At 41.8% G+C, this 144,179-nt stretch overlaps 1 protein-coding gene and 2 pseudogenes across 4 annotated transcripts; 2 read left to right on the top strand and 1 right to left on the bottom strand.

Annotated features, from left to right (window-relative positions):
• Positions 1 to 12,518: 12,518 nt before the first annotated feature.
• Positions 12,519 to 15,358, top strand: LOC144681524 (glutathione peroxidase 1-like; annotated as a pseudogene). Its single transcript, XR_013576791.1, has 3 exons — positions 12,519 to 12,777; positions 14,088 to 14,429; positions 15,128 to 15,358. The product of XR_013576791.1 is annotated as a glutathione peroxidase 1-like (transcript).
• Positions 15,359 to 43,712: 28,354 nt separating this feature from the next.
• On the top strand, positions 43,713 to 51,071 carry LOC144681300 (glutathione peroxidase 2-like; annotated as a pseudogene). Its single transcript, XR_013576755.1, has 4 exons — positions 43,713 to 43,760; positions 43,900 to 44,170; positions 48,948 to 49,343; positions 50,259 to 51,071. The product of XR_013576755.1 is annotated as a glutathione peroxidase 2-like (transcript).
• A 7,371-nt stretch (positions 51,072 to 58,442) lies between these two features.
• usp4 (ubiquitin specific peptidase 4 (proto-oncogene)) lies at positions 58,443 to 142,167 on the bottom strand. 2 transcript variants are annotated; one of them, XM_078543174.1, is made up of 22 exons: positions 141,941 to 142,167; positions 134,354 to 134,481; positions 126,052 to 126,182; positions 123,067 to 123,193; positions 118,351 to 118,496; positions 112,687 to 112,748; positions 106,036 to 106,188; positions 104,748 to 104,874; positions 104,428 to 104,601; positions 102,468 to 102,626; positions 99,909 to 100,130; positions 98,759 to 98,842; positions 93,994 to 94,088; positions 92,925 to 93,125; positions 81,449 to 81,552; positions 79,482 to 79,733; positions 78,510 to 78,580; positions 75,169 to 75,284; positions 71,216 to 71,365; positions 69,313 to 69,416; positions 69,119 to 69,207; positions 58,443 to 59,474 (listed from the first exon to the last, which is right to left on the bottom strand). In XM_078543174.1, the coding sequence occupies exons 1-22, from the start codon at positions 142,027 to 142,029 to the stop codon at positions 59,334 to 59,336; spliced, it is 2,925 nt and encodes a 974-aa protein (XP_078399300.1). In that variant the 5' UTR covers positions 142,030 to 142,167; the 3' UTR covers positions 58,443 to 59,333. The 2 variants fall into 2 exon arrangements, with proteins under 2 accessions (XP_078399300.1, XP_078399301.1); XM_078543175.1 differs by lacking the exon at positions 106,036 to 106,188 and having other exon boundaries at positions 141,941 to 142,103.
• Between the last annotated feature and the right edge of the window lie 2,012 nt (positions 142,168 to 144,179).

Below are 144,179 nucleotides of genomic sequence, written 5' to 3'. Positions count from 1 at the left end.
GTGTACTTCAGGATAGGATAGTAGAGGCAAAAGCCCAGAAACCATTTCAGAAATGGCTGGGTGCTGTGACGGGGGGGACGTTAGTTCCTTTTTGGGTACAGGAGCTGATAGAGACTTTCTTCAACTGTGTGCTCCCAGTCATGAAACAATTGTAAACACAGCACATAACAAATTATGCTCCAATTCTACGACAGGATTAATTAACAGTCTGTTTTCAAGTTACTGTATTGGTTCTGGTGATTAATAGATAAATGTCAATTTTGCTTTCACAGCTATATCTCGTCTAATAATTTACTATTTTGTCTTGATTCCATATGGGGCAGTATTTAATAGAGGCAGTGGGGGCCTTGCCTGTCTACTGGAGAGTAAGCAAGAGCTTCATGTCGCCTTTTAGGGAAGGCCTGCCGAAATGAGTTCCAGTTGGGTGCTTAGCCAGGCAACAGTGGGCCTTTCCCAGGATCAAGGACCTCAGGGTGAATCCCGCCCCCTGAAAGCTGCCAGCCAATCAGAGGCCAGAAGCTGTGCATTGCTCGGCACGGCATTGGGGGGTTTGGGAGTGATGGCAGAAGGGGGGTTGTGGGGTGGGGGCCATAGGAGAAGGGGTGATGAGGGACGGCAGCAAGGGCAGGTGTGTGGCTCTCAGGGGGCCTGATTTCCCTGATGTTGGATCCTTGATCAAGCACTGAATGCCTTTGTAGTAAGGTCCCTCACCACCATCACCAATCTCCCCCTGCCCCCCCCCAAAGGCCTCAAGCAACGCCAACAGGGTTTGCTTTTTGGGCTTCCCACATGGCGAGCCTCCATCTGCTGCTGGATGAATACCAGCATTGGTTGGGGTGAGGCACTTGTGGGTATTAATTGACTATTTAAAGGCCTCAATTGACATCTGGGCAGGAAGGCCGTGAGGTGACCAACCGTCACCGACCCGCCCAATTAAATGCCCCTTTGCCACCAAATTCACCTTGGGAGGGCATTAAATTCTGCCCGTGCTTTCTTTGGTTGGCAGAAGAGAATACATCAGGTTAACTGATACAAATGAGGCTTGGCCCTTGAAATAGGCCAGGCCTTCTGTCGCAACTATTAGGTGACCAGCCACTCAAAGCCCATTCATTGGAGGAGAGACAAATATCCTCCTGGTTGACTAGCCTGTGCATGATTCTTTAACCAGCTCACTGAACCAATTAATCAGCTTGGATCATTTTTGTTTTTGAGTTCCAAAGTTGTAGCTCAAATTCTTACAGCAGGACTTGAGCAAGTAATCAAAGTTAACACTTAGAAACATAAAATGATTACAGCACAGAAGGAGGCTATTTGGCCTGAAGTGTTCATGCTGGCTATCTGCAAGAACAACTCACCCAGTCCCCCACTCCCCTGCTTTACCCATATGCATAGCTTTGCAATTTCTTTTCCCTTCAGATCATTATCCAATTCTCTTTTGAAGGCCTTGATTGAATCTGCCTTCACCACTCTCAGGCAGAGCATTCCAAACCCTAACCACTTGCTGCACCCACTGAGGAAGTGCCATGTTGCTGGATGTGCTGCTTTTCAGTAAGATATTAGAGTGAGGTCCTGTATTTTGGTTCAAGTGGTCTATTTACAGATGAACAGGAAGTTGTCCTGACCAATATTCCTCCCTCAATCATTATCACCAAGAGCAACGAGCTTCAGCAGCCTTGGTGCCATTCCTGGTTTCATGTCGTTATTTTGGCAAATTTACTCAGAGAAGCCACAAGTTAATTTATGGAAGATGCTCAGTACTGTAAACTTCTTTGTTAACCTGATATTCTCTTCTGCTCAATCAAAGCTGTTTATTCAGGCTAAATGTGGTCACCTTCAGTATCTTCCCCATGTGACATCTCCTTCTGTTTTGGCTTAGACAAAGAAAGACTTAAAAAAAGGCTGGCATTTATATAGCATTTTTCACAACCTCTTGGCATCCCAACTAATGAAATATGTACTTTTGCAGTGTAGTCACTGCTGTAATGCCGGAGCATTGGCAGTCTATTGAATTGTGGAAGCCATTACAACTAACTACTTCTTCTGTTGTTCAACACACACAGTCACTCATTTTCAGCAGGGGTCACTAGAGATCTGTTAAAAAAAATCTAAAAGGAGGAAGCTCAATTAAGTTTCCTCAGTTTTAGCCCTGGATTTACACAATGAGGGACTGTCAGTCCTCGGGTCACCAATGTACAACTCTGTGACTGTATGAAGCAAGTGGGATTTTGTAATAAGAAGCACAGACTAGAACCATCTCAGTTTCAATTTCTGTCTTATGCTAATTTAGCTGATCTTTGCCAGCAGGGTGAAATGGTTTAGCAAATGATCTCTGTATCTGCTCAAAACCTAATCATTTTGAGGATGGCGAAGTGAGCAATGTGAGCTTTGGCACTCCAAGGTACCCATCCCACAATACTGCATCATGCCTGCAAAGTGTAGAAGTTAAAGGAAGAAGTGACCTGTCTGTGCTGCAGTGTGGATGTAAATTTTATTATAGCAGGCTGTACAACTTTGGTGCTCCCTCGCAGATAAATCAGGCTTCAATCTGAATCTTTTTTAAAAATTCATTCTCTGGACTATGGATATCACTAGCAAGACCAGCATTTATTGCTCATCCTTAGCTGCCCTTGAACAAGTGGTGGTGAGTCATCTTCTTGCTCTGCAAGATGAAAATACTCCTGCAGTCTGGTTGGTTAAGGAATTCAGGATTTTCATCCAATGATGATGAAGGATCATGTTGGGATGGTGTGTGGAACTTAAGAGGTGATGGTGTCACCATGCATCAGCTGCTGCTGTATAGGTAATGGCACATTTGATGGTTTTTGAAGGTGGGAGGGTAACAGAGGACAGAGTGTGGACACAGTGTTGATGCTAAAATGTCAGATCCCTGGCTTTGCTTCCTTGCTCTTCTTGAAAACATCAAAACCATGTGATTCCTAAAAGGAAACTCGTCATTTTCCCACAACTAATACAAAATATGCCAGTAGCAGAACATGTGGCCAAAATGCCATTTGGATCTGCAACCAAGTGGTTAAAAAAAACTGAACAAAAGTGTAAAGCAATATGTATAACCGTTTCCAATGCCTCCTTCAGCTGCTGCCAAGCACTTGGGAACTGTCATCATACATTGGCATTGTTAAAAATCCATTTGGAACCAGAGCAAAGAAGGAAATTTGGAAGGAGAAAGCACAGCTCTGGGAATTCTCCATAGCCTATACTGATGATTACTTTTTAACGTTGTTAGAAATAGTTCTCAGTGACAGTAGACTCCTAGAATATTAGTGTGATGTAGTCAACAGGCTTCCCAGTAGGTAGTATCCTTGACTTAACTCTAATATATGGCAATAAACGAAATGGTGTGCCTTACAGTTTTTATTACAGTTTTATTACAGTTTTTTTGTTAATATTTCACCAGGGTTGGTAACTTGTCTGTAACTTAATTCATGATCTCTGGGACCATTATTTTGTGGCTCTTGATTCTCTCAAGGAGAAAGATCAGATTTTAAAAAAATAGTTTCTTCATTCATGCAACCTCTACAAATACTATATCAGATTATCAAACCCTTTAAAAAAACCTTAGCCCAGCCAGTCTTTCCTCTCTACTTCAGATAAGATCTCATTCTCTCAACATATTTCTCAAATTATCTTCCAGCCCTAAAACATCACTTAGTGTTCAAACTGGTACCCATTGGATTTATATAAAAGCAAATTACTGCGGATGCTGGAAATCTGAAACAAAAACAGAAAATGCTGGAAAAACTTAGCTGTCTAACAGCATCTGTGGAGAGATAAAAAACAGAGTTAGCGTTTCGAGTCCTTATGACTTCTTCAGAGCGTACTGACGTAGGTGTACTGGATGTACTGACCTCTACCTCGCAGAGGCTGAGCGCCAACTCTCAGACACTTCCTCCTACCTCCCCCAGGACCATGACCCCACCACCGAACATCAAGCCATTGTTTCCAGGACTGTCACTGACCTCATCTCCTCTGGAGATCTTCCCTCCACAACTTCCAACCTCATAGTCTCCCAACCCCAGACAGCCCACTTCTACCTCCTCCTCAAAATCCACAAACAGGACTGTCCTGGTAGACCAATTGTGTCAGCCTGTTCCTCCCCCATGAAACTCATTTCTTCCTACCTTGACTCCGTTCTCTCTCCCCTTGTCCAGTCTCTTCCCACCTACATCCGCGATTCCTCTATGCCCTATGTCATATCAACAATTTCCAGTTCCCTGGCCCTAACCGCCTCCTCTTCTTGGATGTCCAATTTCTCTACATCTCCATCCCCCACCAGGATGGTCTGAGGGCTCTCCGCTTCTTCCTTGAACAGAGGCCTGAACAGAGGCCCCACCCACCACCACTCCTCCATCTGGTTGAACTTGTTCTCTCACTGAACAATTTCTCCTTTAACTTGTCTCACTTCCTCCAAATAAAAGGTGTGGCTATGGGTACCCGCATGGGCCCCTGTTATGCCTGTCTCTTTATGGGGTATGTGGAACATTCCTTGTTCCAGTCCTACTCCGGCCCCCTCCCACAATTCTTTTTTCGATACATCGACGACTGTTTCAGTGCTGCTTCATGCTCTTGCCTGGACCTGGAAAAAATATCAATTTTGCTTCCAATTTCCATCCCTCCATCATCTTCACATGGTCCATCACTGACACTTCCCTTCCCTTCCTTGATCTCTCTGTCTCACCACCACTGTCCACCAATGTTCACTACAAGCCCACCGACTCCCACAGCTACCTCGACTACAGCTCCTCACAACCTGCTTCCTGTAAGGACTCCATCCCATTTTCTCAGTACCTTTGCCTCCGTCGCATCTGTTCCGATGATGCCACTTTCCAAAATGGTGCTTCTGAGATGTTATCCTTCTTCCTTAACCAAGGTTTCCCACCCTCTGTGATTGACAGGGCCCTCAACCGTGTCCAACCCATCTCTCATGCCTCTGCCTTCACACATGCCTCTCCCTCCCAGGACCATGAAAGGGTCCCCCTTGTCCTCACTTTTCACCCCACGCATCCTCCGCCATTTCCATCAACTTCAGCATGACGCCACCACCAAACACATCTTCCCTTCACCCCTCTGTCGGCATTCCATAGGGACCGTTCCCTCTGGGACTCCCTGGTCCACTCCTCCATCACCCCCAACACCTCATCTCCCTCCAAAAGCACCTTCCCATGCAATCGCAGAAGGTGCAACACCTGTCCCTTTACCTCCTGCCTCCTCACCGTCCAAAGGTCCAAACGCTCCTATCAGGTGAAGCAGCACTTCACTTGCACCTCCTTCAATTTGGTCTACCCCATTGGATTTATGTCTGTTTCAGGTAAGGCATACATGATCCATCAGTATAGTATGCCTGATTCGCAGTATCTCAAGAGTTCTGCATTTTTAAAGTTTGTTGGCTTCTTGAACATTATTTCTGATATTTTGCACTAATATTAAAAAATATTTTCTATAATGAAAGCAATGTTTTCCTTTTGGGAATTGGCACTGTTTTCCAGAGATCATAGCAGGAAATCCCTGAGATCACATCAGTATTTGCAGGTGATCACCAGAAGTATGATATATTTTCAGGGCACAGAAGAGCACGTATATTTGCAGGGATTCCCTGATACAGCAAGATTTGAAGAGTCACCTATTCAATCATTGCTGATTTGCACAATGTAAAGCCTCCCTTCATACAAAAGTGGAATACTGTGGATGCTGGAAATCTAAAGTAAAAGGAGAAAATGCGAGAAATGCTCAGCAGATCAGACACATCTGTGGAGAGAAACAGAATTAATGTTTCACGTTGATGACTGTTCATCAGAACAGTTCGATTCTGATGAATGGTCAGAGATCTGAAAGGTTAACTCTGTTTCTCTCCACCAATGCTGCCTGACCTGCTGAGTATTTCCAGCATTTTCTGTTTCTAAGTCTTCTCCTTTTGGTTGCTGGCTTGTACAGAATAAATTTATTTAAAGCTGATCATGTTTCCTTAAATATTTTAAGCAAAGTCCTTGCAATGTTCATTGAAATAATTTTAAATTCAGCACTATCTATCTCAGTTGGACCAACTCTGGTCAGGTCCCACTGCAACCCATGAGATATCTCTTTGCGTCCTTCTCACAGCCCACATTCCCATCTAACTATGTATCATCAGCAAACTTAGATACATTACTTTTGGTTTCCCTCTCTAAGTCATTAATATAGATGTAAATAGCTGAAGCCCCAGCACTGATCCTTGTGGCACTCCACCAGTCACAACCTGTCAACTTGAAAAGGCCCCACCTTCAACACCTCTTTGTTCTTTTGTCTGTGACATCTTTTGGTTATTTGCTCCTATCACTGCTTGCTTCTTCCTACAACCACCACCACCCCCCCAACCCACTTCTCCCCCCACCCACCCCCACCCCCCACCTTAAATCAGCTTATATTTCACCCCTCTCCTATTTTTACTTAATTCTGTTGAAGGGTCATGAGGACTCGAAACATCAACTTTGTTCTTCTCCACCGATGCTGCCAGACCTGCTGAGTTTTTCCAGGTATTTCTGTTTTTGTTTTGGACCACAAACATCTTCCTTTGTGCAAGGTATGACACCAACCATTGGAGAGTTTTCCCCCTGATTCCCATTGACTCCACTTTAGCTAGGGCTCCTTGATGCCACACTCAGTCAAACGTTGCCTTGAAGTCAAGGGCAGTCACTCTCACCTCACCTCTGGAGTTCAGCTTTTTTGTCCACGTTTGAACCAAGGCTGTAATGAGGTCAGAAGCTGAGCGACCCTGGCAGAGCCCAAACTGAACATCAGTGAGTAAGTTATTGCTAAGTGAGTGCTGCTTGATATCACTGTTGATGACCTCTTCCATTACTTTACTGATAATCAAGAGTAGGCTGATGGGGTGGTAATTGGCCGGATTGAATTTGTCCTGCTTTTTGTGTACAGGGCATACCTGTGCAATTTTCCATATTGCCAGGTGGATGCCAGTATTGTAGCTATACCAGAACACCTTGGCTGGGGAGGGGGGGGCAGCAAGTTCTGGAGCGCAAGTCTTCAGCCCTATTGCCGAAATATTGTCAGGGCCCATAGCCTTTGCATTATCCAATGCCTTCAGCCATTTCTTGATATCACGTAGAGTGAACCAAATTGGCTGAAGACTAGTGTCTCTGGTGCTGGGAACCTCCAGAGGAGGCCAAGATGGAGTTTAATTTAAAATGGTGTAGCCTGATGACTGTGTTGGTGAAGGCACTCAATCCGTGTGAATCATATTGAACTGAAGCAGCCAGATTTTATTCCTGCTCTGTGTTGAATGAGGACATTTCAAGCACCTAAATCAGTTATGTATTTAGGCTAATGCTTTTAGCGCAACTGTTTAATGTTTTTGCTTTTTCTAAATATTTACTAGAACATGGGGGCACAGTCTCAGGATAAGGAGCTGATAATTAAGATTGAGATGAGGAGAAATTACTTCACACAAAGGGTTGTAAATCTTTGGAATTCTCTACTCCAGAGGGTTGTGGATGCTCCATCATTGAATACATTTAAAACTGAGATAGACATATTTTTGGTCTCGTAGCAAATTAAGCAGTATGGGGAATGGGCAGGAAAATGGAATTGAAGCCCAAGATCAGCCATGATTGTATTGAATGGCGGAGCAGGCTTGATGGTCCATATGGTCGACTCCTGCTCTTATTTCTTATGTCCTTATACAGTTCCGGCATAACCTCCCTGCTCTTCTATTCTATTCCTTGGCTAATAAATGAAAGGATTCCATATGCCTTCTCAACCACCTTATCCACCTGTCCTGCTACCTTCAGTGATCTGTGGACATTCACTCCAAGGTCCTTCACTTCCTCTACACCTCTCAGTATTCTCCCATTAATTATTCCTTTGCCTTGTTTGACCTCCCCAAATGCATCACTTCCCACTTCTGCGGGTTGAATTCCATTTGCCACTTTCTGCCCATCTGACCAGTCCATTGATATCTTCCTGAAGTCTACAGCTATCCTCCTTATCATCAACCACACAGTCACTTTCTGTGTCATCTGCAAACATCTTGATCATGCCCACGACATTTACATCCAAATTGTTAATATGTACCACCTTTTTGAATGCCTTTTGGAAACCCAAGTATACTACATCTATTGGTTCCCTTTTATCTACCCTACCAGTTACATCCTCAAAAAACTCTAATAAATATGTCAAACATGATTTCCCTTCCATAAAATCATGTTGACTCTGTCTGATCATACTGTGATTTTATAAGTGCATTGATAAAACTTTCTTAATAATAGATTTTCCTCATGAATGATGTCAGGCTAACTGGCCCATTGTTCCCTGTTTACTTTTTCTCTCCTTTGCTGAATAGCGATGGAAGTTAGCAAATGTAACAATCTGCCGGGACTGTTCTAGAATGTAGGGAATTTAGGAAAATCACAACCAGTGTATCCTCTATCTCTGCAGGTGCTTCTTTTAGAACTCTTGGATGTAGGCCATTGGGTCCTGGGGATTTGTCGGCTTTTAGTCCCTTATGCTTCTCCAATGATATGTGACAAGCAAAGTGGATAATGGGGATTCTGTAGATGTAGTATATCTGGACTTCCAGAAGGCCTTTGATAAGGTGCCTCACAAAAGATTAATACACAAGATAAGATCACATGGAGTTAGGCGTAATATATTAGCTTGGATAGAGGATTGGCTAACCAACAGAAAGCAGAGAGTCGGAATAAATAGGTCTTTTTCTAGATGGCAAGCTGTAACCAGTGGGATGCCACAAGGTTCGGTCCTTGGGCCCCTACTATTTACAATCTATATTAATGACTTGGATTCAGGGATAGAAGGTATTTTAGCTAAATTTGCAGAAGACACCAAAATAGGTGGGAAAGTAAGTTGCAAGAAGAAATAAGAAATTTACAAATGGATCTGGACAGGTTAGGTGAATGGGCCAAAATTTGGCAGAAGGAGTTTAACGTGGATAAATGTGAGGTTATCCATTTTGGTCAGAGGAATAAAAAGGCGACTTATTATTTAAATGGAGAGAAACTTCAGAACGCTTCAGTGCAGAGGGATCTGGGTGTCCTCGTGTATGAATCGCTGAAAGCTAGTATGCAGGTACAGCAGGTAATAAGGAAGGCAAATGGAATTTTGGCATTTATTGCTAAAGGAATAGAGTATAAAAATAGGGAAGTGTTGTTGCAACTGTACAAGGCATTGGTGAGACTGCACCTGGGGCACTGTGCACAGTTTTGGTCCCCTTACTTGAGGAAGGATGTAATTGCATTGGAGGTGGTTCAGAGGAGGTTCACTAGATTGATTCCAGAGATGTGGGTCTTGTCTTATGAGGAGAGATTGAACAGTTTAGACCTATACTCACTAGAGTTTAGAAGGATGAGAGGAGATCTAATTGAGGTATATAAGACGCTAAAGGGGATTGACAAAGTAGACGTGGAGCCGATGTTTCCCCTTGTGAGGCATTCTAGAATGAGAGGCCATAGTTTTAGGCTAAGGAGTGATAAATTTAAATCAGAGATGAGGAGTAATTACTTTTCTCAAAGGATCGTGAGTCTCTGGAATTCACTACCTCAGAGTGCAGTGGATGCCGGGATGCTGAATAAATTTAAGGAGGAGATAGATTTTTAATTAGTAACGGGTTGAAATGTTATGGGGAGAGGTCAGGAAATTGGAGTTGAGGCCAAAATGAGATCAACCATGATTGTATTGAATAATGGGGCAAGCTCAAGGGGCTGAATTGCTCCTGCTCCTAGTTCTTATGTTGTTATATTTCTCACACTTACTAGCCACTTGTTTCCCCTATGTTTCTGGAGTGTAATGTATGTCTTCTATTGTGAAGACAGATACAAAATATTTCCTCAATGTTTCTTCTCTTTCCACATTCCCAAGATAATTTCTCCTGTCTCTGCCTCTAAGGAACTAAAGTTTACTTTAGCTATTCTTCCTTTTATATACTTGTAAAAGCTCATATAATCTGTTTTTCTAATCCTGGCTAGTTTACTCTGATTGCACTTTTTCCCTTTTTAGCAGCTTTTTTGGTTGTCTTTTGCTGGTTCCTAAAATTCCCAACCTCAGGCTTTTCTTTGCAACATCATAAGCCTTTTCATCTAATATTACTTTAACTTCCCTAGTAAGCCATAGATGGATTTTTCTTGCTGAGGTTTTGTTTTCTAATGGAACATATTTTTGTTGAACATTTTGAATTATTTCTTTAAATGTTTCCCACTGTTTATTTACCATTTTATGGTTTAGAGTATTTATCTAATTAACCCTAGCCAACTTTCCTCGCATACCTATGTAATTGGCTTTGTCTAAGTTTAAAATTTTTGGTTGGAATTAGATTATGTCACTTTCAAACTTAATATGGAATTCAATTGTCTTGTGATCATTTTTTTCCCCAGAGGATCTTTTACTGTTAAATTATTAATTAAACCTGCCTCATTGCACAATTCTAGATCTAAGGTGGGTTTATCCCCAATGAAGAAGTCATATGGATTCAAAACGTTAACTCTCTCCACAGATGCTGCCAGACCTGCTGAGTTTTCTGTTTTTATTTCAGATTTCCAGCATTTGCAGTATTTTGCTTTTATCTTAAGTTTATCCCCAATTGGTTCCTCCACTTATTCTTCCAGGAAACTGTCGTGAAAGTATTCTATCACCTCTTCTTCCAGACAATCTTTGCCGATTTGATTTGTCCAGCCTATGTGAAGATTAAAGTCTCCTATGATTGTTAAATTGTCTTTGTTATAAACTCTAATTATTGCTTGCTTACAATATCATACTATTTGTGGGTTAAAGATCTAAACTCAGTCCAGGATTCAAAGCTGCCAACCTTTCTGCAAAGTGATTCTGGCTATAAGATTATTTTCAGCCCAGAAAGATTTTGTGATCCAGCCATGGATTTTCCTACTCCTGGGTCAGGTAGGCCCTCCCTCGGAACCTAAAACTCACAAATTGAGCTGTCTCTCAGAAATTTCCCCTGTGCACCAAAGGGTTTCCTGTATAGGCTGCTCCTGCACTCCACTCAAATGTTATCGTCTACATCCAGACCACCATCTTGTCTTCTGGCAGAGGGCCCCAATGGAGAGTGGCTGTCCATACTTGAGTCCTTCCCTGCACCATTGCAGATCTGGAGTGGAGTGTGTTGCATGAAGCAGCCATGTGCAACAGATTTTTAAGCACCTTTATGCACTTCCAGGCTCAGTGTGATTTTTGCAGCTCAAAGAAGACCGCAGCCAAAGTCTACGTGGAGTGAGAGGTAGCAGCCTAGTTACCTGAAGAGGCTGCTCCTCAACCTTTGGCTACATTTTATCTCCATTCTGTTCATCACCCAGTGCAGAGGGAAGGTGGCTATGGGTTTCTCATGGAAACGCTTCTGGGCCTGGCTAAAACCCGCAATTTGTAGTTTTAGGGCTGGCAGGGTCCATGGTGATGAAGTGGGGTGGTCGCCCTGTCTTCCTGTATCTCTTCCATCTTCTTGTCCATGCCTGGCTGGCCCTAGAGAGGAAGCATGCAGTGTCCATTGGTGTGCTTGATAACGCATTTACAACCAGTGGACACAGCAGTCTGTAGTGTTATGGACATCAATAATAGAATCCTGATTTGGCTGGCAAAGTGGTGGTTGATGCTAATTTTGTTATCTTTTTCATTTGATTTGAACATTGTAACAGTCCCTGAAAGGAGCACCTGTTTTTTTTTTAATTCATTCACAAGAAGTGGGCATCACTGGCAAGGTCAGAATTTGTTGCCCATTTCTCTTTGCCCTTGGGGTGGCTTGCTATTTCACAGGGTAGTAGAGAGTCAACCAACCACATTGCTGTGGGTTTGGACTCATATAGGCCAGACCAGGTAAGGACAGCAGATTCACTTCTGGAAAGGAAATCAGTGAACCAGTTGGGTTAACGACAAATCCAATAGTTACTTGTTATCATTATACTAATACTAGCGTTTTATTCCAGATTTATTTATTAAAGGAATTTTCAATTTCTCAGCTGAACTGTGGAATCTGAACTCGTCTCTGGATCGATTATTTCACACCTTTGCATTGCTACTCCAGCAACATAACCACTATGCTGCCGTTATCTATTATTTCTCCCATTTTATTTGGTGACCCTGGGACAACCCAGTGCAAACCCTAATTGATCTGTCAAAATGGTCCAGGTCATGTAGGGAATTATAAGTATGGAACGGAACATTCACAAGAAAATTCCCTTGAAACTACATCGGCAAACCCCTAGTTTGGAAGACGTTTCTGCGATTTCCCCTGCATTTATCTCTGATGGGAGGTTTAAGCCCACTTATAAAACTGCCTACGCAAACAATTGATGTGACATTTCCTGAATATTGCTTTGACGTACCTTGACACTAAACAATCACAAATGAACTATTTACCAACGTCTAGTTTACTCGGGGTGTGAATATTTCAAAGCATACGGTTTATTAGTCCACATCAGGACTTTCGGCGGAGGGTTTTGTTTGCTACGTTGGGACACGTGGTTCCACTTGCCCGATAGTTAATTACTCGACTGGGAGCAAGAGCTCAGAAGAGGACTTCAGAGCATGGCGGGCTGTGTAAAGAGATTTTATGGGTTTTCCGCTAAGCTTCTCAGTGGCGAAGTCCTAAACTTCTCCCAACTCAAAGGAAAGGTGGTACTGATCGTAAACGTCGCCTCTCTCTGAAACGCGACCAACAGGGATTATCACCAATTGAACGAGCTCCAGAAATGCTTTGGCAATCAGGGGTTTGTGGTGATCGGCTTTCCCTGCAACCAGTTCGGTTACCAAGTAAATTTGTCTTTAATGTTTTTCTTCAATGTCTTTTAGAGCTAGATACCTCTCCACCCCGCCTTATTTTAATCGATTTGTGTTGTCTTGATAAATCTAAAACTTTTTTTAAAAAAGCTAATTATTTATAGTTGTAGTCGCCCTTATTAATTTGGTTATCCAACGTTTGCAAGTTTTAAGGCTATGTTAAGTTTTAACACTGATTTATATAGACTATTAGATGCATTAGTTTTCAATTTATGTGGTTTAGAAATACGATTTAATTTGGTATTTTCTTTTGGCGGCTATTTCATTTCGAAGAGTTTATCTTCATTCTCAATTTGCTTTTATCCAATCTGTGACTGTTGATAACTCGAAAGAGTTTCCTTCTAATTGGCGCAGACATGGCTGACCGAGACTGATCTTATGCCAGCGTTGCAACGAGTCAAGATCCTCGCGAAGACGTGCTTATATAGATAGCTTTATTGCGTGTCTCAAAAGCCTGTTATGTGTAATTAATTACTCTAGTGACTTGCAAATTATCTAAATCGAGAGAGTGATTTACATGGTAGTGTCACTTTCTCTAAATGGTTATCGGTTTCTAGAACTCTAGTTTTGACAGTTTTAGGGGTTATTGGGTTTTCTACAAGCTTCCAACTCTTGGGAGGCGCGTTTGTCCGGCAACAATTATTGAAAAGGATTTTGGAATTATCCTGGAAAAAATGGTGTAATAAATCGTGCCTAAAATGGAAATGAACAATTTAGTTGCTTGTCAAAATGCTGCAGATCTAGGAACATAGGAGCAAGAGTGGACCATTGGACCCTTTGAGCCTGCTGGCCATTCAATTAGATCATGGCTGATCAGCTACCTCAATGCCATTTTCCTGTGCAATCCCCATATCCCTTGATGTCATTAGTATCCAAAAATCTATCCATTTCTGTCATGAATATGCTCAATGATTGAGCTACCACAGCCCTCTGGAGTAGAGAATGCCAAAGATCACCACCCTCTGAGTGAAGAAATTCCTCCTCAACTCAGTCCTAAATGGCCAGCCCCTTATTCTGAGACACTGCCCTCTGGTTCTAGACCAGCCAGGGGAAACATCCTATCTACATCTCCCCTGTCATGCCGTGTAAGAATTTTGTAATTTTCAAAGAGATCACCTCTCATTCTTCGAAACTCTAGAGTATACAGGCCCGGTTTCCTCAACCTTCACAAGACAATCCTGATCAGCCACGTGATTTTCCAACCATTTAAAGAATGGGTGAATGATGGGGCTAACATGCCAAGTATTTTTGTTATTGACATTGTTTTCCCAATGGTTTTGTAGGAGAACAACGAAAATCATGAGATTCTCAATGCCTTGAAGTATGTCCGTCCAGGTAATGGCTTTGAGCCGACTTTCATCATGACTGAAAAGATCCTGGTGAATGGAACAAATGCGAATCCAATCTTCACTTTTCTGAAAGAGAGGTTACCTGCACCTCACGACGAACCACGCATCTTAATAAGCGATCCCAAATACATTGTTTGGAGTCCAGTCCTTCGGAATGATATCTCCTGGAACTTTGAGAAATTTCTCGTTGGGGCGGATGGGGAGCCATACAAGCGCTACAGTAAACGTTTCATTGTCACTGACATTGCAGAAGACATCAAAACTCTTCTGCAAAAGGTCCAATAATAATGAAGTTTAAAACCGTATAAAAATGTATCTGAACTATGTTAAATTGTGGTGGTATGTTAACATTAAGCATTTTGCTATGATGATCATATAGGTTTAGTCAAGCCTGCGTAATTGTAAAGTGTAGAATCATAATGCCATACAACTATCACATAAAAGATAAATGGGCAGAATTTTGAAGAGTTGGCAGGGCGTGCAACCCTGCCAATCAGGGCCCCACAGCCATTTAATGTCTTATGGAATCTGATTGGCCAGTAGGTCTGTAGACCCAGCAGTGCTGGTAGCAGTGGTGGCCAGGATTGGGACTACAAGCAATTTCCAGATTCTAAATCCCTGAGGTAAGTGTAAGGGCTCTGAAGGCGGGGAGGAGAGGTGAGTTGTTGATGGAGAGGCCGGAGCATCAACTGGGGGTGCTCGATGTTGAATGAAGACTCTTGAGGGAGATGCCTCCCTGCGTCATGCCTGAGGCTTAACCCCCCACCCTTGAACTCCTCCCACCAGCCTCAAAATTGAAGCTGGTTGGGAAGAGGCCTTAAGTGACCACTTAAGGGCCTCAATTGTGGTGAAGGCAGGCAGGCTGCCCCAGGGCCCTCCTACCAGCAAATTCGCCAGCAGCGGACAGAAATTCTGCCCATTAGATCCCCTGCATTGTTTTTGTGCTAATCTAATAGGTTTGTTCCTTGTTTTAGAAATGCATCGTTGGCAAACGAAAAAGACGCAGATGTTCTCCATATGACTAAAAGAAGATCCCTTGCTGATCCTAAGGAACCAAACTACCATGCTGTTAGGCATTTTACTATATGAAGGTGCTTTTTGAAAGGCTAACTGAAGAGCACTTGATGCATCTTGTAAAAGACTAACATGTTGCAACAACACAATTTAACAGAAAGGGCGTTCTGCAAATAAACCTGCTTTGATTTAAAAAAGCTACCTCTGGCACATGTTTACTTGATAAGTAGGCAGTATGTAACTGGCAGAGGTTTTTTTCCTTGCGTTAGTGCAAAGTCTCGGTATCTCAACTGAATGTGCATGTTTTCAGGCTGGGAATTAATCCTGTGCTTGGGAAATAATGTCATAAGATCCTACATGTTTAACCAACGCTGTTTATTCCATAAAACTATTCATTCAGCTGTTTTACATATCTGCAATATGACATGACCTTTAATAATAGTGTATTGAATACATTTGTCTGTGTTTTTTGAATGTAGGGGAGTGTCCATTGTCATACTGAGCATGGACTACTTAAATTGAAAATTGGACCTTCTCACTTACCTCATGTAGTGGGCCATCATACTAAGTTTAATAGTAAGGGACTACTGAATAACTTGTGATAATCCCTAGTTTTTCTTCCAAAGTTGTGCAAATCATCAATGAGGGTTGACAGTGACCTTCTGTACATAAAACAGGAGATCAAGCCTCTCACTTCATAGAGGGATCAGAACCAAATGCATGTATTCTGTTTCATCCTGAATGCTAAACACAGAATGGAATTGCAACTGTACTTAGTTTTTTGTTTGGTTCCAACAGGCAGAGCATTAGTCAAGAGCAGAACAATAATCATCTATAATATCCTCACTCAAGCATTCTCCAGGCCAGTGGTCTAAAAAAAAATTTAAAAGTAATTGCTCCTGCAATTTATTTAGCTCTTTCAGTAGATGCTCGTGCTCTTGTAAAAGGTTGAGAAAGAATTCCAGCTGGAAGACAATTTTAAATAGTCTGTCCTCTCAACTTCCAGACCAGTCGGATGCAGTATCAGGGTATGTTCAGCATTTGGTGTTCCTTTTAACCAGTCACTTAACATCTCTCAATCTATAACTTTTTCAACAAGTTGTAATCCTCCTCCATGTCCAAGACAATATTAATCAGGTTGTCATCATCTGAGACTCTGTATTTCCCAATGTGTGGTTCTTTCTTTATTGGGCTATAGGGTGGATCCGCAAAGAATAGAGCCAGAGTGTCTTCTGCAGATACTGACCCAACAGATTGAGAGGGAGATAGACATGATTCACTTAAAGGTTCCAGCTTTCCTGCCAAGGCTTCAAGCGTGCGAATACTGGTGCTTTCTTAAAATATAAGGCATTAGTTAAATGTGGCAGAGCAATTGGAAAACAAGTCATTAAAGCAGCCTATCTAAACATCTGTAAACTAATATATGTTTTCAATCATAACTTGAAAATAGTCTTTTGATTAAAATGTATGATTCAAACTTAAGGTGAATATCCAATGTTTTCACTGTTTATTTGTTAATGCAGATTAGTATGGATAGAACAATTAAATGTAAACTAAGGTGATTATTAGAAACTTAGGGAAGGGTGGAAAAGTAGTTTTAATGGAATAGAGGTAAGACTGGATATACTGTTCCCAAGACAAAACACTAAGGGTAGAATTTTCCCGGAATTTCACTAAGTACAGTAGTGGATGGGTAAAATGAAATCCTACCTGCTGATGAAAATGGTGGGTTTTCATGCCGAGCCCGCCTCATTATATATTCACTCCCGTGAAACATGCCGTTGCCTTGGCGGGTGGGCTCTCATTCGCCCACTCACCACCACCCTGCTGTACCATCATGCCGACCGCCATCTTTAAAAGGCAGCCGCCAGCAAAGCGCTCATCACCACCAGCTCATCGCTGCTGCCTGGGAGACATGGCCAGCAAAGGCAAAAAGACTGGAGCCCTCCGCATCAACGACAGGTCCCTCGAGCGACTGCTGGATGCCGTGGAGGCCCGTCAGGATGTGCTCTACCCCCCACTCTGGCCGCAGGCTGGGTAGCAATGTCACCAACCCGGCTTGGGAAGCAGTGGCAGCGGTGGTCAGCGCCAACGCCCTTCAGAAGAGAACAACCACCCAGTGCCGCAAAAGGATGAATGATTTCCTCTGTTCTGTCAGGGTAAGTCACTCTTTTCATCACTCCCAACTCACACTCACAGACCCATCACACACCCACAGGGCTCTCACTCACTGCCAGTGCAAGGGACATCAGACTCTTTTACATACACGATCATTGTCCTCATCCTGTCTATGGCACCACTCACACAGGCCAGGCATACTTATCATCTGGCCTGCAGGCATCCTGATACACTCTCCCCATCTCTATCCATGCAGGACAAACTGGCTCACAACAGGAGAGAGAGGTCTCACACAGGTGGAGGGATGCTGGAATTCAAAGTTCTCACAGAATTTGAAAACAGCCATCCAGCTGGCCACTGATGACCAGGACCAGTCCTGTGCTGACGGTGAGGTCAGCGCTGCTCTACCAAGTGAGGATCCAGCAGTGCAACATCCATCAGACAACCATGTCGTGTGTGATGTGTCCCCTTTCACAGGCCACTGCCATGCACTCATTATCTCACCTTGTTTTCATAAGCACATCTGGGAAGCAGCAGATGGAGTCCATGACCTAGAGCCTCCAAGCAAGCTCCAAAGAAACCTCCAAAGAGGAATCTGAAGTTACCCTCCCTGAAGTCCCATCACAGCACTTACGCACACCCTTCATCAGTGCAGAGACACACATCTCGGTGGGGCCTAGCTTTATAGTAGCCTCGGGACCACATTCTGGTGAGCTCATTGCACTTTCTGATCCACAGCAGGCAGAGGCAGGGACTTCCCAGGTCCTTGGCACTCGGATGACTGCTGGAGGCCAGAATGTTGCTGAGTCTGAGTCAGATGACGAGCCTCTGGACTCGGTCATGGCACAATTGCTGGAGCTGCAAAGGCAAGCTTGGGAACATCAGGAAGATTTAGCCGCTGCAGTCCTCAGATTGCAAGGCACGATGGAGGAGTCCATCCATCTTCAGACTGAGCTGATAGCGCTGGCATTGCAATGCACCAAGGTCAACACTGGTAGGATGGTGGCTGCCATGGAGACCTTGCTCCAGGATGTCACACCTGCACTGCTGCATGGGCTTAACTCCATCACTGATGCCATAGTTGACCTCCAACAGTGTGTACGCTGGGCAGCTCGATCTCACTCCAGCTACCCCTTCTGTTCACAGAGTCAGCCAGGGGCCCTCAGGCACCCATAGGGGAGGAGGATCAGCGGGTGCACGCTCTGAGACCATCCACCCAGGTGACTCTGGCAGTGACCGGCCCCACCTGACTCCCTTCTTCCTGTGACCTCCATAGATCCAGCTTCACAGGCCGAGGAGGGTGCCACTGCCACACAGGACCCCGAAAGCAGGCTGGGGCCCTCCAAGTCTTGGCCCTCAAGAGGACGCCTGCCAAAGTCATCACAGACAGGGCATCACAGTCAGCAGGCTGTCTCCACCTCTGCTGTGGATGTCCAGGGAGCACCAAGACATAGCGGCAGGGTTAGGACAGTTAAGGAGAATTAGCTGCACAGCGTGGGCATGGGTGTTAATCACTTGTATATAATGTTCACTCTTGTCAATAAACTCCCAAGAATGTCTCCCTGCCTGTGGCTCCTTATTCTGATGAGCGGTGTTCTTGTCACTCAGATGTGAAACCATTCTGCACAAGATAAAAGGCAGGTGTCTCAGTCCAGGACCTCTTCCCTGTGCTTGGAGCAGCCTTCAGACCACAATGATGTTCCAGCCTTACATTCCTCGGAAACATTACTGATGCCTGCACCTCGGCAGTGCTGGTCATTGCTGCCAGAATGTAGTGGGCAGATGCCACAGATTTCTGTCATACTCTCTGTGTGCTCTCAGCACTTTTTAAGGTGGGGCTGGGCCCCATCACACCAGCATCTGCAACCAGTGATGCTGTGCACCAGCTCCTGAAGGGCTGAGGTGCTGAAGGCGGACACAGCATCAGATGCGTCTAAAGTTTCATGGCTGCGTCTCTGTGATGGCCCTGATCATGGAGCGCAAGCAAGCTGCCCTCAGCCAGACAGGAGTCAGACATTCTCAGAAGCTATGTGAAGATCTATGGAGTGTCCTCGCTGCATGTTGTCATCATCTTCCTGCGATCAAGTGACTTTTAGGGCCTCCACTACATCTCCATGACAGGAGCATTCTCTCAGAGGGTATTGGCGCTGAGATAAGCCAGACTGGAGTCAAACGTTCACAACTGCGAAATGAGGATCTACAGGGACACCTCACTGGATGTCGTCATCATCCTCCACAAATCTGGCAGCTATGAGGGCCTCCCTAGTGTGCCTGCCTCATCTAGCCAGTGCGAGAGACTCATCCGCGTCGTCATCACCACCGAGGACCCCCTCACCCTCATCCCTGTCAGCGTCCTCATTGGAGGAGACATGCAGCTCCTCCATCTCCTCCTCTGCCAGCTCCTCACCCTGTTGCAGCACCAGGTTGTAAAGGGCACAGCAGACGATGACGATGTGAGACACCCTCTGTGGACTGTATTGCAGGGCTCCATCAGACACCAGGCACCGGAACCACATCTTCAGCATCCTGATGGTCTGCTCCATCAAACTGCAAGCTGCTGCTTGAGCCTTATTATAGCGTTGCTCTGCTGCAGCCTGAGGCCACCATACGGGTGTCATCAGCCACGGCCTCTGCGGGTAGCCCTTGTTCCCAAGGAGCCAACCCTGCAGCCTCTGTGGACCCTGGAAGACTGTAAGGATCTGCAAGTGACTCAGGATGTAGGCGTTGTGCACATTCCCTGGAAACTGTGTGCATACTGCAGGATGTGTTTCTGGTGGTCGCATACCAGCTGCACGTTCAGTGAGTGGAAGCCCTTGCGGTTGATGAAATCCACCGAGTGTAGCAATGGAGACCTGAGCACCACATGAGTGCAGTCAATTGCACCCTGCACCTGTGGGAATCCTGAGAATGGGCGAATCCAATGGCCCTTGCATCCTGGCTGTCCCGTTCCCAGGCGAAATGCACAAAGTTGTGTGCGACGGAGAAGATGGCATCCGTGACCTCATGGATGCATTTGTGAGTGGTGGATTGTGAAATCCCACAGAAGTCACCTGTAGAGCCCTGAAAGGAGCCACTGGCTTAGAAATTGAGCGCTACAGTAACTTTCACAGCCACTGGCAATGGATGCCCTCCATGTCTCCTTGGCGCCAAGTCCTGCAGTAAGTGGCAGGTGTGAGCCACCAGGTCCCTAGATATGTGCAGTTGTTGGCAACACTGGTTCTCAGTCATCTGCAGGAATGGCAGGCAGCGTCGATAGACCCTGGCTGTCACTAGGCGCCAACCAGCCACGGCTCGTTGTCACTTCTGGGCAGGGTGCTCAGGAGCCCCTGCTGCCCCTTCTTCATGAGGTTGCTGCTCCTGCATTCATCCATCCATCTTTCTACAAAAGATATAGAATGTTAGATGAAGCAGAAAAAAGATTGGATTTGATGGATACGAAAGCAAAATATTGCAGATACATACGGTGGAATTTTGTCACCAGTGAGGAAGTTCCAATATTGGGATGCAAAGTGGGTAGCGTGGCTGCGTGGATGGAAGATGAAAGGGAATTTCATTGAGGCCATCCAGTTAATGGCCGGCAGATGTGGGGCCCTGCCAATAATGAGAAGTGGATGGGGGAAGTCCTAGCTCCTGAGAAGCAGACACGATATTTAAAGGGGAGGCAGCAGTCTACTGCAGCAAAAGCAGTGGAGATGAAAAGAAAGGCCAGACAAGAGTGCTGATAGCATAATGTCAATTATTAGAGACTGACATTAGTCAGTTATTAGAGACTGACTCACCTTCAGGAAGAGTAATCGGGGAGGCGGAGCTATCAGCAGCTCAGATCCGGCCCACGCTGTTCAAAAGGAGAGTGAAGAAAACAAATTGTGATGTCACAGGAAAGATGCAATTTGATTGGTTGGAGAAGAAGCTAGAAGTTTGGAGAGTATCTAATAAGTGTTTAAGGTTTATTCTATTCCTAAGGTTTAAAATAAAGTATGAGCTGTACATTTGGTAAGGTTTATTCAGTAGGACCAAGTAATATAAAGTTAATAGAAGTAAACCAAAGTAAAATAAAGTAAACATAAAAGAAGTAAATTGAAGCCATGACAGGATAGCTCGACCGTGTGGAATACGTGTGCTGTAATATGTGGGAAGTCGTGATTGCTCCCGATGTTCTAGACGACCACATGTGCCAGAAGTGTCACCAGCTGCAGAACCTTGAGCTCTGGGTTTCAGAGCTCGAGCGGCGGCTGGAGTCACTGTGGCGCATCCGCGAGGCTGAGAGCTACCATGGATAGCACGTTCAGAGAGGTGGCCACACTGCAGCTTAGCAGCCTGGAGATAGAAAGGGAATGGGTGACTAACAGGCAGGCCAAGAAAACTAGGCAGGTCATGCAGGAGTACCCTCAGTCAGAGCCAAGTTTGTGGCAACACGAATGGCTCAGCTGTACTGGAGGGGAAGAAGAAGAAAGGAAGAGCTATAGTTAGGGGAACAGACAGGCGTTTCTGTGGCCGTAGGCATAACTCCAGGATGGTATGTTGCCTCCCTGGTGCCAGGGTCAGGGATGTCACTGAGTGGCTGCAGGACATTCTTCTGGGGGAGGGTGATCAGCCAGAGGTCTTGGTCTGTATTGGTACCAATTACTTAAGTAGGAAAGGGGATAAGATCCTGAAAGCAGACTGTAGGGAGCTAGGAAGGAGATTGAAAAGGAGGACCTCTAAAGCAATAATCTCAGGATTACTCCCAGTCCCACATGTAAGTGAGTATAGAAATAGGAGAATTGAGCGATTAAACACATGGCTGGAAAGCTGGTGTAGGAGGGAAGGCACCAAATTTCTGAGGCATTGGGACTAGTTCTGGGAAGGTGGGACCTGTACAAGCTGGATGGTCTACACCTGATAAGGACTGGGATGAATATCCTCACAAGGAGATTTGCTAGTGCTGTTGCTAGTTTAAACTATATTGGCAGGGGGATGGGAACCTGAGGGAAAATTCAGAGCAGAGAACAGGAAATGGAGAATTAGTGAGTGACTCTGAAAGACAGAAGAAGCACAGGTTAAAAAGTACAGCACAGGAATTTGGCAGTGTTAAAAGGTATATATGTAAATACAAGGAGTATAGCAAATAAAGCCGATGAGCTGAGGGCACACATAGACACATGGCAACATGATATCATTACTGTAACGGAAACTTGGCTTAAGGAGGGGCAAAAATAGCAGCTCAACATCCCTGGATGTAGTTTTCAGACAGGAGAGCGAGGGGGATAAAAAAGGTGGGGGTGTAGAATTATTAGTTAAAGAATCAATTACAGCTGTGAGGAGGGATGATATCATAAATGAGGCATCAAATGAGGCCATATGGGTTGAGCTGAGAAATAAAAAAGGGCAGCCACACTGCTAGAAGTGTACTATAGACCCCCAAATAGTAGAAGAGAGTTAGAAGAGCAAATAATGTAGGCAGATTTCTGAGTGCAAAAAAAAAGGACAGTAATAGTTGAGGACGTCAACTACCCTAATATCAATTGGGATACGAACAGCATGAAGGGCACAGTGGGTGCAAAATTCTTGATCTGCTTTCAAGAGAACATTTTTTAGCCAGTACATAACAAGCCCAACAAGAGTGGGGTGCAATTCTAAATTTAGTCTTAGGAACTTAAGCTGGGCAAGTGGATGAAGTAGCAGTGGGGGACCATTTTGGAGATAGTGACCATAATACAGTTAGATTTAGCATCATTATGGAAAAGGACAAACATAGAACAGGAGTGAAAGTTCTAAATTGGGGGAAGACAAATTTTACGAAGCTCAGAGGTGAGCTGGTGAGAGTGGACTGGATACAGCCAATAGAAGGTAAAACAGTGTCAAATCAGTGGGAGGAATTCAAAAGTGAGATTCTATGGGTGCAGTGTAGACATGTCCCCACAAAAAAAGGATGGTCCTGCCAAATCTAGAACCCCCTGGTTATCCAGAAGCATACTGGCCAAGATAAAGCAGAAAAGGAAAGCTTATGACAGTCACAAAAGACTTAATACTGTAGAAAGCCAAGAGGAGTATAGAAAGTACAGGGGCGAAGTAAAATTGGAAATTAGGAAAGCAGAGAGGATACGAAAAGACATTAGCAGGTAAAATCAAAGAAAACCCAAAGATGTTTTACCAGTACACCAAGAGCAAGAGAATAACTAAGGAAAAGGTAGGGTCTATCAGATATGTACATGATAACTTGTGTGTTGATGCTCAAGATGTGGGCAGGGTTCTGAATTACTACTTTGCTCCTTCTTCACTAAGGAGAGGGATGATGCAGACATTCTAGTTAAAGAGAAGGATTGTGAAACATTAGATACAATAAGCATAGTGAGAGAGGAAGTACTGGAGTGACTGACATCCTTGAAGATGGATAAGTCACCAGGGCTGGATGGATTGTATCCCAGGCTTTCAAAGGAAGCCAAGGAGGAAATAGTGAACACTCTGAGGATCATTTTCCAATCCTCACTAGATATAGGCGAGGTACCAAAGGATCGGAGGTTTGCAAATGTTGTACCATTATTTAAAAAGGGTGCAAGGGATAGTCCAGAAAATTATAGACCAGTCAGTCTGACTTCAGTGGTGGGCAAATTACTGGAATCAATTCAGAGACAGGATAAACTGTCACTTAGAAAGGTACAGGTTGATCAGGGACAGTCAGCATGGTGTTGTTAGGGAAAGATTGTGTCTTACTAACTTGATAGAATTTTTTGAGGAAGTAACAGGGAGAATTGATGAGGGTAGTGCAGTGGACGTTGTCTACATGGATTTTAGTAAGGCATTTGACAAGGTCCCACATGGCAGACTGGTCAGAAAGTGAGATTCCATGGGATACAGGGGAAGGCGGAAAGTTGGATCTAAAATTAGCTCAGCTGTTTTTGTGAATGGAAAATGGTTTACAGTGGTGTTCCACAGGGCTCAGTGTTGGGGCCCTTGCTGTTGTGAATATATTAATGATTTGGACATAAATGTGGGAGGTATGATTGGGAAATTTACGGGTGACACAGAAATTGGCTGTGCAGTTGATAGTGAAGAGGATAGCTGTGGTCTCCAGAATGATACCAATGGTTTGGTTGAGTGGGCAGAAAAGTGGCGAATGGAATTCAATCCAGAACAGTGAGAGGTAATGCATTTGGGGAGGACAAACAAAGCAAGGGAATACTCAATAAATGGGAGGATATTGAGAGGGGTTGAGGAAGTGAGAGACCTTGGACTGCATGTCCACAGGTCCCTGAAGGTGGCAGGACAAGTGGATAAGATGGTAAAGAAAGCATATGGAATGCTTTCCTTTATTGGACAAGGTATTGGATACCAAAGCAGGGATGTAATGATGAAACTGTATAAAATGCTGGTAAGGCAACAGCTGGAATTTTGTTTACAGTTCTGGTCAGGAAGGGCATAATTGCTCTGTAGAGAGTACAGAGAAGATTTACAAGAATGCTGCCAGGGCTTGAAAATTGCAGCTATGAGGAAAGATTGGATAGGCTAGGGTTGTTTTCCTTAGAACAGAGGAGGCTGAGGGGTGACTTAATTGAGGTGTACAAAATTATGAGAGGCATAGATAGGGTACAGTAAAGACTTGTTTCCCCTAGCTGAAGGGTCAATTACCAGGGAGCATAGATTTAAGGTGATTGGTAGAAGGATTACAGGGGAATGAGGAAAATCTTTTTTGTGCAGAGGATGGAATCCACTGCCTAAATCGGTGGTTGAGGCTGAAACACTCAATTCATTTAAAAGGTACTTTGACCTGCATCTGAAGTGCTGTAACCTGCAAGGCTATGAACCAGGTGCTGGAAAGTGGGATTAAAATGAGCTAGTTTCTTTTTCATCTTTTTCTGGCTGGCACAGACATGATGGGCTGAATGGCCTCTTTCTACGCGGTAACTTTTCTATGGTTCTAGAGCATTGATGGTTCCCAGGTTCAGTGATGCTTCTCTGGAGATTCTCATTCAGATGCAAGGGCACGGGAGGAGGTCCTCTTTCTATGTGAAGGTAGGAGGAGGCCAGCAAGGCAGACCAAGAGGGTTAGGCTGGAAGTCACAGAGATGGTTAGCAGCTGAGGGACGATCCCATGAATGTGGTTCCTTTGATGGAAGTGAATCAATGACCTGATGTGATCTGGTAAAGTGAGTGGAAAACTTAACATTAAGCTGGCAGCCTTGAATGTCCAAAAAGTGCATCTGAAATGTGAGAAGATGGTGCCCTGATTGGCCATGACCAGGCACCAGTGTTCACTGTCAGATGCATAACAACCTCAGTGGAGGACCCTGGTCTGTCAGAGTATTCCACTGCATTGCCAATACTGAATGACTGAATGCAGCAGGCATCCCTTTGGCACAGTGATGGACATCGAGGGTAGTACCAACATGGTGACTGGCGTGGCTGTGAGAGACAAGTGACAATATGAATTTCTGTGTTTGCAGAAAAAGAGAGCTCACTGTTACAGAGAAAGGCAACGGATTGGAGGAGATATGCCATTTCTTGCTATACTGACTCTGCCAGAAGATGAGGCATTGGAGTGAGATGGCCAGGAAGCAGGGCAGCCTTGTTGCTGATGGTAAGGTAGCCGTGGAGCCCAAGACAGTGAATAACCTAATGGAAGAGGCCATTAAACCTTCTAGTGAGCAATAACTAGCGCACCTGTGCTCATCACTGAACACTGGGAGCTCCAGTTCAAGGGCAGTCAGAAGGAGATGTTGGAATGTGCAGTGCCCTCATACTGCTCTTTTTCACAGGTCAATTAGAAGATAAAGTAGCAGCTATGCCTGTGAAAACATTTGACATCTCAGAAGAGGAGGAAACATCTGAGGAGGCAGCATCACATCATCCCAGTGCACCCTCCATCAGCGGAGATACTCTAATGTCAACAGGCATTGAAGTGGGCGTAGGAATGACGGCAACATCTGGTGAGCACAGAACAGATGTGCCCGGACGGCTGATGGAGGCAGTGACAGTTGCGGCCAATCCCACTCAGAGAACTGTGGAACAGCACAGCGATGCTCAACTTTAGGCATGCTTTTGGATTTGTCAACAGGGTGGCTGATGCTGGAGCTGCAGCGTAATGTATCTGCATCTGTACAAATAAAAAAGTTCAAACATATCTTTGACGACTGCTGCTTTGATTGCCAAGCATTTAAAGAAACTGATTGCAGCATGCTTATGCAATTGAATATTGCAAAGGTCGTCTCAAAACAGACAACTTCTTATTTGAATATGCAAGAGACCTGGATGCCTACGGAGGAGCCTTTACAAAGAAGATGAGTGGCAAGCTTGTAATATAAGATATGCTGCTCACCATCTTGGACCTGTAAGTGTACATTTTATGTAAGGTGGGCACACAGAATTCAATTTCTAGGCCTAGTTTAGCTTTTTCCCCAGTAATTACATTTCCAAACAAATGTGTAATCTTACAAACATGGTATTAGTCAGAAAAATGTCCTCTACATTTCCTATATTTAACTATTTTATAAGTGAATTTGGTAAATTCAATATAATCTATTTCTCAAATTTTTTATGGATGTACTACAAAACATGGAAGAGAAGTATTTCACTTTGCACCACCTCAAATATGGTAATACAAGAATGCCAATACACCTTCCCAGTATCATCATAGAAGAGTAAAAATTGTGAGGGTGTTATTTATTGTGAGGTCTGTACAAGGCACCCAAGGTTCATAATCATGGATATTATATTAGAATCATAGAATCATAGAAAGTTTGTGGCACAGAAAGAGGCTATTTGGCCCATCATGTCTGTGCCAGCTGAGAAAAGTCACCCAACCTAATTCCACTTTCCAGCATTTGATCTGTAGCCCTGCACATCCAGACATCTTTTAATCAGTTGAGGATTTCTGACTCTAGTACTCTTTCAGGCAGTGAGTTCCAGACCACCACAACCCTCTAGGTGAGAACGTTTTTCCTTACCTCTCCCCTAATCTTTCTACTAATCACTGTAAATCTATGCCCCTAGTCGCTGACATCCCTGCTAACGTAAATAGACCCTTCCCATACACTCTATCCAGGCCCCTCACAACTTTGTATATCTCAATCAAATCTCTCCTTAGCATCCTCTATTCCCAGGGGAACAACTACAATCTATCTAATCTTTCCTCATAGCTGTAATTTTCCAGTCCTGGCAACATCCTTGTGAATCTCCTCTGTACCCTCTCTAATGCAATTACATCCTTTCTGTAATGAGGTCGCCAGAACTGCGCACAGTACTCAAGTTGTGGCCTAACTAATGATCTATAGAGTTCCACCATAACCTCCCTGCTCTTCTATTCTATGTCTCAGCTAATAAATGAAAGGATCCCATATGCATTCTTAACCACTTTATCAACCTGTCCTGCTACCTTCAGGGATCTGTGGATATTCACTCCAAGATCCCACACTTCCTCTACATCTCTCAGTATCCTCCCATTTATTGTGAAATCCTTTGCCTTGTCAAAATGCATTAAATGTTTGGCACTCATGTAACAAGCTCTCACCAATCTTTTGTTTTCTTATGCGTTGAAATGAGACTCTTCTTCATGTATTGTATGTCCTTTAGGGAAGGAAATCTGCAATTCTTACTTGGTCTGGCCTACATGTGACTCCAGACCCACAGCAATGTGGTTGACTCTTAAATGTCCTCTGAACAAGAGCAATTAGGGAGGGGCAATAAATGCTGGCCTAGCCAATGATGCCCACATCCCATGAACAAATACAAAAACAATTGCCTTGGTTTGATATTTTAACAGTTGCTAATCCATGTATTAATGCCTCAATTAAAATAGTGTACAAAGGACTTTCATAGGAATAGTTTTTGTATACCAATATTCAAATAACCTAATTTCAGTGCGTATTACTTAAAAAAGGGAGCAGTTCAGCAATAAACAACTATTACCTATAACTTCCAGAAGATTCTTTGTCAATTCTTCACATGAATTGCTTGGAGAACTATTTCCCTGTGCTTCCAGACAGGCATAATTGTTGGTTTCTTGTGAAGGACTTTTGTAAAAAGGGAAATGTATTTTTATAAATTTCAAATAAGTATGAGAAAAATAATTATTTGAGTTCCTCAGATTTGGTTTTTGCCCTGCTCACAGTACTGAGACTCCAACAATTAAAATCACAAATAGCAGACTGAATTTTCCCAGCTCTTTGGAGACAGGCTGTGAGGTGGAAGGGCTGGCAATATAGCAGTGGGAAGGCTTCAGGAGGAGAGCCTGGTGTTTTCCTCCCACCATGGCAAATTACCAATAGTGGGAACATTGGTGGCATAGCCACTACTGGGTGGTCACTTAAAGGCCCAATTAAGAGGCACTTCCCACCCCCAAGGGCATATTGCCTACATCAGAAGGACCTGCTGCCATGTGGGAAGACTTCCAGGTAAACCCGGTGAACTCTCAGCTGGTCCCCGGGAGCAGAGGAGTGACCTCCTGGATGAATGCTACTTGGCCTATGGAGGGGCCCCCCTGGTGGCAGTGACTGTCCCCGTGCCTGAGTTTCTGCCACTGCAATAACCACCACCCCCGTGCCACCACCCAACCCCACCCACCCCCTTCCCCTGCCCCGGCACCACCCCAACCCTGATCGCCAGGGGCTGCTTGACTGGCCCCAGCTTGGATGGGTAATTGGTTTATTGAAAATAATCATCATGGCAGCAGGGAATGAATTGTGATAATATTACAAATAAAACAAGTAATCATAACATAGTTACAGACAATCATTAAAATTAAAATAAAGTATAAAATAATAAAAAGATTTCACAATTCTGAACATTTAGATAAACAAATAATTACAATACATTGCAAAATGCAGGTCTCCTTAATTTACAGAATAAAAATTAAAGGTCTATTGCACTCTGCTTTTTGTATTAAAGTCCATTACTCATATGTTCTCATTCTCAGGAAATCTTACATGTCTCTGAAGTGCCCTGTCTCTTGTTCTGCAGACTCAGCAGTGGCCATTGCTAGCTGCATTGCTACTAAGATTGCTGTGTTGCCAATCCTCTGGTTGGGCCAGGAGCTCTGGACGAAATGGTGGGGGCAGACGGGGGTGGGGGTGTGGGGGTGGTGGGGGGTTTGGGGGTGGTGGTGTTGCTCACATCCTCAATTGGATGGCAGCACCAGCAAAATGCTGCCTACGGGGTCCTTTTGCTTGCCGGAGTGGATCACTCTTATCAAACGTAGGTTCTACATTGTCGTCAATGCCTTTCGGCCTGGTGATGGGACCTTTTCCCAAATCGTTGTGTGACAAAGATCGTTGTGTGACTCTTCTTTATCCCCTTGATGCTCCGCTGCTTTTGACACCATTGCCAGTCAATCCTCTTTGACTGTCTCTCCTCAGTCCACCACCAAGGCATTGCTCTTTTCTGGTTTCACTCTTATCTAACATAGGCTTGCCAATGGCTTTGCCTCCTTTGCTTACAGTGAACACTGGTGTGTTCTAGTGCTCTTTCCTCTTTTTTTACTATCTACATGCCACTCTTCAGAGATATTATCTAGAAATATGGATTAAGCTTTCACATGTAAGCTGATGATTACCAGCTCTACTTCACTGTTTCCTCCATTGACCTAAGAGTCATTGCCATACTTCCAAACTGCCAGTCTGATATCAGGACTTCCATGAGCCAAAATCTCCTCTTTCTGAGTGTCAGCATAATCAAGTACATTCTATTAGTTTCTTGGCACCACTTCCGTGCTTCTTGGCCTTGACTCAATCAACCTTTCTAAGTACCATTTCAACCTTCAACTTTCAGAAGGTGTGGAACCTTGCCACAATGCTTGACTCTGCACTAAGCTCCCTTCAGTCATCTGTTCTCTATCTCAGTGACATTGCCCACATCTTCCCCTTCCATTGCAAAAACCCCGGTTCACACCTTTATCACTTCAAGGTTTGAAACCCCTAATGTTTTACTAGCTCGCTTCCCACCTCAATTTTTTGAGAAGCTGAACTGCTGCATAGCATTATACCCTGCGTTCTTATGAACAGAAAAGTCCCACATTCATAGAATCTTTGTACTTTCCAAGCTCTGTAAGACTCCTCATGCCTCAGCATGTTAATTTCAAAATTACCATTGTTTCCAATCGCTTCATGGCGCTGCCCCACCTAACTCTTACAATCTCCTCTTGCTGCATACACCGGCTGGTTATTTAATACAGGACTTCAAATCCCTTGTCTCTTCAGTCTATCCTTATTTACTACAGCCATGTGTGCTGGAACTCTCTACCCTAGTATATTCAGTTCCTTCCACATTGCTGTCCTCCTCCTTGTTTTCAAAGACCTTCTTTTAGTGGTACTTGCCATTTCCTATCCTAGCCTCTCCATTGCTGCCCTTTCCCCATTGTATCCCATTCCTCTGTATTGTAAAGTTATTTGAGACATCTTCCTGCATGTGAGGACTATTTGAAGGGAAGATGTATAATCAAAGTTGGAAACTTACACAATTCCTAGCATAGTTATTCAGTACCTGATGTATTCTCGTGTAAAGTTATCTGTGTTCTCACAACCATTCTCAAAGGGACCATCAGGCACTGGAACATTAGCATTCACAACAAAGCTTTCCGCATTTCCAAAAACAAGCCGCTTTACTTTAAATGAAATATTATTGCAATCCATCAAGGCAAGTTCTGCAGGCACACAGTAATATGGTCCTCTCTCAGACAACACTTGCAGAACTGGCTGTGTGAGATGTGGCGAATTGAAAGATGGATACATTCTAGCGATGGGATGGTTAATGAATGCACCAGCGTTTGGTTGCAGTAACCTTCCTGAGTCAAGCCACTCGGGGTCTGAAGGGAACACGGGAGATACAATGTTGTCCTCCAGAGCTCGGTCCAGAGCTGCTGCTAGGTCCTCCCTGCACTGTTTCAGTTTCTCAGACATTTTATTTCACTGCATGGAAAAGCATAACAACAAAATCTAGTTTACTACTTAGCATTAGAAACACATACAAGAGCAATGTGAAGCTACAGCAAAATAGTAACAACATTTATATTGATTAATAATATTTTAACTGGTGTAAACAAAAACTATCAACATAGCTTCACATAAGAACTGTTGTAAATTTGATACTTTCACAACTTCATTGAATTGCATAAACTTTTATTGTTCTGCATTAAGTTGTGGTTTTAAAGTCAAGAGGATCACAGACAATAAAAGTCAATAATAATCTCTAAAACTGAAACAGTGATTCTCATTGGTCAAGATAATATTTACCTCTTTTCTTGTCACCCTTTCCCCACAGAAACACTCTCTCTGTCTCTTTTGTAGTTACACAAAGTACAGAAGGAATAGAAATAATATAACATGGTCATAACTATTAAGTTATCTTTGTCATGGCACAAATATTTGAAGTAGTGAGAAATACGAATGAGGGGCCAGAGTGATCATGGAACAAGGGAGCATGGTGCTTGAAACTATCCTTGAACACAAGTATAATCCAGTACCACATTTGCTTTATACTGCTGAGTCAACTTTTGTAGTAGTAGCACAGTAAATTAAACAAATCTGCTCCCTCTTGAGAGTTCAATATAGATTTTAAAAAGGTGGTTACTGTGAGTACCTCTCGAAGCAGGGCTGACTAAATGACAACATACCTATTACAACCAGAAGCAGAAAAGTCCTGAAAATTCATAGGATCATTTAAATTAGTGCTGGGTTACAGAGGAGGAATTCCATCCAGTGCTGATCCTGCCAGAGACCACAGGACAGCTAATTTAAATACCCATTGGCATTTCAGTAGGGCAACTCTTGTGTAACATCTGAGTCCTCTGCTAGAATGTGTGGAAGTTTGTTTGGAAAGCCTTTAATAAAGCTAGAAATGATGAAATTGTCTGGGGATGTAGCCATAAGTACGCAATATATTAAAGGATTGAGGTATATGTCATAGGTAGCTGAGCTAAGATTTTATTGCACTTTTAAACAAGGCCCTGGCGGACACTTCCAAAGACGCAAACAGGGCATGCAAAAGCAAAAGTGGCTTGGTACCACCACCACTGACAGAGCTGGTCGACTCATAAAGGACATAACTGCCAGACTGGGTCTGTTGCAGGTGGTGAGGGAACCAACAAGTGGGAAAATCCTACTTGATCTAGTTCTTACCAATTACCTGTCACAGATGCACCTGTCTATAACAGTATCAGTAGGAGTGACAACCATACAGTCCTTGTGGAAACTAAGTCCTGTTTTCAGGATATCCTCCATTATGTTGTGTGGCACTATCAACGTGCTAAATGATATAGATTTCAACAGATCCAGCAACTCAAAATTGGGCATTCATGAGGCGCTGTGGGCCATCACTAGCAGCAGAATTACACACAACCTCATATTCACCAGTTCAATGAAGAGTGCAGGAGGGATTGCCAGGATTTGCACCAGGTAGACAAAAAATGAGCTGTTAACCTGGTGAAGCCCCTTGAGCCTGCTCTGCCATTCAATAAGATCATGGCTGATGTGTTTGTGTTTCAAGTTCTACATTCCCATCTACTCCAATAACCTTTTATTCCCTTGCCTAACAAGAATCTATCTACCTCTGCCTTAAAAATATTCAACGACCCCGCTTCCACTGCCTTCTGAGGCAGAGTTCCAAAGTCGCACAATCCTCTGAGAGAAAAAAGTTCTCCTCATCTATGTCCTACAAGGGTGACCCCTAATTTTAAAACAGTGCCCCCTAGATGTGGACTCACCTACAAGAGGAAATGTCTTTTCCACGTCCACCTACAGGACTACTTACATGACAAACAGCAGAAGCAGCATGCAGTAGACAGAGCTAAGTGATTCCCCCAACCAACGGATCAGATCTAAGCCCCGCAGTCTTGCCATGCCTAGATGTGAATAGTGACAGACAATTAAACAGCTAACTGGAGGAGGAGGTTCCACAAATATCCCCATCCTCAATGATGATGGAGCCCAGTACATCAGTGTAAAAGGGAAGTGTGAAGCATTTGCAGCCATCTTCAGCCAAAAGTGCTGAGTAGATGATCCATCTCAACCCCCTCCTGAGGTCTCCAGCATCATAGATGCCAGACTTCGGCTAATTCAATTCACTCCACATGATATTAAGAAATGGCTAAAGGCCTTAGATGCTGCAAAGGCTATGGGCTCTGAAAACATCTCAGCAATAGTACTGACTTCTTGTGCTCCAGAACTAGCCACACCCCTAGCTAAGCATTTCCAGCACAACTACAACACTGGCATCCACCCAGCAATGTGGAAAATTACCCTGGTATCTCCTGTCCACAAAAAACAGAACAAATCCAAACCAGACAATAACGGCTCCATAAGTCTACTTTTGATCATCAGCAAAGTGATGGAAAGTGTTGTTGACAGTACTATTAAATGGCACTTACTCAACAATAACATGCTCACTGACACGCAGCTTGGGTTCCACTAGAGCCACTCAGCCCCTGAACTCCTTGGTCCAAACACCGACAAAAGAGATTAACTCAAGAGATGAGGTGAGGCAAGAATGACTGCCCTTGACATCAAAGCAGTACTTGACTGAGTGTGGCATCAAGGGAACCTAGCAAAACTGGAGTCAATGGGAACATACGAAATAGGAGAAGAAGTAGGCCATTTGGCCCCTTGAGCCTGCTCTGCCATTCAATAAGATCATGGCTGATGTGTTTGTGTTTCAAGTTCTACATTCCCATCTACTCCAAAAACCTTTTATTCCCTTGCCTAACAAGAATCTATCTACCTCTGCCTTAAAAATATTCAATGACCCCGCTTCCACTGCCTTCTGAGGCAGAGTTCCAAAGTCGCACAACCCTCTGAGAGAAAAAAGTTCTCCTCATCTGTGTCCTACAAGGGTGACCCCTAATTTTAAAACAGTGCCCCCTAGATGTGGACTCACCTACAAGAGGAAATGTCTTTTCCACGTCCACCTTGTCAAGACCATTCAGGATCTTATATACTTCAATCAAGTCACCCCTTACTCTTCTAAATTCCAGTGAAAATAAGCCCAGCCTGTGCAACCTTTCCTCATAAGACAACCCATTCATTCCAGGTATCAATCCAGTAAACGTCCTCTGACCACCTTCAATGCATTTACATCTTTCCTTAAATAAGGAGACCAAAATTGCACACAGTGTTCAAGTGCGGTCTCACCAATGTCCTGTATAACTGAAGCAGAACATCCTTATATTTATGTTCAGTTCCTCTGGTAATCAAAGCAACAGGGGCCAAAACTCTCCACTGGTTGGTGTCATACCTAGCACAATGGAAAATGATTGTGGTTGTTGAAGGTCAATCATCTCAGTCCCAGGACATCAGTGCGGGAGTTTGTCAGATTAGTGTCCTCAGCCCAACCATTTCAGCTGCTTCATCATTGACCTTCCCCCCCATCATAAGGTCACAAGTGGGGATGTTCGCACAACGCTCAGAACCATTTGCGACTCAGGTATTGAAGCAGTCCGTATCCATACGCAGCAAGACCTGGATAACATTCAGACTTAGGCTGACATGTGGCAAGCAACATTTGCACCACACAAGTGCCAGGCACGTACCATCTCCAACAAGAGTGTATCCAACCGTTTCCCCTTGACATTCAATTATTGACATTACCTTTGCTGAATACTCCACTATCAACATCCTGGGAGTTGCCATTGAACGGAAACTGAACTGGATTAGCCATATAAATACTAAGGCTACAAGAGCAGATCAGAGACTGGGAATTCTGTAGTGAGTAACTCACCTCCTGACTCCCCAAAGCCTGTCCACCATCTACAATGCACAACTCAGGAGTGTGATGGAATACTCTCCCCTTGCCTGGATGAGTGCAGCTCTAACAACACTCACGAAGCTCAACGTCATCCAGGACAAAGCAGTCAGCTTGATTGGTACCCTATCCACTACCTTCACCATTCAGCCCCTCCACCATTGACGCACAGCAGCAGCAGCAGGGTGTATCATATACAAGATGCACTGCAACAACTCACCAAGGCTCCTTCGATAGCACCTTCCAAACCCATGACCTTTACCACCTAGAAGGACAAGGGAGGAGATTCATTGGAGCACCACCATCAGCAAGTTCCCTTCCAAGCTTGACTTGGAACTATATTGCCTTCACGGTTGCTGGGTCAAAATCCTGGAATTCCTTCCTAGCAGCACTCTGGGTGTTCTTACACCACATGGGCTGCAGAATTCAAGAAGGTGGCTCACTACCACTTTCTCAAGGGCAATTAGGGAAAGACAATAAATGGCGCAATAAACAGCACTGTGGGTGTACCTACGCAACATGGACTGCAGCAGTTCAAGAAGGCAGTTCACCACCACCTTCTCAAGCACAACTAGGATGGGCAATAAATGCTGGCCCAGCCAGTGAAGCCCACATTCTGTGAATGAATTTTAAAAAAGATACCCTTATTCCATGAAAGAATAAAAAACATGATTTTACAGACTGACCTACGTATAATCCTGTACTAAATGCAGCAAAAGAAAAATTGCTGGGTATTCTTGGGAGGAAGCCTTAAAAAAAAGTTTTCTGTGCCATATGAACATATGGCAATGACACTGAATGACACCTCTCACCACACACTGCAGAGCAGCACTGGTAAACGTTCTGACGAAGAGTCATACGAACTCGAAACGTTAACTGTATTCCTCTCCGCAGATGCTGTCAGACCTGCTGAGTTTTTCCAGCTATTTTTGTTTTTGTTTCTGGTAACCATTCAATGGCTTGGTGAAGGTAAGCAAAGTAACACGTTGGCTGCTGTCTCTTTCTGCCTTTACTACTGACATTCTGAAATTAATAGCTGTACAAGTCACCCTTCTTACTCCACTGGAGATGTTCACTAGCTCACTATCTTACAATATTTTTTGTTAACACCTAACAGCAATTACTCGTACAGTATATAAAACCTGAAAATTCCTTCCACTACTTCAACATGAATGTACCACCAGATGTATAACTTTGGACCTGTGATGTCACCTTGCTGGTATTTCTCAAATGCTAGCCAAAACTAAAGTTTGTTACAAGAAACCTGTGTGCAATATTTATAAAAGATGAGGGACAGAAGGGGAGTTCCTAGATATCAGAGAGTTCATCCCTTAGGAGGAGCAACCATAGAGATGCTGGGTTAGAAGTCTTCTCTAGCATTGATTGATGATGAAACCGGTGGGACAGCGTAGGTTGCATGTTAATAGAGCAGTCATTCACACAGGAGCTTCCAAACCCTTCTTTTTCTCCCTAGTCCAAATGATTGACCCTTACCCATTCATTGCTCATACTATTCTTCTGCAGAATCATTTTAGCAATGGACAGCCAGGAATTGTGAAGAGAAAGATGGTAATGAGGAGGAAGAACAATGAAAGCGATGATGAGAGGATAACAACAAGAAATAGAATCATGTGGATTAGACTATAAAGGGGTACCACCTTGTTTCATGTTCCCCTGCCTGAACAAACTTGAAGTCCTTCCGAGTTACTTGCTTCCTCATTCCCAAGCATCAGCTCACCTGGAATTAGATCATGTTACTGAGGATGTGATATTGCGAAATTCAAAGCATGTGGGAGCTGGAGGAGTAGGTGAAGATGTTCTGCCTTTCCAGTGGAGGCTTTGGATAAAACTACCCATGGCTTTTGAGTTTTAGGACTGTTACAATCCTTGGCCAGACCCCGGGACTTGGGAGAAGATCTGGTTAGGGACCAATAATGTTTTGTTTAAAGTAGATAAATGTTGAGATTCAAGACACCTGCTTTTGAACTAAAGCCACAAGATTTCACAGGTTTTGAACAGAGAAACAAACTTTACTATACAAGTTTACAAAGATAAAACAATTTACAATATGCATCTCATACTCTAACATTCAGGGTAAGTATGAAGTACACGTGAATTAACAGATGATCTGTGGTCGAACATACCACACTACAGAGTTAATGACAAGTGGAACCAAAACAGAGTCCATGGATTTCTCAAGAACTCACCCAGTCATCAGTAGACACCAAGCCAAACAATCTCATTGAAACTCTGTCTCACAAGGAATTCCCAGTTTTACCTTCCAAGGTCTCTCCTTGGAATTCTCTCCAAAAGTTGCTCCTACAACTGGCTTTAACAATGGCCCAACTCACAGGGTTTCAATCTTGCCTTCTGAGATTCCTTCTCCCTGCATTCTTGAGTCACTTAACACTAGATTACAAGCACACTTTCAGATCTATGGCCATGCCATGCAGAACACCACTACTGCAAAGGGGTACCTTTGCTCCAATGGCCCTCTTTACTTAAAGTCTGCTCCCCGCAGCTCTTTCTTTAACTTAACTTAATCGGACCTGTTACTGTCCCTTTTTGTCTTTGTTTCACCTGTTGGCTGGCAGACTGCCTCAAACTGACTGCCTCAAGAGGAGTTGTTCACTGACCCTCGAACTGATCTGGGGAACCCTCAAAATACTCCCAGAAGATCCCACCCTTGTTACTAGGCAGGAACCAATGGAACAAGCATTGGAACATCCTGTGTCTTAAATGTTACAATCTCCACAGACTGCCAATTTAATGCCCAGGGACAGACAGATCAATGGATTTCATGACAAGTCCCATAATTCTTGTGTACTCAACTGAAAAAAAAGATGTTCAAAGAACATCATGGCTGTATCAGTCTGCAAGAATGTGTGATGACTGATACCTGCAGCCCAGGATTCCACAGTCCTTGTTTGTGGTAACATCATGGAAGGTTTTTCTTTTGTTCTGGAATCAACACAGCAATTTGCAAGATCTCCTCACCATGGGAGTAGCCAGGAACGAGTCGATGACTCTGCCTGTGCAGGAAACAGAATAGGCAGCACTTTCAAACTTTTAGATAATGAGGGCCAGCATAAAGGCTACTGCTTTTCAGAACCTCCTTGCTGTCATTAGAGCAAAAAGCCTACTAATTAGTGGACAGCCATTTTTGGTGCTCAGTAGAATGGTGAAGGTTGGAGATGATATGCATGAGGTTGTTGTTTCTCAGGATAGTGCACTTTGCAGGCATTTAGCCTTACCCCTCAGATGCAGTGGCATACGTGAGGTGAGACTAAGCTGCCCAGTAGAAGTTCCAGAGATGCAGCTAGCATTGCCTCCATTGCAGGAGCAACTGATATCCTGGTCCCATGAGCCTTTTTTGAACACAGGAGTAGGCAATCACCTCCCATGACACTGGTCCTCAGACTGCACCTAATAAGAGAACTATAACAGGAGAAAGCAAGACATGTTTTGACACCTAGGATAAGTAAAGCATGATGGAGGAGTAGAACGGCTTATGTTCACTTTTGAATTGCTCTGAATAAAATATGTATACCTGTTTTGGGCTCATTGACTTAAACTTGCACTGCCACATAGGGCCAATGGGGACTGTTGTGTTGTTCTAGGATGGGTTGAAAGAGATGTGATTTTTTTGCGAGGGTGGGGGAAAAGGAGTAATGGTAATGGTAAAAATGCTAAACTTTGTTTAAACAGGTGAAAATGTTTCACTGATAAATTGAGTTCAAATGTTTCTTGCAGCTGTCACTGAGGAGTCCTCTGAATTACATTACTCTGGGTGCTCTGTTCCATGCTGTTCTGTTTCTAAAGCAGATAGGGAGACTTCCCCAAGATTCTCAAAGTCTAGGCATTTTTGGATGGCAAAGTTGTGAAGGCCATAACTAGCTACAGGATGACTGATTTGGAACATATTGCAAAACTCGTCCTCATATATTAATGCAGGAAAAGCACCTTTTAAAACCAAATGATCTTCTCAAAGATCACTCTGTGAGACTCATGTGACAAGTTGTAATGCTCCACAGCTACTGTTATTGCAACTCTTCAAGGGAGCATTATCCATAGTAACAAGATTATGCTTTGTCATCCATAAACCATTCTCTCATTTTATTATTTTCTTTGATGAGCGCACAGCAGGCAGAATTCCTGAGGATGAATGCATTGTGATAACTTCCAGAAATGTGCCATTCACATAAAGGTTTCTATGAATCTAGTCATACATAATCTGGGCGTTCAGCAAATTATATTCACTTTGTGAAGAAACATGAAAGGGACAATGGTAAGAACATGCAACGATATGTGGGTGCCTCTATTACACCTTGAAATTTGGCTCATCCAATAACATGATAAAACTGAATGGTCCCATCATGCTGTCGCCTTGCTCTCATGTCAAGCTGCATCAATTCCTCAGCTCCCTTAAAAAGGACATCAGTTACCTGATTGCAGGCACCATAGGTGTAATTGTACAGACGCCCTGTGGCTGCTTGAAATGAGCTGCTGGCAGAGAATTTCCCCAGCAGGTTCATGGCCAGCTGCTTCTTGGGGATGAATTATGTGGGGGTGTCCCCTCCTGTGTCCTGCTTCCCATAAGCACCCTGCACAAGTTTCTCTATCAAGGTTAAGTGAATCAGGTAAAGACAAAGATAAAAACAAAATACTGCGGATGCTGGAAATCTGAAACAAAAACAAAAATAGCTGGAAAAACTCAGCAGGTCTGACAGCATCTGCGGAGAGGAACACAGTTAACGTTTCGAGTCCGTATGACTCTTCATCAGAACTAAGGAAATATAGAAATGTGGTGAACTATAAGCTGGTTGAGGGGGGTGGGACAGGTAGAGCTGGATAGAGGGCCAGTGATAGGTGGAGGCAAAGAAGAGATTGCCAAATATGTCATAGACAAAAGGACAAAGGAGTGTTGACGGTGGTGATATTATCTAAGGAATGTGCTAATGGTGACATAAAGGGTGGAAAGCAGGACAAGCAAGTGACAGATGGCCCTAGTGGGGGTGGGGTGGGGGGAAGGGATCGAAATGGGCTAAAAGGTGGAGATAAAATGATGGATCAAAATAAATTTTTAAATAGGTGGGAAAAGAAAAATATATTTAAAAAATGATAAATTATTGGAAAAAAGGGGGATCGGAGAGGAGGTGGAGATGGAGGAGAGAGTTCATGATCTGAAGTTGTTGAACTCAATGTTAAGTCCGGAAGGCTGTAGAGTGCCTAGTCGGAAGACGAGGTGCTGTTCCTCAAGTTTGCGTTGAGCCTCACTGGAACATTGCAGCAGGCCAAGGACTGACATGTGGGCATGAGAGCAGGGTGGTGTGTTGAAATGGCAAGCGACAGGGAGGTCTGGGTCATGCTTGCGGACAGACCAAAGGTGTTCCGCAAAGCAGTCACCCAGTCTGCGTTTGGTCTCTCCAATGTATAGGAGACCGCATTGGGAGGAGCGAATGCAGTAGACTAAATTGAGGGAAGTGCAAGTGAAGTGCTGCTTCACTTGAAAGGAGTGTTCGGGCCCTTGAACGGTGAGGAGGGGGGAAGTAAAGGGGCAGGTGTTACACCTTCTGCGGTTGCATGGGAAGGTGCTGTGGGAGGGGGTTGAGGTGTAGGGGGTGATGGAGGAGTGGACCAGGGTGTTCCAGAGGGAATGATCCCTGCGGAATGCCGCCAGGGGGGGTGAAGGGAAGATGAGTTTGGTAGTGGCATCATGCTGAAGTTGGCGGAAATGGCGGAGGATGATCCTTTGAAGGCTGGTGGGGTGATAAGTGAGGACAAGGGGGACCCTATCATGGTTCTGGGAGGGAGAGGAAGGTGTAAGAGCGGATGTGCGAGTGATGGGCCGGACACAGTTGTGGGCCCTGTCAACCACCGTGGGTGGAAAACCTCAGTTAAGGGAGGAGGAAGACATGTCAGAGGAACTGTTTTGGAATGTGGTATTATCAGAGCAGATGCGACGGAGGCGAAGGAACTGAGAGAATGGGATGGAGTCCTTACAGGAAGTGGAGTGTGAGGAGCTGTAGTCGAGGTAGCTGTGGGAGTTGGTAGGCTTGTAATGAATATTGGTGGACAGTCTATCACCAGAAATTGAGACAGAGAGGTCAAGGAAGGGGAGGGAAGTGTCAGTGATGGACCACGTGAAAATGATGGAGGGGTGGAAATTGGAAGCAAAGTTAATAAATTTTTCCAGGTCCAGACGAGAGCAAGAAGCGGCACCGAAGCAGTCATCGATGTACCAGAGAAAGAGTTGTGGGAGGGGGCCTGAGTAGGACTGGAACAAGGAATGTTCCACATACCCCATAAAGAGACAGGCATAACTGGGGCCCATACGGGTACCCATAGCCACACTTTTTATTTGGAGGAAGTGAGGTGAGTTTAAAGAGAAATTGTTCAGTGAGAGAACAAGTTCAGCCAGATGGAGGAGAGTCGTGGTGGATGGGGAATGTTCAGGCCTCTGTTCAAGGAAGAAGCGGAGAGCCCTCAGACCATCCCGGTGGGGGATATCCACCAGATGGCAACAGAGAGATAATGTGAGATCTAGTGGTATCATTCGGTTAATGTGAAAGAGGTATCATAGCTCTGCATGCAAGTAATTGCTCGTCAGCGAAATGGCAAATGCAGTGTGAAGTTTTAGCTGTTCAATTTGGTTTTCGATGGTAAAAAGTGTGCTGGTGCCCAAGGAAGTAAAGGGAGAGTAGCCAATGTGTTGCCTTGCCCATCTTCATCCCATAGAATCTTACAGCACAAGAGAACAAGGCATATTGTGCCTGTACTAGCTCTTTGATAGAGCCTTTTAGTCCCACTTTCCTCTTCTTTCCCAGAGCCCTAGAATTCTTTTCTTTTACTGCTATATAACCCAAATCCTTTTTGAAAGTTACGATTGAAACTGTTTCCACCGCCCTTTCAGGCAGCATATTCCAGATCATAGTAAGTAGGCGTGTTAAAATAAATCTCCTAATCTACCCATCGGTTCAATTATTTTAAATCTGTGTCTGGTTGCTTACTCTCTTGCCTATGATAACATCTTTTCCCCCCAATGGAAACATAATTTAACTTTTTTCTAGCATTGACCTGCAGCTACAGGGTTGAGAGTTGACAATCAATGCCAGTACCAGCTCCCCCCATGTGGAGTAAAATATATTTTTCTTTCACAGACTCTTCCTGTGGAGACCCAACAGTCTTTCTCTGCTGAATCCCTCCTCTAGAAGGGATTGAAAGTGGCTCTCATTCAAATTGGGTGCTCCTCTTTTCCAGTATTCTTGTTCCTTCTTTGATTGCTAGGTCTTCCAGTAGAAGGCATTCTTGAAAAGTGAGACAAAAATCTCAGGAGCCATCCGATGCAGTTACCTGACAGCGAACTCAGTGACCCAAACACTTAACCAATTCACCTGTTGACCTCCCTCATACCCATCTGCTGCTGCTGCAATCTTGAGTCAGACTTGACATTTGAATGTCTGCTCTCTAATTTCCAAACACAGCAATAATAATATCATCTTGCATTGAATGTGGCAGAGTGCTACCAATGAATAGTTAAATGAGTTGACCTTGTAAATTATTACTGATTCAGCATTGGTGGACACAAGTCCTGATTCATTAGTGAAGTCCTGATACAATCGGCCATGTGGGATTTTAGGGGTCCATGTATAAGACCATAAGGCATAGGAGCAGAAATTAGGCCATTCGGCCCATCGAGTCTGCTCCGCCATTCAATCATGGCTGATAAGTAAAGAATAAGTAATAGGCATTTGAGCCACCAAACTACTTTCAAACCATTCATACTTAAGAGTTGAAGTTGATTAAAACATTACCACCGGCACAGAAAAAAAGTTCAACTTGCATTTACGTTTGTAGCGCCTTTCACGACCCCAGGGCGTCTCAAAGCGCTTTACAGGCAATGAAGTACTTTTGGAGTGTAGTCAACGTTGCAATGTAGGAAACGGGAACCAATTTGTCGACAGCAAGCTCCCAGGGATGTGATAACACCAGATCATCTGCTGAGGGGTAAATATTATCCAATGAACTGACACCACAAGGTGCGAAGGCTCAGGTTTTTGAAAAGCAATAGTGACCATTCTAGGTGAAAAGAAAAATATTTAATATAAATACAAATTTTAAAGAAAACATCGAGTGGGGTGGGGGGGGAGGGTAATAGTTTGTTTGCACTCCCTCAGATAGGGGACCAGTTACTCACCGGCCCCTTGGTAGGGTGGATTCGCTCGAGCATCTGAAGCTCGCGCCCGCTCGCGGGGAGGGGGGGTAACCGTCACCGGCTCGCGGGAGTTGGGGGGTGGAAATAACCGTCACCGGCTCGCGGGATTGGAGGGGGGGTGGGCTGGGGGGGATATAACCGTCACCGGCTCGCGGGAGCGGAGCGGAGTAGAGGGGGAGGGGGATAACCGTCACCGGCTCGCGGGAGGGGGAAATAACCATCACCGACTCGCGGGGCTGGGGGAACAACCGTCACCGGCTCGCGGGGCTGGGGGGAATAACCGTCACCGGCTCGCGGGGCTGGGGGGAACAACCGTCACCGGCTCGCGGGGGTGGGGGATGGGGAAATAACCGTCACCGGCTCGCGGTCGGCGGGAAGGGTGAGGGGATAACGGTCACCGGCTCGAGCGGACGGGAGACCCATCCCCATAAATAGTGAGCTCCCCACCCTAACCACCGAATTTAACGGTTGAACGGGGGGGGGGGTAAACATTTTCCCTGGGGAACCAGGTTCACATGGTCGTCCGTCGGTATTAGGGAAGCAAACTGAAGGGATGGGTGAGTGCATTTATCATTATTCTTCTGGGAAAAAAAAACGTGTTGGTAGACAGAAGATCTAAAGCCCAATACACCAACAAGCCTTAAGAGAATAGATCACAGTGCTCACTGAGCTGAAACATTAATTCTCTCTCTACAGATGCTGCCTGAACATTTTCTTTTTCATACCAACGAAGATAAAGAGAATAGATCATACAAGTCAATGGTCATTGCACTGAAACATGACTTCTCCCTCCACAGATGCTGCCTGAATATTTCCCAATACTTTCTGTTCTTCCATACCAATCTACCAGTTGTAATTTGGAAGTCTGTAGGTTGAGGGAGGAAGAAGGGAAAACTAAAGAGATTTTGGTGCCCTAGGAGAGGAGATTAGATTAGGAAACAGCCACAAACTCCATTTCTATAGGGAGGTGGGTGAACTCTGAAGAAGAGTCATATCGACTCAAGACATGAACTCGGTTTCTCTCTCCGCAGATGCTGCCAGGCCTGCTGAGTTTTTCCAGCATTTTCTGTTTTTCTTTCTGTAACCCCATGGCCCAGCATATCTCTCACTGTAGCATTACTATCAAGTCATTGACTAACCCTGGTTCAATGAAGAGTGTAGAAGAGCATGCCAGCTGCAGGCATGCTTAAAAATGAGGTGCCAACCTGATGAAGCTACAGTGCAGTACAAAACACCGGACACTGAAATGCTCACCTAAGCTAGCATTCCAAACATCCACACCATATTGATACCGTCGCAACTGAGTTGGGCTGGTCATGTAGCCAGAATGCCCGACACTTGTTTACCAAAGCAACTCTTCTCACAGAGTCATGATGAAAGTGATGATTGTGGGTGTTGAAGGCTAATCATCTCAGCTCCAGGACATGGCTTCAGGAGTTCTGCAAGTCAATGTCCTAAGCCCAACCACCTTCGGCTTTCCATCAATAACCTACCCTTCAAGAGATAAGTCAGAAGTGGGAATGTTCACTGAAAAAGTGCACATTGTTCAGTACTATTCACAGCTCTTTAGAAACAGAAGCAATTTGTGCCTGCATGTAACATGGACAACATTTGATCTTGGGCTGAACTGTGACAAGTATTATTCATGCCACACAAGTACCAGGCAAAGACCATCTCCAATAAGAGAGAATTTAATCATCTCTCCTTAACATTCAGTGGCATAACCATTGCTGAATCTTCAACCATCAACATCAATGGGCTTATCATTGATCGGGATTTAACTGGACCAGCCATATATATACATTATGGCTACAAGAGTAGGTCAGAGGCAAGGAATTCAATCGTGAATCAACTGCCTGTCATCATCCCATCTGGGATGCCAATTTGTTATGTTTTGATAGACATGACATTTATTGATTTGATGTTGACCTGTATTGATGGCTATGATTGAACATAATTCAGCACAGGCAAGACCTGATACATTACAGTATTGAGCAGGAGTTTTCATAGAGAGCTACATTTACTTTATTTATACCCTGGTTGGAAGCAATGATTATATGCATCTGCACCCTCTGGCTTGGTCCCTGGTTTGTCCTCTGAATGTCTCTTGAGTTCCCTCTTCAGTGTTCTATACCACTAGCCCATTTGTACCTCCTTCTTATACTTGTTTCTATAATTTAAAATCCCTGAATTTCACTAGACTAATTAGTGGCTTATGCCCATCATGTTATTGTCCAGTTAAGGGATGACATGTCCACAAAACCCCCATTTGCTTAGATTCCAGCTTTGTTGGCCCTCTTACATCACATATTTTGACTGTTCAGGATGTTATGTGGTGCAGCTGTGGCAATGCACATGGGCTTGTTTTTATACTGGAGATACTTATCCTTGATGGTTAATTGGCCCTGTGAAGCACTCATTATAACAGCCTTTAGCAACTTAATGTTGCTAATATAATAGCTGCTGCAGTTGTTAATGTAACAAAGTAACTTTAGGGGTTTGTTGTAGTGGATGGGTCTGGTGGCTGGTGTCAACAAAGGATAAGTAATAGAAATTTAAAATTTTGGAAATCCTGAACTAATTTTAAATTTCAAGTGAGATTCATACTCAATTCTGAGAAATTAAATTATACTTCTTAAAAATATACTTTCCCTGCTGATATAGTTTTAAAAAATAGCATGAGCTATGCATATCATATTCACCACATTAGTAAAATCTGAGATGTGAAAATACCTCTTTGCTATATGATCACTGTTTGGTGAAATCATGTATTATGACATGTACTTATACTTTTGCTTGGTATTTTATTTTCATTTCTTGTGAAATGTGTTTTAATGTCTTCCCCCCACCTTCTCTTCCTATTCCTGGATATATTGATAACTTAGAAGTACAGAAGTTGAATATTGCTGAAAAAAGAGACAGGTTGCTGAAACTTTTCATCTTGCACTCATCAGGACAAGCCCAAGAATGCCAAATTTCAAATGATCACAACAATTTATACTACAGGGCAAAAAAAGGTGCTGATTGAACAACAGGTTAAGCAAGCCATTTCATGCTGTTACTATTCAGTGGCTTTGTGAGTGCTATTTTCCACTAACAGGACAGTACCGTCAGTCCAAAAAGACATTCTGCCTACCACATAATTGAACGATGTGTATGAATTTCAGTGCTGGTGTGATACCAGGTGCAGTACATTAGGCTGTACATCCCCATGATTGAATCAAACAGCATGTTCCTTTGGTTGTAATAGGCAGAGTGTAGCCCACACTTGCAAAACTCAAAACAAAATGTTTACTATTATATGTGATTGTGATTGGGCAGCAATTGCTGAACAATCCTGAGTGCATTAATAGCTATATTAACAACCAATTTAAGATAATCAGTCAAGCTTGTAATGGGGCTTATTTACACTTGCTAGAAGTGACATACATTCATACGCGACAAGGACCCGTTCTCTGCAAACAAAAGGAATTTTTTTGATTTACTTGGGAGCTTGGGGAACCTATTGTTCCCTGTTGCTTTCTTCACGGCAACGTCTCGACTGATCAGTCGACTTGCCAACAAATCAGCACCCTTTTGTCCTGTAATATAAATTGTTGTGATTGTTTGAAATTTGGCATTCTTGTGGTTATTCTGATGAATGCAAGGTAAAAAGCTTCGGTTGTGTATCTCTCTTTTCAGCAATATACATTGATTATTTTCTTGACAAGGGAACTATGCTTCTCCAAGTGTCAATGCTCTTTGATATGTTATCTAGGCTGTCATTATTCATGTGTGAGCTTTGACGATGAATGATGGCAAGCCATTTTTGTGGGAGGAAATTATAGCCAAGCCCCATTTTGTCCTCATCAGACATCAACACAGTTGCTATTCCAGTGGCGGTAACTGGATAGCAATCAGGTATGAGAATCCTCACTGATTTTACCATCCCTAATCCAGGAGTTCTTACACATTGTAGCCCCAATTTTAATCTAACCACCCTGTTCGAATGGGGCAGGTTGGGGTTGAACATCTGTTTACATCCTGTTCAATTTTACTCTCGTTTTCAATAGAGACTAAAGTCATATGAGGGTACAAAATGGATGTCATATCTGAATCAACCTTATTGTTACTGGGTGAGTTAGTTTATAATTGAGGTTAGAAAGCAGATCTTGAAATGAACAAACTAAGCACAGTCTTGCAACTACTACATACCTGCTGTTATGAGTTTTTTGTATATTTTGTTTTGGTTTAACTTGCTAGAAAAAGACATTTGTTTCTAAATACAAAGGTATTCTGTGGCATTGCACATGGGGAGTTGAGACCATGTGTAGTCTTTAGGTGAAGTAGGGTTAGATAGCAAAAGATAATAGACTAGGGGTAGCAGACATCAATCACAGTTTTAAAGTCATGGGAAGAATCTTTGAACTGTTTATTTTTTACTTTTGCCTTTTCTCAAAAATGGGTGATTGTCAGTTATGAATCTTGTGTTTTTCCTGATTTGAATCAACTTTTGGGCAAGCTTTTAAATGGTTGCCAACATTAATCACTGCTAAAAAGAGACTGGATGCTTTTGAATATGCAAATAGGGTCATATACTGTTGTAAGGCCTAATTTGCTACTTCCAAGAAGAAATGGGCAAAGCAGCACAGCACGTGCCAGTGCTACTTTCTCCAACCATTGAGTGGCTGATCCAGCTGTCCTTAAAGTAAATATAGTTGGGCTGGAGCAAAGGAGTTTCTATGCAATCTACGCTGTTGAGCTGGGAGCTGCATAATTGAGATGCTGCAGCATCACTTCTGGCAAGGAGTGACCATTAAACACAGCAATAAAAACAAAAAACTACTGCGGATGCTGGAAATCCAAAACAAAAACAGAATTACCTGGAAAAACTCAGCAGGTCTGGCAGCATCGGTGGAGAAGAAGAGTTGGCGTTTCGAGTCCACATGACCCTTCAACAGAACTGAGTGTAGTTAGGAGAGGGGTGAAATATAAACTGGTTTAAGGTAGGGGGCAGGGGGAGAGAAGTTGAGGGTGGGGTGGTTGTAGGGACAAGCAAGCAGTGATAGGAGCAGATAATCAAAAGATGTCACAGACAAAAGGATCAAAGAGGTGTTGAAGGTGGTGATATTATCTAAGAAAAGTGCTAATTAAGAATGGATGGCAGGACACTTTTCTTTTCCCACCTATTTCCATTATTTTTAAATTTACAACTAATACCTTGTCAGTCTTTCCACCCCACCCCCACTAGAGCTGTACCTTGAGTGTCCTGCCATCCATTCTTAATTAGCACTTTTCTTAGATAATATCACCACCTTCAACACCTCTTTGATCCTTTTGTCTGTGACATCTTTTGATTATCTGCTCCTATCACTGCTTGCTTGTCCCTACAACCACCCCACCCTCAACTTCTCTCCCCCCCGCCCCCCACCTTAAACCAGTTTATATTTCACTCCTCTCCTAACTACACTCAGTTCTGTTGAAGGGTCATGTGGACTCGAAACGTCAACTCTTTTCTTCTCCACCGATGCTGCCAGACCTGCTGAGTTTTTCCAGGTAATTCTGTTTTTGTTTTGTTATTAAACACAGCAGGTAAGTTTACATAGGCAGATTCCATTGAAATATGTAAATAGATACTTATAATGGGAAAAACTTAATATGTGTGACAAAAACACAACAGGATATAGCATGCAGGCGTAAGATTTTAAATTCCTAGAATTTTAAGGATATTCATATGTAACTTATGCTCTCCATATTTTATCTAGAGCCGTGATGCTTTGTTGCTACCTTCCTTTGATCAGAGTAACACAAATTTCAGTCAAAGGATTGTTACTGATTTAATACCTTGAGCACGTGTTTCCACTTACTCGATAGTACAGACACATCTGTATGTAAGAGTAGGGTTGAGGCAACAGTGCAGAAGACTAGCAAGGAAGATGGCGAATACTGGAATGAGATTTTATGAATTGTCTGCAGAACTTCTCAATGGTGAAATCTTCAGTTTCTCCAACCTCGTAGGAAAGGTGGTGTTGATTGAAAACGTTGCATCCTTATGAGGCACAACTATCAGGGATTACCAACAGATGAATGAGCTCCAGAGTCGCTACGGCAACCAGGAGTTTGTGATTCTGGGTTTTCCCTGCAACCAGTTTGGTTACCAGGTAAATCTAATATTTTTTCAGGAAAAACAATACTTTGATGTCTTTTTCCATGGAGCAAGTCACCACTTAGTTTAATTGACTCAATTTCTCTTACAGAAGCCCTAAACTGTTGTAAATAAATTAGCAGCTTAAGTTATAGCAACCCTGACTAACTTGCTATATTTAGTAATATTTTGACATTTTCCAACTTCAGTAACTTAATAAACTTTTGATAAAATTAATCATTAAAATATTATCATGGTTTATATAGCAATTTAAACACAAACATTTTTGAGTTCTGCATTTGATTTTCAGATTTTTAAGGCAACAATTTTAAGGAGCTTCTCTTCCAGTGTCCTTATTCATTCATCTTATCATATTTTGTAATAACAGTTGTTAACCTTAGATAAATTCAGAGTTTAGTTTGTTACCATTTGAGTAAAAAGGTGCAATGTAGTAAGATGGGATGTCTGCTTATTTTAATCCCAACAGGTATATGCAAACTAGTTAAGCTTAAAGAAAAACCATGACCAGTTGGGAGTGAGTTACAGTACTGTGACAAATTCAACATTTGATACTTTGAAAGAAGTAACTTGCATCTAACATCTTACCATGTTTCTCAGAAACATCTCAAAGCATGTCACATACAGGGTACTCAGAAGTGCTGATACTATTGCAGCAACTACAGTGGTTTTTAAAAGATTATTTAAATTTGAAAAGTAATTTGCATCCTACAGGTCAATCACCATCTGTAGAGAGAATAGACAATGGAGGTTTCAGGTTGGTCCTGTTTAAGATCTGAAGAAGGGTGCAAATCAGAAACGGATGATGATTGGCCTGCTCTGTGTTTCCATAAAATAGGTGTATAACTTGTCCAAAAAATAGCTGCAAATCAACGATTCATGTATTTCATCTTTCTTTACATTGATTTTGTAGGAAAATATGTACAATGAGGAGATCCTTAATTCCTTGAAATATGTCCGTCCAGGCAATGGCTTTGAACCAAATTTCTTTTTGTCAAAAAAGATTGATGTCAATGGAGAAGACGAGAATCCAGTCTTCACTTTTCTGAAGAAGAAGTTGCCTGAGACTTATGATGATCCTGATACCTTAATAAGTGATCCCAAGTTCATAGACTGGAAGCCAGTCCGTCGGAATGATATTGGCTGGAATTTCGAAAAATTCCTTATTGGGTCAAACGGTGAGCCATATAGGCGATATAGCAAAAACTTCCTCACCATTGAGATTGAAGATGACATCAAAGCTCTTCTTCCAAAGGATGAATGACTTGGTGATGCTACGGATGAATAAGTTAAAATTTAGTGTCTTAAATATAGAAGATAGGTGTTATATTACAGATGGTGCTTTTTTAAAGTTTAGTTAAGAGTATGTGTTGAGCTGTAAAATTTTAAGGAAATACAGCAACCACCAAATGTATGCAAATTAGATTCGCTACATTATCTATAGTGACATTCTAATAGGCTTGTTAGCTCTGTTTAGAATTTCTCTTGTTGTAAATGGAAAATATACAGAAACCTGTCCTTGTCCCAAAAGACGTTTCTCAGTCAGTGAGATCCTAAATTCTCTACTGAATGCGGCAAACTAGTTTCTGGTGTTAGGCATTTTACTATATGATGGTACTTTTTTAAAGGTCTACTGAAAAGTACTTAATGTAGTCTGTAAAAGTCTAACTGGACATAGGAACTAACTTGTTACAACCTAATATAAAGGAGGCTCTTCTAATAAATGTATTTTGATGAAAAACTGTGTTTCACTCCAGTTTCATTATAGAGACTTAAACCACGTGTAAGTGACAGGTAGTTTTTCATGAGATTTCCCACCAAATTCCATCTCCTGCATTATCCTTCTCCTATGACAGTGCATGAATTAATCCTCTGTAATCTCAGTCTGGTTATAGGTATTAACTCCATTACTGGGAAACAATTTCACATAAATGCCCACATCTTCAGCTAACTCCATTCTGCCAAGAAAATAAGTCTCAGAGTTCTCTATTATGTTTTATAATTCTGTACTACTTTTTGAATGGATCTCATGGCCTGCAATGTAAACAATGAGTACATGCTGTACAGGAAACATGCCGTCTTACTTAAATTGAAAATTGCATTTTCTTACGTCATAGACCTATCATACAAAATTTGATATCAGGCTGCAGCTTGGCTTGAATCATTGGGAGTTGACATTGGTCAAATTGTTAAAAAAAAGGTTTAGAGTTTTTTGCTGATAAATTGCCAGATTTGGTTTTTTGAGTGGTGAATCAGTGAAAGCTGATTTTCTCCTGCATTTGAGAAATAAACATAAGATTTTTCTATATTTTATTATCAGGTTGGGAGATGTCTGCCTATTGTGTCTATGACAACATTATCCACACTTACAGCTGAATGTGTTGCGCTGACCACAAATGTGATCTGGCACTTCTCTGGTCCTGATTTTTCAGCAGAAAAGTTGCTGAAAAGAGATGTTGCTGAATCTTTTCATCTTGCACTCATCAGGACAAACTCAAGAATGCCAAATTTCGATCACAACAATTTATACTACAGGAGAAAAGGGTGACGATCGGTTGGCAAGTCAATTCTGATGAACTGAGGCGTTGTCATTGAGAATACAATGGGGAACCATAGACTCCCCAAGCTCCAGTGTAATTCAAGAAAGGCACAAAGCTTCTTCAACAAGTGCTGCCCAATCGCAGAATCACATTTAACAGTTGACGTTTTTGTTTTGGGTTTTGCAAGCGTGGGCTGGTTGAGTACGGTCTGTACTCTGCTTATTACGGACAACTGAAGGAACGTGCTGTTTGATTTTTTGCAGCCAATCACTGGGACATATGGCCTACATGCCTGGCTTCACACTGGCATTGAAATTCATATACGATGTTGTTCAGTTATGTGGCAGGCAGAACGTCTTTTGGATTGATGATCTGTTGGACTGTTCCCTGTTGCTTTCTACATGACAACACCTCGGCCAATCAGAGTTGACTTGCCAACCAATCATCACTCTTTTCTCCTATATGTTGTAATTGTTTGAAATTTGGCATTCTTGGGTTTGTCCTGATGAGTGGAAGATGAAAAACTTTGGAACATGTCTCTCTTTTCAGCAATAAAAAGAAAGTTGCTTAATTTGTGTCTTAAGTGGATCTGAATCTTCTTTAGGTATATTTTTCACATTGCAGTCAATGTAAGTCTTAATGGCGCCAAGACACTGTTACTAAATTCAAGTAGTTAGGCACTTATTTGACCAGCGCAGACTCGATGGGCTGAAGGGCCTTTTTCTGTGCTGTAGACCTCTATGACTCTATTTCAACTATTGCCCTGTGCATAATCTCATAGGATCATAGCAGTACAGCACTGAAACAGGTCACTTAGTGCAAGGAATCTGACTCTTTTGAAGTGTGATCCAGTTAGTTCCACTCCTTGGCTCTTTCCCCATATCGTGTTTTTTCTCCTTGAAATATTTATTCAATCTGCTTTTGAAAGGTACTGTTACTGTTACACCAATTTCCACCACCCTAATCAGGCAATGCATCCCAAATCCTAACTGCTCATTGCTTAAAAGTTTCTTCTCAGGTTGTCTCAGGTTCCTTTGCCAATCACCCTATAGCTGTGCCCCTTGTACTTTTGCCTGAAAGGATGGCGGTAGCAAATTCAATAGTGACATTCAAAAGGAAATCTGGAAAAATACTTCAAGAGAATGGATCGTAAGGAACTTCAACTATCAAATTAATACCACAAAAACTTGGATTTAATGGAGAGAAACTGAATTAACGTTTTCAGGCCAATGACGTTTTGTAAGTTTGAAAGGTCACCGAGTTGAAAACTTAACTCTGTTTCTCTCTCCATCAATATCAGCAGAAACTGTGATGGAAAACTTGGGCCCTTTTTTGTTTATAGTGTTTTTACTTCCTGAGGTAGTTACAGTTGGACCTGGAGTGTGCTGCCCAAAAGGGTGGTGGAAAAAGAGAATTGGATAAATACTTGAATGAGGTGGTTTTGCAGCACTATGGGAATGGGCAGGGGGCAGTGGCAGCCGTCATTCTATTGGTAGTGGTTGCTGATTAGTCAGAAGATTGTGGGTTTGAGTCGCGTTCCAGGATTTAAGCACAAAAATCAAAGCTGACACTCCACTCTCAGTACTGAAGGAGTACTGCACTGTTGGAGATGCTTTTGCATGAGATTAACATCTCAGATGAACATAAATGATTCCAGGGCATTGTTCTGAATAGCTGGGGAGTTCTAAAATTAAAACAGAAAATGCTGGAAAAACTTAGCAGGTCTGGTAGCATCTTTGGAGAGAAAAATAGAGTTAACATTTCGAGTACGTATGACCATTCTTCAGAGCCCACTCATCTCCGCAGATTCTGCCAGACCTGCTGAGTTTTTCCAGTATTTTCTGTTTTAATTTCAGATTTCCAGCATCTACACTATTTTGCTTTTAGCAGGGGAGTTCTCTCTGGTGTCCTGGCCAATATTTATCCCTCAATATCACCCAAAACAGATTATTTGATCATTATCATGAGAGGGGGTTTGCTGTGTGCAAATTGGTGGCTACATTAAAACAGTGATTACATGTCAAAAAAGTATTGCATTGACTATAAAGCATTTCGTGACATCCTGTGGTTATTAAAGTCATGATATAAATCAAGTTTTTCTAACTGGATAGCATTTCCTTCTGTGCTCTGTGGCACCCTACAACATACATGTCCATGTTCATTACTTAGGATGAACTCTGAGTGTTCAAAGCTCGCCTTTGTGAGAGTTTATTGGGCTCCAAACTTGGAGCAACAGTCATGCGCAGGAATAATGATTGCAGGCTCAAGAGGCTGTGCGAGACTAATCTGACTAAAAATATGATGACTCTCACTCAAGCATGGCATGCTACTGGTGGTGCAAGCTGGCAGGGAAACACATCCCATACTGGATGTTGAACAGATGAATAAAGATAGAGGCCAATCTTCCCCATAATGCTAGTGCATCAAGTTTACCAATTGAGTAGCGGAGGAAACAATTTTAAAACTGTTGAGACACAGAAGGTTAAAGCTCAATATGCTGGCAAGGCTGAAAAGAATAGGAACCACATCAATGTCAAGCTTTAGAAGCCTCTAGATTGGGCAAAGATTTTGGCGTAGATCAGAAAGAACCGAGGTATTGGATGCCAGCACTGATGAAATGTAAACAGTAGATACTACACAGCTATTAACTTCCTGCTGCTTGCCCAGTTCAAATCACTTTATTCACTGGGACATTAGGCCCCTGGAATAATTGTAGCTAATTGTAAACCATGTCAGGTATTTCTTTGTGCCCCATAGGACCTTTACATATGATCCATGTCAGTATACATCTAAATTTCCTTAGCTTTGTCAGCCGCTTTACGTGAATAACTTAGTTTTGCTTGTAGCTCACACCTTTTCTTGGCATATATAGGTTTTTTGATGTTGATGACCTGTCTTTCAACCATGGTAGCTGAAGGGTGCGTTTCTCACAGAACAATTCAGCAACCTCCATATCATTCTATCATACCAATCTTTGAGGTTTCTGATTTTGGTCCTTGGGTTTTACTGGCTGCAGCATATAAGCCATTTCACTGTTCCCAGATGCTGTGTTGACAGTGGAAAGATTCAGTCCTGCTGCTCTAAGTTTGGCAACATTTATTCTGGCAGAGGTTTCACCTTGTGGACTTAAAAATGGATCTTTCCTGAGATTAAAGTTTTGATTGGATGAGTTTGTGGTCCACCCAACACATAGCTTGCGATCACAATGTTTGACATCCTTTAGGCAGTTAGGTGCCAATGATAGTAAAGTGCCTTCAAAGTTTTGCATATGCTTGGAAGCCTTAAGTATGTTGTTAAGTAACACAACCTAATGAGCTGTATTTCATGACTGTTCGATTTCCCTAAGCCATGTCTAACCTTTTTCTTTAAATTGAAGGCATAACCAAGTCTGTTTATTTATGGTTACCGTGGACTTTTTTGGGGGGCCCAGGAGGGCAGTGGAAAAGGCACAATTAACTTTAATTTATGACATTGTTACTTGACATTAGAACCAGGTAGCACAAAGTTACTGATACAAATATGTTGGACATTGAACAGCCCATCGTGTCGGCGCAGGCTGAAAAAAACTAGCTGCCCATTCTAATCCCACCTTCCAGCATCCAGTCTGTAGCCTTGCAGGTTACAGCATGTCAGGTAGATCCAGGTGCCCTTTAAATGAGTTGAGGGTTTCTGCCTCAACTACCAATCCAGCAGAGAATTCCAGACACCTACCATTGTTTGGGTGAAAAAGTTTTCCCCAATATTCCCTCTAATCCTTCTACCAATCACCTTAAACCTGTGCCCCTGATAACTGACTGCAAGTCTTCTGTGTCTGCTCTATCCAGGTCCCCCATAATTTTGTACACCTCAATCAAGTCACCTCTCAGCCTCCTCTGTTCTAAGGAAAACAACCCCTGCCTACCTAATTTTTCCTCATAGCTGTAATTTTCCAGCTCTGGCAACAGTGTTGTAAATTTCTTCTGGACTCTCTCCAGAGCGAGTATGTCCTTCCTGTAATGCGATCAAAACTGTACGCAAAACTCCAGCTGTAGCCTAACCAGCATTTTATACAGTTCCAGCATTACATTCTTGCTTTTGTATTCTATACTCTGTACAATAAAGGAAAGCATTCTATATACTTTCTTCACCACCACCTCTACCTGTCCTGCCACCTTCAGGGACCTGTGGATATGCACTGCAAGGTCCCTCACTTCCTCTACCCCTCTCAATATCCTCCCTTTTATTGTGTATTCCCTTGCTTTGTTTGCCCTCCCAAAATGCATAACCTCACACTTCTCTGGATTGAATTCCATTTGCCACTTTTCTGCCCACTCAACCAAACTATTGATATCATTCTAGAGTCCACAGCTATCCTCTTTACTATCATTTAAGTCCATATCATTAATATATACCACAAACAGCAAGGGACCCAACACTGAGTCCTGTGGAACGCCACTGGAAACCTCTTTCCATTTGCTAAAATATCATTTTGTGAATCATAATCATTACCCTGTTTCCTGTCGCTGAACCAATTTTGGATCCAACTCTCATTCCCCTGTATCCCATGGGCTTTTACTTTTCTGATCAGTCTGCATATGGGACTTTGTCAAATGCTTAAAATCCATGTAGGCCACATCCACTGCATTACTCTCATCAATCTCCCTTGTTACTTTCTCAAAAAATTCAATTAAATTAGTAAGATATGATTTTGCCTTAACAAAACCATGTTGGCTATCCCTGATTAACCCATGCCCAAGTGACAGTTTATCCTGGCTCTCAGAATTGTTTCTAATAATTTGTCCACCACTAAAGTCAGACTGACCAGCCTATAATTATTTGGCCTATCCCTTGCAACCTTTTTAAATAATGGTAAAACTTTCGCAGGCCTCCAAACCTCTGGAAACTCACCTGTATCTATTGAAAAATTATCCTCAGGGCATCCACTATTTCCTCCTTGGCTTCCTTTAACAGCCTAGGATACAATCCATCTGGCCCTGGTGATTTATCTGCCATCAAGAATGTCAGTCCCTCCAGTACTTCCTCTCTCATTATGCTGATTGTAACAGTATCTACTGTTTCACACTCATTAACTAGAATGTCTGCATCATCCCTCTCCTTTGTGAAGATAAAGACAAAGTACTCATTAAAAACCCTACCCACATCTTCTGCATCAACATGAGCTACCTTGCACATTCTTGATAGACCCTACTCTTTCCTTCGTTATCCTCTTGTTCTTAATGTACCGATGAAATATCTTTGGGTTTTCCTCGATTTTACTTGTCAATATTTTTTTTTGCTTTCCTGATTTCATTATTTACTTCATCCCTGTATTTTCTATGCTCATCTAGGCTTTCTAGCATATTTATTTTTTGTGACTGTCATAAGCTTTCTTTTTCTGCTTTACCTTACCCTGTATGCTTCTAACCAGGGGGCTCTAGATATAGCACCACCCTTTTTCTTTGTGGGGACATGTCTACACTTTGCCTGCAGAATCTCACTTTTGAATGCCTCCCACTCGTTTCCCTTCAAGTAGCTGTAACTAGCCCACTTCCACCAGATCATACCTCAGCTTCGTAAAATTTATCTTTCCGCGATTTAGAACTTTCACTTGTTCTTTCTTTATTCTTTTCCATAATTACGCTAAATCTAACTGCATTATGGTCACTATCTCCAAAATGGTCACTCATTTTGCTACTTCATCCACTTGCCCAGCTTCATTTCCTAAGACTAAATATAAAATTGCACTCCCTCTTCTTGGACTTATGTGCTGGCTAAAAAAGTTTTCAGTTCATTCAGCAAGGAACTGGATAGAGCTTTACAATTTTTAAATACTAGCCAAAATCTGTGGTTTTGCACATCAAGAAGCATAATTGTGCACTATTCAGATTGAGCCAGGTTAGAGGTGAAGGGAAGAGTGGTAAAAGGGCAGGCGGGTTTGGGAGCAAGGGCAGCAGGCCATTTCGGTTTAATTTCAGTGTGACTGACCGGTTTGAAAGGAGTGAATGCTTAGGGATGAAGGGGACAGATAGATCTGGACTGGCTTGGGGAGGGCGAAAATCAGCTGTCACATTCCAGGAACATTTTAGCTCCAAGGCAACAAACTGGGGGCATGGAAAAGTGCCTCTCAGCAAGGGAAGAGGATGGTTCTCAGTGTCTCAAAGTTAGATTATTGGACTTCAACAGATCAGAATACTGTGGATCAGCCAGAGTGCAGGAGAAGTGTACAGGCCAAAGACATTGGTACAAAAAGTAATCTCAGCATTTTCTAAGGCAAGTATTGATGTTTATACTTTTGCCAGAGACAGTGGCTGTCAAGTGTTTTAAGTGCATTTTGAAATTGAATATTTGGACACACTCAGTAACTTTAATATACAACAAATTGGTAGACTTAGGGTAGTAGAGAATTGATGAACTTCAGAAAAACTGAGTAATTTTCTCAATGTACGATAGAGGTTACAAAAGACTGTAAAATCAGTGTTTTCTGTAAAAGTTCTTGCTTGAAGTGTGTAGCGCTTTATTACATTATTTCCCATCTGCTTTCCAATTTTTTTGCTAGAAACCAAAAGGAGATCATAGAATAAAAGTTATAACAGTTCTAATTCATTTTTATCAAAACTTGGTGTTCAAAAAACAGAACTATTCCCACTAGAGTTACACAGTGAGCCCACATGACAGATAAAGTCATAGCTCCAATCAGCGGTCTTTATTTATTTAGAGATACGTATTAAAACCAGCCACTTACAAAGTGCCAGTTTGGGCAAAAAGACTAGAAGAAACTGATGCGAAATTTACATTACAATACATACCAGCAAACTTATGCTGGTTTGGATCAGTTATCTCACCTGGGGGTTGGAAACCTCTGTTCCTGTGCTGCCTATAATACAATATAATATTACAAATTTTAATATCGGAGTCACAGTAGCCAAACCACAAATAAACCAGTGCCCTGCTACAAATTTATAATGCAAGATTTCCAGGTTAAGATGCAAGGTGTCATTCATGCAAAGAAATACCATTATACCGATAAGAAGAAACAATACAAGCAATACAAGTTTGTGACATAACTTAAAAATCCAAATTGGGCAGAAAATTAATCTGGGAAGGAACTGAGTAGAAACTGCAACCTTTTTCAAAAATAAACCAAACCAAAAACCCTGATCTCAAATTGATGAGAAAAAACCTCACTTAAAAATTTCCAAAGCAGTTTATTTTACAGTACAGTGACATTCGTTAATTGTCATCAGAAATCAGTAGATTCTGAAACAGAGCATGACTGAACAAAGGTTAAGCAACTGTTATTTTTCTTCACCCAGTCATCCAGATCTGACCAATTTTGTTTTTAAAAAAGTTGCTGTTATCAAGAGGGTTCTTGTCCCCTACCCTGAAGGCAGCTGGTGCTGATGATATAGAGCAGCATAGTCCAAAAACAGTTGATCTAATTTCTTGTTGGCAAATCATGCACTTTCATCTTAGTTGGTATCCATTTTGTCGTCTTCATTTTTTCTATTCTCACCATTCTCTGCAGCAGGAGTGCTCAAGGAAGCAGATGAACTGTTGTAATGGCTATTGGGGTCTCTACGTTGGTAGAAAAGAACATAAGCTGCTTTTGTCTAGGAAAAATAGAAATCACAGTATCATGTTTAGATGGTGGGGCAATGCAATGTACGGCATCATGATAAAACAATATTACATTTGATGTTTCTTCAAGATCCTTTCCTAATTCATTTCTTGACCTGACTCAAGTCATGCAAGGTTATTAAAGGTAAAGTGAGTGGGCAACAAGGTAGCATATGGAGTATAATGTGGGCAAGCATGTGGTTACTCACTTTGGTAGTTTTTTAAAAATTCATTCACAGGATGTGGGCTTCACTCACTGGGCCAGCATTTATCCCTAGTTGCCCTTGAGAAGGTGATGGTGAATGACCTTCTTGAACCGCTGCAGTGCATGTGGTGTTAGGAAGGGCGTTCCAGGATTTTGACCCAACAACAGTGAAGGAACGGCAATATGTATATATTTTAATTTATTCATTCATGGGATGTGGGCGTCGCTGGCTAGACCAGCGTTTATTGCCCAACCCTAATGGCCCTTGTTCAGAGGGCATTTTAAGAGTCAACCAAATTGCTGTGGGTCTGCAGTCACATGTAGGCCAGACCAAGTAGGGATGGCAGATTTCCTTCCCTAAAGGACATTAGTGAACCAAGTCAGGATAGTGAGTGGCTTGGAGGGGTATTTCCAGGTGGTGGTGTTCCTATCTATCTGCTGCCCTTGTTCTTTCTAGATGGTAGGGGTTGTGGGGTGCTGTCTAAGGAGCCGTCTTGAAGATGGTACACACTACTGCTACTGTGCGTCAGTGGTGGAGGGAGTGAATGTTTGTGGATGTAGTGCTAATCAAGTGGGCTGCTTCGCCCTGGACAGTGTCAAGCTTCTTGACTGTTGTGGAAGCTGCACTCATCCAGGCAAGGGGAGAGTATTCCATCATACGCCTGACTTGTGCATTATAGATGGCGGACAGGCTTTGGGGAGTCAGGTGGTGAGTTACTCGTTGCAGGATTCCTAGCCTCTGACCTGCTCCTATAGCCACTGTATTTATATGGCTAGTCCAGTTCAGTTTCTGGTCAACGGTAACCCCCGGGATGTCGATAATGGGGGATTCAATGATGATAATGCTTTTGAATGTCTTGGGGCGATGGTTAGATTCTTTCTTGTTGGAGATGGTCATTGCCTGGCACTTGTGTGGCACGAATGTTACTTGCCACTTATCAGCCCAAGTCTGGATATTATTCAGGTCTTGCTGCATTTGGACATGGACTGCTTCAGTATGAGTCGTCGCAGGTGGTGCTGAACATTGAGCAATCATCAGTGAACATCCCCACTTTTGACCTTATGATGGAAGGAAGGTCATTGATGAAGCAGCAAAATTCCTGCAGTGATGTCCCGGAGCTGAGATGACTGACCACCAACAACCGCAACCATCTTCCTTTGTGCTAGGTATGACTCCAACCAGTGGAGAGTTTTCCCCCCCGATTCCCATTCATTCCAGTTTTGCTAGGGCTCCTTGAAGCCACACTTGGTCAAATGTGGCCTTGATGTCCAGGGCAGTCACTCTCACCTTAACACGGGAGTTCCGCTCTTTTGTCCATGTTTGAAGCAAGACTGTAATAAGGTTAGGAGCTGAGTGGCCATGGTGGAACCCAAACTGGGTGTCAGTGAGCAGGTTATTGCTAAGCAGGTTATTGCTAAGCAAGTGCCTCTTGATAGCACTGACCCCTTCCACTACTTTACTGATAATCAAAAGTAGACTGGTGGGGTGGTAATTGGCTGGGTTAGATTTGCTTTGCTTTTTGTGTACCAGACATGCCTGGGCAATTTACCACATAGCTGGTAGATACCAGTGTTGTAGCTGTACCGGAACAGCTTGGCTAGGGGCAGGGCAAGTTCTGGAGCACAAGTCTTCAGTGCTATTGTCGGGATATTGTCAGGACCCATAGACTTTGTATTATCCAGTGCCTTCAGCGGTTTCTTGATATCACGTGGAGTGAATTGAATTGGCTGGAGACTGGCAACTGTGATGCTGGGGACCTCCGGAGGCCGAGATTGATTACCCACTGGACACTTCTGGCTGAAGATTGTAGCAAATGCTTCAGCCTTCTCTTTTGCACTGATGTGCTGGGCTGCCCCATCATTGAGGATGGGGATACTAGTGGAGCCTTCTCCTGTGAGTTGTTTAATTGTCCACCACCATTCACGATGCGATGTGGCAGGACTGCAGATCTTAGATCTGATCTGTTGGTTGTGGGATCACTTAGCGTTGTCTATCACTTGCTGCTTATGCGTTTGGCATGCAAGTAGTTCTGTGTTAATAGCTTCACTAGGGTGACACCTCATTTTTAGGTATGCCTTGTGCTGCTCCTGGTATGCCCTCCTGCACTCTTTATTGAACCAGGGTTGATCCCCTGACTTGATAGCAATGAGAGTACAGAGAGAGATATGAGGTTAGATTGTGTTCGAGTACGATTCTGCTGCTGCCAATGGCTCAGAGCATCTCATGGATGCCCAGTCTTGAGTTGCTAGACCTGTTTGAAATCTATCCCATTTAGCACGGTGGTAGTGTCACACAGCACAATGGAAGGTATCCTCAATGTGAAGGTGGGACTTCCGTCTCGACAATGACTGTGCGGTGGTCACTCCTGCCGATACTGTCAAGGACAGATGCACAGATGCATCTGTGGTAGGCTGGTTGATGAGGATGAGGTCAAGTATGTTTTCCCCTCTTGTTGGATCCCTCACCACCTGCCGCAGACCCAGTCTAGCAACTATGTCATTTAGGACTCAGCCTGCTCGGTCAGTAGTGGTGCTACCGAGCCACTCTTGGTGATGGACTTTGAAGTCCCCCACCCAGACTACACCCTGCACCCTTGCTGCCCTCAGTGCTTCCTCCAAGTGGTGTTCAACATGGAGGAGCACTGATTCATCAGCTGAGGGAGGGCAGTACGTGGTAATCAGCAGGAGGTTTTCTTGCCCATGTTTGACCAGATGCCATGAGACTTCATGGGGTCTGGAGTCAACGTTGAAGACTCCCAGGGCAATTCCCTCTCAGCTGTATGCCACTGTGCCGCCACCTCTGCTGGGTCTGTCCTGCTGGTGGGACATGACATACCCGGGGATGGTGATGATGGTGTCTGGGACATTATCTGTAAGCTGAGATTCCATGAGGATGACTGTGTCAGGCTTTTGCTTGACTATTCTGAGAGAGACTGACTCGTCCATGACAGTAATAGTAGAAAAACAGAAAAAAAGTGTGAAACCTCTAAATGCTGATGTTCAAACAGACTTGGGTATACTCAAGGTTAGTACACCTGTACAGGAGGGGATCAGGAGGCAAGTAGCATGTTGGCTTTTATTGCAAGGGGATTACAGTATAAGAATAAATAGCCTTGTTCCAAACGTATAGGATTTTGGTAAGACCATACCCGGTGTACTGTGCTCAGTTTTGGTCTTCATATCTAAAAGGAGGATATACTTGCATTGCAGGCAGTAGAGAAAAGGTTCACTATATTAGTTCTTAGGGTGAGAAGGTTGGCCTATGGTTAGAGGCTGAGAACAGTGGGCATATATTCTCTGGAGTTCAAAAGAATGAGAGAAGTTCTCATCAAAACATACAGGATTCTGAAGGGACTTGGCAGGGTAGACACCAATGCAGTTTCCGCTAGCTGGGGAATCTAGAACCTGAAGGCACAGTGTTAGGATAAGGGGTTGATCATTTAGGACCAAGATGAGAAGAAATCTTTTCACTCAGATTGTGAATCTTTGGAATTGTGAATGCTCCATCATTGAGTTTCTTTGAGGATAGACAGATTTTTTGGTATCTCAGGGAATCAAGGGATGGGGAGTGAGTAGGAAAGTGAAGTTGAGCAGATGATGAGTCATGATTATATTGAATGGTGGAGCAGGTTCTAGGGCTGTATGGTCTACTTCCATTCCTATTTATGTTCCATCCCTCTCTCTGGCAACAGTCTGAGAATCAGCTAGTCTGTTTGGAACCTTGGGGTCATATATGATCCCGAGATGAGCTTCTGACCTCAGTCATGTCATCATTAAGGCCACCTATTTCTACCTCTGTAACATTGCCCAACTTTGCCCATCTCAGCTCATCTGCTGTCAAAACCCTCATTCATTCCATTATTACTTGCAGCTAAAAAAACATGAACCTGCCATACAAGGGACTGTGGTTCTTTATATTTACCCAACTGCATTCGCAAACTAATATATAAACTTACAAAAAAATCATATTTGGAAGCCAGTGTGCAGAACAAGTATTTAAAATAAAAGCATTCCCTTTTGTCTCAGACAGTGCAATCTCAGCAGGGGCAGCATGTGCTTCTGTGCCTTTGGGCTTGTGGACAAGAGTTCCCGTTTCTGATTACTATCCAGTGACTCTTGACAGAAAGTACAGTTGTGGATGTTAGGCAAGGAAAGGATCAGGCTCAGGTATGATTGCCTTTCTAAAAAGAAAGACTTGCATTTATATAGCTTTTTGCACAACCACAAGATATCCCAAACTGCTTTCAGCCAAGTACTTTTGTAATGTAGGTAATCTGGCAGAGTTGACTGATGGATAAATATTGATACCATGGGACCTCTCACATCCACCCGAGGGGGCCTGGTTTAAAGGCAACTCCAACAGTGCATCAGTCTCTTAGTGGAGTGTCAGCTTTGATTTTTGTGCTCAAGCCCTGGAATGGGACTTGAACCCACAACCTTCTGACTCAGGAGGCGAGGGTGTCACCAACTGAGCCACAGCAGACACTAGTAACAGTCCAACAGTATGCAGACACAGGAAAAATGGGCACTTGGGTAAGGTACCAGAGGATTCACAGAGCTGGAATGGAACACCAGCTAAAAAAAAAAGCACCATCCTGAAAAGAGAAAGTTGGGATGAGCAGAGGGAAAAAAATGGCATCCCCTTCCAATTTTGCTTTTTTTTAAACCTGCTCTGCTAATGCTGATTTATTAGTACTAGAAATGCACTGAACACAACAGGCTCACTCATTGTCAGATTTTTCCTTTGAGGAAAACATCTTTCACTAGATTGATTGGGTGGAAATTCAATGTTGAGAACCATTGGTTTGAACTCAGGTGCTACCCTCTAAAGATTAATGCATTGCACCAACTACTTATTTTGCAAGGAACCAAAGGATAGGCAGGACCAAGAGTTAATGTCACAGAAATTCTTTACCACCAAGCATAAATCTGGGCAGGGTAGTGAAGGCGAGGTTAATTTTAAGGAGGCTTTTGAAGATGCGCAAAGTTAAACCTAGACAAAGGAGCTTTAAAGGAAGGTTATAAAGTGAGATAATCCAAATGTTTGAAATTATGAAAGAATGGGATACCTTAGATAGTACACTGTTTCCAGAAGTTGAAGGATCAAGAATGAGCGCACACAAATTCAAGATTAAATGCAAGAGATTTTGAACAGAGTGAATTGATGGTGGATGCGGTGCCAATGGAACTGGGAAAGGCCAGGGCAATGCAGATGGGCCTCCGTTCAGTAGGTAGTAGGACTCTGTATGAAATTGAGTTTCTGTAGGATGGGACTCAGGAGGTCAGCAAGGAGACAGCTTTGGAAGAAATTGAGGTAACAAAGACGAATGAAAGCTTCGGCAGCAAATATTAAGTGGTGGAAGTAGGTGGTTGATGTTGGACTAGATGTGGGATTTGAAGCCCTGCTCAGGTTAAACAGGACATCAAAGCGAGTACTGTGGAAGGGGATGGAATTGATGCAGATCTAAACTGTGCAGCTTCAGTCTTACCATTGTTTAGTTGGAGGCTGTTGTTGTTAGGTAGGTAGCTGCACAGCAGCGAGTACTATGGATAATGGTGGAGAGATACAGCTAAATGTTGTCAGCATACATATGGAAGTTGACCCTGCACTTACATGTGTATGTGAGGAATAGGAAAGTAGAGGATGGAATCTTGAGATGACTATGTTTGAATGGAAGTGGAAATCATGCAAGCACCTGGAGAAATTGAATTATTAATGGGCAGTGACCAAAGGTTGACAATGGAGGACTAGCAGTAGAGGAAGATAGAAAGGTTGTTCGAAACAAAGGATGAAGTGGAGGGCCAATTTGTTGCAGTCGCAACCAATATAGTGATTTTCACTAGGATCGTCTGGGTGTTATGATTGGGACACAAACTGGGTTGAAGGGAAGCAAACAGGAAATAATGTTCGAAATATGAGATTAAAAGTAAAAAAGGTGAAAGCTATAATAGCTCACCAAATGAGGTCAGCAAGGAGCTCTGACTTTGATTTTTTTTATTCATTCACGGGATGTGGGCAGCGCTGGCTAGGCCATTATTTATTGCCTATTTCTAATTGCCCTTGTGAAGATGGTAGTGAGCTGCATTCTTAAACTACTGCAGTCCATGTGGTGCAGATGCAACGCAGTGCAGTTAGGGAGGGAGTTCCAGGATTTTCACCCCACAACAGTGAAGGAATGGCGATATATTTCCAAGTCAGGATGGTGAGTGGCTTGGAGGGGAACTTCCAGGGGGCGGTGTTCCCATGTATCTGGTGCCCTTGGGGAGTTCCTCAGTGCATCTTGTAGATGTTATACTCTGCTGCCACTGTGCGCCAGTGGTGGAGGGAGTGAATGTTGTAGATGGGGTGCCAATCAAACGGGCTGCTTTGTCCTGGATGGTGTTGAGCTCCTTGAGTTATTGGAGCTGCATTCATCCAGACAAGTGGGGAGTATTCCATCACACTCCTGACTTGTGCCTTGTAGGTTGTGGACAGGCTCTGGAGAGTCAGGAGGCGAGTTACTCACTGCAGGATTCCCAGCCTCTGACCTGCTCTTGTAGTCACAGTATTTATATGGCTAGTCCAGTTCAGTTTCTGGTCAATGGTCACCCCCAGGATGTTGATAGTGGGGGATTCAGCGATGATAATGCCATGGAATGACAAGGGGCGATGGGTAGATTTTCTCTTGTTGGAGATGGTCATTGCCTGGCGCAACATGTTACTTGCCACTAGTCAGCCCAAGCCTGGATATTGTCCAGGTCTTGCTGCATCTGCACACAGACTGCTTCAGTATCTGAGGAGTCACGAATGGTGCTGAACATTGTGCAATCATCAGCAAACATCCCCATTTCTGACCTTATGATGGAAGGAAGGTCATTGATGAAGCAGCTGAAGATGGTTGGGCCTAGGACACTACACTGAGGGACTCCTGCAGTGACGTCCTGGGGCTGAGATGATTGACTTCCAACAGCCACAACCCTCTTCCTTTGGGCTAGGTATGACTCCAACCAACAGAGTTTTCCCCGATTCCCATTGACTCTAGTTTTGCTAGTTTGGCACACTCGGTCAAATGCTGCCTTGATGTCAAGGGCAGTCACTCTCGCCTCAGCTCTGGGGTTCAGCTCTTGTGGCCATGTTTGGATCAAGGCTGGAATAAAATCAGGAGCTGAGTGATCCTGACAGAACCCAAACTGAGCATTAGTGAGCAGGTTATTGCTAAGCAAATGCAGCTTGATAGCACTGTTGATGACCTATTCCATCACTTTACTGATGATCGAGAGTAGACTGATGGGATGGTAATTGGCTGGGTTGGATTTGTTCTCCTTTTTGTGGACAGGACATACCTGGGTGATTTTCCACATTGCTGGGTAATTCCGGTGTTGCAGTTTGACTGGAACAGTCTGGCTCAGGGCATGGCAAGTTCTGGGGCAGTCTTCAGTGTTATTGCCAGAATATTGTCAGGGCCCATAGCCTTTGCAGTATCCTGTGCCTTCAGCAGTTTCTTGGCGTCACGTGGAGTGAATCAAACTGGCTGAAGACTGGCATGTGATGCTAAGGACGTCCGGATGAGGTTAAGATAGGTCACCCCCTTGGAACTTCTGGCTGAAGATTATTGCAGATGCATCAGCCTCATCTTTTGCACTAATATGCTGGGCTCCCTCATCGTTAAGGATGGGGATATTTGTGGAGCCGCCTCTTCCAGGGAGTTGTTTAATCGGCCCCACCATTCATGACTTTATGTGGCAGGACTGCAGAGCTTATGTCTGATCTGTTGGTTGTGGAAATGCTTAGTTCAGTCAATCACATGCTGCTTACGCTGTTTGGCACACAAGTGTGTATTGTAGTTTCGCCAGGTTGACGCCTCATTGTAGGTATGCCTGGTGCTGCTCCTGCCATGCCCTCCTGCAGTCTTTATTGAATCAGGGTTGATCCCCTGGCTTGGTGGCAATGGTAGAGTGAGTGATATGCCAGGCCATGAGGCTACAGATTGTGGTCAAGTACAATTCTGCTGCTGATGGCCCACAGCGCCTCATGGTTGTCCAGTCTTGAGTTACTAGATCTGTTTGAAATCAATCTCATTTAGCATGTTGGTAGTGTTACACAATACGATGGAGGGTATCTTCAATGTGAAGACGGGACATTGTCCCTGCAAGGATTGTGGAGTGGTCACTCCTACCAATACTGTCATGGACAGATGTATCTCTGGCAGGCAGATTAAATAAGGATGAGGTCAAGTATGTTTTTCCCTCTTATTGGTTCCCTCATCACCTGCCATAGACCCAGTTTAGCAACTACATCCTTTGGATTCAGCCAGCACAGTCAGTAGAGGTGCTACCAGGCCACTTTTGGTGATGGACAATGAAGACCCCATCCATAGTATCTTCTGCACCCTTGCTGCCCTCAGAGTCGATGCTGAGGATTCCCAGGGCACCTCCCACCTGGCTGTATACCTCTGCTGGGATGGTGATGGGGGTGTCTGGGACATTGTCTGTGAGGCTGCTGCTTGACTAGTCTGTGAGACAGCTCTCCTAATTTTGGCTCAAAAGCCCCAGATGTTTGTAAGGAAGACTCTGCAGGGTCAACAGGGCTGAGTTTGCTGTTGTCATTTTTGGTGCCTAAGTTGATGCCAGGTGGTCCATCTGGTTTCATTCCTTATAGACCCTCTAGCAATTTGATACAACCGAGTGGCTTGCTAGGCCATTTCAGAGGGCATTTAAGAGTCACATTGGAGTCACAAGTTAGGTCACATGTAGGGCTAATGTCCTTCCCCTATAGGACATTAGTAAACCAGATGGTTCTTACAATAGTCAACAATGGTTTCATGGTCATTATTAGGCTTTTAATTCCAGATTTTTATTGAATTCAAATTCCGCCATCTGTTGCGGTGGGATTTGAACCCTGGTCCCCAAGCATTACCCCGGGTCTCTGGACTACACCACCACCTCCCCAATGTGCTCTTGCTGAAACTTAGGAGTGAAAACCCTTTAAAGAGAAAAAGTCACGCTGCTGCTGATAGCACTATTTATGCAGGACACATTGGCAGCAACAATGACAAGGTGAATTTATAGTGTATGTAATGTATCAGCTAGTGATGGACACTAAATGTGACCGTGCCAGCATCATCTACACCCAGAGAACAATTTTTAAAAATCAAAACAATCTAAGGCGTTTCACAGATACTGGTCAGAAGGAGGAAGGGGACTAGACGATATTGGTATTCTGAATGTGGGGGAATATGTGTTAACACGAGTTTAGGAAAGAAATTTCAGAGTATATGATAATCCCATATGCAAAACAGACTCTCTACACCTGTCAGATTGGTTTGCCCCCAGATTGTGGAACTGGACATACCGTTGTTGTATGCAAACATTTAATTAATTTTATTCATTTATAAATGAGAAATTCCCAAATACAACCATAATATTTTCCATACTGTAGTTAATGTAACTTACTACAATCTGATCTTCTGACGCTCCTGATACACTACTGTCATCAAAGTAATACCATTGTCCATCAATTTTATTTTTAGCATATGCAGTATCTGTTGGCAGAAAGACATACCAAGTTATAGCTGTACATTCACAAATAATTAGTTGTTAACGTCCTTCAAGTTTCAGTAAATAAAATGTAAATGTAAGTTACTTACAATGGCCTCCTCCCATTCCTCCATAGTGGTTAGTTACTGCAACAAGGTCATAGATACAAGGGCCGGCTTTGGGGTTGTAGACAAACTCAGTCATGTTCAAATCCCTACAGGCCCATTAAAAAAAAACTATTTAACATTAATGTTTCAAAGAATATAGAATATGCATTTAAAAAGACTCACCAATGCATTTCTTCACTGGACCCATGCAATTGCTACAACTATAGTACTTCACCAGGGCTAACTGACAACCCCCTTTTGCAAAACAGAGACCTTGAAGCAAACTAACTGATACTCATACCTCAATAACCTCATTCTATTTCAGTGAGATAAGGGATCTGGCAAAAATTGAATAGGCAGAAAAGTTAGCAAACAGGATGATAGATCAACAACGGAGCATTTTGAAACAACATTATAATGCAAACTGAGTCAAAAACTGTACAATCTTGAAGTTTAATTTTTATGTTCCCTAAGGATTTAATGATAATCCAACCAAAAACAGAAGCTGCCACTAAAATGGATATTGAAAATTAACCGAATTACCTGAAGAACTTAAATTAGAAAGTGAACTAGTGGTTTTGCTTTATACTCTATATCCACAATAGGAAAATTCAACCCTAACACAGTGAAAGGAACAAATACCACATACAAGGCTACTGAGGCCCAGTGAAATGAGAGAGTATTAGATATTTCTGAATCAATTAATTTAGAGAGGGGACACCAAAATGAAAAGAGTTATTAATTTACAAATGCATAATATTAATTGAGTGTTGGCACAGCAACAAATCTATGAAGCATTGGATGAGCAGGCATGCCAAATATTTAAAGAGGATGTAGTAAACACCAGAAGACCAAGTCAATAAAATGGGGTAATAGTGAATCAACAAATTAATGGAACAGTGGGTAGACAAATAAAGGAGTTAGTGGGTACCATGAAGTAATAAATTCAGAGAGATTAGCTTTAACTTAAAGAGCCTTTTAAGCTTATTATTTTAGTTATAACAGTTAGTACTATATAAATACTATATATTGATATAGTGTAGCGAGATCACATCAACCTAAGCAGTTCAAAACTGTATAACTGGCTTAGTCATTACAAAGACCCATTGCTATGAGGAAAGTGACCATGGAAGTGGTGAGGGGTGCAGATAAGTAGGGAAACTGCAGAAGGTAATGGGGGCTAGTACAAGGCCTGAGGTGGTAAGCCAGTAAAGTAACTACAACACCAGGGAAAGCAGGATTTGGTAGGGTGATGGTAAGAGGAAGCCCTGGGTGCCTTGTTTAAACCAAGTAAAAGCATACACATAGACACACATATATAAATTGGAACTAGGCCTGTTCTTTTTAATTTAATATTCAAGTTTCATCTTGAGTTTATGTTGCAAAACTAGACCAAGGGGCAGTAAATGTAATGGAATCTGTTCCATTTCTGCAATACTTTTTTAATTCCCAATGATGAACACGTGTGTGTATACATGCCAGAAAATAGGAAGCTGCATTAGTGGCCTGCTCAAACAGGCTAAAATGATGGCTATTAAAAAACATATTCTGCTGACGGGGGAGAGATCAGGTAAGTATCAAGCAGCAGCTCCAAAGGTAAATGCACCAACGAGGCTATTCCATTAAACAGAAGGCTCTCCAAAAATCAGTTTCCTCCTGTTAATCATTTTTAGTTCAATACCATTCCATATTAATAGATCAGGAAGTATACAGGTGATTGTTAATGATTATACGTGAGAACCCACAACCTGATACTCCTATGCATCATACATTGGTGTGGAAAACATGTGGCCCAGGTTCTCAGTACAGCAATTTTAATTATTTTTGTTGTAAAAACACAGTAAATTAAAATAAATGCTCCAGTACACCATAGAACAGACCAACCAATAATCAGTCAATGTCTCACCTTATAGGAAACTCCACTAAAGTGTCAAGTTTATCTCTCCAATATCTATTATATGAGAAACGCTTCAGATGTACCACGAGGATCTTTGGTAGTGACCACAAGTCAAACTTCTTAGTGGCTTGCTGGTGCTTTTTACAAGTGGGGCAGTACCTGTGGAAACAAGATACTAACATATAATTTCTGGAAAGATACATTTAATTTGAAATGAAAACTGATTACTAGATATTACATTAAATTTAACTGAATTTTTTTGCCTCCCTTCCCCCTTTTTTTTTTGTCCTTCAGTGCTCCTCTCCTGATGATGTGGACCCCTTGCTGAGATATTTCCATTACTGTACAAATAGTGTCTATCAAGTATCTATTTTATCCTTGGAGGCACTGCATTCAAGCTCAATCCTGTACTCGCCCAAATTCTCACAAATGCCCTTCTACCAAGAGTCACTGGGTAGTGATCTGGAACATGAATGTAGAGCAATTTTACCCTTGTTGACCTAGGGAACTGCTAATTGTTCCTTACTACTGTCCTGACTGCAACCAGTTAACTTAGCACTAACTGGGATACACTGCCATTCCACATTTGGTGCTTGGACTAGCAAATCCATCATAAGAACTTGTTTGTAGTTTGATGACTTCAGTACAGTAAAATTCTCTTTCACCATCCTCCCCGCAACTCCTCCTGTGCTAAAGAGTAGTTTTTTTTGCTGCCTTTATTCGCCAGCTGAAGTGCAGACAAACAACTTCAAATACAATTTTCTCCAGCAATGGCTCATTAATTTACTTTTTGGGTTTCCTTTTGTGAGGAGGGTTTTTTTTTCATGTAATACATTTTTTTCTATGGGAAACTACAGGCATTAACCAATGTCCAAACATTCTTTTATTTCCAGCCAAGAGAGTAATATGTTTTGATTTTTGACAGTCTCTGAAGCTTGCATGGAAAGTTGGACATTGCAGGATTCTCATCCCTTGGAGAGAGAAAAAAATAATTTCTGCCAAAAATTCAATAACTCTGATGATAATTAATGAAACTCAACTGAGGTGAACAATGCCAGCTTTCCATAATTCCACATTTAAACAATTGTGGAAATGAAATGCTGAGCATTAAGTAACTATCTCAGACACACAGTAGGACATCTCCCATTGGTAGATGAAGAGAACGACCTTGCACAATAACAACTGAATGATGTCCTAAATGACTGCCTTTTGCTAGCAGGGGAATCTATCAATCTAACTCAAAATATCTGACCAAGACACTCTAGAATCCCCACTACCCTGAACTGTGTGTTAGTGTTTCCACAACAAATGACTGCCTTGATAAAATTGTTCTCTGATTAAGACATCATAGCAGGTTGCCAACAGTCAATGTCTGTATAAATTAAATACTAGAACTACATTGCTATTAGTTTTATTTTTTTTTAGTTTACTCAAGCTCCCCTGCTTCCCACAAAAATAACCAGTTCAAACGCCAACCAAAATTAGGTTTTGAACTTTCAACATCTTGAATCAGAAGACAGTAACTTTCCTTAGTTTCTTAGAAATTCTCTCATTTCAAAATTGCATTTTTATGAACTTTTTTACAAAGTTCTGCATTTACAATATATTCTCTACATTTCTAAAATGGTTGTACTGAAGCTGAATACATGGAATGCTGCCAAAGGCATTACTTTTGAAAGTTTCTATTTGTACTATTTAGAAGGACTGTTTCTTCTGCTTTAAACAAACAAGATAAAAAAGATATAGGTATTTAAAGACCCAGAAAACAGTGATTGGCATACTGGCTTTTCATCTCTGGGGCCAGGAGTCTAATTTAGCCCAGACTGATGGGATGCTTCCTGTAAGGACTCCATCCCATTCTCTCAGTTCCTTCGCTTCGTCGCATCTGTTCCGACAATGCCACCTTCCAAAATGGCGCTTCTGACATGTTTTCCTTCTTCCTTAACCGAGTTTTCACACCCAATTTGGTTGACAGAGCCCTCAACTGTGTCTGACCCATCTCCTGCGCCTCTACCCTCACACCTTCCCCTCCCTTCCAGAACCATGATAGGATTCCCCCTTGGCCTCACTTTTCACCCCACCAGCCTCTGCATTTAAATGATCACCCTCCGGCATTTCCGCCAACTCCAGCATGATGCCACCACCAAATACATCTTCCCCTCACCTGCCTTGTCAGTATTCCGTAGGTACTGTTCCCTCCAGGACACCCTGGTCTACTCCTCCATCACCCCTTCCCCTTCCCTCGGTACCTTCCCATGCAATCGCAGAAGATGCAACACCTGCCCCTTTACCTCCTCACTGTTCAAGGGCCCAAATACTCCTTTCAGATGAAGCAGTGCTTCACTTGCACTTCCTTCAATTTGGTCTACTGCATTCGCTGCTCCCAACGCAGTTTCCTCTGCATCGGGGAGGCCAAACGCAGACTGGATGACTGTTATGCGGAACGCCTTTGGTCTGTCTGTAAGCATGACCCAGACCTTCCTGTCGCTTGTCATTTCAACACACCATCCTGCTCTCATGCCCACATGTCCGTCCTTGGCCTGCTGCAAAATTCCAATGAAGCCCAACAAAAACTGGAGGAACAGTACCTCATCTTTCAATTAGGCACTTTACAGCCTTCCAGACTTAACATTGAGTTCAACTTCAGGCCATTAACTCTCTACTCTATCTTCACCCCTTTTTTAATCCCTCTTTTAAAATTATTTTTATTTTTTATTCAGTTATTTTTATTTATTGTTTTATCCCCTTTAACCCTTTTTCTATCCCTTTTCCCCAACCATCGGCCCCTCTCCCCACCCCACCCCCAGAACTTGTTCATGTTGTTCTTTCACAGGGTGCTGACCCTTGTTCTGCTATTCACACATTCTGCTTTCTTACCTTTATGCCATTATCAGCACCTCCTTTCGCCCTTACCACTACCATTAATACTCTCTTTGTCTTGTGTCCATGACAGCTTTGTCAATCTCTCCTTAGCCCCCACCTATTGCTGACCTTCTATCCAGCTTCACCCACTCCATCCCCTTAAACAGTATAAATATCACATTTCTACTCCTCTTTAGCTCTGAAGGAGAGTCATATGGACTTGAAACGTTAACTCTGTTTCTCTCTCCACAGATGCCGTCAGACTTGCTGACTTTTTCCAGCATTTTCTATTTTTATTTCAGATTTCCAGCATCCGCAGTATTTTGCTTTTATCTGATAGGATGGAAGTCTTTTTCATCTATTGGTTGCAAGGGTCCTTCCTCTACGAAGTGAGTTTCGGCAGTCTTGAGCAAGTTCCTAATTGGCAAACTCATGCGAGGACTACTGGGTGGGTGGCAGATTTGCAAAATTAAACAAAAGTAAGTTACACTGATGTAAGAGAAGGTGCTCTTCAGAGATTGGGGCTGAGGCAAGGTGGGTCAGAACAGAATAAGCTTTCCTCAATCTGTTTGCTCTATACCTGATGTGGGGCACTAGCTGGCAGAGATGGGAAATATACCATTCCCTTGCACCAACATCCCTCACCTTGATGAGCAGAAAAATGACAACAGCAAAAGGCTAGTAAAACCAAGTTAATTTTTTAACAAGTTACGTAATGCAGTTATCTTAAATTTTTTATGTGAAAAACAATAAACCTTCCCCAAGATGCATAAATGCATTAAAGCTTTCAGTATACTGTAAACTTGCATCCATATGACAGCTTGCATATGGATTAAATTAATTATGATGGTCTCGTATGCCACTGATTGTTCATTGGGTGATAGGTTGAAGTCACTCTGCTGTACTTATTTGAAACTGCCTTTCTGCCAAGCTACAAAATCTTGCTCCCTCAGCTGATTACAAGCTGCACTTCAACTCAGATTTGAACCACCCCACTCTAACAGCAGCGGAAAGGTCACAGAACTCCTAGGAAAACAGTGGGAAAGACTAAAAATAAATGAGTGGGGCGGGGGGGGGAATCAGCTGTATTGTGTACTAACCAAAGATCATGCTCTCCCAAGGTTTCCATTGTTGTAAACAAGTCTATACACTCTCTCAATGCAACTGAGCTTCTCTTCTTCTGAGGCTGTGACATACTTTCATGTTTTTCATATGCCTGTAGAAGTGACAAGAAGTGGCAAATTATTCTCATTTCACAACATAGTTTCCAATGGTGCTATCCTTATAAAATTCTTTAGTCCAAATTTATTTCCTAGGCGAACACCAACAATATCACAAAGAAATTAGATCATATTAAATTAGGAAAGTAAATCTTGAACAGTTAAGACGTTTATTCTATTAGATTACACCACTAAATTACTCCCAAATATTATTTATCTCTACTTATTTTGAAGTTTTCCCAACTACCTCTTACGGGAATCATTCCAGCCAATAGCTGTAGATTGTCAATCTGATCATATTACCAATTCAACCAGTAATTAACCTTCATTTAAGAGCCTGACCTTCACTAAGCAACTATTTTTTCAAAATTAAAAAACCATGATGAAAGGTTGAGGCCCATACTGCAGTTCACCACAAATGTCGATGATCTTAGAAGAGAAGACAAAGTAATCAGTACCTTCTATGTTCTCTAATATCTTAAACATTTGGGTGACTTGCACTCTGGGTCTCAGCCTTTCATCATGTTTCTTTAAAATTAAAAAAATTAGGTGATGCAAATATTGGATTTTAAGCCTCAAAATCAGACCTTGCTGCATGCAAATTAGCTGCCATATTCAACTATAAAACAGCAGTGTCTGCATTTCACCAATAATTAATTGGGTCTAACACACCATGGGACACCTCATGGTGTGAAAAATACTCCAGTAAACTTTGAGACAGCAGGCACTCTACCAACTGGAATTCACAATGAACCAGAATTTCTGATATTCACCTAATACAAATAGTCACTTTATCAACTGGAAGTAATTCTGAAGTTATCCAAAACCTGTACCTGTGTACTGAATTATTTTATACTTTATGTTTTAATGTACTGTTGAAGATTACTTACATATTAGATCATGCTACAAGCATTGCGCTGTATTCCATTGGTAAATGTAACTCTACAGTAACTGGCATTTTTGATTAACCCATTCCTAGCGCATGCCAGATAATTGTGGGCCATAACTTCCTTGGAGTGGCAAATTTCTTCTGTACCTGTCTTGCCCAACCTTCCAACACAGGCCGGGCGAGATCCAGGCAGCCCAGTTGTCTCTGAAGCTCAGCATCACAGTCCAGCACTGTTGAATTGACTTTTTTACAGCACTAGCTGCCGCAAAGCAGGTATGTTTAAAAGGTCCAATTGAAATTGACAGGCCAGGGAGAAGGTTATTGGGTAGGATTTAGGGGGTGGGATATTCGGAGGTCGGGTGAGGATGAGGGGATGGTTTCGTACATCAGGAGGGGGTGGAGGGAGTCAGACATTCTGGAGATTGTGGCGGGGGTTGGACATTTGGGGTGGTTGGATATGCAGTTGGGGGGGGAGCGGGTTGGACATGGGGGTCCGATCGGGTCGGAGAGTGAGAGTGAGGCCTGCGGGCAGTGGGGGGTCAGGTCAGTTGAGGAGTCTGGTGCGGCAACCTCATGGTGGGGGGATATACTGTGAGTGGGCGGTTAATCAGGGGTGGGGAGAATCCCCCGGGAGGGGTCAGGGGTAGTCCTGTTGTGGGGTGGGGGGGTGTCAGTTTGGGTCTTTACAATTGTTATCCAGAAGTTAGAAGAGCTTTTAATTCTTTTTCTGGGTAACTATTGGTGTGACCCTGTCAGAACCATCTGAAGTTTGTGCTTTAAATCGCATTTTCAGATGGTTCCTAGCACAGCGCAATTGCCCAGAGAAAGTGTGCACTTCTGGTCAATTGCCGTGCAAATGCTTACTAGTGAAGTTCTGAGAGGGATTCCCCAGCGCACTTTGGGGTACCACCCCAATCCGATACTGGAGAGCTCAGAAGTTACGGCCCTGATTTTACTGTAGATAAAAGCTGGTTTGTCATTCTTTATTTTCTGACAGAACCGAGGAATATTTCACAACTCACAGTATCAATGCATGTGGTTGTCTGTTTTATATATAAAATCCAAAACAATTTCCTTATTTATTTTAGTTGTATACAAATTGTCATTTAAAGGCTACGAATAGGACAGGATCAGAGAATCAATCTCCTGCTGCTCCTCAGCAACAGGAAGGGAAAGGCTACCAATCAGTTTTTTGAGTAGCTAATTGACAGCTGTGAGATATATGCCACCAGACTCAAAAAAACTTCTAATGTAGTTTTCCTCCCTGTAAAAATCCGCAAGTTAAGAAATTAAGCAGGGAAGAAGAATTAATTTCCTTGACTGATCACCATTAAATATTTTGCACTCAAACCTATGGAGCACCACAAATACTTATGATGCCTTAAGATTGACTGGATATTCCTTTGCAACAGAAACATTCTTTGATTTTGCACCAGAAACATTTTTACAATATTCAAGTTGACAATATATCTTAGCTGGATAATTGTCCAATAGATAGCCCACAGAGTTTTGGTTCATATTATTGCAGAATGTTAGATAATGTGAATTAGTAACAAACAATTCAGTATTTTCACTGTGGGTGAAGATAAAATCAGCGGGTGGTGACGTCAAGTTATAGAAGACGTGAGCTCTTTTTCAAATGCAAATACCATTAATTTTGTGGCCTTCATGGCTGAGATTACAGGCTCCATTTCATTGATTAATTTTGAACTAATCATTGGTGGTCCAGTTTACTAGAATATTTACTGCAGCACAATTTAAATAAATGTTTGAGTTTTAACAATGAGTGTTCTCTGTATGCCTATATGTGAAAAAATAAGATCCTTTTAGAAACAAATCTCTTGGTCTGAATAATGGAGGTTATTATGCACACAGGTTCATTGACACTGCTTAAATTTAGTCAAATCACAGTATTGTTCATGAGATGATTTAAAAGTAAAGTTTTAAGTACGAAGAAATAATTTAATCCTACAAGTACTTCCATTGAACTTTTACACATGCAATGCTTGGAAGTAAAATGGAGGAGAAGCGCTTGCTAATGCTACACTAACTAATACATGTGTTGATATTCACTTAAAAGTGTGCTGCAGTGCTACATTTATTTGTCACTATACCCCTATGCTCTAAATTATTTACCAAAAGTACTGCTCGGTTAGCGTGCTCTTTTCCTTCAAAGGCCTTAGTTAGAGAATAGACTATCATTCACTGTATCTTCAGCCTCTTTTCCCCACACTAGGTTTTCTCCTCATTTACCTCTCCCTCTTGCAGTCAGCTAAATTAAATGCAATATGTTGTTATGGTGGTTAAAAGGTTCCAAAGAAAATCCATGTACCTCAGCTTCTTGATCATCATAATATGTCTTTTTGATCTCAGAATCCCAGTCTATAGCAACTGTGGAATGTGCTGGAGAGAAACAAATATTGCCATATGAGTCTCAGAGTGAAAAATCAGCAAAATTAATTGAAATGTCAAGCCAGTTTTGACTAGACTTGTGCTTATGGTCACATATAATAAGTCACAGGCATCACACTTATGACCTATACCCAGCAATTGAGTGGCAGATTGCAATCACATCTGCAACTTTGGCACCAAATTTTAACATAACCAAGTACAGGCAAAATGAGTCAGAGGTTTATAAAATGGAAAAGATTATCTGTACAAAATCTAATGACTCATTTTAAATGTACCAAATTTTCTCACAACTAAGTTGCACCTACTTGTAACTTTTAGCTACTCTAATTTCCAGGCCAAATTTACATCCTGGAATTTTAAAAAAACACTAGAATGCGATGGGGGGTGGGGGAGGAAATGGGGGTGAGGGGGAGTGTGGAACAAGAGAAAATAGCAAGCTTTAGAATGTACTAAATTGTAAACTACAGTGTAGTAATTCTCCTTTCACCAAGAATATGCATCTATAAATATCATCAAGCAAGTTTCACAGCATGACTCCATTTTTGAAAATAAACAACGCAGTGATAAGATAGTTGGCGAAAGTGAAAGATTATTCTGAACAAATCTAGTGAATATCCTGAGGTGGTAACAAGATCTATCCACTGGATGTAATTTACTTGGATTTTCAGAAACTCCTTGATAAAATAATGTATATAAAGCCATTGATTGATGTTTTACATCATGTCTTAATGGTTTAAACTTAGGTGCGTCTCCTTCAGGAAATTAATAAGTTGCGGCAAGTTCTGATAGGTGTAATTGTGTATGATCTGTGGGAAGAGACTGAAACAATCTTTTTTGTTCCATGGACTTCATATTTTTAGTTCAGCATTGTCTTAAACTTTGTGTGGCTTACAGTTTAACTTGAGAAACGCCCCATCTTCTGTAATAGAGCTGAAATCTGAAGTGCCATAGGCATTCACCATACTGAAGCTGAAGAGTTTCTTTTTACAGTTCTGTTTATTCTCTTTGGCAGTGCGCTTGATGGGCCCATTTTCCATCTTATCATTCTCATCAGCTGCAGAACCGTCAGACTGGCTGTTTTCGGGTTCAGAACTATTTTCCTCATTATCTCCCACTACATTTTGAAGATCCATCTCCTCCTCAACTAAAGAATGTAGAACACAAAAATTAACAGATGGAAGTAATCAGAAGTCTTAAAAGAAACAAATTCACAAAATTCAGTTGCTAACGAAGTTTCAAAGCATTACTGTGCCACCTAAAAATATCTGTCCTTTAAAGCTTCAATATAATCGTCACAACCAAATGTTTAATCAAAGAATCATTAGCTTTTAGTCTCACAGGCAGGCAAAACTGTAGTGGAAGTGTCTTTAAAGAGGTACATTCCCATGAGGGGGAAAGATAGGTCAAACAAAGCCAGAGCTCTCTGGCTGACAAAGGAGAGAGAAAGATGAAGCAAAAAAAAAGGCGCATGTGACAGATGTCAGGTTTATGATATATGTGAGAGCCAGGCTGAATAAAGTTAGTTCAGGGGACAGAGAAAAAAGTAATAATAGAGATGAAAAGTATGAGAAGAAACTGGCAGCTAACATGAAAGGGAATCCAAAAGTCTTCTATAGGCATATAAATAGTAAAAGAGTAGCAAGAGGAAGGGAGGGCTGATTAGGGACCAAAATTTACGCAACAAGGCAGAAGGCATGGCTGAGGTACTGAATGAATACTTTGCATTTGTCTTTACCAAGAAAGATTCTACCAAAGTCAAAGTGAGAGGATGTAGTTGAAATGCTGGATGGGCTAAAAATTGATAAAGAGGCTAAGAGAGACTGGCTGTACTTAGAAGTTGAAAAGCCACCAGGACCGGATGAGACGCATCTTAAGATATTGAGCGAAGCAAGGGAGGGAATTGCAGAAGAATTGGACATAATCTTTTAATCCTCCTTACATACAGAGGTGGTGGCAGAGGATTGGAGAATTGCAAATGTTATACCCTTGTTCAAAAAAAAGGTTCAAGCGAAAGCCCTGTAATAGAGACCAGTCAGTTTAACTTTGGTTGGGAAAGCTTTTAAAAGCAATAATCTGGGACAAAGTTAAAGTCAACTGGACAAATGTGGATTAATTAAGGAAAGCCAACATGGATTTGTTAAAGGCAAATTGTATTTAATTAACTCTATTTAGTTTTTTTGGTGAGGTAACAGACAGGTTTAATGAGGGTTATGCGGCTGATGTGGTATCTAAGGACATCCAAAAGGCATTTGCTAAAATTCCATGTAATAGGCTCGTCAGCAAAGTCAAAGCCAATCGAATAAAAGGGACAGTGGCAGCACGGATGGAAAGTTGGCTCAGTGATAGGAAACACAGTAGGGGTGAATGGTTGTTTTACAGGCAGGAGGGAAGGATGCAGAACAGACTTCAAGTCAACTGGACAGTGACTTGCAACAAACCTTTGTAGAAAGAAGACAGGCTTGCATTTATATTGCTTCTTACACTATAATTTCCCTATCCATGTCATAGCCCATTCGCTGAGTAAAATTTCTCACAATAGACTCAAACATTTAAGAAAAATGTTTAGGATGAAAGGATTCTGCCTGCACACTGGTAAAAATATACTTCACCAGGGTATCTAACTTTAGCTGCAGTAGAAAAGAATAGCAGGAAGAGACAAGGAAACCAAACCGCTCATGCAGTAATTCTTATTCCCTCCCAGTCAATGGATACGATTATCACAGGAAGACACAGTAAACTATGAAAGCAAATTTCACTATGCCAGTTCAACAAACTATATATCTGCTGCTTTTGTTTTTAAATTGATATATCCTGCTTGTCATAAAATATATCTAAGTTAATATAATAGAATACCAGTACCTTCATCATTAATACCATTTAGCTCACTGGACAAACCATTGTCTGTGCTCTGACTTCCAGAACTATGACCTTCATACATTTCCTTGCAAAGTTTCACGTAACGGCTGAAATGAAAAATAGAATTAATGTACATTCATTAGGCCAATTACATCAAGTTTACAGTATAAAAAATGCTTTAATTGGAATCCCATTTAAAATCTAAATCAAAAGCGTTGTGGCATGGCTGATGGTAATTGCCGAGCTGCCAAAATCCCAGACAGAAACTTGAAGCAGCTGGCAAAACAGATTTTGCAATTTGTATAGTATGAAGAGAGGCTCTGAAAACAGGAAGTTATGTCCCTGGCTACTTGTGATGATTTTATAGTAGAGTAAACGTTAATTGATAGAAAATAGAGAAAAACACAATTACACCTAAACGCAAGAACATTACTTTAAAACAGTTCCACAAGATCTGAACTACCCTCAGAACTGACTGTCCCCTTTTCTGTTCAGCAGCTATCCTTATAGATTTCAAAACCTATAGAGTTCCAGTAATTTTTACCACACAGTGCTTTTTTTTAAACTTGGGGTGTCCTTTGAGGCTGACAGCAACTGGTTCTCCCGGTCTGGCCTTGTTCACACTGTCTTCTGGGAGATCTGACCAGCTATCCTGCTGTCTTCTGGGAGATCTAAACAGCTACACCCCTCACATAGGCCTCAGTATTTCCTTAAATGAGTTCCTTCCCTTTGATCTCTCTATTGTCTCAACCAGTCTCTTTAGAAATGCTTTCTTCCTAGACTTATTAGACTCTACTTTAGCTCAAAGGTTTTAAAAAATGGAAACTTACCCTATCTTTAGCTTATTTACTTGCACCTTTTTACAACCTGCATATATCCCCCTTTGAACTAAAACAACTCAATTCAAACTTACTCCTGTTATTGTTTTATGTATGACTCTGAAGTTTTTTTTTATTCATTCGTGGGATGTGGGCTTTGCTGGCTGGGCCAGCATTCATTGCCCATCCCTAGTTGCCCTTGAGAAGGTGGTGGTAAGCTGCCTTCTTGAACCACTGCAGTCCATGTGGTGTAGGTACACCCACAGGATTTTGGCCCAGTGACAGTGAAGGAATGACGATATATTTCCAAGTCAGGATGGTGAGTGACTTGGAGGGGAGCTTCCAGGTGGTGGTGTTCCCATCTATCTGCTGCCCTTGTCCTACTAGGTGGCAGTGATCGTGGGTTTGCAAGGTGCTGTCTAAGGAGCCTTGGTGAATTCCTGCAGTGCATCTTGTAGATGGTACACCCTGCTGCTACTGTGCGTCGGCGGTGGAGGGAGTGAATGTTTGTGGATGGGGTGCCAATCAAGCGGACTGCTTTGTCCTGGACGATGTCCAGTTTCTTGAGTGTTGTGGGAGCTGCACTCATCCAGGCAAGTGGGGAGTATTCCATTACACTCCTGACTTGTGCCTTGTAGATGGTGGTCAGGCTTTGGGGAGTCAGGTGGTGAGTTACTCATCGCACGATTCCTAGCCTCTGGCTTACTCTTGTAGCCACCGTATTTATATGGCTAGTCCAGTTCCATTTCTGGTTAATGCTAACTCCCAGGATGTTGATAGTGGGGGATTCAGTGATGGTTCAAACATGGACAGATGAGGTGAGAGTGACTGCCCTTGACATCAAGGCAGCATTTGACCAAGTGTGGCATCAAGGAGCCCTTGATGATGGTTGGATTCTCTCTTGATAGAGATGGTCATTGCTTGACACTTGTGTGGCGCGAATGTTACATGCCAGTTGTCAGCCCAAGCCTGGATATTGTCCAGGCCTTGCTGCATTTGGACATGGACTGCTTCAGTATCTGAGGAGTTGCAAATGGTACTGAACGTTGTGCGATCATCAGCGAACATCCCCACTTCTGACCTTATGATGGAAGGAAGGTCATTGATGAAGCAGCTGAAGATGGTTGGGCTTGGGACACTATCCTGAGGAACTCCTGCAGTGAAGTCCTGGAGCTGAGATGACTGACCACCAACAACCACAACCATCTTCCTTTGCGCTAGGTATGACTCCAACCAGTGGAGAGTTTTCCCCGATTCCTATTGACTCCAGTTTTGCTAGGGCTCCTTGATGCCACACTTGGTCAAATGCTGCCTTGATGTCAAGGGCAGTCACTCTCACCTCAGCTCTTCTGTCCATGTTGGAACCAAGGCTGTAATGAGGTCAGGAGCTGAGTGGCCCTGGTGGAACCCAAACTGGGCATCAGTGAGCAGGTTATTGCTAAGCAAGTGCTGCTTGATCGCACTGTTGATGACCCCATCCATCACTTTACTGATGATCGAGAGTAGACAGATGGGGCGGTAATTGGCCAGATTGGATTTGTCCTGCATTTTATGCACAGGACAAACCTGGGCAATTTTCCGCATAGCCGGGTAGATGTCCTGGAACATCTTGGTTAGGGGCGCGGCAAGTTCTGGTGCACAAATATTGCTGGAATATTGTCAGGGCCCATATCCTTTGCAGTATCCAGCGCCTTCAGCCATTTCTTGATATCACGCGGAGTGAATCGAATTGGCCGAAGGCTGGCATCTGTGATGCTGGGGACCTCAGGGGGAGGCCGAGATGGATCATCCACTCAGTGCTTCTGGCTGAAGATTGTTGCGAATGCTTCAGCCTTATCTTTTGCACTGCTGTGCTGGGCTCCTCCATCATTGAGGTTGGGGCTTTTTGTGGAGCCTCCTCCATTGAGTTGTTTAATTGTCCACCACCATTCATGACTGGATGTGCCAGGACTGCAGACCTTAGATCTGATCAATTGGTTGTGGGATCGCTTAGCTCTGTCTATCACTTGCTGCTTATGCCGTTTGGCATGCAAGTAGTCCTTTGTTATAGCTTCACCAGGTTGACACCTCATTTTTAGGTATGCCTGGTGCTGCTCCTGGCATGCCCTCCTGCATTCTTCATTGAACCAGGGTTGATTCCATGGCTTGATAGTAATGGAAGGGTGGGCGATTTGCCAGGCCATGAGGTTACAGATTGTGTTCAAGTACAATTCTGCTGCTGCTGATGGCCCCACGCCTCATGGATGCCCAGTCTTGAGTTGGTAGATCTGTTCGAAATCTATCCCATTTAGCACAGTGGTAGTGCCACAGAACACGATAGAAGATATCCTCAATGTGAAGGCGGGACTTCGTCTCCACAAAGGCTCTGCGGTGGTCACTCCTACCGATACTGTCATGGACAGATGCATCTGTGGCAGGCTGGTTGGTGAGGATGAGGTCAAATACGTTTTTCCCTCTTGTTGGTTCCCTCACCACCTACCGCAGACCTAGTCCAGCAGCTATGTCATTTAGGACTTGGCCAGCTCGGTCAGTAGTGGTGATAGTGAACCACCCTTGGTGATGGACACTAAAGTCCCCCACCCAGAGGATATTCTGCACCCTTGCCACCCTCAGTGCTTCCTCCAAGTGATGTTCAACATGGAGGAGCACTGATTCATCGGCTGACGGAGGGCAATACATGGTAATCAGCAGGAGTTTCCTTGCCCATGTTTGACCTGATGCCATGAGACTTCATGGGATCTGAAGTCGATGTTGAGGACTCCCAGGGCAACTCCCTCCCGACTGTATACTACCGTGCTGCCACCTCTGCTGGGTCTGTCCTGCCAGTGGGACAACACATACCCAGGGATGGTGATGGAGGAGTCTGGGACTTTGTAAGATATGATTCCGTGAGGATGACTATGTCAGGCTGTTGCTTGACTAGTCTGTGAAACAGCTCTCCCAATTTTGGCACTAGCCCCAGATGTTAGTAAGGAGGACTTTGAAGGGTTGACAGGGCTGCGAATGCCTTTGTTGTTTCCGGTGCTTAGGTCGATGGCGGGTGGTGCGACTGGTTTCATTCCTATTTTGTAACTTTGTAGTGGTTTGTTACAACTGAGTGGCTTGCTAGGCCATTTCAGAGGGCATTTAAGAGTCAACCACATTGCTGTGGGTCTGGAGCCAAGTTCCTCTTGGTTCATTAGCATATCAAAACCACTTCTCATTGTTGGCTTTAGACTGTTGCAGTCCTTCTGGGTCTTTCGCCAATTGCCATATTTACAAATCCCCAACAGCCTGTCTTTCAGTACATAGGAAATATGAAAGGGTTATTAACAGAAGAAAAATATTACAATTTCTTGTTTTCTTGACAAAAGCCAGTCTCAATTTTAACAAGTTTACCTTCTGGACCTCAGGTTTAATTTTATTGCAAATCACAAACAAGGTGCATCCATGTGGAAGTACTGTTCTGATTTACTGAACTGAAACTACCTCCATACCTACAGCTCTCAAAACCAGTGCCAGGGTCTCACATGTTTAATGGTGATTCAAAAGCAACAGCATAGAGCAGGCAAGCCCAAATTTGGTTTCTGGTGATAGTCACAAGAGCACAAGAAATAGCAGCATACGACCTGTCAAGCCTGCTCCACCATTCAATATGATCATGGCCGATCTTGGACTTCAATGCCATTTTTCCCTGCTCCCCATATTCTCTGATTCACTGAGACACCAAAAATCCATCTATCCCAGCCCAGTCAACAATGGAGCATCCAGAACCTCCTGGGCAGCAAATTCCAAAGATTCACAACCCTTTGAGTGAAGAAATTTCTCCTCATCTCAGTCCTAAATGATTATCCCTTAGTTCTGAGACTGTGCCCCTGCTTTCTAGATTCCCTAGCCAGGGGAAACCTCATAGCACTGTATCTATTCTGTCAATCCCTTCAGAGTCTTGTATGTTTCAATGATATTCATACTCAGATAGCAGTTTGCCAGTCTTAAACTGGATTAGTTCATTATTAACAAGAAACAAGGGCAAAATACTTGGTCACACCCATTTCCAGATGCTAAACCTTAAAGAAGCAGAGTGCTGTGAGATGAACCACCATTATCATTGCTAGGTCTCTAACCACAGCATGTTTCCCAGGTGTTAGATACCAAAATGCTTTCTCCAGGCACCAGGATGACAGTGCACAAATATCACATTACTGTTACACTTATCCTGAAATCCAAACAGCACTGGAATGGGCAAAGCTAACAGAAGAAACTCTACCACAAAATGTGACATGAAGTAAGTTGCTGAGAATGCAGGACAGGGCCAGAAATGCCTGGTTTCTGAAAGGAAATAGTTAAAACTTTCATTGGAGGCAGAACAGTGGAAGTTTTACAATGGTCCCTGGGACGAGAGGCTGGGTAAGTTGGAGTTTAGAAGAATGAGAGGTGATTTCATTGAAAATTACACGATTTTGAAGGGGCTTGACAGGGTAGATGCAGAGAGATTGTTTCCCCAGCCTGGGAATCTAGAATACAAGGGGAAAGTCTCAGGATAAGGGGCGGATCATTTAGAACCGAGATGAGGAGAAATTTCTTCACTAAAAGGGTTGTGAATCTTTGAAATTGTCTACCCCAGAGGATTGTGGATGCTCCATCACTGAATACATTTAAAGTTGAGACAGACAGACTTTTGGTCTCACACGAGAATCAAGGAATATGGGGAACGGGCAGGAAAGTGAAGTTGAAGCCGAAAATTAGCCGCGATTGTTTTGAATGGTGGAACAGACTCGAAAAGCCACATGGGCTACTCCTGCTCTTACTCTTATGTTCTTAACTTTTCTCTGTGAATACTATGTAGATTGGGAGCAGGGAGACACACCATGGACTAATGGTCACAAGGTGCACCTACATCTGTCATGGGTTGAGACTCTGAAGGTCAAGGATAAAGCATGGAATAAACAAAGTCTTTTTGGTCATCATGTGTTCTCCTTCCCTCTCTTGTGCACTCAATCACCACTCTAATAATGCTTTATTTAGGGTGACCTTAGAATGCAGCAGGTACCACCCTTTGGGCCAGATGTTAAGTCACAACCCAGTCTACATGCTTCAAGAGCCCAAGTTGGTATTAAAAATTCCATAATAGAAGAGTAGCAAGGAGGTCTTGCACTTCTCTGGCCACTATTCCTTCCTCAACCAATACAACCAAACAGATTATTGTGGTTATTCATGCCACTGCAATTTATGGGATCCTGCATAACAGTAGCTGCAGTTCAAAGTAACTAATTGCATATGTAGTGAGTCCTAGGCATGTTAAATTCACATTTCTTTCCTTCAAAATAGTCAAGCATACTTAGTTCTCCATTATTCAAAGCTGGTCAGGATGCTTTCCAAAACTGATATCTCTGTGGCCCCAACAGCACATAAATCATTTTGATCCTTAGTATTTGATCAACTATCTATAGCTACATTATGAAGTCATTTTTCATAATGGTCTGTGTTATGACACAGTAGATGGTAAATGCCGAGCTGTTCAAATCCCAGAGGGAAACTTGAAACAACTGTCACAACTTGTTTTGCAATTTGTATAAATGCAAGATGCGTGCCTTGAATTCAGTAGTAATAAGACTACCAAGTCTTAGATTTTTATAAAACTAAATTAAATATTTATTAAGAGAAATTATTTTAAATACACAGATCTACAAATTACTATGATAACTTTTAAATTCCCTAATCAATCTGTTACACTTTCGTTAAGGCAACAGTACACCAGTTACACTGTTACTGTTACACTGTTAACAGTACACTGTTACACCAGTTATGCTTTCGTTAAGGTAACAGTAAGGCGCACAGTTTTTTTAAAAGACCCATGCAATGAAACATGATACCCTGAACAAGTGGCTTTCCGAATGAGTTTTCTTAACTTCAGTCCTTTGAAGACAGTAGCTTGAGGCATAGATGCTGAAGGCTTTTCACACACTTGTAAGATCTTAAAAATGCCTTCCCTTACACACAGCCCTTGCTCCTTCTTTATACATATCTTCCACTGTGACTGCAAATGCCCATTGTTTCACTATGTCTTTGGACTTTATCTCCCTGATAATAAAAACCTCTCATAGCACTAAGTTTTACCAGTAATCTTTGGGAAAAATAAACACACCGATTCTAAGCTTCACCTGGCTAGGTGACACATTTCACCCCTCTTTTGAAAACAATCTAGTCTGGTTTATTTCAAAATGCAAATGTTCCCTTGACACCCATGCTTCTAAACTTCCCCATGTTTATTAACATTTCAAACCTAACCTGTCTTCTTAGATCAAAGCACCCGGACTAGTTGCCTCCAATTCAATTAAATCTCTCACACACATAGACACTCCCCACTATTGCTCTATTTTACAATATATTCCAACAACATTATGAGAATCATTATATCTCCTTGACACCTGACCCACTTGTGACAGGAATATTTGGAGGCTAGATGGCAAATTTATATACTCAAGTCTACTTAAAGAAGTTTCAAGAGAGCAGGATGTACCCAAGTCATAATATGAGACTATTAAAATACCTTAGTATTAATTAGTAACAATAATTTTCTTGTTAAAAATGGTAAATTTGAAATTATTCCCACACGTGTACACGTAAACAGAACCTTGTTTTCCGGTGACTGAATCAGTTAAGTACTGATTTTAAAACATGGCTTTATGGAGTTTTGCTGGTGGTCAAAGGATAACACTCTGCAATTACGTTCAACTTTGTGAAATCTGAGTGCTAGCGGCCTTGTTCTTGACTAATCAGGTCCTCGTTTCTGTCAGTTATTTGGTTACAATGGTGTGGTCATTATTGCACAGCATGGAACTTGCAAATGAAGAGGAATACATTCATAGGAATTTTTGAAACTGAATTCAGTAACTCTGGCATTTTGTGGGCTACCATCAGAAAAATGACCGCAAAAGAAGTTGGCTTGTTATATCAAAGGTAGTGTGGTGGTATTGTCATTGGACTAGTAATCAAGAGATCTGGGGTCTTGTGCCAAAATTGGGAGAGCCGTCCCAGACTAGTCAAGCACCAGCCTGATATAGTCATCCTCATGGAATCATATCAGACATCACCATCCCTGGGTGTGTCCTGGCAGGACAGACCCAGCAGAGGTGGCAGCACAGTGGTATATAGTCTGGAGGGAGCTCAACATCAACTCCGGACCTCATGCAGTCTCATGCCATTGGGTTAAACACGGGCAAGGAAACCTCCTGCTGATTTCCATGTAACGCCGCCTCTCAGCTGATGAATCCGTGTTCCTCCATGTTGAACACTACTTGGAAGAAGCACCAAGGGTGGCAAGGGTGCAGAATGTACTTTGTGTGGGGGACTTCAATGTCCATCACTAAAAGTAGCTGGGTAGCACGACTATGGTCTGAGCTGGCCAAGTCCTAAATCGCATAGCAGCTAGGCTGAGTCTGTGGCTGGCAGTGAGGGGACCAACAAGAGGGAAAAACATACTTGGGCCCCATTGTCACCAACCTACCTGTCGCAGATGCATCTGTCCATGACGGTATAGGCAGGAGTGATCACCTTGTGGAGACAAAGCCCTGTCTTCACATTGAGGGTACCCTCCTTTGTGTTGTGCGGCACTACCAACATACTAAATGGGATAGATTTCGAACAGATTGAGCAACTCCAGACTGGGCAACCATGTGGCGCTGTGGGTCATCAGCAGCAGAACTGTACTCAACCACAATCTGTAACTCATGGCCAAGTATGTCCTCCACTCTACCATTACTACCAAGCCAGGGGATGAAGAATTCAGGAGGGCATGTCAGGAGCAGCACCCGGCATACCTAAAAATCAGGAAGGCGGTGATGTAGTGGTGTTGTCACTGGACTGGTAATTGAGAGACCCAGAGTAATGTTCTGGGCATCTGGGTTCGAATCCCACCAAGGCAGAAGGTGTAATTTGAATTCAATAAAAATCTGGAATTAAAAGTCTGATGATGACCATGAAACCATTGCCGATTGTAGTAAAAACCCATCTGGTTCACTAATATCCTTTATGGAAGGAAATCTGCCGTCCTTACTTGGTCTGGCCTACATGTGACTCCAGACCCACAGCAATGTGGTTGACTCTTAAAATGCCCTATAAACAAGGGCAATCAGGGACAGGCAATAAATGCTGGCCTAGCCAGCGACGTCCACACCCCATGAACGAATAAAAAAAAATGTGGTGAAGCTCCAACACAGGACTACTTGTGTGCCAAACAGAATAAGCAGCAAGGGATAAACAAAGCTATGCAATTCTGCAACCAACGGACCAAATCCAAGCTTGGCAGTCCTGCCACATCCAGTCATGAATGATGGTGGACAATTAAGCAATTCAATGGAGGAGGCGACAGCTCCACAAATATCCCCATCCTCAATGATGGGGGAGCCCAGCACATCAGTGCAAAATTTAAGACTGAAGAATTTACAACAATCTTCAGGCAGAAGTGCCGAGTGAATGATCTATCTTGGCCTCCTCCGGAGGTCCCCAGCATCTCAGATGCCAGTCTTCAGCCAAGTCAATTCACTCCATGTGAAACTGCTGAAGGCACTGGATATTGCAAAGGCCATGGGCCCTGACAATATTCCAGCAGTAGTACCAAAGACTTGTGCTCCAGAACTTGCCTTGCCCCTAGCAAAGCTGTTCCAGTAATGATACAACATTGGCACCTATTCAGCAATATGGAAAATTGCCCAGGTATGTTCTGTACACAAAAAGCAGGACAAATCCAACCCGGTCCATTACCAATCCATCAGTCTACTCTCGATCATCAGTAAAGTGATGGAAGTGGTTAGCAACAGTGCTATCAAGCTGCACTTACTTAGCAATAACCTGCTCACTGACCCTTAGTTCAGGTTCTGCCAGGGTCACTTAGCTTCTAACCTCATTACAACCTTGGTTCAAACATGGACAAAAGTGCAGAGATGAGGCGAGTGCCTGCCCTTGACATCAAGGCAGCATTTGACCAAGTGCGGCATCAAGGAGCCCTAGCTAAACTGGGACCAATGGGAATCGGGGAAAACTCTCCGCTGGCTGGAGTCGTAACTAGCACAAAGGAAGGCGGTTGAGGTTGTTGGAGGTCAATCATCTCAGTTCCAGGACATCACTGCAGGAGGTCCGTAGGGTGGTATCCTAGGCCCAACCATCTTCAGCTGCTTCATCAATGACCTTTCTTCAATCATAAGGTCAGAAATGGGGATGTTCGCAGATGACTGAACAATGCTCAGCACCACTCGCGACTCCTCAGATACTGAAGCAGTCCGTTTCCAAATGTAGCAAGACCTGGACAATATCCAGGATTGGGCTGACAAGTGGCAAGTAACATCTGCACCACACAAGTGCCACGCAATGACCATCTCCAACAAGAGAGATATAACCATTGCCTCATGACATTAAATGGCATTACAATCACTGAATCCCCACCATCAACATCCTGGGAATGACCACTGACCAGAAACTGAACTGGGCTAGCCATATAAATACTGTGGCTACAAGAGCAGGTCAGAGGCTAGGAATCCTGTGGCGAGTAACTCACCTCCTAACTCCCCGGGACCTGTCCACCATCTACAAGGCACAAGTTAGGAGTGTGATGGAATACTCTTCACTTGCCTGGATGAGTGCAGCTCCAGCAACACTCAAGAAGCTTGACAGCATCCAGGACAAAGCAGCCCCTTTGAGTGGCACCTCCTCCACAAACACTCACACTCTGCCACCAACGCACAGTGGCAGCTGAGTGCAGCATCTACAAGATACACTGCAACAACACACCAAGGCTCCTTGGACAGCACCTTCTAAACCCACAACTGCCACCATCTAGAAGGACAAGGGCAGCAGACACATGGGCACACCATCACCTGTAAGTTCCCCTCCAAGCCACTCACCATCCTGACTTGGAAATATATTGCCTTTCCTTCACTGTTGTTGGGTCAAAATCCTGGAACTCCCTCCCAACAGCGCTGTGGGTGTGCCTACACCACATGGACTGCAGCAGTTCGAGAAGGCAGCTCGTCACCACCTTCTCAAGGGCAATGAGGGACGGGCAATAAATGCTGGCCTAGCCAGAGACGCTCACATCCTGTGAACAAATTTTTAAAAAATGAAGTGGTTCACTTCAGGGAAAGGAACCTGCCACCCCTACCTAATCTGGTCTACCCACTGGCTGACTCTGAGCAAACCATACAATCGACAGGGCACAGGCTGTTAGACAATAACAGCATTGTCCACATACTGGAACAAATTTTTAAAAAGAATTTGTTCCGCATTTTTTATTATATAAATACTGTTGACTATTTTATTTTCCACACTGAGTGAACATGCAGTTGGACACAAATGTCTGGACAACTTAAAACATTCTGCAAGTATTTGGAACTGCAACTTACCATTATATACAGGACAACAACAGGAACTGGAAACTTATACATTCACAAATGAATCAGTAACAGTTAAGGCATCAGACACTTAAAGCAATTGTGAAGAGAGATATAACAATGGTCAGCTATTTTAAAAGGAGGCCGTCAAATCCAAACAGCTTTTATCGGGAGAACTGCAAGCTTGGCAGCAAAAATAAGACACTTCTGTTCAAGTAAATGTGTGAAAGCAAACTTAGCCAAACAAAGCACTTGAAAGATTTTTTCCTCCCAATAAGATGATATTGGTAAACTTACGAAATTCGTGCAAGGACTAATTCATACAGGCTATCCGCTGTAACATTATCACTGGGAACAGAGATCAATAGAGGTTGACCAAATAGAATAGTGCCAGCAGGTGTATTTGAAGATCGCATCCTTTTCTCACGGAAGTAAACTGGTAGATTGATGCATTTTGAACTTTCAGAGTCTTCCTCTCTAACACCTGGGACCTCATAACTGTAAAATGTAAGGAGTTCATCAGCAGCTGCAAGAAAATAAACTTCATATAGAAATTTTAAAAATGTCACCAGTTACAGAACATAATTCTATGGTAGAATTGACTGGTAATACTGAGGTCTGATTCCCACCACCGCTAATTTAGTATTATGTTGAGGTGCTACAGCAAGGAGTCATCAGTAGAGTACTCTCAAACTTGCTAATCAGCTGTGGGAGCAGACTGCCCACTCTCTCATACTTTGGAGGATGCCTTGAAAGATAGAAGGGGAACAAAATCGAACATCAGACTCTCTCCGATAGGAGTCATAAAAAGGCCCTGCCCAAAAGTTTCAATTCAGTCTAACTTACCCCTGGTGGCACATCATCCAAACAATCACATCTGTCCTCAAATAACACTATTCAATTAAGAGCACTAGATAGCAATCAGGAACAACCCTGTGACTATTTTGCTCCCTGCTGAGATAGCTAACTTAGCGCTGATTTTTGCCTGAATTGAGTGTTCCCTGGTTCATATGGCTCAATATCACATTATAAGTTAAATTCACTCGGGCAATCCACTAACAGATTTAGAAAATATTCTTCACAAAGTAATTTAAAAACATTATGGTTTTACTAATTAATGAACATTTTATTTGTGACTCAGATTTAAAGCATTTTCCAGAGCAAAAATAAGGCCTAAAATCTAAATCAATATTCCCTCTAATCTGCATGGCCCGCAACAATCTGGAACATACTGCGATGTGCAATACACAGGCTGTGCACAAACAAAAATTAGAAGGAATGTGGAAGTAAACAATATGTGCTACAAACTACTTGTCACCATTGAAATGGAAAATTGAGAATGGAAATAGGTGGTTTTTATACTTACACAAAAATATCATCCCTGTCCATAATGTGGTTCAAGGCTTCATCTTGTCGGTAGGTTTTGTGGAACCGGTGATTATAAACATCAGCGACGACCATCTGATAAAGAAATATACAGAAGTTATACATAACTTTGTTTTGAAGCTGTAAAATAATTACATGAGATCAAATGGAAATAGAGTAATACACTGAAACAATGGTAATTTGACATTGTCTTTACCTACTACATTGAAGTGATGAACTTTTTAGCTCTTGGAGAATACCAATTTTTAATACTGCAGATGTTTGGGTAGAAGTTAGTATGGGTGAGTGAATAACAAGTTCAGGTAATTCTCAATCCCTTTAACTGCCACCTGAGATGGTCAACTTGCTTGAACATTCTCTATAAGCAACTCCCTAGCTCCTATGAAGGCAGTGAAACAACAATTCTTAGTGGGTTACAATTCCACAGCACCAGCAGTACTCATACGTACATACAAAATTGTAGGTGGCCATTTGGCCCCTCAAGCCTTCTCTGCCATTCAATAAGATCATGGCTGATCTGTTTGTTTCAAATTCCACATTTCCATCTATCCCGATAACCTTTGATTCCCTTGCTAACAAGAACCTATCTACCTCCACCTTAAAAATATTCAATGACCCCGCCTCCACTGCCTTCTGAGGCAGAGAGTTCCAAAGTCGCGCAACCATCAGAAAAAAATTCTCATCTCTGTCCTAACAGGCAACCCCTAATTTTAAAACAGTGCCCCCTAGTTCTGGCAGCTCACCCGCAAGAGGAAACATCCTTTCCACGTTCACCTTATCAAGACCATTTAGGATCTAATGGACTTCAATCAAGTCACCCCTCAATCTTCTAAACTCCAATGGAAACAAGCCCAGTCACTCTAACCTTTCCTCATAAGGTAGCCTGCTCATTCCAGGTATCAATCTATCAAAACTATCTCCAACGCATTTACATCCTTCCTTAAATAAGGAGACCAAAATTGCACACAGAATTCGAGATGTGGTCTCATCAATATAACTGAAGCACAACATAATTTCTTTTATGCTCAATTCCTTATGTAATAAAGGATAGTATTCCATTAGCCTTCTTAATTACATGCTTCACCTGCATGTGACTTTTGCACTAGAACACCTAGATCTGACCTCAGAATTCTGCAGTCATTCTCCGTTTAAGTAATACTTTGCTTTTTTATTCTTCCTGTCAAAGTGAACTTCACATTTTCCCATATTACACTCAATCTACCAGATTTTTGTCCACTCACTTAACCTACCTATATCCATCTGCAACCTCCTTAATTCCACTTCACAACATACTTTCCTATTTATCTTTGTGTCATCTGCAAATTTAGCTACCATGCCTTCACTCCCCTCATCTAGGTCATTGATATAAATTGTAAAAAGTTGAGGCCCCAGCACCGACATCTACGGGACGCCACTCGTCACATCGTGCCAATCAGAAAAACAGACTTTATGCATGCTCTCTTTCCTGCCAGCCAGCCAATCTTCTATCCATGCAAACATGTTACCCCCTACACCATGAGCTTTTATTTTCCACAATAACCTTTGATATGGCATCTTATCAAATGTCTTCTGGAAATCCAAGTACAGTACATCCATTGTCTCCCCTTTACCCACAGCGCATGTTACTCCTTTAAATTACTCCCCTAATTAGTGATATTTAATGCAAGAATCCAAGTGTTGAATGTCACCAGGCTAACCATAGGGGTCATCACAACTGTGCCTAACCCACTATTCAACCCAATGACTACACAATTATTTTTCAAACAAGCATAGTGTATAGTAATCATAAGAGGAAGCCCTGATTGTAGCCCCACCACAAGCATCTGCCCACCCACCACTGCCAAAACACTTAGCTAGGTCAATTACTTTCGATCACTAAGATTAGAGAAACCTAAGGATTCTGTTTTTCCAGTATTGAGTACCCATTTTCTCCTCCAAGAGAGGCATTTTAATGATAGCTTAGCAGATTGGCCATCATTGTCACTGGTTTAGATCAGCTAATACAAAATAAGGCATGGATTGGAGCAGGGTCCTCCGCGTGGTCTATTTAATTATTAGGCAGTTTGGAAGAGGATAATTAATCTTTGGAATTCTCTACCCCAGGGAGCAGTGAAGGCTGGGTCATTGAATATATTCAAGGCTGAGTTACAGATCTAGAGTGAAGGGTTACGGGGAGCAGACAGGAAAGTACAGTTGAGGCCACATTCAGATCAGCCATGATCTTACTGAATGGCAGCGCAGGCTTGACTGCAAATTCCACTTTCACAAGGAAGTTCAAGGAATGCAGTTTTTCCAAAGCTAATTTCAATCTATTCCGCAGAGAAATCAGCAGACAATGGTCTTTCTGCCTGAATCCACCACCAATGAAGATGTTAAGGTTCATAAAAGGTCTCAAATTTTAGAACTACCGTAATTTAAATTATACAAAATAAGTTGTACTTGCAGACTGAAAAAGCTATAAATCTGTTTTCATCAAACTTGGAATTGCGAAATGGGCTATTTTATATATATTTTTGGCTAGCTTGATGTAAGATACACATCAAAATCCATGAACACATTTAAGTTGAATTGGAAATTCTTAAGAGAAATCTAAGGATCCTGTTTTTCCCATATTGGAGTACTCATTCACACCTTCACTTATCCAGAAAGTTTAGATGCAGGTTGGCCAAGTCAAGATTTAAGGAACCCCCATAAACCCTACCCACCCCTCCCCAGGAGAATATTAACTGTTTACTATTGAACAATTGACAAGGGAAGCTCGAGAAGTGGACAGTTAAGTACCAGGATGTCATTCGGATCATGGTAAGCAGCACATCTCAACACAAACAGATCTTGGTCATTTGCAGTTCAATCTCAAATAGTTAGTAAATTGAAAATATGTAGCAATCTAGCTTCTATGACTCTGCTTAGTTACAAAATTCCAGAAGCACTATTTCTTAAGCTACAGGAAGAAAAACTATGCCAAGTTCTGCATCTTTCAACTTCTGCGCAGCATAATTTTCTTCAGCTTTGCAGCCAAATTTACAAAGCCAAGGTTAAAACAGTGGAATCCCATCTTGAAATTTTTTTTCATTAATACATTCTGGGATTATAAAAAAACAAATTGCAACACAAGTACAGAATCAGATAAATTGAATATGGTTCAATAATTTATTCAACAAGTCTTATAAATTGATGAATTCAGGGTCTTAACACAAACTCAACTGTCGTTATAAAAATATATATAGTTGCAAAACCAAAGATCGCAAATAGAAAGGAGTAGGGTGGGAATAAAAAAAAGAACAGTCACCACAACAACTTTCAAAAGAGTACTTGCATGTTTGTTTAAATGAGACCCAACCAGGACTTGAGGCTAATCTGACAAATTGAAAACATCTATTTATGCTATACAATTTTCAACATCTTTCTTTCCAAACTTGCATTTTCTTTTCTATCACACAATTATGTAACTTGTAAAGATTCATGGCAGCATTTTATCTTCAGCAACTCCACTCATTGTCAGAACTCAAAACTCACTATTTAGAATGGATTGTGAACTATTCATTGCTTCCAAAATGTTGATGCGAAATTTTAGAAAAAACGCTGTTATAAAAATCAGCTACGCATATATACTTTAGCCAAACTTGATCTGCTGGAGACCAGTAAACTTATTAACACATCTGTGATTCATTACTGTCCAACCAGGCCAATGAGTCGTGGATAATGTTATCATTGGAATAATTTTCATGCAAGAGTTTTCAAACTGCATCTAGGCATGTTTGTAAAATGCAACACTTAACTTCTAGTTTTTGAGTAGCCATTCCACCGTGCCTCTGCAAAAGATGCTACTTAAGTTGAAGTATTGTTGCATGGAATAAAAACAGAAGATAATGGAAATACTTTCTCTTATATTCTTTCCTGGGACGTCAGCCTCACTGGCTAGGCCAGCATTTTTATCGCCCATCCCCCATTGCGCTTAAGGTGGTGGTGAGCTGCCTTTTTGAACTACTTCAATCCATGCGGTGTAGGCACACCCTCAGTGCTGTTAGGCAGGGAGTTCCAGGATTTTGACCCAGCAATAGTGAAGGAATGGCAATATAGTTCCAAGTCAGGATGGTGTGTGACTTGGAGGGGAACTTGCAGGTGGCAGTGATCCCATGCATCTGTTGCCCTTGTCCTTCTAGGTAGTAGGGGCCATGGGTTCGGAAGGAAGAAACAAGAGTTCATGTTTGAATCAAGGACCTTTCTTCAGGTAACTCTGTTTCTCTCTCCACAGGTACAGATTGATGTGCTGAATATTTCCAGCAATTTCTGTTTTTATTTCAGATTTCCAGCGTCCGCAGTATTGTACTTTTGTTTTATTTCATGGATATAGGCAATGCTCTCCTACCTAAGTCACCATTCCTTCTGCAGATACCCCAGCAGTGAGTGTTAGCAGGCCATTTTACAGTAGTCAATACTACTACCCTGCTCAATCATTTGATGCCAATTGAGACATAGTTTCCAGATCTGAAGCAAGTCAGAACAGGAACAGAGTCCCAAATATGTTCCTGTTATTGAAACATCACAGCTATAGAAGCAAAACTATCACAAACAAGAAATATCCCAAAATGTTCAGATTTTGATTCTAGCTCCAGGTCAGATTAATCAGGTATTATGAGAACTCACTGACAGAATGCACTAGCATGCACATAATGCAAGAAAGCAACTTCTAAAATGAATACACAAATTCTAATGTTAAATTTCAGTGACGACTGGAAGTTTACCTTTTCTGCAGCAACTCCTGAGATTTGAGAAAGGGCTGTACACAGGTCAGAAATTGCACCCATCTTTGGAACAACTATTCTATACTGTAAAGTAAGGTCATCATTAATAAGTGACAGAAGAATTCGCTACAAAAAAACAAGTATTTAGTGAGAGCAGGAAATGGCATTATTTTCTCAGCAACATATCTTGGCTAAGTACCTGTGTGGACAACCAGTAAACACAAAAATGGGCTGCAAACAACCTAGCTCCTACTCCATAAGTATGCCAGTTCCCCTACTATTCAAAGTTTAAACAATTTAGTTTACTATTCAAGTTTACTATTCAAAGTTTAAATCCCCCCACTACAAGAATTGTTCAAATTAATAATTCTGGCTAGCGACTTTCAATGGACCAATATCAAGGACTACACTGAGCCACTTGGTATATATAGAGGCACTTAGAATCAGAAATTTACACCCTGGGGGGGAATTTAGCTTGTCATGTTTGTGCTGGATCCTTGCTAAAGTAACTGAAAATTAATTCCACTGCCCTGCACTTTTTCCATTTGCTTTTAAAAAATTATTTCATGGATGTGGGCGTCACTAGCTAGGCCTGCAATTTTATTGCCTATGCCTAATTGCCCTTGTGAAGGTGGTAGAGGGCCACCTTCTCAAACTGCTGCAATGCAGGTGGTGTAGGTACACCCACAGTGCTGAGAGGTAGGGGGTTCCAGAATTTTGATCCAGCAACAGTGAAGGAACAGTGACATAATAGTTCCAAGTCAGGACGGTGTGTGGCTTGGAGGCGAACTTGCTTATTTCTTCTCCTGCTTCAAATATTTATCTAATTTTCTCTTGAAAGATACTGTGGCCTCTGCCTCAAGAATTCATAGTGGCAAAGCATTCTATATTCCAATAAAAAAATTTCTTTTAACTTGCCGCTTTCAAAAATTTAAACTGACCATTCCTCATCACTGTATCTTCGATTGAAGAAGTTGCCTTTCATTATCAAAACCTGTCATGATTTTAAAAACCTACATGAAATCTTGTCTTAGCCTTTTTCGCTTCCATAGAAATATTCCTAGTATCTCTAATCTCTGCTCCTAACTATAGTTTCTTATCCCTTCTGTGATCGCCATGCATTAATTTATTGCAGAGAACCTGATCTTACCTGGGTAGGCCTAGACGAGTCTGCCCGCACAAGAAAGATTTCCATCGTGCGGTCCTTCTTCATAGGTAATGGAAGAGTTAAGTAACAGAAAGGATCAAATGTCACAGAAATTTTTGAACATTCAGGACAAACTAGGGTGGATTTAAAAAGCCCATGGAAGATGTCCACAATGATGGAGTTGTTTCTTAACCTGTGGTTTTCCCATGCTTCTTTAGCCACTACCTATAACCAGAAAAGGGGACAAGAATAGTTGATTGTGTTCTACATTAATGAAGAACCTACATTATTGTAGGCCTTATTACATACTCAGAATGTCCCAAATACTTCACAGGGGTCTGTGCTGAGGCATGGTAGCTAAATTTGCAGACAACACAAAGATAGGTAGGAAAGTATGTTGTAAAGACGCCATAAGGAGTTTGTAGACAGATATAGTTGAGTGAGTGGGCAAAAATCTGGCAGATGGAGTATAATGTGGGAAAATGTGAAGTTGTTCACTTTGGCAGGAAGAAAAAAAGCAGAGTATATTAAGCAGAGAACGACTGTTGAATTCTGAGGTGCAGCGGGATCTAGGTGTTCTCATGCATGAATCACAAAAAGTTAGTATGCAGGTACAACATGTAATCAAGGCAGCTAATGGAGCGCTATCCTTTATTACGAAAGGAATTGAACATAAAAGAAATGACGTTGTGCTTCAATTATACAGGGCATAGGTGAGACCGCATCTTGAATACTGTGTGCGGTTTTGGTCTCCTTATTCAAGGAAGGATATAAATGCAATGGAGGCAGTTCAGGGGACGTTTACAAGATTGATCCCTGGAATGAGAGGGTTGTCTTATCAGGGTAGGTTGGACAGGCTGGGCTTGTTTCCACTGGAGTATAGAAGAGTGAGGGGTGACTTAATTGAAGTATATAAGATCCTGAATGGTCTTGACAAGGTGGACGTGGATAGGATATTTCCTGTTGTGGGTGAATTTAGGGGGGCAATGTTTTAAAATTAGGGGTCGCCCTTTTAGGAGAGAGATGAGGAGAAATTTTTTCTCTCAGAGGGTTGTGCGACTTTGGAACTCTGCCTCAGAAGATGGTGGAGGCAGGGTCACTGAATATGTTTAAGGCAGAGGTAGATAAATTCTTGTTAGGCAAGGGAATCAAAGGTTTTTGGAGGGTAGATGGGAATGTGTAACACAAACAGATCAGCCATGATCTTATTTGAATGGCGGAACAAGCTTGAGGGGCCAAACAGCCTACTTCTGCTCCTATCTTGCACATTCATAACAGACTACTTCTGAAGTGTAATTACTGATTGCTACATCAGCATACCAAATAGCCCATTTGAATGCAAGGTCCCACAAACAGATCAGGGCAAATCCAGTTCTGGTGGCAGTATCTGAGGGTATTGTGCTGACCAGGGCAGTAGAACCTCCTGCTCTTCTTTAAATAGTACCGTGATATTTTGCATCTATCTGAGCAGCCAGACAGAAGCTTGTTTTAACACCTCAACTGAAAGATTGCACCTCAGGCAGCACAGTATTGTGTGAAAGTGCTGGCCTAGATAATGTACTCAAGTCAGCACTAGGGCTTTGTGCCTTTTCCCTTTTGAGTCAGAGACGAGAATACCAATGCAACTAAGCTGATGACATAGATGAGCATGCAAGAAACAATTTTTGCTGCAACTCAGTCAACAGGGTTGACAACAGGCCTGCTCCAAGCAACTTTTGAACCAACCAATGTAAGGGAATGAATAAGCTTTCTCTTCCCTATTATTTTTTAATGAGTTTTTACTAGTAATATGTACAAGAGTGAACTGGTTTGCAAATTGTCACAGGAGGTGTAAGAGGACATGTCAAATGTAACAAAACTGTTGATAAAACAGACAAAGAAATGAGAGTTGGACAACAGAGGTATGAACTAGTGAAATAGATGTCACTTAATTTCATGTGATGAGACAGAGTTGTATTTTCCTTAAAATGGTTAAGGAGATTTTCATGGATTAATTAAGAGAGGTATTTTAATAGTCAAGCACAGGAGCCAAAAAAAAAGAAACACCTTAGCTTGTATGGATGGATGTAATGCTGGCTGCAGTCTAAAACTCTCTTGCTAAAGGAGCTGAACAAAAGCAAGTAGACAACATTTGCTACCATGTCCAGTAACCTTGAAGATGACATATGATCTGTTTAGAATTGTAAATGCTGCCTACCTTGGCACTATAGTGTTAATTTCTGCTACGTGCCAAAAAACTTTTCTTTAAACAACCAATTGGTGATCAAGTTTTAATCCTTTGGAAAATATGATACCAGGAAGTGCATATGACATTTACCGTCCCGTTACCCCTCCTCCTCTCAGCCATGGATTTATAATGGTCAATTTATTTCCAAACAATGATTTTTAAGGGGAAAATTGAATATTTATCCTACGAAAGTAATTCAATGGATGCAAAATGTTTTGGAACAGCCAGAGGATGTGAAAGGCACTATAAATAAGTAACAAGCATGCTTTACTCAGAATGTTCCAGATTCAATAAGGAGTCTTGCATTATTTAAAAGGCTATTCAGCCAGACCCACCTCGTCTTCCCTACCATTGGCATCTTTAAGTTCTAAGTAGGGTTTTTTCTTCACGCGATTTAAATCTTCATGTAAACCATCTAAAAGAAATGCAAGCAGCTCTTGAGAATCCTGTTGCTGGTATCCTGAAAACTGTGGAGCAAAACACCCAACCTGTGTCTGGAGAAAGAAAAAGTTCATACTTAACTGTAGTTTTAAACTTGCACTTTATTTAAAAAGAAAGGCTTATAATCCAGAATTTCAAAAGTAATTTTAATTATTCCAGTAATATCTTACTAGAATTACGTCAATCATGTCAGCAGAAACTTTCTTGTTCCAGAGAGCTCAAAAACTTAAATATTCACAGAGAATGAGGACAAGATGTGTGTTAATTATTATCTAATTCTAAATCATACAACTCAGCTCTGAAGATGAGAAAGCAGATTTGATAGAGGACAAAGAATGCAAAATGAAAGTATTTATCCTCTCTACCCCAATTTATGGTCCAATATTTTAGTTGCTGTCTAGTAATTACAGTAACATCTTGAAGTCCATCATTGCTTTTCTTGTGTTTTCTTGAGGTCAGACAGATGGTTAGTTTGGAGCCTCTTGTGGGAGAAACAAGAGAAAGCACCATAACACTGACTAGGACAGATGTATTTCTTCAGAAAACACAAAGTAAGGTTTGTTAAGTATTTTTGATGGTCAATTACGAGTTGCTAAAAATATTTTGGGGAAGAGATAAATAAATGTTGTCTCAACTCTATCTTATCTGATGTTCACTCCAGTATTAATGGATAATTCTCAAAGGCAGCTAAACAAAATAACTACATGCTTCTTTAAAGCTAGCAAATTATGAAATTTCACCACTGGATTGAAAGTTTAGTGGCTCACTGGAGGTTAAATCAGTTTGAGGTTTGAATAGCCTTTGCATCTTACACTATTGTTTTGCTTGACAATAATGATAAACAATGCCTCAATGCCTTTCTTCCTCTTCTCAGTCCTTAGATTTAGTTTTTGCATCAGTACTTTCTTCCTTGCCCAAGAATACAGATTACATCCAATTTTTTGGTCCTGTCAATCTTGTTCTTGCTTTGACTTTCAAGACAAAGATGAGTTTCAAAAGGAAGACTGATGATTGGAAAACATCATTCCCAGGGAGAAGCACAAATGCACACAGCTAATCTCTTCTTGTAAGGTAGTTATTATAAATCTGTCCTTGTCAACCAACTTTACATTTTAAAAAGATTTAATGATGACATTCTGCGCTTGCTTCCTTTCATTAATGGTAGCTTCTGATCTTAGATCAGATTGGTTTGTTCATTTAACTACTCATTTATCCAGAAAGAATTGGCTTCTCCCATTATGAACTCTTTGTCAATAAGCCCATTTGACTGACAAATTACATCTTAATTGGCAGACTCATGCTCCAATGGTATGTGATTGAATCACAGGGATAGAATTTTTGTATTCAAAAACAAAGCATTGTTTAATTTGCTGTAGCTTCCTTAATCAGAAAGCTGCACAATAAATTTGATTCGATATGAGGGGGGAAATAGAAACCCATATGCTGTTTTTAACACCCATGAGGTTAAAAATAGGAACTGAGGCAATAAAGATGCTCTTCTAAAATCTGGTGGCCTGCATGGAATGTCTTCCTATGAGTTTAGTATGGAGTGGAAACAGGTGGAAATCCTAAAGCAACACAACAAACCTTTCTTTAGTTAGATGGACAGATACCCAATCTTAATCAGAAGCCATTCATATTGTGGGCAATTAGTTGGCAATTATTTGTTATATGGAAATTACATTTTAGCATCTGCTGACATAAAACATTGAGAGAGAAGATCGCACTGAAATTCTAGATTTTAAACTCATCTCATCTTTTCAAGATACTATGCTGTCCTTAAACTAAGCTTAAAATCCAAGCTTCAATGATCATTAGAAACCAAGTAATTCAGAAGAATTTAACAGGACCTACTTTGAACATCCGTGGCGCCACATATGAGCTTCTCCCTGACCACATCTGTTTGATCAACTCAGCATAGGCTTCAGCAATTTCTCCCCTCATTCCCAAAGGGTTCTCCCGATTTAGCTCTTCTTCATACTTTCCTTGCAGGAAGTAATCAGTCAATGGACCAGTATTACTCAAACACTAAGAGAGAGATTGAAATGAAGAATATTCTTAAACCGTGTTCATATCTATCCTTATGAAATTATGATTGTTAGAACACAATTTAAGATGTAACAATTCAAGTATTTAAGTAGTGATGAAAACTTTGAAAATTTGTGGAACCTCACCTGCAATGCTGAGTTCATGAAGCATGTATTACCAAGGTTACTTAGGCCACAAAGACCCGCTTGGCTTGGTGCATGAGATTCCCTATAATTATAAGAACTGTTGTATGAAGATCCGTACACACTCGGTCTGAAAAAACAAACACAATATCAAATAAATTCTTAGGAGTTGGAAAATGAGTCCAAATATTTTACCCCAGAGAACATATGAAATGTGCAAATTTAAAGAAATGTCTAGGCCAGGTAATAGCCTCAAAACAAATCCAACTTTATAGTGTAAAAATGTCAGTACTATCTGATATTTAAGACAACCATACAAGACAACACCATTAGGCATCAAAATTACACTTCACCACAATGGCAGCAAGAAGTAAAAAATGGAGTAGCAACTCAAAATCTTAAACAAGTCAACCAGTATTCTTCATCATGAGACACTTTTAAATTGTTGGGGTTTTCCCTACAAATTCACAACACTGTAAAAGTTAGTTGGGCACACTTAAGGTCTAAAGGAAATCTGACAAAACAGCCATGCAATGGAGTTTCTCAATGCTACTTTTAACTAGTTCAAAATGAATGGTACACCAAATATTCATCTGAAAATATTACAAAGAATATACCCTTTTGAGGTTTGTTGAGACAGTGGACATAAACTGAAGGTTCATTATTACAGCATGTTCACAATTTTTATTTAAAAAATGTTGAAACACAAACCCCAAATCAACAACTACAACAGAAGAGTTGGGATAAGAAACAACAACCTTACAAAACTGCTGAACTTCCAGGAGATAGATCAAGACTATAGTGGAATAACAGAAGGAAATCTTCATTTATCATTACACTACAGCATCAACTGGTTAACTGTTCTTCAGATATAAAGAGGCCATGGTACAAAGAAACCAAAATCTCTCAAGATGTTTACACCAAGAAATTAATTAAATTTCAAGATACCTTCATAATTGCTTTTGAAGGAGAGGGAGAAAACCAGTTCTTTCAAAATTTAATAAATGTAAATTTCTATTTCACAACCATTTATGATATAACTTTAAGTCAGTCAACTGAGCAGACACAACAGGGACCTCAATCTGCAGTCAGGCTGGACCCTTACAGCCTTATGTGAAATTGTGTATGGCAGTTGAATAGGATAATTGAACAAAAAAAGAAAAATATAAGTTTAGGTATGAGTGAAGAAAGGCAGTGAAATTAAAAGCCACCAGGTCACATTTTTGAGTTTGAATTAAAAACTGATCAAGTCATTTAAGGCAATGTCTTTCCACCATGCAGGCACACTCACCCCCTGGTGGAGCTGGAGCTGTTTAATATGTAGCTGGAGTTGCTGCTCTCACCATTAGAGACTGTAGAAGGGGAGGACAAGGACGAGTAGGAGTTGCAGCTAGTCGAGGATTTTGGAGAGGTAGATAAATTTCTGCTGGTGGCAGTGCTGGATCTGTCATAAAAACAAAGGCACGAACACTGATTTATAAATCATATTGCCAGATGCAAGGCAACACTGTCAAGACAATGCTTTTTAAGAGCAGTCTTGCATGCCTAGCAATACAATTACGCAAAAAGCTAAGCAAGGGGGATTATAAATGTTATTCTGACAGAAGTTAATTGATCACTACAGAATGTTAACTGGAACAGAGTTTGTATGTACATCTGTCATGAGGACCCCTCATTGCCTCCGGTGATTTCAGAAAAGCAAAATGGAAGGAGTAATAAACAATGGAGGAAAAGAGATAAAAAGGGACAGAATATAATATGTTTGGTCATTGTGTTATAGGGTACTGGGAGAATGCTAGAAACCTCAGTAGGTTTCCCACAGCTCTACCTTGTAACAATGAGTAACAAAGAAAAATGAAGAATACACATTTCCCATTACAAATACAAATACACAGATGTAATCCTGTCATTGTGCAGCTCAGTCCTCTCCAGATAAAAAATGAAACTAGGGAAATGTACTCTCCTGCAAATTATAAAGCAGTAGTCTGGATGCATGGTCTAGGACTGTCACTGGAAGCTGACAATTACCGACTATTTTTTAATTCCACTTTTTAAAATTTAAAAACACATTTTTCCTGTTGCACAATAACATGCTTACACGATGAAGCTATATTTCATGACATTTGGAGCATTACTATAACTAGGTTCCTTTGCTCACTCCTTTTTCTACCAATATTGTCTCTAATCCATCATTCCTACAGATATTGACTCCTTTGAGATATCATTCCATGAGTAGCAGGCACCATCAATTTCACAGAAGCTTTTGGGTTATTCCCTACATCATAACTGAGCTTGATCTTGCTTTTAGCTAATACCTATACAAATGGACTTGCAGGTCATTGGATAGAAATCAGAAGCAGGTAAAAATCAGATTGCCCCCTTTGACTAATGGACTCTGAGGCAAACTGCAACATCTTTACCACCTGGCTGAAGTCAGCTAATTCCAACACAGACCAGAAATCAAACCGGGGCCTTCCTGATCTGTATAGTTCAACTACCCACCAGGTTAAACCAGCTAAGCAAAAGGGAAACCTGTTGGATGCGATCTGAAAAAAAAACTGAATCATAGCAAAATCCAATTTGTCTAGAGAATTTAAATCCAATAATATTTCTGTGGATGTGGTATATTTGGATTTTCAGAAAGCTTTTGATAAAGTCCCACATAAGAGGCTAGTGTGTAAAATTAAAGTACATGGGATTGGGGGTAATATATTGGCATGGATTAAGAATTAGTTAGCAGACAGGAAACAGAGTGGGAATAAATGGGCCTTTTTCGGAATGGCAGGCAATGACGAGTAGGGTACCCACAGGGATCAATGTTTGGGCCCCAGCTATTAACAATATATATCAATGATTTGGATGAGGGAACCAAATGTAATATTTCCAAGTTTGCTGACGACACAAAACTTGGTGGGAACGTGAGTGGTGAGGAGGATGTTAAGAGGCTTCAAGGTGATTTAGACAAGTTGAGTGAGTGGGCAAATACATGGCAGATGCAGCATAATGTGGATAAGTGTGAAGTTAACCACTTTGGTAGGAAGAACAGAATGGCAGAGTATTATTTAACTGGTGATAGATTGGGAAACATTGATGTTAAAAGGGACCTGGGTGTCCTTGTACACCAATCACTGAAAGCAAGCATTCAGGTGCAGCAAGCAGTTAAGAAGGCAAATGGTATGTTGGCCCTCATTGCAAGGGGACTTGAGCACAGGAGCAAGGATGTCTCACTGCAGCTATACAGGGCCTTGGTGGGGCCACACATGGATTATGTATAGTTCTGGTCTCCTTACCTACCAAAAGGATATACTTGCCATAGAGGGAGTGCAGCGAAGGTTCACCAGACTGATTCTTGGGATGGCAAGATTGTCGTATGAGGAGAGATTGGGCTGACTAGGCCTGTATTCACTGGAGTTAAGGAGAATGAGAGGGGATCTCACTGAAATGTATAAAATTCTGACAGGAATGGACAGACTGGATGAGGTTTAGAACAAGGGGTCACAACCTCAGGATACAGGGTAGGGCAGTTAGAACTGAGATGAGGAGAAACTTCTTCACTCAGTGAGTGGTGAACCTGTGGAATTCTCTACTGTAGAGAGTTGTGGAGGTCAAGTAACTGAATATATTGAAGAAGGAAATTGATAAATTTTTAGACTCTAAAGGCACCAAGGGGTATGGGGAGAGAGCGGGAATATGATGTTGACATAGAGGATCAGTCTATCTGAATATCATTGAATGGCGGAGCAGGTTCGAAGATCCGAATGACTTACCCTTGCTTCTATTTTTCTACCAAAATGCCAGTGAAACGTTACTGTTCATTAGAGTTTTAAAAGTACTTAAGCAAAATCTAAATAGAATTTGCACTTAGAAGAGTGATTTCAAACAAAAATCACATTATTTAAATTGTTGACATGGTTGTACAAGGCTCAAATTATATAAATGACAAAGTTATCTACCTTAGCTTTATTCTTCAAAAAAATGTATTTCCCATATATCATTGAATCAAGCCCTAGTTGCCAATCATCTAGTAAAGAAAATTACTGCAAATTTTCTTCAATAATCTGATAACAAGACAGTGCCCATAATTCTTCTCTTTCTGTAGTGCATTGGGTTAGTTCAACTATTTTTAAACCCATGCATACAAGTACAGCAGTTTTTTTTCATGTTTTCCATGATTACAATACATGATAATCCACAAAATAAACAAGGAGAACAGAAGAAAAACAGAATTACCTGGAAAAACTCAACAGGTCTGGCAGCATCGGCGGAGAAGAAAAGAGTTGACGTTTCGAGTCCTCATGACCCTTCAGCAGAACTGAGTAAAGTTAGGAGAGGGGTGAAATGAGGACTCAAAACGTCAACTCTTTTCTTCTCTGCCGATGCTGCCAGACCTGCTGAGTTTTTACAGGTAATTCTGTTTTTGTTTTGGATTTCCAGCATCCGCAGTAGTTTTTTGTTTTTATCTAAGGAGAACAGAAGGTTTAATATGCGAAGGATGGACTTCAAAGGTCGAACCAATAGAATCTTATTTTTCTAGTTTTATTACCACAAGACTCTAACTAATAGAAACAGCAAAGATGGACTCTGCACATGTTTAATATTTGACAATGTTTGACCAGGGAACAATCCCCCCGCCACACACACAATCTTAACTGCCTGGTAACACATCTTTTTGGCCATAAAAATCTAAACGAAGTAGACGTTCAACAGATACCAAGGTACCCTGGCAATTGAAAACAAACATCTGCTACTGTTTTAGACTATCAAAGCTTTAACATGAAATAAAACGAAAGACAGACTATTGCTCTCAAGACAACTACACAGATACCGAAAAATGAAATCAAGTGTATGATATTGTGCAACTCCATGCTTAAATAATCACACTCATATCTATCTCATGGTAAATGATAGTCAATAGTGAAAACAGGACATTCTTTAACACCCACATCCCAATAATTAGTTGATCTATAAGTGATGTCTAATTAGATTTGCCTTTAAAAATTTAATGGAGGGTTAGAGTTCTGATGCAGACAATCTGAAAGTGCCAAGATATTTGTATTCGCATAAAAACAAGTTTTCACTATTATTCTTCAACCACTTCTCTCTCCCCAGTGTTATTAGTATCCACCATCTGAATAAAATAGCAAGGTAGAAAAATGTAAATGATGATTTAACTATTTGCTTTTATAGATACTAAATAACTTTAGAAACTAACACAGACTGAAAATATAAATCTCCAGGCACTGTCATTAAAAAACTAAAGCTGATTATAAATGCACAGTTCTCCTGTCTTTTGTAAATATAAACTGACCAAAATACCTGACAGTTTGTCTAGATCCACCCTTTGGCAGATCTAATGAGCTGTCATGAGATGCACTAATTGCACTACTGCATAGTGCTTAGAGATTGGTGACAGGTAGAAAGGTTGTTGTCAAGCAACAGTAACCACAGTGTAAAAGCACCACTATTTTTTTCCCAGCTTCCTCAGACTACATACCCTCTTTGGCCGAAACATCAAGTAACCTAATTTCAGACATCCACCAACAATAGTAATTCTAACAAGAAAGCACGAGGCAACTTGGGCCACCTGGCCTCTCTGGAACACCTCTACAAGAGGACAGCTGACAGTGAAAATTCAGCAAGTGCCAATCAAATTGCAAGTCAACTTCAGGTATCCACACTTTTTCCTCGAGTATGAAAGGAAAATAAACCTTGCTTTTTTGTTGTGTACCACGTGTCAAAGCACTTCAAACAATTACTTAAGAGTACAATAAATGTGAGAAACAACTTGGTATTTATAAGTGCCTTTAGCATAAGCATTCTCAAACATTCTCAGAGAAACAGTGACCACAAAACAGCAGAGATATTAAGCCAGAATATCAAATGTTTGGCTAGAAGTAGGTTTTCAGGAATGTCTTAAAGGACGAGAGGTTTAAGGAGAGAATTCCAGAACAAGGCCTAGACAGCTGAAAGCGTGATTGCCAACAGTAGAGTGATGGAAATTGGGGATGTGCAAGAGGCCAGAATTGGAAAAGAAGTGTGCAGGTGCAGTGCAGGAAGAGGTTACTTAGATAAGCAGGATCAAGACCGTGGGGGTATCTGAATGCAAGGATGAGGGTTTCAAAATTGAGATGTCACTGTACTGAGAGCCAATATACATCAACGAATTTGTGTACGAGATCTTTCAAACAGCAATATGATGGCTGAGCAGTTGATATTTTTTGATGTTAATAGAGGAGTATTGGATAAGATATTAGAGAACATCCTGGTCTTTGAATAGTGTCATGGAATTTAAGGTATATCTGAACCACCCAAAAAGATAGATGAGACCTTGCACAACATTTAATCCAAAAGGCTAGCAACCTTGATACAGTATTGCACTGGCTTGTTGGCATGGCTCTCATATCAGAGTTACAAAGTTCAAACCGAACTCAGAGAATTGAGCTTACATGTTCGTACCTAGGTTGGGCTTCAACTTTGAGACCTAATGGATGAAGGCAATAACAAATAAAGACAAACTTACACTGCAAAAAAAAATTATACTTAATTGATTATAAAACACTTCACAACATCCAGAGGTTGTGAAAGGTGTTATAAAAATGCTTTTTTTCAAATCGAACCCACAGAGCAAAACACTGATTGTTACAAAGTCAAGATCACAAACAGAATAAATCAGAATTCCAACAACTTTCATGTTCTTCCATTTACAGTCTGTACACAATCTTAATTCAAAACATTCAGCATTGGAATGCAGCAAGCATTTTTTGGGGTATGTTAGTTTGTTGTAATAAGTGAATGTTTGTGGATCCTGAAAAAGACAAACTTGAAAGTCAATTGATTACTTACTGATTTGAGCTACACATTACAAATTGCAAGTCAAAACATTTGAAATGCTCCAGAATATAAAGCAGTTCAAATTTTGAAAGTCAACTCATTGCAACTGCAGCATTTCTTTTCATTTTGATCTTTTTAGTATTAGGGGTGACTTCTCTCATCTGGCTAAGGTGTGCAGCGAGCACCTTGAATGAGCTAAGTAGGCCTGCCGCTGCTCTGGTGGATTGAACTTCAAAATGAGCTGGTACCTTGACCATGCAAAACTTAAAGCCACCACTCCTAATTAACGAGTTTTTGGAGACAGCCAATCAGACACTATTTTTTGATTAGAATCTCACCTCTAAACTGGGACAAGGGAAGAAAGGGTGCTGCTAAAACATCAGAAAGAGAAAAAGTCAAATACTGGCAGAACATTTAAAAAATGTTAAGTGATCTCAAGTCAGAAAGAAAGAGTAAATTAAAATATACTGGGGACATGGGGAGCACAAAGGAGGAACACAAGCCAAGCACACGTACCTATAATTCCCTCTCCCCAACAATCTGTTAATTGCCTGAAGCTACTACAATACATGAGTAATTCCATTACTGAAATGAGGGGTTGATTTATAGTCACTGCTCCTATTCTTAACTTCCAGCACTTTAATTTTCTTCTTTACCCTTTTTCTGAAGGCACTGACTATTAATTATTCCCCAATACCCAAAGTAGCATCACACTCACATAAGTAGAGACAGCCAGAAATATTGAGTGGGAAGTTTAGTGTATTTTCCCCTTCCTAATTGAGGGCATTGAGATCTTCTGAAGAGATCACAGCAAGACTGAAAATTGAACCCGTTCTCCTCAGGCTACCCACTGCTTTAACAAAAAGGACAGCCTGTCCTAAAACCATCTTTAAAGACGATGCTAAGGGTTACAAAATATGCTGAGGAAATGTGGACACTAAATGCACACATTTACTGCTACATGGAGAAACAATTCAAACGCTAATCTCAAGGACTTATGCAAGAAGAAAACAGGATGCAGACATGCTCATGTTGTCTCTAGAGTTTTAATGTTAAACACGCATTTCCACTGCCTCAAGAAATTATGGTATACCATGTTATCATAACTTACTTTGTTTGAGATGTTTGTCTTGGCCATGTTCCATCATCATTCTTCTGTTCTATTACTAAAACCTGGAAAAAAGGTATTATACTCAGTTAACACCAGGTTAGTGTTGCACAGCACAGCCAGGCTGTCTGCACTGGGACTTAAGTTTTAAAGAAGTGGCACCTCTCGCTATTCTTTTTTACCACTTATTTATCCATCTAAGACAACAGACATGTAGCTGGCTCTCATTTCTGTGTTAATGCCATAAGATAATCAATGTGACCCTATAGATAAATGCTTAGTCTCTGCTTTGTCCTTTCAAATGCTTTAAATGAGAACCTGTATATGGTGTATTACCAATGAGAATCAAATAGTGCAGAGCTTGATATAACATACTAAATCAGCATGCTTCAGGGTATGCTGATTTTAGTTTTCTCCCCCCTTCACCCAACCTGATCCCACATCAATCAACAAAGCTACTCTTAACTAGGTCTCAGAAACTCCAAATTATCTCTGATCCTTTATGGTGGTGGCTGGATTCTACTAGCCCTTCCCACATCAGTGTGGTTACAATCACAAGACGGATCATTACACCTAAGAAAGAGGAGGGTAGGCCATTTGGCCCCTCAAGCCTATTCCACCATTCAATAAGATCATGGCTGATCTTTCTGTAGCCTTAACCTATCTGCCTCCCATAATCCTTAACTTCCTTGTAGATCAAAAGTTCAGGTCACTTAGAACATTACAAGAAACATTATGGTTATGGAAAGGTTAGTGAAGTTTTACTAAAATAACAGTAGAAATGAAAAATTGTGAAATAATTGCTCAAAAAAGACTTTTTTAAAAAAGCTGAAACAGCAAAGGTCAAGGGCATTTCGATCAGGCATGAAAAATGTTTTTTCCTAGTTGGTAATTGGAGGACAATAATGGCAGAAATCCTCCACAAAGGATTATTAGAACATGGAACACTTTACCATAAATAGTTACAGAAACAGGGACCATCATTTAAAAGGGAATTGGTTTAGAAACAGAAAAGGAAGAATACGGTCAAGAGTAGTGAAAGATTAGGATAGATGGTTCCATATGGCTACAAATATAAACTTGTTTCAGTCGCAAGTCATGGAACCAACACAAAGCTTCAGCTCACATACTAAAAATAAAATCTACCTGCTGTAATGCACCATCTGTCACTCATATGAAATCAAGAATTCTCTTAATGCAAACAGGTCTCCAGCTACAACCATCAATATGCATTACCTGATATTTTATAGCAGTTGCAAACATGAAATCTGCTGTGCAACTGTCAGCTTTAACTTCAATACATGCCTGTAAACTGTATCACAAAACTAAAAGCTCATGCTAACTCAGTGACTCACTTGAAAAATCAAGCTTTATTTGAAGTAAAAGCAGTCACAGCTTCTGCAGTCCCTACCTCCCCATTTCCCTTTGCTTTCTTGCTATTCAACACATCAAACTCCAGACTATTTGCCTTCATCACCTGCTATCAACCAGGATTCTTGGTTGTTCTTAATAACACTCATACATGAACTGGGAGAACCGCTGAATACAGGTATCATGCATGGACAAAAACACCTACTTTAAAACCATTTGTCTGCTCCTTACCAGTAGATCATAAAGATATGCTTCGAGTTAATGATTTAGAAACTACCCTCCCAAGCTGCATAACTTCAACACCTTTAAGCAAGCATGTTACACAGCACAAAGTTAAATGCTGGTTTAATTTTGAAAAAACAAAAGCATTGTGTACCTGAAATATAAACAGTAATCTCTCATTAGCTGCTTGTGGGGTGGGTGCGCAATTAAGAGAACGAGAGAGAGCCAATTAGACTGATTCTTAGTGTGGTTGTAATAGAATTACCTCAGCGCTCATAGATTTTATAAGGGTGAGGAAGGTGAAAAAAGACGTGCTTGCCAGGAAGCTCCTCCTGATCACTATCCAGTGGTGTGTGGAGATATTCAGGGGAGAGAAAGGTTGGTTTCTCATGTCCTATGTAGTCCAGCAGCCTGATGACTCATTGCCTTGGCTCAATAAAGGTAGACCATTTGTATGACAGGAAAGCCTGATCTGTACTCACTCAAAATTGTCATGTGCACCTCTAATGGGGATTGATGGAACCTTAAAATAAAAAAATACTGCGGATGCTGGAGATTGGAAATAAAAACAGAAAATGCTGGAAATACTGAGCAGATTTGGCAGCATCTGTGGAGAGAGAAACAGAGTTAGTGTTTCAAGTCCAATATGACTCTTCTTCGGGGAGTTTTTCCAGCACCTTCTGTTTTTATTATTGATTGAACCTTGGCTGATTCTCTCCACCCAGTGCCCATGCTGCCATTCTGGGCTAAAACCAACTACCTTACCTCAGGCTGGATTTCAAAGCCCTGATGTTTCTACTGGATCACCAAATCACTGGATAAGATAACAGCTACTGGGGTGGAATCAACACGGCACATTATACATATTTTTAAATAAAAATAAAGTACTTTTCACTTAAAGAGTTTTTGAAACAGGATACCTTAGGAGGGAACTGTATGGTAGTAACAATTAAGACTCAGATGCAGCATGAAGTCATCTAAACTTGCAACTGTATTAAAAAAATAAGCAAATACAATTTTCAGTGGCAAAAGTCTATAATGTCTAAATTTAGTATCTAATCCTTTTATAAGGCAAGCATAAAATGAATCAACCTTGCATGGAAAACTTCTGAGACATTTTGATGCAATATTTTCTGTTATTCACTATTCAAAGCCCTACATTCATGCCACAAATCTTCAAAAGGCAAATAGTCTAAAGAAATCAGTGGCCAAAGAAAAACAGAATTCATTTCTTACCACTCCATATTAAAATATCATATCTTGGTAAATTACAACATATTAAGCCAATCCAGATGGATTAAGCCAAATTACGGAAATTGCCTTATAAAAGCTTCTTCAAAGCTTTAGCTTCCTGAGTTCTAGAAAGCTTTGTGCTTTTATTCCCAGGCCAAAGCACCGTAAGTCTTTCAAAGGGATTATGGTTCTGCAATTCATCAAAGCCATCTTGCGCGCTATATGAAAATTATACCAGAAGCTTATGTATGAGGAACTGTATCTCCAAGCCCTAGCATTTGACAATTAACAATATTTTATAGTATTTTAGGTTTCATACAGTGATGCCACTATTCCCAGCCAGAATGGAGATGATGGGTTAACTTTCCTGACAGTCATGGTTGGAGGCCACACTCCTGTTAGTGATGGAGACTGATTTTATGCACATATTTTAGATTATGTAACTATCCCCCACCTACTACATTTTGTTGGAGCAATCACCCTGCTTTATTGGGAGAAGTTGCTGTAGTTTTGCTCATGAGTTCTGTTTATTGTAGTTCATAACGACTCTTTTAAATATACTCTAAATAGATTTTGCTTGCTTTGCCGTTTGCAGAATAAATTGATGCTATTGCAAAGTACTGTCTGCTGCAAGTCCCAACCTGCCTGCAACTAAATGGCTGATGGTGGTACCGCAACAGGCACCCTGAATATTTTATTTCCAATGCTACCACAGGCCAACCTGACCGATCCAAATGGCTTCAGAGCTGTGTTACGAAATGAAGGCTTCCTGTAACTTGCCAAATAAATGCACATCATTCATCACTTCAGGGTGCTCCTGATAATAAATTTCCTGGTCTTGTACAATCCCAGACATGTAAGCCACTTCTCATTTCAATACATAGCTGACTGAACATAGGACATCACCCAAAATTTCGTAATCTGTATGATGTAAGATTTTATAAAGTTTTACAAGTCTCCAAAAACAAACATCCTAAGTGATTAATTAGATGAGTCAGTGGCTGGCCTGTCTACACTGGTTTCACCTCATGTATCTTGCTGAAAACCCACTCCACTAAAGCTAGGGTATCACAAAAGTTTTTTTTAAAGTTTCCATGCTTGAATTTTCATGAGTCCACACAAGATTTGAGATGAAAGTCAAAAAAACTAAAACACGTTGATTGTGATGCAATACAATTAACAACCCATTTAAAAATGCAGATGTAAAATTTAATGCTGTTGAAACCCATACAACTGATGTTGTGTTTCCACAGAAACTCAATGCATAATTATAGATCAAAGTACAAAGTTGCTAATTAACACAGGATTACACAGGGCGTACGGCATAGAAACATTCAGCCTAACCAGTCCGTACCAGTGTTTATATGCTGCTCGAGCCTTCTCCCATCTTTTCTCATCCAAATCTCCCAGCGTAACAATATATTTCCTTCTCCCTTATATGCTTGTCCAGCTTCCCCTTAAATGCATCTATACTGTTCGTTTCAACTACTCCATCTGGTAGCAAGTTCCACATCTCACCACACTTTGGGTAAAGGAATTTCTTCTGAATTCCATATGGGATATCCTGGTGACTATATTGTGCTGATGGTCTCTAGTTATGCTCTTCCCTACAAGAGGAAAGAATCATACTGTATCCACTCTATCTAAATCTTTCATAATTTTAAAGGCTTCTATCAGGTACCCCTCAAACTTCTTTTCTCAAGAAAAAGAGACCAAGCCTGTCCTGATATGTATGTCCATGCATTTCTGGAATCAAGCTTGCAAATCTCCTTTGCACCCTCTCTAGTGCCTCTGTATCCTTTTTATATGGTGACCAGACTGCATGCAGTACTCCAAATGTGGTCTAATCAAGGTTTAATACATGTTTAGTGTAACTTCCCTACTTTTCAATTCTATCCCTCTAGAAATAAAGCAGAGTGCTTTTTTTTTTGAAAAAGCAGCCTTGCTAACTTGTGGCACAACTTTTAGTGATTGATGTATTTGTATTCAAGAGATCCCTTTGTTACTCTGCCCAACCTAGGCTCGCACCTGCCAAGTAATAAGTGATCTCCTTATTTTTCCTACCAAAATGTACTACCTCACATTATCTGTGTTGAACCTCATCTGCCAATTATTTGCCCATTCTGCAATTTATTAATGCCTTCCTTTAATTTGTTACAGTCCTCCTCCTCAATGCAAATTATGAATAGCAGTGGTCCCAGGACTAATCCTTGAGCATTCTACCAGCCTGAATAACTACACTTTACTCCCACTCTGATTTCTGTCTTGAAGTCAGCTAGCAATCCATTCTGCCACTTGTTCCTTGACCTTATTCATTAGTCTATTATGGGGGGCCTTAGCAAAGATCTATTGAAAATTCAGATAAATTGCAACTACAATCCAGGTAAATTATATCTAACTAGTCTAAATTAATTCAGTTGCAATGAATATGCCCCGTTTATGCCACAAGAAAGTATCACAGCTTACAGTCCTGGTAACAGAAATGACAAGGAGTAGTACAGGATGGAGTTTTTGCAATTTATTGGGTAATGGCCACTAAAAAATCCCTACATATGACTGTCTCTAAAAGTCACCTTTTTAGAACTAAATTTCATCTTATTATGGTGCTCAACTTTCTTTTTGGGGTGGATGGGGTGTAAAAGAAGGCAAGGTGGGGCAGGCCAATGCGGGGAGGGGAGGCGTAAAGAAAGCTGGAAACACATCTGCAAAATCGTTTCTTACAAATCATTCATCAAGTTTTTACGTTTTACCCAAATTGTACTTTTTACTTTTCCAAAACTTGTATTGTCATCACTCCCAGTCCCACTGTCTCCAAATAGAACAGTAGAATGTAATACCCACCTGTCCCTGATACAGACCAGCATCTTGTACAGTGCTATCTGGCTTGTTAAGCTGTTCGTAAGTATTTGTCATGTATCTATTCCACAATCTCGTCTCCTTTCCAACTGAAATATTGAACAGTTTTCGCATCTCCTTTTCTATTGTATCTGTTGCAAGAAAGAACACAAATGTAATACAGCAATTAAACATTCAAATTTATTAGAAACGTTGGTTATCAAATATAACAATCCTAATTGGGTAACTGACCAACAGAAAGCAAGATCATTTTGGAAACATCAACAAGAAATATCCAATTTTTAAAATTATAGTTGGAAGGTTAATTTGCAGACAATTTTAATTACATGGGTTTGAAAGCATGATGTGCACCATGTCATTGATGCTGTGTGGACAATTCAAGGCTTATTTACATATGAACCTATGAATTAAGAGTAGGCCATTTAGCCCCTCGAGCCTGCTCCACCATTCAATAAGATCATGGCTAATCTGATTGTGTTCTCAACTCCACGTTCTGCCTGCCCCCAAAAACGTTTGACTCCCTTGTTGAAGAATCTACTTACCTCTGTCTTAAAAATAGTCAATGACCCTGCTTCGACGGTCTCCGGAGAAGACAGTTCCAAAGACTTACGACCCTCAAAAGAAAAACTTTCTTCTCATATCCGTCTTTTTAAACTAAAAGTTACGTCCCCATAGGATCTTATATGTCTCACCTCCCATTCTTCTAAACACAGATGGAGTTTCAGCAGAGAGTAGACAGAATTCAGATTTTAGAGTCATAGAGGTCTACAGCACAGAAAAAGGCCCTTCAGCCCATTGAGTCTGCGCCGGTCAAACAAGTACCTAACTATTCTAATCACATTTTCCAGCACTAGGCTCATAGCCTTGTATGCCATGGCATCACAAGTGCATATCCAAATACCTCCAAATACTTTCTGTGGGAAAAATCAGAAGAGAAATCCTTTTAAACTGAGGCACCAAAACAAAAAAAGGGGGCAATTATGGTAGAAACTGCTAAAAATTAAATTTCATAATCAAAAGCATATATAGCTGGTGGCATCCAAGATGTGGCTGCTTCCCAGGGAATGCTGTCTGGCTTGGGTAGTGGAGGAAGGGGTAGGCAAACCAAAGACAAATATCAAAGTTTTCAAGATATTAAGGGGAACAAATAAGGTAGATAGACAGAAACTATTTCTGCCAGTTGGGGAGTCGAGGAACAGAGTTTATAAATTAGAGCCAAACTTTCCAGGAGTGAAGTTAGCAAACATTTCCACGTGCAAAGTGAGATAGACGTTTGGTGCATCAATTGCAGTTTGCAGATTAGAGCTTTATCCATTGGCAGAAGAGAGCTATATGAGTTGTTAATTTTAAATCTGCACTGGTAGATTTTTGTTAACCAAAGGTATTAAGTGATGTGGGTAAAGTTGGGTATATGAGTTAGGATGTGATCAGCCATGATCTCATTGAATGGTAGAACATTCTCACAGGGCTAAATGATCCACTAATGTTCATATATCTTGAATGAAAAACAAGGATTCCTAATTCAAGAGTAAGTAGGGTAGAAGCTTGGCTTGTTGAGACACAGATGAAACAGTCTGGCATGTAGAAATAATGATTATACAACACCAGCCTCCAAAATCTAAAAAGCACCATCTTGCACCACTCCTCCAGCCACACATTCACATGCATTATCTTCCTGTTTCTGTGCTCACTAGTATGTACAACTTGGGAGCAATCCAGGGATTACCATCTTTGAGGTCCCATTCTTTCATCTTTTCCCCAGCTCTTGAAACTTTGCCTGTAGGACCACAACCCTTTTTCTCCCAGACATTGATTTTAACATGGATTACCACTTCTGGCTGTTCCTTTCACCTCTTACATAATGTCCTATACCTGTTCAGTGATATTCTTTCCTCTTTCTACATTGTTCACTTTTTCAAAGTAACTCCTTTTTCTTCACCCATTCCCCAGGTCTTAGATTATATTATAAACTTGATATATAGCTGAAAGTCATCCAAGCAACTCATACCCTATTACTGCAACTGCTACAAGGTAAACCAGATGCAGGTAAGGAAGAAATCTGAAGGAATGTACATTCAATGCTCGATTCAAAGCAAATCTGAAACAACTGCAAGTTTAAATGCCTTCCCAGAGTTGCAGGTATGCAAGATGTTGGATTAAAAACAACTGTTTGCTCCACATTTCAGTTTTATAAAGTATGGCCACCAAGATGCCACATGCTTCACTGATCATAAGGTTTAGAGCTAACTGACATCATAATTAACTCTCTTTATCCAGATGCAGTCAGAAGTGATTAAAGTTCCACCTTCAATTTCCAGTCACAATTTATACTCTAGTCCTGAGAATAAACTGGCTACCACTGCTTTAATGGCTCTTTTATCCATAATAAATCAGGTCAGATTGAAATTACTCATTCAACACCAGAAGCAAGCAAAGTTAGAGGGCTAGATTTGCCATCCATTAACTGTATGAATAGGTGGTAAATCTAACTCCAGAGTCTGCTGAATTGAGTGCAGATCTGTAGATGGCAGTGTATGACTGATCTGTTCCATGTGGGAATCTGAAGGAGTGCTGTACACAGCTCAAAGTGAGATTTTACATTTGTTCCCTCTCATCCATAGACAGCTAGCGTGCTGCCAACTGTCACATCTGCCTTGGACAGCTGTTATCTTGTGGACTAGGAACTATAATAGAAACAATACACATGGTTTATTTAGTAGGGAGCAATAACCCACAACTTGCAGACCTGAAAAACTATTTCCACAGTTTAGCAGCTCAAAATTTAAATTTGTCATTTCCTTGGCTGCAATGTAATGTCATCATGTACAGCGTGACCTCTTGCATACTCTCAAAGCTCTTAAGGCACTCAGTTGTCCACAAGTCTACAGCCATGAAAACTGCTGCAGAAAATACTCCCTGCCATAAAACACCAATGAGTCAGAAACAGGAGGCTGCAAAAGGAGAAGCAAGAATCATGAACCAAACATACACAAGAAATGAGTATCGGCACTTACGGTAAGTCTATTAATGAAAGTCTCAGTCAGATTTGACATTAACCAAGAAATTTACTGCAAAAAGCTGAAAATATATCATGTGCTTTTTCCATCTCTGCTGCTACCAGTTCTTCTTGATTTACCACTGCTTCTTCCAATTATGTGGTCTCTCCTATACCCACACCTTCAGATGAACCCCTCCCTTCTGCTGGATGGGAAAAGTGGTGTTGGTTGGGGTGGCAGTGGGTGGGCTAGTTGATCCAGGCCTCAATTTCTGGTACTGGTGTTGGCTTGTCTGCAGTAGTTGCTATCTCAGTGTCTGCTCTTCTTGCTGGTTCTCTTCTAATTAGTTACTCAATAAGTTAGTTATAATGTACAAATCTAAGCTTGTGCCTTTTTTAAAAATTTGAAAGATAAACGTGTGCACTGCAGAATCTACATCTTGTCCCAAAAGGTAGTTGGAATTGCTGCAGGAATTGATATCAAGGTTAGGAACATAGAAAATAAGAGGTGGTCATTCAGCCCCTCTAACCTGCTTCACCATTCAGCTAGATCATGGCCATTTTCCCACACTTATCCCAGTATCCCTTGATGTCTTTAATATCTAGAAATCTATTAATCTCTGTCTTGAACATACTCAATGACTGAGCTTCCACAGCCCTTTGGGGTAGAGAATTTCAAAGATTCACCACCGTCTTAGTGAAAAAATTCCTCCTCATCTCAGTCCTAAATGATTCTGAAGAAGCTGCTTTTAATAAAAGACCTCAAACACCAAATCCACACTTACATGTGCTTGTAACAGTTAGTAAGTATCCCACCGACATATCCATTATTTGTGAACATTGTGACTTAAACATTTTTCTTCAAAAGGAATTACGTTAACCTATACAAGACATGCCGCCAATGTTAGTACTTTAGCTGCTGATTCATTGAGTGTTGCATTTTCACATTACTGGTCAAAAGCAGCCAGAGATGATATGACAAATTTTCTCTGTACAAACGTTGCGAATTTCCACTAATCACAGCCCACCTTATTCTGACTGCCTCGCAAGAGTTTCAAAAGAATAGCAAAAACAAAAGTCAGAAGAAAGCTTGAGGCACACCCTGTAGGACTGCTGTGTTCAGTGGAAACATTTGCAGTTCACTTTTAACTATAAACTGACTTCCAAAACAGCCATGCATAATAAACTCTGGTTTCTATAAAACCTGTTGAAGTTTTTCATCTTGCACTCATCAGGATACTTTGCAAGAAAACCGATGAAAGGGGAAAACAACAATTTTTACTGTATGTGAAGAGAGTGCTGGTTGGTTGGCAAGTGGACTCTGATTGGTAGAGGCATTGCCATGGAGAATGCAGCAGTGATGGTGACTGACAGTTAACTGCTGAGCATTGTTTGAAATTTAAACTAGGCAGCTTGACCAATTAGGATCAACTGTTTTCCCCTTATACTGGTATTCTTGCTCAGTGTCCTGATGAGTGCAACATGAAAAGCTTTGACATCTCTTTTTTCAGCTATACTCAAGTTCTGTACTACCAAACGACTATTTCTATATAACCCTTGTACTTCTACACAACTTAGTTCAACGTCAAGGTGAATGGCTGTATGATGCAATGCCCAGGATCAAAGCATGTTTTTTTTAAATATCGTGCAATCTCATTTTACTTTTAATGATGTCCCAGAAGCAACACAGAAATAAAGGGTTTTACCTATGGTGTCTGCTTTGCTGAAATGGCGTGTCACCACATTGTCCATGTTGTTGTTCTCACATAATTTCAATTCTAGGAGGTAAACCTCTACTTTACAATGCTTTACAAACATTCCATGCTCAACCACCTGTGAACAGAGTGCATCACTGCATTAAAAAACAAAGGGCTAACAGATCGCAGAAATACATGACAGAGAAACAAAGGTTATATTTTTGCATGTAATACACAATTTTTTTAAGCCACCCTTTTTTCTGCCTTTCAAATATACAGGCATGAGTGCCTTTCCAAGCCAACCAATGCTGTCAGATCTCTGTTAATTGGGTTCTGAAATTGGTAGGTGGTCCCTTAAGTGGTTATGGACAACTATGTAGCCCTAACTGCCCTCTCTCTAATCAACTGACAAGTCTAAATTACCAGGTTGAGTCATTTACAAAGATAACTCAGAATTACTGCCATCACTTACATATCGATATTAGAACTGTTGTGATGGATGAGTGAATTTCATGCTTTCACTTCTGTGAATCCATTTACTGAACACTAAAATATTTGATAATTAGTACAAATTAAAAAGAGCATATCTGGATTTTACTCAGATCAATTCAAGTCTAAAGCACCATGCTGTAATCCATTTAGCACATCAAATACTTCTTAAATAACCATGATATACAGGCAATGAAAAAAAAAGTTAGGAAATGGATTTTCGTAGTCACGGCAAGAATATTCTTCAAACATCACATGGATGCATCACAGCATAATCTGCACACATTTAACAGCCAAGTTCAGATACTATTCAGATATTATCCTTTCACAAGGAAACTGAATTATTTAAACTAATTTCAATGATTGTCTACAAAGTTACAATTAAACTATATGTGATTTAATCAATAAGCTAGCAATTTTAACTCCCCAGTGTCGCTCCTACCAGTCTTTTAAATACATATAAAATATGGGTAGAATGCTAGTACATCACAATGGAATTTTAAAAATTTAACGTTTTGACTGTGGCTAGGTACCGGTACCTATAACATTAATGGATAGTAAAAGAATGATTGTGCAGCCTATACATCCATGACAAAATGTGCACGTATTTCAGCATGTACCTTGAGCTGTATAGTTCAAGGGGGAGGAGACGGCTGTGCAGATGTACACCAGTTTACAAAGATAAGGCAAAATAGATTGCACACTAGGGTTTTTTTGCCTCTTGGATTCAAGTTTAGCCCAAAACATGTGTTGGCTGTCTATGAATCAAGTCTCTGCAGCCTAAACTCAGTTCCCAACGGGCATGGGCTTGCAACATAAAACCACACCCAACTGAACACCAAACAACAACCTCAGTCTGTGTCTAACTGACTAGATCTAATCTGTGAATGATGTTGGTACTTGGTAACCAAAAAAGGTAAAGGCTTCACTCAGTGTAAACATCCTTCACAAGCAATCAAAAAATGACACAAAGCTGAAGTTAAAAAGCTGTTTCTCATTAATGAGCAACAGTTAATGAATGCGCAAAGATATTAACTGTTCATCTAATTTAGCAAAATACAAGTCATAAAGGTACATGAAATAATGGCCAAGTTCTACTCTTCTACCTAAAACAGCATAAAATTATAGACCTTTGATAATCAACTCTACACATTTTATCCTCAAGAAACATTCTAATGTCTCCTCTTTCATCATACCAAATTATGAAGAACATGTAATAAGCACAACATCTGGGGTTGAGTTCAGACACCACTTGTATAAGCACTGACATATAACACTTGGGCATATGTGACAGTGCCTGGCCAAAGAATTTAAAGATGAAGTTTTGGAATTCAGACGCTCGAGTTTGTTTTTCACACTAGGCAAAAACAAAAGCAGCTGCCAAGAAATAGCACGGTAATAGCTAAACAGAGCTTAAATTAACCAGACTAATGTCTTTGCAACATCTTCTCAATTCAGTTGGCCCACCAACAGCTACTTTCCATATTAAAATCTCCCCCATTCAAAGATTGTACTATTGGTACAGAATGTGTAGCAGATACTGCATGGATTGCAGCAGTTCAAGAAGGCAGCTCACCACCACCTTCTCAAGGGCAACTAGGAATGGGCAATAAATGCTGACCCAGCCAGCAAAGCCCACATCCCATGAATGAATAAAAAAAATACTCGTCTAGTGGTAAGCCATGTAGGGGTTTACCTCCCAGAATTGAGTGTCATGGATTTTGATCAATAAATCAACGAATTATTCATACAAACTAACTTTCTTGATTTCGTTGTGGTAACATGACTGCTCAGAATTGAAATACGTGCCAAGCAGAAAATTTAGTATCACTGAATTTCAGTGGTCAGATTACATCCTTTGAAGGGTTGCTGTCCAATTCCCATTAAACAATTCATTTTATTCTTTTGATTTTTATTACACGTCATTGGACAAGGAACATATTAGGGGAAACTTGGTTTGATACCGGTATTAAGAAGATTTGCCTTAAGTTTTATTGGCTATGTTCAAACTACATATATAGCATAGTGGTTACCTTAGTGGATGAGCAACCCATGCAAATTTGGGTTTTAAGTTCAATCGATTTGGTAATTTGTGAGCTGGCACCATTAAAGTTGCAGGACTGTTTACAATTTCTTACAAGTGACCCCAGTCCCACACTGTATAAGCTCACCCTTAAAGCCCACTGGGGTTGTCACGCAAGCTACTCAAAACTAGGAACAGGCAATAATGCAGGCTTGCCAGCATCATTCAAATCTTAAAAATATATTTATTAAAAAATTCATTCAGCTTTTCTCGAATTATTAGTCTAGCAGAATTGTGTCTCAAGACTTTATGCTCGCTGGCCCATTTCCATTTTTCAATATGCACTGGAAACAATTCCACCCAGCTTCAGTACGATTTTGAGTTCATTGCCAAAACAAATTTTATAAAAATGAAACTAACTAAACTGAAAATCAGTTGCTAATAAAACCCATTTCAATTCCTTGGATTTGACATTGTCTTACCTTTCGTACAATGGGTTCCTGACCCACAACACATGCATACCAATTGACCAACTTGTTCCAAGCTTCAGTGGGAACCAAGACATAATCCAGCTCATCGATTAAGTGTTCCTTCAGGACCTGTGATTCTACTTCTATTTAAAAAAAAGTAACAGATTACAAGTTAAGATGCTGCAATATTAATAACTTCTCACCCTTTCCCAATCCCAAGCATCTTTAGCTGAGTTTGGAGAGGATGAATGACTTAAGTCCACGGAATTAAAATAAGTAAACTGTGATTATATGACTAACACTTAGATGTGGCTTAGTTTTACAGCATAAGGTAAATGTTTTCTCAAAAATAATTTACATCTTTGAGAGAAGTTAGATGGATAGACAGGAAGTGAACAATAAGTTGTTTTATCACATGTAATGTACAATACTACTAGTAACCTAAATACAGTGACTGAATAGGCAAAGTGTATTTTTAGCTCAAATTCCATTATTATTCATGAGTTTGTGTAGAGCCCATAAATCCCTGTCTTTGACTGATCTATGTTGAGGTATTGGCTCATTTTGGCTCATCCCATATTTGCTTTGAAAAGCCCGCAGTGATCGGAAAGATGGCCCAAAATCCAAGTAATGAGAAGTAGGTAGCAGGTGCTGCATGTAGCAGCATAGGATAAAGACACAATGGGAAAGTTGTAGCAGTTGCATGTTGTGGGGCATTATAAACAGAAGGAAGGTAGTTTTTGAGATGTCAGGGAATACCCAGCAATGAGGGGTCAGGCAGGCAGCAGCACCTAGAGGAGAGTGCAAGAGGACGACCCTGGGACAGGCAGTCAGCAGCACCCAGAGGAAAATACGAGGACGACCCTGGGACAGGCAGTCAGCAGCACCCAGAGGAGAGTGCAAGAGGACGACCCTGGGGTAGGCAGTCAGCAGCACCCAGAGGAGAGTGCAAGAGGACGACCCTGGGGCAGGCAGTCAGCAGCACCCAGAGGAGAGTGCAAGAGGACGACCCTGGGGCAGGCAGTCAGCAGCATCTAGAGGATCTAGTCTATCTATAGGATCTAACATTTAGTCTATACTCAAGTAGGAGTAAGGGTAAAATAAAAGCAAGGGTCCATGTTTTATTTAGTTAAGATATGCCTGGGGAGCTCAGTCACGTGATTTGCACATCCTGCGCTATGCGGGAAATCCTAGATGTTCTTGGCGGTCTGGATGACCATGTGTGCAGGAGGTGCGTCCGAATGGGGAAACTTGAGCTCCGGGTTTTGGAGCTTGAGCAGCAGCTGGGGGCACTACGGAGCATTCACGAGGCTTAGGGAAGAGCAGGCAGAGGGGGGATGGGCGACCACCAGACAGAAGGGGGCCAGGCAGGTAGTGAGGTAGAGAGGGAATCCCCTAAGTGCATCTCGCTTGCAAACCACTTTTTGGCCTTGGAAAATGGTGAGAGGTGATGGTTCCTCTGTGGAGGCCAACCAGAGCCAAGGCCATGGCACTGTGGGTGGTCTAGCTGCTCAGTGGGGAGGAAGAAGTGTAGAAAGGTAATAGTGGTAGGGGATTCGTTAGTGAAGGGAGTAGACAGGCGCTTCTGCAGCCATAGACATGACTCCAGGGTGGTATGTTGCCTGCCGGGTGCCAGGGTCAATGATGTCATGGAACAACTGCAGGGCATTCTGAAGGGGGAGGGTGAACAGCCAGTGATCATGGTCCATGTTGGGACCAACGACATAGGAAGAAAAAGAAATGAAGTCCTACAAGCAGGCTTTAGGGCGTTAGGTAAGAAATTGAAAAGCAGGACTTCAAAGGTAGCAATCTCCAGATTACTCCTGGTGCCACGCAATAGTGAGTATAGGAACAGAAGGGTAGAGCAGATGAATGCGTGGCTGGAGAGATGGTGCAGGAGGGAGGGCTTTAAATTCCTGGGACATTGGGACCTGTACAAGTTGGACAGGTTACATCTAAACAGGAACAGGGCCAACATCCTCGCAGGGAGGTTTGCTAATGCTGTTGGGGTGGATTTAAACGAAATTGGCAGGGGGATGGGATCCTGAAAAGTAGTTCAGAGGGCAGAGAAGCTGAAATGGAATTAGAAATTAAAAGGCTAGTAAGTGAGTCTGGAAGGCAGAGGAAACATAGGCTAATAAGAAAGAGGAGAGTTTAGCAAGGCTAAATGGAATATATTTTAATGCAAGGAGCTTGAGGAATAAGACAAATGAGCTGAGGGCACAGATAGGCACATGGGAGCATGATATCATAGCTATGACTGAGACTTGGCAAAATGGGCAGGATTGGCAGCTTAACATTCCCGGTTATAGGGTATTCAGGCGAGGTAGAGGGGGATGGGGTGGGGGGCCGCAATATCACAGAATCACAGTGCAGAAGAGGCCCTTCGGCCCATCAAGTCTGCACGGATCAAAGAATCAATTATAACAGTGAGGAGGGATGATATCATCAAATGAGGCCACATGGGTAAAAGTGAAAAACATAAAAGGGGCAAACACACTGTTGGGTGTGTACCATAGGCCCCCAAACAGTCAGGGAGAGATAGAGGATCAAATATGTAATCAAATTTCAGAGAAATGTAAGAATAATAAGGCAGTAATAGGGGATTTTAATTACCCAAATATTAACTTGGATAGCTTTAGTGTGCAAGGTAGGGAGGGAGCAAAATTCTTAAGTTGCATACAGGAGAACTTTTTTTAGCAAGTGCATAGAAAACCCAACAAGGGAGGGGGCAGTTCTGGACCTAATATTCGGAAATGAATCCGGGCAGGTGGAAGGCGTATGTGTAGGGGAGCATTTTGGAGATAGTGACCATAACTCAGTTAGATTTAGGATAGTTTTGGAAAAGGATAAGGTTGGGCTGGGAATAAAAGTTCTAAACTGGGGAAAGGCTAAATTTACTAAGGTGAGATGCGATTTGCCCCAAGTAGACTGGGAGCAGCTATTTGCAGATAAAACCGTGTCAGAGCAGTGGCGGGGGGGGGGGGGGGGGGGGGGGGGGGGGGGGCATTCAAGGAGGAAATACAGAGAGTACAGGGCAAATATGTTCCCGTAAAGACAAGAGGGGTAGTGGTGGTGGGGGGGGGCTGTGGAATCAAGTCCAGAGAACCCAGAGATGTTAAGGGAAATAAAGGTTAGGATTAAGAAGGGAAGTTTATGGCAGATACAGAGGGCTCAATACGGCAAGTCCCTAGAGGGGAATAAAAAGTGCAGGGGGGAACTTAAAAAGGAAATTAGGAAAGTTAAGAAAGTGCATGAGAAAGCATTGGTGGGTAGAATAAAGGAAGACCCAAAGGGGTTTTTAAAATATACAAAAAGCAAGAGAATAACTAGGGACCATAGAGGTAATGTGTGTGGACCTGGAAGACGTGGGTACAGTCCTCATTGAATACTTTGCGTCGGTCTTCACAATGGAAAGGGACAACACAGGTATAGACATCAGGGTGGAGGACTGTGAAATATTAGAGGAAATTAACATAGAGAGAGAGAGAAGGTACGAGCGGGTTTAGCGGCCTTAAAAGTGGACAAATCCGCAGGCCCGGATGAGGTGGACCCCAGGCTGTTGAGGGGGGCAAGGGAAGACATATTAGGGCCCTGGCAGTAATTTTCAAATCCTCTCTGGCCACAGGTGCCAGAGGACTGCTAACATTGTCCCATTATCAAAAAAGGAAGGGATAGACCAGGAAATTACAGGCCAGCCAGTCTAACCTCAGCAGTGGGAAAGTTACTAGAAAGAATTCTGAGGGATAGAATATATCTATACTTGGAGAGGCACGGATTATTCAGGGATAGTCATCATGGATTTGTTAAGGGAAGGTCGTGTTTGACAAATGTGATCGAATTTTTTGAGGAGGTAACCAGGAGTGTTGATGAGGGTAATGCATTTGATGTGATGTACAGGGACTTTAGCAAGGCTTTTGATAAGGTTCCTCATGGCAGACTAGTCAAGAAAATAAGAATCCATGGGATCCAAGGCAAAGTGGCACATTGGATTCAAAATTGATTGAGAGGCAGGAAGCAGAGGGTGATGGTAAATAATGAGGATGACAGCCATAAACTGTAGGAGGATATCAATGGACTGGGCAGGTGGGGCAGAGCAGTGGCAAAATGGAATTCAACCTGGAAAAGTGAGAGGTAATGCACTTGGGAGGGCTAACAAGGCAAGGGATTACACTATGAATGGTAGGACCCTGGAAAGTACGAAAGATCAGGGGGACCTTGGTGTGCATATCCACAGGTCCCTGAAGGTAGCAGGGCAGGTAGATAAGGTAGTTAAGAAAGCATATAGGATACATGCCTTTATTAGCCGAGGCACAGAATACAAGAGCAGGGAGGTTATGCTGGAACTGTATAAAATGCTGGTTAGGCCACAACTGGAGTACTGCGTGTAGTTCTGATCACTACATTATAGGAAGGATGTGATTGCACTGGAGAGGGTGCAGAGGAGATTTACCAGGTTGCTGCCTGGGCTGCCTGAGCTATGAGGAAAGATTGGATAGGCTGGGGTTGTTTTCCTTGAAGCAGTGAAGGTTGAGAGGAGGCCTGATAGAGGTGTATAAGATTGTGAGGGACATAGATAGGTGGATAGGAAGACACTTTTTCCATTAGTAAAGGGGTCAATAACCAGGGGGCATAGATTTAAGGTGAGGGGTACAAAGGGAGTTGAGGAGAAATGTTTTCACCCAGAGGGTGATGGGAGTCTGGAACTCACTGCCTGAAAGGGTGGTTGAATCAGAAACTCTCGTAACATTTAAGTATTTAGATATTAACTTGTGTTGCCATAGCCTTCAGGGCTATGGGCCAAGTGCTGGAAAACGGGATTAGTGTGGTCAGATCTTTGTTGACCAGCACAGACACGATGGGCCTACTGGCCTCCTTTTGTGCTGTAAACCTCTATGAGTCTATAAGTCAAGATTTTTCAGCATTGGCAAATGGGGTTTTAGTGTTGTTAAAAGTTTAGCCTCACTTTTAAATGTGCTCAAAGCACTTAACCAATTTAAATTTGGTTCACAGCGTCAGGGTTATGAGGACCAGGTTGACACAAACTTCAGTAATTCTCAGGCTGCTCCACCCAAGATGGAGGCACAAATCTAGAAGCCAAGGGGTCTCAAAGTATATGTATGTAGTCCTTGCATGCGCTAAGAGGAAATAATTAACAGTTGTCAAACAAATGAGCACATACCCAATACACACAATTAGAATTTTCTGGACAATTTTACAATAATTTGTATCTGTTATTACAGCAGTTTTAGAACTTTTCAGTAAATCTGTTTGCACTAATTAGCTGCACAAGTACAGCTGATCACCTCCACATACATCTTGTCAAAGCCATTTACCTGGACTAAGAGAAAAAAATATCAGATGGCACATTAATCTAACCTCTGTATTTGAGCCAAATCATGTGCTGTGGTTTCCTTAAGAGACAGGTTCACTGGTCTCTAATTATTAGATAAAATTACCATTTAGAATGAGTTTCTTTAGAAAGATACCGTGGAGATTTACGAGCATCTTTGGTTACATGACGACAATCACCAGTTGGCAGATATCACACAAAACAAGCTGGATTTCATGGGTAGCAACTGCATCTATTCTGAACCACTCAGATAGCTATCAACAGAAGGCAAGGATGTCAGGCAGTCACCACACATTAATGTGACCTCTGGATGTTCTAGGAGCATTTCAGCCAAGAAGCCTGTTTCAGCAGTTCTATTTTAGAAAGGACACTCAACATGAACTGATAGAAACTAAGGAACAATGTTTTGGACTACAAGAAGATAAAGCTATTTTGCAAGCAAACATTAGACCTGATCACAGTTCAGACAAAATCTGTATCGGGAAAGCAAGTTGCCTGTATCAGACACATTCCAAGTCCACAAGTATAATTACAAACACCTTTAAACCCCTAAAAAGTAATCTTATTTTCACAAGTCAACTGATATGGGGGAAGTGAGGGGGGAAATACCACAGGTCAACATAAGCAGCATTATATAGAAAAGTAGAATCATAAATATTTATCTTACCTTGAAACAAAAATAATTCTCCCCACTGACAATTTCAGATGCAAAGATGCTGTAATAAAACTTTCAGAAAAATTTCTCATATCATGTGGGCCATGCACAACCTGCATCTAAAATGGGAGTGACCTACTTCCATGTCTCTGCCTATGTTTCCGTGAAATAGTTGACAGGAGGCACCTAAGAGCAATCAAGGAACAACTCTCCATCCCCACAGCAACATAGTTCAGTCTAGCGAACTTTTACAACCTTGAGATCAAACCTGTTTCCAAATGCTGCTGTATTACAAGTTGTTGTTTTAAACACAGTCATATGACTTAGTGAGCTTAGATCTTGATGAATAGCTCTAGAGCCATATTTACAAAAGCAAAGATCTGGAGCCATGCACTATTGAAAAAAGTTACAAATTACAATTCAAGCTTCTGAAGTCTACCCTTTTCAGACTGTCCAAGAGGCCTTTAGAGCTTATTGTCATTAAGTTGTGAAAAATCTTTTAGCTTTCAAAATAAACATCTCTTTCACATTTATACATGGCTATCAAGGTAAAATTACGCAAACAAAGCCTAATTATGCTCTTTAAACAAGTGTAATCAGATTTCAGCTAGATATTGGTGCATAACTACAAGCGTAGTCCTTCAAGGAGAAAGTTATCATCACTGTTTGGGTAATAAACATTCAACCCCATGAGTCTGTTCCACCATTTTATTGGTGGTAGATGGTTGAGATCTCGACACCATTGTCTGCATTTAATCTGATACCCTTGCCTAGTAAAAATCTGATGAGTTTTGAAAATACCCAGATTACATAACCACAAACTTCTAAATTCAAGGGAATACCAGCCAATTCTATGCAACCTTTCCTCATAATTTAATCCCTTAAACCCTGATATCATTGTGGTGGATCAGCTCCATACTCCCTCCAATTTTGACATTATCTTGCCTGAGGTCCCAAAATTGAACACAGTACTCCAGATGGGCCACGACAAAGGCTCTGTACAAAAAGTATCACTTCCTCCCTTTTGTATCGCAGCCCCATTGAGATAAAGGCCAACATTTCATTTGGCTTTTTGATTACTTTTTGTATGCATGCACTAGCTTTTAATAATTTTTGTATCTGGACACCCAAATCCCATTCCTCCTCCATAGTTTCTAGTCTCTTAGCATTAAGAAAATATCCCGATTTATCTTTCTTGAATCCAAAGTGAACGATCTCTTAAACACTAAGATAAAAGCAAAAAACTGCGGATGCTGGAAATCCAAAACAAAAACAAAAATACCTGGAAAAATTCAGCAGGTCTGGCAGCATCTGCGGAGAGGAACACAGTTAACGCTTCGAGTCCGAATGACCCTTCAACAGAACTAAGTAAAAATAGAAGAGAGGTGAAATATAAGCTGGTTTAAGGGGGGGGGGGGTGGGGACAAGTAGAGCCAGTGATAGGTGGAGATAACCAAAAGATGTGTGAACAAGGCAAACGAGAGATACGAAAATCCTGTTGGACAGTATCTATCACTGGCTCTACTTGTTCCCCCCCCCTCCTTAAACCAGCTTATATTTCACCTCTCTTCTATTTTTACTTAGTTCTGTTGAAGGGTCACTTGGGCTCGAAACGTTAACTGTGTTCCTCTCCACAGATGCTGCCAGACTTGCTGAGTTTTTTTCAGGTATTTTTGTTTTTGCTTTGAACAATCTCTTGCTTCCATACTTTGAACTCCCACCTACCACAATTTTTGCGCACTCATTTAATGCGATGTGCCCTTTTGTGATTTGCTGCTCCCACCTACACAATTTACTCTGCCCCAAACTTGTGCCCACCTGCAAACTTGTACATACAACTCTATTTCTACAAATTTAATTGTTAATGCTACAAGACAGGCAGAACTACCATCTGCGCAGATATGATGGACTAAATGGCCTCCTTCTGTGCTGGAACTTTGATTTATTACAGTATAGATTTTAAAAGAAATTGATCAGGTAAGGCAGCACATGCAATGCATTATACATCCAGATATTGAATCCTGTTGCTGTTATCCAGCTTTCCAGACACAGAACATCTGACAGGGCTACAATAATAAAACAGGCTTTTGTTTCTTTTAAATGGCTGTCCATAAATCATGTATTAATTGAAACACACAAAGGTATCTTATGTTCAATGAAATACATCCCCCCACAACATGATGAAGCCACATAAGCTTAATATAATTTCTGTGAAATTATCAACTAGAAAAATCTAACATTAGCATATAGAACAAAGGTTGACAGTTTTCAAATAAACCAAAGCTCGGCATTCAACTTTTCAATACCTGCAAAAAGCCCAGAATTATCAATGGGGCCTGGAAACATTCCACGTTCTCCCACGTTGTACATATCCCAGTTGTCAAAACCCACATATTTCTTCCATTGTTTAAACCATCTACTGTCTATTAGGAACCTAAAAATCAAAACATCCAAGAAGTTATTTTGAGGGCATGAAATTACTATTTTCCTCTTATCCATCCCACTAAACCACACACCTCCAGCAATCTGCAGGGCTGACAGGCTCCCAAAGCCTCTGTCAACCTGTTTCCAGCTGCACCAGAAAGTACAACTCTGAGACTTTCTGTCTCCATGGTGAGACACCAAGAGTGCAGGTTTTTTGTTAAGTTATTCTTGGGGTATGAGTGCCACTAGCAAGCACAGGTCACCCAATCGCCCTTGAAACTGAGTGGCTTACCAGGCCATTTCAGAGGCCAGCTAAAAGTCAAGCACATTTGCTGCGGGTCTGGAGTTACATGTAGGCCAGATTGGAGAAGGACAGCAGACTTCCTCCCCTCAAGGACCTCGGTGAACCAGCTGGGTTTTAACGACAGTCTGGTAGCTTCATGATCATTATTAACGAGACTCGTTTTTTTAAATTCCAGATTCATGCATTAATTGAATTAATGCTGTGGTGGGATTTGAATTAATGTCTCCAGAGCATTAGTGCAGGCCTCTGGATGCCGTAAAAACGAGATTGAAGTTAGGAAGATACAACAAGGAATAACTTATATGCAACTCTTTCTTTGTCCTCAAGGTACTGACTTTTGTTTGTTTCTTGGCTTTGGTCTCTTAGAACTCATGCAAATTGCCATTATCCTAGTGAGAGTTTATACCATAATTGCCAGCAAATTCATCCCAATCTTAATCCTGTATTTATCCAAAACTCAGTTCCCATCAAAAATTAATGAATTCTATAAAGATCATAGCTTTAGCAGGTTTTTCCCCTTACATAGCTTAGTGGCAGAAATACTTAGCTGAACTTGGGACCTCCCCAACATGCATGGCTCAGTGCCAAACTGGTCAATGTGCTAATTAACAGATTGTTGAAAAGAGCATTTATTGGAAAAGAAAGATTAGAATATGTTATCACAATGGAATTTCATGCATGTTGGGGCAGAAGTGTTCATTTTTTTTTATTCTTTCACAGCATATGGGTGTTGCTGGCTGTGCCAGCATTTGGTGCCCATCTCTAATTGCTCTTGAGAAGGTGGTGGAGAGCTACCTTCTTGAACCACTGCAGTCCACCCACATTGCTGTTAGGGAGAGTGTTTCAGGATTTTTATCCAGCAACAGTGAAGGAACAGCAATATAATTCCAAGTCAGGATGGTGTGTGGCTTGGGGATTGCAGACGGTGGTGTTCCCATGCACCTGCTGCTCTGTCCTTCTAGGTGGTGGAGGTCACGGTTTTAGAAGTTGCTGTTGGGAGCCTTGGTGAATTGCTGCGGTGCAACTTGTAGATGGTACACACTGCTGCCACTGCGCATTTGTGGTGGAAGGAGTGAATGCTTAAGGTGGCGAATGGGGTGCCAATCAAGCGGGTTGCTTTGTCCTGGACGACGTCAAACTTTGAGTGTTGTAGGAGCTGCACTCATCCAGGCAAGTGGAGAGCATTCCATCACACTCCTGATTTGTGCCTTGTAGATGGTGGACAGGCTTTGGGGAGTCAGGAAGTGATACGGAATTCCTAGCCTCCGATCTGCTCTTGTGGCCACAGTATTTATATGACTGGTCCAGTTCAGTTTCTGGTCAATGGTGACCTCCAGAATAATCTAACCTCCAAGTCAGAAGGTTGAGAGTTGAAGCTCCGGTTCAGGATGTCAGTACATCTCTAGAAAAAGAGAAGACTGAGGGATGATCTAATAGAGGTCATTCAGATTACAAAGGAGTTTGAATGGGCAGGTGTAGAAATGCTTCCATTTGTGGAATAGTTCAAAATTAGGGGTCATAAGTATAAGACAGTCACCAATAAATCCAATAAGGAATTCAGCAGAAACTTCTTTATGCAAAGAATGGTTAGAATATGGAACTTGTTACCACAGGGAGTAATTGAGATGAATAGTATAAATACAGTTAAAAGGAAGTTGGACAAGTCTGAGGAAGCAAGAATTAGAAAGGTACGTTGATAGGGTTAGATGAAGGCAGGGGTGAGAAGAGGGGAGGAGCATAACAGTGACTGATGTAAATTCTATGTAATTTGTTTGCATAACCTTGTTGCATGCAAAACTGACTGCTGCCTACACTTCACAAAAGTAATTCATTGGATATGAAGCACTTTGGAACATCCCAAGGAAATGAAAGACACCATATAAATTCTTTAGTTTATCTGAAGGCAGTATCTCATCTGTGAGGTTTTCATAATCACAGCTCACTGTTACAGGTTAAAGACCAGATCATTTTGCTAGAATTCCACAGGATTGATTTTTCTAAGCTTCTAAAGCATCATTTTCCCTTTGAGCTTGCAGCTATAACCCCAGGCATCGGAATCTGATCAATTTTTGTCTGCTAACACAGTGGGCTCCAAGGTCATTATCAATAACATTAATTTATTACATTAACGAAACTAACCTTTACATTTTCTAATCATACACAAGTTCTTGAAACTCAAATCTCTCAAATGGCAAACTGTTCAAATAATTTAACAATTGTTCAATAGATTAATACTTGAAGGTATGTTATCTACTAAAAAATGAAGTGTTAGTGCCGAATTTTATAACCTACAGAGATAAAACTGCTCAAAGGGGAAAATATGAATACAAAGGTTCAAACTGAGACTGAAATAGCTCAATCGCGTGACCAAAGGTCTAATGGTTCAGGGTCTCAGCAACCCTATTTCATTATATTTGGCCTGTCCTGTTGTGTATTTGCAGCATTTTCTGTGAAGAAGGCATTTACCAGCAGTATTTATTCACATCTCCGTGGGCCGGTCACTTATATGAACTGCAGATTAGGTCCTCTCTCTCCCATTGCTTTTGCAGCATTTCCTGTTCTGAACCAGGCAGATGTTTTAGATTTACAAAGATGATACCAGAAATGCATGGATATGCATATTAGGAAAGGGTGAACAGGCTGGGTCTCTTTTCTCTTGAAAAAGAAAGCCTGAGGGGTGACCATTAGAGGTTTTGAAAACTAGGAAAGCTTTTGATAGAGTGGATACAGAGAGAATGTTTCCACTTGTGGGGAAGAACACATAATAGAGGCTGTCAATATAAAATAAGAAATCCAGTCGGAAATTCAGAAGTAACTTCTTTATCCAAAGAGCGGTGAGAATTTGGAACTCACTACCACACAGAGTGGTTGAAGTAAATAGCATAGATGCATTTAAAGGGAAGTTAGAAAAGCATATAAGGGAGAAGCGAATAGGGGGTTATGATGATAGGTTTAGATGAGGAAAGATGGGAGGCTTGAGTGGAGCTTAAATGGTGAAAGGCCTACTTCAGTGCCGTATATCCTTTGCAAACTATACAACTGAATATACACAAGCTAAAGGAGCTATGTGCTAGATTAGCAAGTTTAACTTTTTATAAAGAAAACTTGACTGAAGAAAGATGTGGGCATCAAGAGCGAATGAGGATCAGGTGGGGGTGAAGTGCACCCAAGGAATGGGAAAAAGACTGATCAATCTACTGGGTGCACTGCAGCAAGTTGCTAAGACAAAATCGGCATCACCCCCCAAACCAATGACATCCTCCATCTAAAAGAACAAGGGCAATTGGTGCATGGAAATTCCCATTACCTCCAAATCACGCACCATGGATCAAAGTCCTGGAACTTCATACCCAATAGCGCTGTGGGATGACCTTCATCATATGTCCTGCAGCAATTCAAGGCAACACACCATTTTCTGAAGGCAATCAAGGGTGGGCAATAAATGCCAGCCTTGCCAGTGGCACCCAAATCCTGAGAATGAAGTTTTAACAAAGTACCGTGCAACTGAGCAGCCACTCATAATAAGCTCTACTAAATTGTATTCAGCATCAGTGTTTGCACATTTCCTTTCGGAAATAAACAACATTAAAATAAATTGCTAGCACTGTTCCTGATGCTAATGAATACTCATATGAATCCCATATTTACTAAGAAATTGTACGCTTTGAATAAAAATCTCTCGCTTTCCGTTTCCTAAGCATTTGATCAAGTGTATCAGCTTCTTATTTATGCCTGTATGGATTCAAGCTGTTGGCGCTTTAACTTTCCTTAGATTTTCTTCCAGTTCAACATTTTTGAAAGGCAATGGGCTGAAGGAAGTAATACGTCACATCTATTCTCAGTTTCGTCTTTCACCTAACACATTTCAGTTTCATTTATAAATATAACGGCATGCTGTAACACAACTTTTTACTGCCTCTGACTCAAGACAGCCTTCTGGGACCAGTAAAACTTTTTACTTTTGTCTAGGGAAGTGAATTAGAAGAGTTTGGTTGAAGTTTAGTCTCTTGTGGACTAAGCAACTAGTTTTTTCCAGCATTTATAGTGCAACTGTGTTCAGGCTCAAATTCATATCTTTATTCCAGTGATTTGCATATGTCCTGTCAAGCTAAGGTGGACACAATGATAACATTTCCATTGAGAAATTTCAAGATGTGCTGCATTTAAAGTTGTAGGAGTGAGGGCAAGAAGTTTCTGGTGTCAATAAATGTATAATTGTATTTAGTAACAACATTGTACTACAAAAGTGAAGAGACTTAATGTACTAGGCATATCAAGACAGACCTTGAGGGGTTAGTATGTGCAGGTTCAAAGCTGAACGAATGTGGTCACGAATTAAGGGAAATGTTTGAAGTGGGAAAATGGCATTTTAGAAATAGCTATACTGAAAAGAGAATCATCAGAGCAGATATGATGCACATGGAGGCTGAGCGAAACAGTTGAGTGTATTTGCAACAAGCAGTTATGGTCGTCTATGTGATTGTAACAAATACAAGCAGCAGCAATAAGCAAGGTACACAATATATAGCAATTTTAACTTCAAAAATTCCTACAGTATCTCAGACACTTAGCAATAAAAGTCATGAGAATCGACAAAAATCATGGATTAAAAAAGCAGGATTTCTAGAGCTTTTAAATCCAGGGAGAAAAACAGATAAACATGGGGCTAAGCCAAATGGCTTAAAAGTTTTGCCACCAATGGTGGAGCAGAGGGAAGAGGATATATAGAAGACCAGAGTTGCAGGCACATAGTACACAGTAAAGTTCCTTAACAGCAAAGAAATAAAGGGCCAGATAATCTGATTTAATTATGCCAATGAGGCATGGATGTTGTGCAGAACAACAGGAGGGTTCACATGCTTTTTCTGGAATAATGCCATGGGAGCTTTTATACCCACTTAAGACATATGATGAAGGTCATCCCACAGTGCTATTGGGTATGGAGTTCCTCATCCAAAAGATGGTACCTCTGACAATGCAGTACATGTAGCACTTCCACAGTACCACACTCAAGTATCAATGTAGCTTTAGTGCTCAACTCTGTGACATACGGCTTGAATCCACACTTTCTGACTCAGAAGCTACCAAAGCCATGGATAGCACCCACAGGTCAACAGCTCAAATTACTATTATAAAATTCTCTCTTAAGAGGTGCAAGTTGAAGGTATTTTTGCATAGAGGAAAGAAAAGAAGTTAAACAGCATTGGGAAATGTCACCTCTTTTTATTCATTCACCAATTGGTGGCGTCGCTGGCAAGGCCAGAAGCACTTTTTGCCCATCCCCAACTGTCGTCGATCGAATGGCTTGCTTAGTCATTTTGGGGGAATTAAGGGTCACCCACATTGTTGTGGGCTTGGAGTGACATACAGGCCAGACTGGGTAACGGCAGCATACTTCCTTCCTTACAGAATTGTTACAGCACAAAAGAAGGCCATTCAGCCTATTGTGTCTGCACCAGCTCTCTGAATGAGCAAGTCCTCAAAGGACATTAGTGAATCAGATGGGTTTTTATGACACTCCGGTCGTTACGTGGTCACCATTACTAGTTTTCTTTTAAAAATCAAAAATGTATTTATTTACTGAATTTGAATTCATGTCTCTGGATCAGTAGTCCAGGTCCAATCATTATGTCACTGTTTCCTATTCACCCTTCCACCTCTGGGATCAACTCCAGACAGGTTTCTAGGATCCACAGTTCCCTCTTCACTCATTGTAAAGGTTCGACATTAAGTTTGTCTTGATAGCATCAGCCCTTTTACTGAAGCACTGCGTATCTGCAGCACAAATACTACCTTTAATTTGGTATAAACTGGCACCTGGCAATAATGTTCTTATGTGAGAAGCACTCTTCCAAACTAAATTTCAGGTGTATTTTGGGGACTCAACGGTTGGATCTGCATCGAACCGTGCCATGGCAGTTGTTGTGTTGACAATGGATGACAAAACGAAAAACATTCCATTCCCCAGTGTCGAACTCCTCACTTTGATGAACACAGTGACAGCTGTCAAGTGCAGAAATGTGGCCCAGAGCAATGCCCTCAGTTTTCCTTTCTCAATGGGAAAATACTTATTCTCTCTTCGCACCTTCTGCACCAGTAACATGATCTTGGCAATTAAGAGTTTATAGACTTGTTACTGCTTCAGTATCCACCTTTAAAGAACCATTCTGGAATATATATATATCTTCACTTTCAAGCTACTTTTAAAAAGTCCTACTTTGATAAACTGAATGGATTTAATCCCCACAATGAAACAGCTGAGTCAGCAAGGAGCTGTGTTTAAACCAAAAATTCTTAAAGGCATCAGGGATTTAAAACCAGCTAAATACTTTCTTCTCCCCTACTCTGAATTGAACAAATTCATTTTTGAACTGCCCACAGATCCCTTATATTTTCCTAAGTTTGAGACCCACAGGGCCACAATCCTAAACGATTGAGCACTGAAAGTAAAAAACAGTTTGTAACTAGACAGCTAAAAATGACTGTCGCGTCTTAAAAGGGTGTTTCTTTTAAATAATAAAGATTCAAGACGTTAAAGACACCCTGGAAGAAGAGAAACTTTAAAATGGGGCAAGTGAGAAACAGGATGTTTTGGGAGTCACCTAATTGTCGAGGCTGGACAGCTGTTTCGCGTGAAAATAAACTTCACGTCTAAATTGCTGGGTTATTTACAGCTAAATGTTATTCCAAGTGTGCCTGTTGCGGGTGGCTGCTGGGCAAGTCAAGTCTCAACAGAAACACAGTCGGATCAGGGACCTTAATATTCCACTTAAGGATGGAAGGAAACCTTTCAGAGGAACTTCTTCGGGGTTCAGTGTTTTCTAATAAAGAGTGTTAAGGTTACTCTTTAAGATTCAGGCCACACGTTGTTGCACCGACACCGTGGGGAGTTTGTGCGGAGGGTCGGAGCTTCCCGGGTAGATTTACTACCGGAATCCCGAGGCCTACGCCATGACATGTCAAAACCAGCCGTTTCCCCGCCGGCTCTGCCCCAGGGTGGGGTTCAACCCTCACTCCCCGGCCGCATTTCGCTCCCCTTACCCCACCCCGGCGAGTGACGGGGGCTGGGGGGTTCTTACCCATGGCCTTCACCCTGAGGAGCTAAATCACCGTCGCCAACGCCCCCTCCCTTCCCCCCTCCTTCCTCCCTTCCTTCCTTCCTTACCACGAATCTCCTTTCTTGAGCGACGTTTTCAACAAGCTCCCAATCTCATTCTTCTGGCTCTCCAGGTCCGGGACGCCGCCTTCCGCCATGACTCTCACCGACAGAGCGAGAAGGAGAGACAGGGAGCGCGAGCGAACCGAGCACCACGCGCATGAGCGCTGCCGGCACGCATGCACACCCACCCCGCCGGCTCCCGTTTCCCCACCACCAACCGGGCCGGCCTTTCCGACTGCGCAGCCGCGCTGCCGTCATTCTCTCCCCACCCTCCCTTCACGGAGCGTCATTACGTCATTGCACACCGACGCGTCATCCGAGACGATGGGAGCGGGGGGTCAAAGAGAAAAAAAACTCCCGTCAGGCTGCTTAGCAACTGCCGGGTCCCTGTGACGTGTCGCTGGTCACTAAAGTCCTGAGGTTTTTAAAAAATCAAATCTACATGTTTATTATTTTAAATGAACTGAGCTCGAATTAACCTTTTTGGAATAAAAGAAGCAAAGAGCCAGTTTGTGATCATGAAGGTAGGGGTCTGATCATCCATCCAGAATTTCAATCCAACCTTGATAACTTCTAGATGCTGCCCTGGCCTCAATCCACTCCTCCTGGCAACTTGAATCCCTGGCATCCTAAACTTAACCTGAATTTGTTACCGTGCCACATGTGTGACAGTATTTATTTTTATTCTTTCATGGGATGTGGACATCGCTGTCAAGCCCAGCATTTATTGTTCATCCCTAATAGCCCCTGAGGAACTGGAGATGAGCCACCTTCTTGAACTGCTGCAGTCCATGTGGCGTCGGTGCACCCACACCCACAGGGAGGGTGTTCCAGGATTTTGACCCAGCAACAGTGAAGTCACAACAAAAAAATTTCCGAATCAGGATGTTGGATGGCTTGGAGGGGGAACTTCCAGGTGGTGGTGTTCCCATTTGTCTGCTGCCTTTGTTTCTCTAGTGGTACCGGCTTTGGGCGTTGCTGAAGGAGGCTTGGTGAGTTGCTGCAATGCATCTTGTAGATGGTATGCACTGCTGCCACTGTGTGTCAATAGCGGAGGCTGTGAATGTTCAAGTTGGTGGATGAGGTGCCAATCAAACAGGTAGCTTTGTCCTGGATGGCATTGAGCTTGAGTGTTGTTGGAACTGTACTCATCAAAGCAAGTGGAGAGTATTCCATCATACTCCTGATTTGTGACTTGTAGATTCTGGATGTGTTTTAGAGAGTCAGGTGGTGAGTGTCCCATTAAGTATCATGACTTTATAAAGGTCATAGGCCCCTTTTAAACATGTATGTCCAGAGTGAGAACTGTGATTCATTTCTCCAATGGCTGATAACACTTAATTAAAATAGAGCGTGCAGCTTTCAGGAGTTCTGGTGAAGGGATCCCTTTCAACACATTGACCTATTTTTTCCTTTCAGCTGCTGACTTCACCTGCTGTGAATTCAATGTTTTCTACTTTGTTTCTGGTCTTCTTTGTAATTATTGACTTTCACAACCACAGGTTCTTCATTTCTACCTCAACAAGGACAGTTCACAATTTATATTGATGTGAAACTTAACAAGTGTGCAAGGTGCTAGTGTCAAACAGGAACTAATGGGCAAGGGATGGGTGCTTGGGGAGACCAAAGTCCCAGTTAAAAATAAAAGTTTTAAGGAGCCTTTCAAGTTTCTGGAAGGCAATGTGGTGCTCCAATGAGAGCTCCAAAGGGAGTAGTATAATATTTGGAAGAGTAGCCTTTGATGAAGGTTATTTTGCTTACCCTTTCATTATAGGCGTCATAGAGTTTACAGCACAGAAAGAGGCCCTTCAACACCGGTCATCAAGCCTCTATTCATTCTAATCCTATTTTCCAGCACATGGCCCGTAGCCTTGTATGCTATGGTGTTTCAAATGTTCATCTAAATACTTCTAAAATACTGTAAGGGTCCCCACCTCAACCACCCTTTCAGGCAGTGAACTCCAGATACCCCCCACCCTCTGGGAAAAAAAAAAGTGGTTCCTCAAATCCCCTCTCAACCTCCTGATCCTTACTTTAAATCTATGCCTGCTGGTTATTGACCCCTCCACTAAAGGGAAAAGTTTCTTCCTATCTACCCCACCTATGCCCTTCATAATTTTGTACACCTCACCAGGTCCCCCCCTCAGCCTTCTCTCCTCCAGGAAAAACAAGCCCAGCTTATCCAATCTCTCTTCATAGCTGAAACACTCCAGCTTAATAACTCACTCCAAGAAACCTCAATCAT

This window comes from Cetorhinus maximus, chromosome 6, assembly GCF_964194155.1.
Source record: "Cetorhinus maximus chromosome 6, sCetMax3.hap1.1, whole genome shotgun sequence".
NCBI lineage: Eukaryota > Metazoa > Chordata > Chondrichthyes > Lamniformes > Cetorhinidae > Cetorhinus > Cetorhinus maximus.
Note: the sequence above shows the minus strand (reverse complement) of the source record. Positions and strands in the feature narration are given on the sequence as shown.

Coding starts and splice junctions, on each gene's coding strand:
- usp4 (XM_078543174.1), bottom strand. CDS start 142,029: ATGGCGGAAGGCGGCGTCCCGGACCTGGAGAGCCAGAAGAATGAGATT. Junction 93,126..93,993: donor GACAGGGATGATATTTTTGT/GTAAGTATAAAA, acceptor TACATTTTACAG/TTATGAGGTCCCAGGTGTTA. Junction 75,285..78,509: donor ATGATGATCAAGAAGCTGAG/GTACATGGATTT, acceptor TCACTTCTACAG/GCATATGAAAAACATGAAAG.